General features: G+C 33.0%; 4 protein-coding genes across 4 annotated transcripts in view; 3 read left to right on the plus strand and 1 right to left on the minus strand.

The window, feature by feature from the left end:
* The first annotated feature begins 29296 nt into the window (after positions 1 to 29296).
* On the plus strand, positions 29297 to 109098 carry LOC147068470 (UPAR/Ly6 domain-containing protein crok-like). The gene is made up of 3 exons (XM_085953391.1): positions 29297 to 29437; positions 106359 to 106556; positions 107722 to 109098. Exons 1-3 carry the CDS (start codon positions 29374 to 29376, stop codon positions 107934 to 107936), a joined length of 477 nt encoding a protein of 158 aa, XP_085809517.1. The 5' UTR covers positions 29297 to 29373; the 3' UTR covers positions 107937 to 109098.
* Positions 109099 to 118702: 9604 nt separating this feature from the next.
* Positions 118703 to 124194, plus strand: crok (crooked). Its single transcript, XM_085952714.1, has 3 exons — positions 118703 to 118896; positions 119296 to 119457; positions 122542 to 124194. Exons 1-3 carry the CDS (start codon positions 118836 to 118838, stop codon positions 122778 to 122780), a joined length of 462 nt encoding a protein of 153 aa, XP_085808840.1. The 5' UTR covers positions 118703 to 118835; the 3' UTR covers positions 122781 to 124194.
* Positions 124195 to 129275: 5081 nt separating this feature from the next.
* On the plus strand, positions 129276 to 138979 carry LOC147068472 (non-structural maintenance of chromosomes element 3 homolog). Its single transcript, XM_085952670.1, has 5 exons — positions 129276 to 129634; positions 131859 to 132024; positions 134365 to 134477; positions 135759 to 135854; positions 137748 to 138979. Exons 1-5 carry the CDS (start codon positions 129416 to 129418, stop codon positions 137838 to 137840), a joined length of 687 nt encoding a protein of 228 aa, XP_085808796.1. The 5' UTR covers positions 129276 to 129415; the 3' UTR covers positions 137841 to 138979.
* Positions 138980 to 142250: 3271 nt separating this feature from the next.
* Positions 142251 to 144179, minus strand: part of LOC147068473 (chitinase domain-containing protein 1) — a 7220-nt gene continuing 5291 nt past the window's right edge. The window contains exons 4-6 of the mRNA XM_085952103.1: positions 143990 to 144151; positions 143668 to 143899; positions 142251 to 142935 (exon numbers count right to left, since the gene is read on the minus strand). Coding sequence (XP_085808229.1) covers positions 142794 to 142935; positions 143668 to 143899; positions 143990 to 144151 — 536 coding nt within the window. The 3' untranslated portion in view covers positions 142251 to 142793. The remainder of the gene's footprint in view (positions 142936 to 143667; positions 143900 to 143989; positions 144152 to 144179) is intronic.

The following is a 144179-nucleotide window of genomic DNA, read 5'->3' on the forward strand; positions in this document are numbered from 1 at the left end:
TGCCATGCAAAATTAAATATTTAAAAAAAAATGCGATTTTTTTAGTTTTTACAGTAACTAATGAATAAAATTGTCAGACATTGCAATGTAAGACAAAAAATGCAATCCTAAAACAGATGTGGCTGTGCATTTTATACCCTCGATCACAGGGCAATGTAAATGCTGAAAGAAAATCGACCGCGTTTTCAATGAAATTTTCAATCACAAGTGAGACCAAAAATAATGGAAATTATATTACACTCTGGGTGTGGTAGTAAGATGATAAAATTCTCGAGTATGGAAAAAATATGGGATATACTTAAACACGTTAAAGGATGTGTCATTTTCAAGAATTGTAAAATATATGTATACTTATCATAATATTATGAATTAAAGTTTCTCACGTAAACGAAACGCAGATATTAGAGGACATTCAGGAGACTTTGTGTTCAGTGTTACTATTCGCAAAATTATGCCAGACAAAATAATAAAATAAGCTAGGTGACAGTAAAAGTTACTAGTTTTTCGTAAAATAAAAAATGTTTTGAAACTAGCATTTTTTTTAAAGTCGTTATTATCAACATTGTTTTCACAAAATTAAAGATTGAAGTATAAATCACAATAAATAAGTAATACAGTTAAAATTAATGGATTTACAAAGATTGGTCTTCACTTAAAAATATTGTATGTAACATTTATTTTGTTTTATTGGTTATATGTTAATGACCGTCACTAAATCATAAACAAAAACTGGCTTCATTGACTTGGTACATGACAACTGGCCTCATATTTATATCTTAATAATCTGTTCTCTGGTGACGACGAACCCGGAGAGAAGAGGGAAAATTTGAATACCCAAGTTGAGATAATAGAGATGTCAACATTATGGGGTCTTCAAATGTGGAAAACCACACTTTTGAATTAGAAGGCAGTCTTGGAGAAATACTCCGGAAGCATATCAGATCGATATTAAATTCTTTATAATACTACAACAGGCTAAGAGGCTGAATGACAGTAGTGTATTTAGTAGCAATAGAAGACAAATATATAAATATATACAAAATAACATTTACCAAACGAAAGGAGAAAGTGCAATGTCTTCTTCTTCTCGTCTTCTCGGTAACATCTTAAGATATAAGATTTTTTTATTATCACATTGATTATATTATCTTCATGTATGTACAATAAACACAAATTTTAATTCCAGGAAAATAATACTACTTTACAAAAGTTTCACAATAAATTTATAATCAAGTTGATTAATCTTTTATCTTATTTTTAAGATAACATTGAAAATTGATATTCGCGAGTTGTACGTCGTCGTATAAACAATGTGTTATTTTACATAATTTATTATAGATTTAATGTTAGTATTATTATAAAGAGAATATTATTCTATAGTGTAATATGTTTTCGTGTAAAAACCGTGGATTGATTGTATTGTTGTGTGGATGGAAAAGTGCATTGGGTGGTGTTTGTTATGACCCATCGACCAAGCGTTATAACAAGTCTCATTAATTGAATAACGATGAAGAAAGTTGCATTATTATGACACCAATCGCTTAAATAAAAATATAAGCAACGATGTCTGAAACCAGGCAAACTATGGGTGACTCTAACTGCAATCTAGATGCAAAACTAGCCAAATACAAAATCAGTTATGCTTGTATAAAACATATACCTAAATCTGCATATGAAAATGTTGCAACGTGCCTATCAAAATGTATTGATAAATGTATGCAGGAAAATTCCATATCTTCTTGGGAAAGGCTCTTTTGCTTTTCCTATTGTGTGTTAAAGCCATCAACTGATGAGTGTGGCCAAAGTAAATCGATAGAGAAGAATATTAAAGTTTTCGATGAAAATCAATTTGATATTGATATGAGCGTCTTGAAGGAAGATCAAAACGAAAAAACTGTAGGCTCCGCTTCGGCTAAACATTGTATGGATAAACGCGACTTAAAAGGTGCTTACGACTTACTATTTCGTGAAAAGGTCAAGGATGACATTGGTGATGACACTTTAAGGCGTCTTGAAGATAAACATCCAAAAAAGAAAGCGAACATGTCCATCCCTCAAATTGAATCAACGTTCGAGCCCAATGTGACACCGAAAGAAATTAAAGATGCTATCAAGAGCTTCCCGTCTGATTCAGCGAGTGGAATTGACGGCATGAGTGCAAAACATTTGAATGATATGGTGACGTGTCCAAAAGATGCTTGTCAAGAATTGATAAAGTCGTTGTGTAATTTGGCGGATTTTATGATTTGCGGAAAGGTAAACTCTGAAGTCACAAAATACTTATACGGCGCCCATCTCATCGCATTAAAGAAACCAGACGGTAGCGCTCGGCCAATTGCAGTGGGTAACACTATCCGGCGCATAACGGCGAAAGTAGTCAATAAACGATTAGGTGGATACGTCGCTAAGAAGGTGATCCCACTTCAAGTTGGCTACGGATGTAAAGGAGGTACTGATGCTGCTATCCATGCTACACGCAGTTATATTTCACAGAATAAAGATTCATCGAAAGTAATCCTGAAACTAGATTTTACTAACGCATTTAATACCGTTCATCGTGATACTATTCTAAAAAGCATTCGAGAGGATGCAATACTAAAAGACTACTATCCGTATTTATTTCAAACACTTGCTGCTCCATCTAATCTATTTTTTGGAACTCATATAATAAGTTCAGAGAGTGGAGTGCAGCAAGGTGATCCAATGGGGCCTATGCTTTTCTGCTGGGTCACTTATCCTTATTATTTAAAATTGAAGTCAGAACTGTGTGTTTGGTATTCAGATGATGGTACTCTGGCAGGCGATCCTGATACTGTCTTAGAAGACTTACAAGAAATTTTGTCATGGAAAGACGAATTAGGGTTAGATCTCAATATATCAAAGTGTGAATTGTGTGTTTTTGGCAACTCAAATGAAGAACAGGAAAAAACAGTCAAAAAAATTCGGAAAATAGCACCTGACATTAAAGTAATTGAAAAAAAAGATTTGGGGATGTTAGGATCACCTCTTACGGATGAGGCAACAAAAATAGAATTAAATAATCGCATAAATGAAATTGAAAATGTATTAAGCCCACTTAAAAAACTAGAGACCATTGAGCATATGAAAACCTTTTTAAAAAGTTATACAGATATTCCAAAGATTATACATACATTGCGAACGTGCCTTGCCTGGAGGTATCCTGAAATTCTTCAGGAATATGACAATAGCATGAAACGATTCTACCAAGGAATTTTTATTGTAACCGATGATGCAAACTGGATGGAGAGCACTTTACCTGTCAAGGACGGTGGCTTAGGAATCAGGTTGATAGAAAAACTTGCCCTTTCAGCGTATTTGGCATCAATTCACTCAGGAGAGGTACTGATTTCAAAAATTTATCCAAAAAGAAAATGGGAGAGCATAGTTGAGGAGCCGGTTGAAAAGTGGCGGAAGACACTCAAAAATCCGCCGACTGTAGTAGACAAAACATCACAAAAAGAATGGGATAACCCAATCATACAACAACAATTAAATGAGCTAAAAGCATTAAAAGAGGGAGGATCTTTATAATACTGAAAGAATATTGATAAAGAAAGAAGAAGAAGAATATATGTTGTTTACTTATCCTACAAAATGTTTCAGTAATGCAATAATATTATCTTGTTTCTTCACCATTTCGTACGTACGGTGGCAAGATGTAAACGATAGATAAAAAAACAGACCAAAAGAAACATAAACACAAACAACATGAACAGAGGCATCGCCATCTTTAAATTAATACAGTCGGCAATGAGAGAGGTCAGTACTGCACACAGGGATGGGGAGGGTGGGTGTTGGTTTCGAATCCTCCGCTTCAGAAACGATTTATTTCTGTAAATTCTCATAAATTTATACAACTATCTGGAGCATAATATAATGTTTGCTTTAATATACCAAAGCGACTTGTCTCAAAGACATCGCAGCGCGAACGACAAAAAGGAACAATGACGATCCTAATAATTATGACTGTTAAACCACGCGTATTGATAACCACTTGTGGATGCGACAGCTCGCAATAACTCGTAGGCGAAACCCATAGTTTGCATGCCAGCTATTTATAAAGTGTGAAGTGTCTGGGTATGTATGTACCTGGAAAAGTGCGGTATTCCACGGTTGAAGCTATAAATAGTATAAGGGGTATGGATATGTGAAAGTCAATGGCACTTACTAGATTTTATTAACCCCGCCCCCTCTCGTCACCTTTAAAATCAATAAAAATTAATATTATGGACATTTTTTTTCAAAATGACCCCTTTCCCAACTATTTTTTTGTGTTTGCATCTGACAGAGGTACCTACCTACCAGCAACGCTTCGATATATCTTGGCAGATGAAAGACAGAAAGCACTACATGGTGTTGTAGTCAACAATATACCCAGTCACTCGGATTGGGCCGTACTTCTAATGCAGTGAGTGCAGTTGAAACACTATGTGTTTGTGGTATAGTTGAATACTAATTCAAAGTTCTACCAGTGCGTTTATGACTAGATTTATAAGTTCCTCACCCCATATGGTTGCTATGTTAGGCAAAAGACTTATACAGACATATGCCTCCATTTAAACCTCTGATCGGGATGTTCTCTAGGGCAGTACTTCTCAAACTAGGGGTGCGCGGCCCCCTAGGGGGCCTTTGAGCTCCTGCCAGGAAGCCGCAAAATGTTTCGGTATTTGAACAAATATTTCCCAAACTTAAATAAAGACCAAAAGTACAATTGGATAAGAACACCTTTTGCAATGTCCTTAAAATATGATGAAATTACATGGGCAGGTCAAGAAGAATATTGATTGATATTAGATCAGATAACTCCCTTGAAGTCTAACTAATCGACAAAGTCTTGCAGAATTTTGGATAAGGCGACAGCAAGAATATCCGTCAATCGCAAAAGCACCATTGTTAATCATAATTCCTTTGCGACAACATATATATGCGAAACAGCATTTTCATCATTACTGGTATTAAAAAATAAATACAGACCGTGTCTTTTAACGGAGACTTTCGAGCACACCCTGCAAATTAGCATTTCAAACATTGTACCGGATATTGTTTTATTATGTAAGTATATGAAATCACACCCCTCTCATTAAATTGTTTTTGTAGGCTGTAGCTGTAATAAATTTGAAGTTAATTTTTCTTTTGCTTTACAAGCAAGTAAGTAGGTATATGAAATATTCTATTTATTATTTGTAATAAAAATGTACCTATAATAATAATTAATGGTAAAGAAAGTACTGTTGGTCACTAAAGACTAAAATTTTTGGGAGCCTTGGATATTTTTTTGATTTCGGGGGCCATGGTATTAAAAAGTTTGAGAAGCACTGCTCTAGGGCATGAGGCCGAAAATACGCTTTCTGCATTAGACATCTATCTTGTCCACTTACTGTTCGTAAATTCCTTTGTACATATTATCATTCATCTGTGCGGCGCCCAGTTCTCACATAACTAATAATCATTACTACATTTCTTCAATAGTTGCAAATATGTTTTTACTTTATGTATAGAATATAGATTGACGATAGCAGGGCGGATAACGTGTCAACATGTAATGCCATGTCTAGCTACAAAACTGTGCGTATGAACCTAGTAGGTTGACCAAGTGGCTAACATCCATTTCTCGTAAAAAAAAAATCTATTAATACAACCTTATAGCTCTATGGAGGCCCACTACGATCATCTTAGGTTCGGACATGTTTTAAAATAGACTTATATAACATACTACATAAGAATAAGTATTATTTTGTCGTATTAAATTAATATTTATTGTATACATTACGTATCTACCTATTGAGTGCGGTCCATAGATGCTGTGGATGCCGCGAAAGCCTTAATTATTCCAATATAATATTCATATGACATATAAATATCTACAAAATTAATAAATAAATTCGATGACGTATTACTGATACAGCTCCCTATAAGAGCAAATGTACCTACCGTGGTGCCGGACTTACTATTTGATAGTATCTTTTCATGCCGTGCAGACAGTTCTCCATTATTTTATTATAGCGTTGTTAAAATATAATTTCATTACGATATATTGACAGCACCAGTATATTAATTTTTTTTGAAAATCAGTCATTGGTTATTCAATAAAAATAATGTAAATAAAATGCTATAGGTATCTTACAATATCACTTAATTTCAATGTTTCATGCCCAATCTAGAAATAAACCGCTCGCCACTCGTATCTACCTATATTATTTATAAAATACTCTTTTTTATAAAACAAAATAGAAATATCTTTTTAATTAACTATTTCTTTTATTCAACGGATAATTCACAAGATTTAAGAATGTACCATTCTAATTATTGAACATACATAATTCTGAAAACACTCATGAGAAAATAATATATAGACAATAGAAAAAATCTTTTCCAAAAAAAGTAAGACACCCGGCAGGAATCGAAACTGCGTCTCTTGGGTATCGCGCCCTGTGCATTACCAATATGATACGACTGCCATGCTTAATTGCGACAAATTTCAACTATTTTGGCCTTTTTAATACCTGCTCATAAGCGCTCTTAAAATTGAGTTTCGGTAGGCGATCGATTTAATCGATAAGAGCAAACACCTAAGGGGCGGATATGGCTGAAGAAGAAGATATTCTTAAATAAATTGTCATGTTCAGAGATATGCCATTTTTAAAAATGTGTTCTCTCTGACTACTTGTTACCCACCTCTCCGTCCATCTGTCACAAATTAATCATAATGTCGTTAAATATGTTATTTATACTCGATATATTACAATTATTATTTTAGAAAACTATTTAAATTAAAAATCGGCACAGTGGTAGGTATATAATAAGCTTTAGCCATGAAAAAGAGATATTTCCTCACTAATTACAGCGAAAATGCAATCTGAAAACACGACACTGGTAGTTATCTGTCAAACTAATATGATACTGATTTTTAACGCTACCTTATTATGGATTCCTTTGTAATTTTGTCGTATCAGTTCATTTTCAAAATTAGGATTTGCCATGTCGGAGAAAACAGTGACATTTAATTTAACATACCTACTTAATCAATTATTAAGACATTTATTGTAATATGAGTTTACTAAGTATATTTTATATTCATTAATAATAATACAGATAATTTTAAAACTAGTAATCAAGCACGTTATTATTAGATTTATTACAATATTATATTTAAACCCACTACTATACGGTTAGGACCCCGACGCGAATGTAATACGTGTCCGGAAACTTGTACGAATGCAGTTCGCCGTATCACACTTCACCGTGAAATGTTGTATCGGAAATATGTGGCCGTATATTAAAGACCGTCCAACCTCTTTGTTTCGTATAGTACTGAAATAAAATTCTTGTTCAAATAAAATACGGTTCTTGTCAGTTTACACTGTAAACTTTGCAGGAAGCCAGCGGCAATTAAATTTTGAAAATAGCCAAGATACTGGATTATTTGTAAGGTTAGGTTAGGTTTTCATTCTTGAATTCATGAATTTTGTCAAAATTGGTTATGAAAATTGAATTAATGTTCATATTGAATCTAATAAAATTGGAGACCGTATAGTATACGATCATCTCTTTCTGTTAGAAAGTTCACGGTGAACTGTGCCACGGTGAAATATTTTACATGCAATTTATATGTAACCAATGTAATTTTTAGCAAAGAAGCTGTCTTCACTAGTATGACATACATTTTCGGTATCATGATTTCGTACCAAGATATTTTTATTCTTTTGTGTTTTTCGTACCTATACACCATAACAACTACGTCAAAATACTACAGACCTTCTAAATTTAATACAGATAAAATAGTTATAAGCAACATAAAAATGTGACGGATTGACAAGAAAATTATTTACTTACAAAAAAAGTGTAATTATATTTGTACAGTAAATTTTAGTGAAAAGCGTAATGCTACAACAAGTCGACCTAGTAAGCACTTAATACAATAAATGTTTATATTTATAGTCTATATTTTAAAATATTGCTGCCAAAAGTTGGTAAGTCGATAATTTAGGTATTTAGAGTTAACAACGGATCATATTATTGAGTCTATATAAGGAGCTCGAGAGTTCGATCCACAGTGAAACAACTCGTTGAGCAGAGCTGAGTTAAGTTTTAATAATTTGAATGGTCCGAGTTGAATGATATAATAATCATTTACAATAATTAATAGTAAAAATATGAAATAGTAAGTAAGTAATATTACTGACGCTTAGTTCATGTACAAGGGTTTATATTATTTGTCTAGTAATACAGCTAGATAGGGTGGATAAATTGGGGTTGATCAATAATATAATATTGAATAGGTACATTGCAATAGTCGATATCACACCGATCGAATATTCTTAACAATAGTACATGATTAGTAACTTAGGGTATCGATGAATCAAACAAAAAGACTATTTTATTGTCATTGGGGAGATATCATAGAGAAGGGAGTTTACAGATCCTTAACAGATATACCAACATTTGGCAGTGGCTCCACGACATATTATTTTTAATTCAACGGTAAAATTAATATTTTTAAAACGTTATAAAATGGGCCTTTTGTTAAAAATACGATTTTTATTGGTGTGTCGTATTTTATGCATAATATTATATTAAAATAAAATGTATAATTATAGATTAAGCTATAGTTAAGGCCACTAAAATTGCACTTAATTACAAAAATAAAAATATCAATATTTTCACTGACTCCTTAAGTCTGATTTACTCGCTCGAAAATCCAAATTTCAGCATCAAAACTAATGACTACATTCTTAATATTAGAACCAACATTTCCAAATTAAGCCATAGTAACGAACACGGTACAAATATACAGATATACTGGATTCCAGCACATAAAGGAATTAATGGCAATGAAATTGCTGATCAATCAGCAAAAAAATCCGTAAAATACCCATCAGAAAATATAAGAATTCCATACACAGATTTTAAAGCCCAGTTTAAACAAACAATGAGCGAAAATAACGTTAAATATTTAGAAAATCTTGGGAAAGAAAAGGGAACACACTACTATCAAAATTATTACAGTAGATCTCCTAAAACTTGGTTTAGTAAATATTGTAAAATAAAGCGAGATGTAATAGTGATAATAGCTAGAAGCAGGACAGGGCATTACAGTCTCAACGAATCATTGTACAAAATTAACGTGGTAGATAGCCCTCAGTGTCAGTGTGGGCATCCCGCTCAAGATCTTAACCACATTGTCTGGCAATGTGGTGCCTATGACCAGGAGAGAGAGGTCGTAATTAATAAATTGGGAAAATGCAGGTTATACCCTCCTTTCACGATTAATTCGTTCCTGGCAAAACCAAATATTTCAGTTATGAAAATTGTACATGAACTTCTCCAAAAATATAATGTAAATGTCTAGTGTATAGTGTAACAAAAATGTAATTCTGTATTATTGATAATGTAACTATTTATGTCTGTAGTTAAAAAACGTGTATGTATATTTTTGTAAACCATTGTAAAGAAGAATAGCCTTCCATTCAGAGAAGAGCTCAATTTCTTCCAAATAAAGAAAAAAAATAGATTGGTTGACTAGAAAAATGAGCAGATACAAGCTTTCAAAAATACGTCATAACCCATAATATAATATAATACAATATAATATAGTGTACATTATTTGATTGAAGACCAATTTATTATTTCGCAACTATTAAATAAATCATAATATGTACAAATGTTAATAATATATAACAATCTACAATGTAAAATATATAATATGCCTATACATAAAAATGTTTTTTTTCGTGTTTCGTATTTTTTTGTTTGAATGAAATTTTATTTTTAAACTCGCAGTTACTCTCTGCAGGTATCACTATTAATTTATAATAATATTAAACATTAATGTGATTGATTAGAATAGTAATTTGTACCTACATAAAAGGGTTGCCATCATGCATTTAAGGGTTAAGTGCCTCCTCGTGTAAAATATTTCTTCAAGTACAAGTGTACCCATAACAACGGCCGTGTCCCAGGCGGGCACACAAGGGGTGGTGTTGTCCGAACCCCCCCCCCCCCAGAAACAAAAAATATGTTGGTATGTAAATGGAATATTACTTCTTCTTTGTCAGGGCCTCATGACTGAGGATCGTGACCCGGAAGATTTGGCTGTTCAAGTAGCACCCTTCTCAACGGATTTTCTCTACTTCTCTCAGCATCATATGACACGCAATACCTGTGGTCACTGGAAGATCTGTGGTACTCATAAATTAGTACAACTATCTGGGATATGGCATGACTAGCAATTAAGATAGCGCGGACGACACAAACGGATACTAACCGTACTCTGTATAATAGAGTATACGTTTTATAACTTTTTTTACACTTTTTACTACACTGCTACAAAAAAACTTAAAGGTATTCCTTTCGTGAAACATTTAAAAAATATATTTTTATTTTGGAATTAAGTAATTTAGATAAAATATAGGGGGACTTAAATTGTTTTGATATTTTTTCGATTAGGCATAAAGCAATCTACTATGGACTTAATGCAGTTTGGTGTGTATATGGGTGGCCATATTTTAATGTTATTCTCAAAGGGACTCGAGGTTATATAGAAATTATATTATTTTTCAAGGTTTTTTTATCAAAACAAAGTGGTTTATGTCACAAATAGTAAATTGTTGGAAAATTTAAAATAAAATGTGTTTTCAAATGCTGTCGTCGTAATGAGCACTGAAAAATGTGTCATAATATTCCTAAAAGTCAAAATTATTTTTAAAAAAATCAAATAATAATATTATTTTGGAAGTCGACTACTGAGACACAAATCAAGTCATGTGTATTTTTTATGAAATATGTTATGAAAGTTGTCATTTTTTTCAAACTATTTTTTGCATATCATAGCTGATGTTTACATTGATATATTATTACGGTAACTTCAAGTTGGCGTTGCGCTGTGACACGTTTTGGTAAAGTACGAAATACGAAACACAGTGCACACGCATATTGTTTTAAAATTTTGTTTTACATGATCCCACTGGAATCCCAATTTGAAACATTCAGAATTTATCGAAAAGGGTCAGAGAGCAAAATATATTATGGTATCAAAAAAAAAAAAACTAAGTGCTCGATGTAAAAGGGCGAACGTGCTCGGCGTGGGTCAAAATGGAGCTTTTTTTCTATTTTCAAAGCATGATCCTGGACATTCCTTAAACGTTGTAGATAATCTATTTATATAATTTTGAAGCCTTATTATCCTTTATATTTATTTTAAACATTTGATGACTGCATAAAGTTATTTTATTACATAAAATAGTATTCTTTTAAACCTCTCGCTCTAATGTTTTAGAATATAATCATATTTCAGTACATAAATGTGCAGTGGTGTTAAGATTTTTTACATATATTCATTTTTAAACGCATTTATAAAACCATCAGTATAATTTATATTGACATTATTATAGTGAAATATTTACGATAATAAATTATATTGATAATCTCTGTGATCCCAAATTTGACAAGAATTAGGCATTTTATTATTCAAAAAATGGGCAAGATTAACACATTTGAAGATAATTCTAAAGATACTAATTATAAGCAATGTTGTTGACCCTTCAAGTGTGATAAACATAATACGAATAATGATTGCTTTATAATAATTATTGACCTAAGAATAAGGTAGTATTTATTTTTAAATACGCCATTTCTTTTGGCATTCCCCAGTGGTTAAGCTACAACATACGGCCGTAGCCATAAATTGACAAACTATAATTGAAGTAGGGAAAATGATGTTAACGCGCGTGTTTGAACATGTACCGTTTAAAAAAAATCGGTTAGGTACAACTCGAAAACAACACGAACAAAATTTGAAAAAATATGTTGGTAAGTACCTAACAATTTCTCTCTAGCTAATATAATATTTTTAATGTTGAGTTTAGTATGTATTTGTGTTGGTGGGGTTTAAAATGAAATTTAGAGTGAATTGAGTGGAATCGCCTTATTAGTAATTATAAGATTGATAAAATTAAAGGCTCAAACAAAAATTATATTGATGTAATTGCCTACTCCATTGAAAAAAAACCAATGTTAGTTAAACTTGTTGGTAAATTCGTTTTACTCCAATTAATACGGCCCTGTCCGACAAGTTATAATTTAGTGTATGTAACATCAAAAAATGCAGTCAGTATCAAGTTAATAAATTCGAAATTTCTGTTTCTTGGCGGGTTTTTTTTAGCTTCGGTGCACGTCCTCTTTCTGACGATATCTGGATCTACGACTTCTATCTCTAGATCCATTTTATAAGATAATCGTTTGAAAATTAAGCAAAAAAATAGAAAATTTGTTGTTAATCTTTAGTTTTACATTAGAACAATGGTGACCATGACAACGTGCTAGCTTATCGATGATTGGCCGATATGGACTTCATGAAGTAAGATAAAAATACGCTTGTGGACTTTATCGATTAAAAAAAATATTGTGCTTTCTGTACATGATTTCATACGTAAACAGTGGACGTTTGTGGCTTTGAAGAACACCATCATATTATAATATGCAGATTTGCATACTCTATTAAACATAATATAAAAAGTCATTTTATTTCAATGTGTGGACTTAACCAGAGCGTTGGAGCGGTGCTCGAAGCAGGAGTACGGAGCACTGGAGCAATGTGATTTTACCCGGAGCAGGAGCGGAGCCGGAGCACCGAAAATTTGTAATGCTCCACTGCTCCGGATGTTTTCTTAATATTAAATTTTTGTCCTAAAATCCAATGAAAATAATATATTTTGACACTTTGCAACACTGGAATTATTTGAAATATGGCAACACTGCCGAGTGTTTTTCTTTAATAGAATTAATAATGAAAATGATGATTATTTTAAGACTACTTATTTTTTATTGTTTTAACATTTGTATACGTCATATAATACTTATTAAAACTTTTTACCCGGAGCGGAACCGGAGCAAGTATTAGGTCCCGGAGCGGAGCAACTCAAAAAAGGGTCCGCTCCAACGCTCTGGACTTAACGACGTTTGATTTTATTCATCACATTTCATCTCGATAGGAGTAGGCTTTCTTAAACATCTTTTACCCAAAGACGTTCAACCGCAACACAAATATGTAGGTGCATATGCATAACATGCCTACGTATATGTAATATAAACCTAACTTCATGACAGTATTTAGAGAAATCTAGCAATACTTAATCTTATAATCACTTTCTTGGAATATAACAAAATGTAGTATTAATAATTTTTATCGTTATTGCAAAATATGACACGTATTATATATTGATTAAATAATGATAATGACATTAAAAAAATCATTGTTTCCATAATAATATGCTGACTATCAATATTTTTATATGAGACTTATCTGTACATTACTCATGAAGCGATCCGGCAGTTCAAAGGTAGGGCTTTAAAAATACACAATATTATAATATGATCTTGATTTTTTGTTTAGCTGAATAAAAACGTATTGCACAGTGTTCTATGATTATTTTCGTGCTGGGATAATATCCATTGGAATAATTTATTTTCCAATGGCAAGAATAAAAGTTCTGTTTTATTTTAGTAATGATATGTTTAAAATTACTATCCTGGGGCCTTATGTTGTAACTTGCGAGTGGAAGTCGCCCGGTCGACATGACGTCATATTATGACATCATTGTGACGTACTACCGGAGTGATAATAGCATTCGAGAAATTAACGCTACTCAAATACCGGCGTTATTCATTGTCCCTATACACAAATAGGTGTTTCAGCATAATAATATCTATGGTGAGCCATGTGCTTGGGCGGCTCGTCTCGATGCGTGTATTGAGGTTACGTCACAATTACGTCATGTCGTCGGGTGACTTCATGTCACAAGATAGAAGATAAGGCCCCGGCTCGTAAAAATGTCACAGCCAATGAATCTGACGTCCCGTGAGGGCAGGCAGGTCATGCGTTGCTAAATGGCGGCACATTATAAAGAACGAAATGAATACGAATATTACAACTGTTGACAATAGAACGAACTAGTCGATTTGTTAGAAAGTGCCGGAATCTTAGTTTTAGAAAAATTGAAGCATAAAAAATCTGGCAGTCTAACCTATCCGAGAGTAGGTTTCGAGAAAATGCTCTAATCCAGAGGGGGGCAAACAGCGGCCCGCCGGGTATTTTTTTGCGGCCCGCCATCATTAATTGTACTTCTGATTACGAATAACTATTTTATATTTTAAAAAAATAAATTTTGACATGAATTAAAATTTGTTTAGCAATAATACGCGATCCATTTTCAATAGATATTGATAGTTTACTGACAGAGCTACAACTTGAGATTATTGATCTGCAGTGTGACACTGATTTAAGAGAATTGCATCGTCGTGAAGAAATCTCAAAATTTTACAATGCTCTTAATTCAGACAAATTCGACCAACTTAAAGATTGTGCATGAAAAATGTTCGTTATTTTTGGATTAACCTATATATGTGAACAAACATTTTCGATCATGAACCTTAATAAAAATTCTTTACGATCCAATATCTCCGATGCCTATTTACCAGCAGTTTTGAGAATATCCACTACAAAATTAACACCTGAATTTAAAAAAATGTACATCAATTTCTTGTAATGTTTATTTTTCGTGATAATAAATGGTGTATATCTAAAAATGGTATTTTACTTGCGGCCCGCCGCTTATTTTGAATTCTTGAATTTGGCCCTCCATCCAAAAAGTTTGCCCCCCCCCCCCTTCTCTAATCTATCAGTAGATTATGTGTGCCTAATTATGTCGTTTTTTTGCATTCGTCTGTTTAAAATAGTCAAAAATAAATAACAAAATACATAGGTAGCTGGGTATCTATCTACTTTACAATTTTGCATATAATTTGAAACTAAAAATGAAACGGGAAGGTATTCTAAGTCTGCCTACGGGCTGCACTTTGCCTAGGTACGTCCCTGACCATAATCAGTGACGTCCTTAGGCCAAGTGCCGCTCTTGAGCTGACTTAGAATGCTATCTTTCCCTTTTAATTTTTTTGTCTCAAATTAAATGTAAATTTCCTGGATACCTTCCGACCTATTTTATTAGTGATCACTGATCATATTATTCTGAGGATTATAGCATATCAACGAAAAGCGGTGTTTTAAGGTTCGTGTAAGTCTGAGGCCCTGTCAAGTTTGAAGACCTCTCTTTGAACATTTTTCCTGTGCGATAATTCGCCATTGGGTATCACAATACAAAAATAGATATAATAGGATAGGTTACCAGGATTTTGAATGCTTCCATTATTTTTTAAGCTTAGATGTCGGCACTTCTTAACGAGTCAACCGCATCATCTGCTTAAGGGAAACTTGCACTGCTCCGAAAAGTGGAATGGGACAATTGGGCGCCAGGATAACTGGGCACCGCACTGTCGAATGAAATTAAAGTTTCCATCTACCACTTAGTAATTTTAATATTTTTGCTATTAACATAAGTAATGTATTTTATTGCGGATTGAGAATTATCATGGCTGAGGCTTTATATAAAAATAAAAGAACTCTCTTCTCGCTGTAACTTAAACATATGCACAATTAAATCATTATTCACGAGTACATATTTAAATAATAATTATATACTTAATTTAAATACAAACAATAATATTAAATATATATTTTTAGTGTATCTATAATTCACGCACGTCTATTTATTTTTGAATATCATTTGATTGCGTGGCGCCGAATTGTCCTAGACCCCCGAAAATGTATACCATTCGTATTCGTTCCTTCGTTTTCCGCCTTTTATAATGTGCCGCCCCTAAGCAATGCATGACCTGCCTATCCCCCCCCCACGGACCGTCACTGGCCATACTATGGATATTATTATCCCCATGTTTTCAAAGCTTATATGAAAATTAGTGGTTCTAGTTGTTTTTTTTTTTGTTGCCATGATTTTCATAAGTTTAGTGCTTAGGCTTTATCTAATTTTGGTAACACCGGAACACACCATTGTGACAAGGTAACTTTAAAACTCTACTTGTATTTTGTATTGAAGTAACAGGATGTATAATATAATCGGCACGCAATCACAATAATAAACTTTATCTGTTAAAAAATGTATCAAAATGTCTGTTGTACGTAAGTTATTAGTGCCGATTAGAATTATTATTTTATTACTCATTTTATTCAAATTATGTATTAACTATAGGGTGACATCTATGATCCAACTTTGAAATCAACTCTAGGGTAACTACTTTATTTATTATTATAGATTATTACTAGATGTCGGTAAATGCATACCAACAATGTAATACAAAATAAATATTACAACGTGAATTTTTGTATTGACATTTAAAATGTGTTTTCTATTAAATAATTAATGTGTATCAATACCTACACGAGCTACAGAATGGGTAAATATTATGTCAAATCCAGCGATATAGTGCTAATCAAAAAAAATCCCGAAGCATTTAAAAATATTTTAGGTCCCCCTCGCATCTGAAAATGTTGTTTTATTTTTTTTAGTACGAAGTCAGTCAGAAGTTAGTCATGTGGCCAGTGTATCAATATACGATTGGTCTGAATGCTCAAATTTGGTAAAGCGCGTTAAAGGGACAAAGTTTAAATTTCTTCGCATAAAGTATTAATAAAACAGCATTTCCCTACGAAAAACTCACGAAAGCTGTTGAGATGTATCGATATAATATTGCGTTTACGCCAACGACGTCCGCTGTCCTGTTTGTCTTGGTTCGCCGCGTGTGTGTCTGAGCCCTAAACCGGCCACCGATATCATTGATATTAATAAAACAGCATTTCCCTACTAAAATTAGTTTCAATGGTGGCAATTAAGTGTCATATTACATATTATTTTATATAATGAACACACTATAATATTACATTATAAAATTATTTTCCAGTTGCAACACCTATTATGTTTTGTGAAATATTTTTCAGTTACTTATATCTGTATGTACCATTGATATACTACTAGATGAGCAGTTCCCATACAAGTGTCATTTTTAAAATGTACCACAAAAGATATAACGAATATCGTCTTATAATATTTCCTTGTAGGTATAATGCGTTAAGACCGTTAACATGGATTCCCGAATTTCACCCGTATTGCCCTGGCTGTAAAACTAAATTTGCGTTCTTGGAATAGTGAACCTAAGGGTTCTGCAACGCAAAACAGACAGAGCAAGTCGTCATGCGCTGACTATTAGTTAGAGTAAGATGCAAGCTAGACCGGGCTTACTCAGTAAGTTTTAAGAAAGGCCGACTCGCTGAAAATCGGGCGTCATTTTAAGAAGCATAATATGATTCATCCACTAGTATATCAATGGTAGGTACCCACTGAAAGCTCCGAGCTTACGACTAAAGACCAAAAGGGTCTCGCCAAAATGCGAATTGATTCGAACCAAAATAAAACAAGGCACCAAACCTGTTTCACTAAACCTTAAAACATTTATTACCCGTCTACTCGTAGGTAGGTACCTATAATTTAATATCTCCTGCCCTGGGTAATATTTTATTTTTGTAACGTTTACATATTAATAATAAAATAAAAAAAATGAGAAAGTGCTACAACTAAGAATATCTTATAAAACAAAATATGGCGTCGTTCTCAATTGTGGAAGGAATAGATATATACACCAAAGATTCAAATTAAAAATATTTTATGTGAACTGTAAATTAATATTGAGCCGCATGACGAAAAAACAATGACATAAATAAGCCTACAAAGTGTATCGATTAATCAATATTAAATAGTTGTGTACATTTTTAGTACCTGATAATCGATTATTTTTCACTTTCATTAAAAATAACAGTAGGTAGGTAAGTGTTGACTTGTATGTCCCTGATAAGTATTTTAGAAATCGGAAGCATCAGTTGTTTGTTTGTTCTTCCAAGGTGTGTTATGGATTTGATTAAAACAAAAGATCAATTAAATATTATCACTTGATTTATTCCATATCGAAATCCACAATATATAAATACACGTAAAATGGTTATTATATCTTACAAAAGTCCGAAGAGAAGTCCGGATTTAGTATTACTTGACGAAGGTCTGAATTAGAACTGACTTATTGAAAATGTATTGATAGAAATCGGTAGTTTAGATATTGTTCTGTTACTGTCTCAAATGGACAATAAACCGTGTGATATAGATAATAGAATATAACAGAATGAGTTTAGCAAGATTTCTAATGTATATTGTGTATAAAATATAAAGCTAATTGGTATGTACAAATAATGTCGCCACGAATAAACATTAAAGTAAGTCATTACTTCTCAACAATATAGGTTATGGAGTGTGAATATATAGCAGGTGCAGAACTAACCTATCATTGATGATGCCAATTGGTAGGGCAATAACTCTGTTCACCCAAATCGCTTCGGATGTTGATATATTCCACCTACGTGAATATGAGAATTTAGGTGGGCGTTGTTTTATAAATTCTTAAAATGAAATCTACTTAGCTCATTCGGCGTACATCCATGTACTTTGTATTATTTACTCTTTTACTAATACTGTTGTTATTTCATTGTGTTTCATGTAGCGTTGCCAATTTAGGGTGTTTCTTGCCATTTTCGAATAGGCATCACTAGATTGCAACATTCGTATCAGGCGTATGGCGTTAAATCTAGTGCTTAAAATAGCTTAAAACTTCTCATAATAAAGCTAGTATATCCTTATATCTTATAAATAAAATAAATGCAACATACAAAAAGATGACTAATTTCTTACATTTCTTACTTGACTTATTTTATTAGTTGTAAAACACGAATTTCTTCTTCGATCTTTGTTAAAGCAATATTAATAATTTTATTATGGGATATTTAAAAAAAATGCTAGTTTCTATAGATCCACCAGTATGAGTTGTCCACTGAGTGAGAGCGCCACAATATGCCACCATTCGACATACCATTCAATACTTTTTATACTGTGATGTGGTTATTTCTAAATTCGATTTATGATGGTAGATCTGTAGACACGTTTTGAATTTTGAGAAAATATAGCATTTTTTCTGCCATCTTGTTTACTTTCATACCGTATCTGGCATATTTTTGTGGATGACAATTTGCAACACTGGTTTCAGGTCATGCTGTGAACGCATATAATTTGTAATTTGTAAATTTCACTACATATAAATTAATTAATTTATAAATTTCAACCCCTAACAACACTTAAAATGTAAATACTTATCAGTACATCATATTATATTATATTATATTAAATTTTATCTTTCCTGTTCTGTCACTACGTGCTCTTACTAGATCTGCAGTAGCAGTACTCACTCCACGTTAACCTATCGTTCATACTATTATAGTATTATAAGGAAAGGAAAATATGAGTCGTATAGTATCAAAAGTACAATTGTCGCAAATATATCGAAATTTAACTAAGTATGTCAAATTATTCTTATGACTATAATGTACGACTAGCAATATAATATTCGAATCAAAATCATATAAATGTGTGGTATAAAATAGTGATGGAAAATAGGGCTTGGTATCAGAATTAGAACAGTTCAATACTTTGGAAACAAAAGTAGAATTGTTGAATTTGAATTGAATTTCTAATTTCTAAATGTAGAAACATATTTCATGCTATTATAACACTAAAAAACCCAACAAAACGTTTTTCGTCATTTTCTCGAAATGATGAATAACGCACAGATCTACTTTTGATACTATACGACTCATATAATGTTTACGATGTTTTAAAATAAACAAAGAAAATCAACGATATTTATCAAAATTATCGACGTTTAGGTGAACTTCAATATAAATAGAGTTGGTATGTACTGGTATATGTAAGGAATTCATTCATGATTTTTAAAAAAATCTATTATCAACGGTAGTTTTCCTTTCTGTCACAATAATAATAAATGTTATTTCAATATCAATTACGAAAACTAATCCAGAAATCGGAGCATGATTATTTTGAGGAGTTAAGTGTCAGATAATTTAACAAAAAAAAAAACAACAAAATTATAATATGATATTCAACAATAAAATTTTAAATATGTATATTAGTCCATACAGTGTTTCATCAAACCTGACATAGGAAAGAAAAAGAGACAAAAATTTGTCCATTTGAAGTGTTTATAGTTCAGCTTAACATCAAATCGTTTGCATGTATCCAAATGTTTCTGGAAGAAAGTAACCTGCTAGTATTAATAATTAATAATTATAATACCACATGGTTGAAGCTAATGTGTATTATTATGTACCTACTGATGAGCCTCCAATTCCGCGGCTAGCTCCGAGGGTTGGAAGTGGAAGTCAATCATAGAAGGAGTCACAGGCCAAGGTCTTGCAGTAGGTGGTGACCACTCAAGTCACCGAAATAAAAACTCGAAGCAAGTTTATAGGTCCTTATATTATTCTCAACACATGAATTTCACAAGTTTATATTTAGTTATAGTTCGAAAAGTTAATATGGTTCACAGATTATAGTTCAGTAAAACTTATATATATATATATATATATAGTTCGCAGAATTATTTAGTATACGGTTACACAGTTGCACATCAAATGTCAAAGTACATTAAGGTTCACAAAACGAGAATAATTAAATTCGAAATTCACAATTATTTAAACGAATACACGGGGTCGCCACGAATAGACTTAAGAACTGATGCTCGAATGAAATAAAAGTTTGAAAAATTTCGGGGCCTCCGTTGAAGAGCCGCTGTACAAAAACTAAACTTCGCGTTAAAATGTTTAAGTACCAGGTAGGTATTTATCTCAAAAAATTTTCACGATCGCGCTAAGTCCCGTTTAGGTATTTATAAATTATTTTCTCGCCTCGAAACGAGGTATTAACCCGAAGTAGGTACAGGGGGAGGTGGGTGGACCACACTCATGTGTAAACTTGCACAAATATATGATTTTGTATACAGCGGATCAAAGCGCGCTCCGACGTGGAGACGACGCTGAGATGATAATAAAACTGGATAATGAATCTAAAAATCCTGGGTTTTTATCTAAAATTACAGATTTCATCCCCCAAGATCAGCGTTTCGACCGTCACAATTTTGTATAACGGTTTCATTATAAAATTTGTACTTTATAGCCATTTACGCGAGGTCGCGAAGTCGGAACCATTTGTGGCCGCGGACGGTAGGTACCCATAGGTCGGTATAGCATCTCATTGCGAGCCTGCTTTGGGGTACGTCCCCGAACTGTAAATTGCAATTCGACGATACACCAAATGTTCGTCTTTAAAAATGATAGCATATGAGTTCACCCCACGTAACGTAAGTCTCGTCATGGCTGAGCGACGCGAGTCGCAAGCTCGTACCTATAAGTGGGCCGCCCGCGCGCACCGTATACAGTAGCAATAAAAATTAAAATTATTAGACCTCCTAAGCTAAGTACATGTATGTGTCTTATATCTAATTATCTTATAATTACTGAGTGAAAATTAATCCTAGTCCTGAGCCATATATGATTGGATATTTTGCAAACCCTTCTAGTTACGCGGGCTACGGAATAACTGAGGTCATCGCGATCCAGAGACGATCATGTCATTACAAATTTCAATCTGATCGGACGCGTGTAACTCGAGTTATCGTTTAAGATTTGTTTGTATGAGAATATCGCGACTTTCCGCGGTTCGTGCGTGAGGGATGGGGCCATAAGGGTGAGCGAGAAAGCTGCCGCATTACCGGTTTGGAGACGCCGCTCTCAGAACGGCCTCTGCTCCAAATCGGACCCCGCGAATTTTTTTTCCGCGGTTTTTAATACCGCGGATGTCGCCTTCCCCCCGTATGAAATTTAGTATGAGAGTGATGAAAATTAAAATCGGGAATACTGGGTTCCCCGTAAAGAGTTTAGATACTACGTTAAGGCTTTGTATGGGGCTTGGGCTCGGATTGATTTTCGGCTAATTAAATTGGTACAATAACGATTAATTAATATCTAGCTTAAGAGTGAGCTGAACAGCACAAGGTCATTCATAGTTCATTCAGAGAGTAATCTCAGTGGTGAAAGGACGTCATTTTAATTCAGTCTAACCTCAAAAACCTCTAACCATCGGGGATTTATTTTAAGAAACGCAATAATTATTAATTACAATTCTCGGTCGAATGAATAATCATTATTATTACCTTCAAACATAACATGTATGCGACGTAACCTGATGCCGGCCGAAGGAATACAGGGCTGTCAAAATAATATCAATCTAATGGTACGTTTTAAAAAATTACAAATTTAAAGTTAAAAATAGCTTACTGTACAGATGGAATAATTACAAACTTCCAAGCGTCAAACGGCATACAACATTCATCTAAAATAATTATGAAAAGACTAGCTGATTATGTTATGTTATTTTTGTATTGTTCTTATTTTTTTGCTTAACAAAATATTTCACATATTATCTGATGATGTGTATTTTGGATATATCGTAATATGTATCTTGTCTCATTAAAATTGTATTAAGTTGATATAACATAGGAAAATCTGTAAATCATTAAAATGTTAATTTCGTTATAGTTTTTAATTAAACCGGTGCAATTACATATTATATTTAAACACTGTTGTACTGTGTGACTTTTATAATATCAGATAGCCTTACGCGAGATGGGCAAGATAAAAAATAAAACTGTAGGATGTTGGCAGAAGAGTAAACAAAACCCAGCTCATTGGATAACCGAATGGTAAGCAACTGTATATATTATATTTTTCCGCCAAATTGCACACAATTAAAAACAATTTATCATAAAAACAAGTAAGACGTCTTCGACAGCCCTGGGTGATTCGATACTGTCGGTGCCTTTGTCTTGTTCTCAGCGATCCGCTAGCTTTGAATAAAAAAATAATCTGTGACCACGTTAATAATCATTTTTTATAAGTATAAATTGTTTCTTGCATTGGCTTTACTTATCAACAAAAGACAATACTTATTGTACTCGTACCTACCAACTAAAAGTAAAGTTGCGTTACTTGTTTGTAAAAGTGTGAGACTAAATTTAAACCAATCGGGTAAGTAATACAAAGTCACTTTCTTTTTATAATAAACTATATTCCACGTTTTTTTTAAATATGCATTAGAATTAAACAATATGTACCTATTTTTTCAATAATTATGTAATAGGTCTTACACATTCAAAATAAATACTATTCATTAATAATGTTTTTTGGATAGCACATGAAATAAAAATGTAGGTAGATATGTATTTCAACATCCTTCGTATGTTTAGTTCTCGGACAATTTCAGGTTAAAACGTTATTAATATATTATTAAGTTTATATCGTGGCTATCCATCATATTGGTTGCAATTACTTGCCACCAAACAGCTGATTAACAAATTGAATTTAGTAACATTTACGTATATTAGAAGATATCATTTTTTGGTCACCCTATTCTTTATTCACTTCGAGAGTGTTTATGATTTAAATTTAATTAAGATAAAATTATTTACTTTAGACCAAAGCATTGTCGGCGACCTTTGAATATTACCAGTAGAGCAACAATTCCGGACCACATGTAAACAAATCATATTTTCAATTCTCAATGGCAATTCTGTAGAGCGTCCCCTTAACTCGCGGTTTGAATTATGCTAATTTTATGTTCTAATTATTATAATGATTTTATATATTAATGCCTGTCTACAATTCTACACACTGATAATACCTAATCATCGCATTTACATAGTACATGTTTCATATCACATTAATTACATTGTTTATCATTAATCGAAGTCCAATACATGATTATTCTATTCTCAATATTAATATACCTATTAATTATTTATTTAACATTAAAATACCTATCAATATTATTGAAATACCTATTAGGTACTAGCATCTTAATTATTCGAATTTAATCATCGTGTGGTGTGTCTATTTGTTATGTTAAATTTTACGTTAATTCTCGATTATTATTATGTCGTTGCTATTTACATCCTTACCATTACTCTTCTTGGTCCTCATGACCGACTTACATCATCCACAGTTCACCCTGAGAAGTGGTGGGACCTGCCAGAGCAAACTGCGGGACTTCTACATTCATTACATATTGCTCTGCTTTGTCGAGGGTCGTAGTCACATAACCGGTGGTACATTGACTACTAGGATCAGAGCGAGCGGCTGGGTGGTACTACTCCTTATGGGAGCGCTCCCATGGGGGTCTATAAATTAGGTGCACGTCACTACCCATTATGAATAATGTATATTTTGCAAAGATATAGATTAATGGGAACTGAAATAGGTACCTAACGGATGTGGAGTAACAGGCAACCGATCTCGAGTGTGGAAGAATATGGGATAAACTTAAACACGTGTCGAAGGACTCACACATTCAAAACCCTGCGTCAAAATGTAGTGTATTGTGGAATAGCCTATCGGAATTATATTTATTAATCTGTTCTGTGGTATTTTCATGTAGTTTTAAAACCATTCATATTAAATAAATGTAATAAATGTACAGTCAAATAATCCTCAGCAAACAACCTAACAAAAAAGACAATGACAACATAGGTAAAATCGTAACCCCACCCTCTAAACCTAAATGCACTTACACAAGTGTACGACCCCTAACTGTAAAAATACTTGCAGCACATGCATAGTACTGTATTTTAATACTTACGTGGCGTATATCGCATAGGCTGAATGTTGCAACAGGACATTAAACCAGTCATCAAATTCGAATAAAATAATACCTACATAAAATAGGGTGTCGAAATTAGTCAACCCTCAGGGTCTCCACGCTACCAGTGCCGTAGTACCAGTGTGCGGAATCATTGAACGCACCATCGCAAATCGAACGCGACAACAATAAAAGATCTTAATATCTTCATCTGCTGCCATGGAATCGAAGGCATCCCATAGCTTTTTCGCCTCTCTCAATAATCAAGAAAAATCAATAATAAATAATAAATATTTTATTTCCATATTCCTTTTGTTATTGTTTATCATTTTTATTGCCTCCACAAAAGAGCCACGCCCGCAAAATGCCCTACAATATTAAGTGATTTTCCCAAAACATGAGCGCTTTTTTTTAAATTACAACTATTAAATTCTCTTATAAAATAATTACCCATAACGTCACCAGTGGTTTTCAAAGTGTGCTCTGCGGCCTCTTAGAACGCCACGACACCTCATTCCAAGGGGCTCCGCATTTCATTAATTTTATTCCAGACAATATTAATAACTAATACACAGTCACAATAAATAATAGATTCGTATGCCTCAGCCATTTTTTCATGCATATGTATTGTCTATGATTTTTTTTATCAGAATGCATGCTTCCACGCAAGCTGAAACATCAAAGCTTATTTACGAATAGGAATCAATGCTTTATTAGCATCGTAGACGGAAATAATGGAAACTGAAATACTTAACAGGTAAGGTGAAGCAGGCAACCGATCTCGAGTAAAGAAGAATACGGGATAAATTTAAACACGTGTCAAGAATACATCATACGTCGAATACTGACAACTGCTCTCAGTTAATGCATTGACGCGCATTTAATATTGGTGTATTACACACACTATTGCACGTCTATAATGGGTGGTTCATTTTCGTAGGACACTCATACATTCAAAACCCTACGTCAACATTTATTTACTGTAGTGGTATATAGCCTATCGGAATTCTATTTCTGTTCTGTGATCGTAGGCATCGTAAGAGAACTGACTTTACCAGCTGTTAATGATATCCCTATTTTAAACATTACAATAGGCAAATCGAGTCAATCTAAACAGGGATTCTTGGAGGCGTCATTTGGTGTCCATATGCAAAAACTAAGGGGCGGACATGGTCAAAGAAGAAGAAGAATAATCTGGTTGAGTTTTGGATATCAGTAATGGATGATTATACTTTGATAAAGCCTAAGAAGAATGCACTAGCTGAAGCTCGCCGAACAATAGTTCTGATTTTGGGTTTTGGCTCAGTGTAATAAATAAGGCAGATACTAATCAAAGCTCTACTCCACTAAACCACGCTCAGTCTTAATAAGGCGTATCACAGGACCCTACACTTGGGTATAAAGCATCTGTTTTTTTTATGACTGGGGATATCTCAGGAGGTCCCAAGATCGCCATGCACTCAAGTGTGCTTTGACAATTAATTATAAATGAGAGTAACTGTATCCAGTTTGATTCCAAGGTTTGAGAAACTATGTGATGAACAACAGGCTCGCTCATTCCAGTAATTGGTAGTTTTGGGGCAACGCGAAAAAAAATTACGCACTAAAGTAGAGCTAAGAGGATTCCTCGTTTCAAATCATTGTAGGTACGAGTACATACATATTATTATATAATAACTAGCTGACCCGGCAAACGTTGTTCTGCCATATAAATTATTTCTAGTGAATATTTTGGTTGTTAAATAAAAAATAACGAATGTATCGTAAGTGTGTGGGGATGGGATCTATGACAGAAAAAGGAATGGAGCGCTGTAGACGATGACCGCCGATAAAAACAAAAAAACACCAACCATTCATTTTCTCAATTCAAAATGAGTAATGATGTTCATAATGAATGAATTACCTGTGACTGGATCTCGTTGTTTAATGTTTATGCAATATCCGTTTTGTCCCTACCAGAAAATTAGCGGATATTGGAGAGCGTCGTATGAACGGTGTGTGTCAGCGATGAACTCCAGATTATTGTTTCTTCTTAGAATCACGAATTCTCGCGTCGATGTGCGGTCGCCAATCATGATTCCAGCAATGTCGTAAAAAACAGGTGCATTGAATCGACGCACGTGCTCTCCAGCTGATGTTTTATCAGGATTGATGACAATATCGTGATTGTCACTTTGCAATTCGTGCATGTGTGCTTTGAAGAATTTCAACAATTCATTGTGCTCATTCAATAGGGCGTCCAGTTCGCCGACGATACGCCTGGCATTAGGCGAATTGAGGTTATTGTAGCCGCAACGTGCATCCACACGATTGATGTCCTCACCGCCCATGAAGTAGATTTGTAAAAAAATATGTGGTTCGTTTGGCACTGGCAGCAATGAGCCTACTTTGTGGTATACCTGGCCTGTGATTTTGAACGTAGAATGGAATTGTTGACTATTTGCCGGAGTATTATGAACTATTTCTGTTGCTCCGAACGAAGTCATTTGGAAACATGAATTGAATGTGCGAATGGACTTCAGGAACAGGTTTGAATCTGGAACCGTGCCGATGAGCAAGCCGTTCAATGGTTCTGGTGGTATCTCAATTTCTGGTAGTTGCACTTTTCCTGATGTGCAACACATCCCGGCTGACTCATGTTTGAATTTGAGCGCATAACAATGGAGACATTCTTTGTCCATAGCACCAATCAGCACTGTCGGATGAGCGGAATATTCAATATCTGGCTCGTACTCGAATGCGAGACGAAGAAATGGAGCGGATGTAAATGCTCGATGTACTTGTTGGCGTTGTCAATCATTTGCTCTGCGTGTGTTGACTACGAACCGGTGCGCTTGGCTCCGTTCCAATTGTCATTGTTGATTTCGTTCAGCTCGTGCCTCTTGTGATTGAGATGCACGCAATTGCGACATGCTCACACGCTCGTTTTTGTTATCTTGTTGGATTTGTTCGTCTGTTCTTTCTGCTCTACTATTTCGCATGTTTGTGGCTTTATTCGTTCGACGGCCCAAATGGCCCCCTTGCGTCTTGCTGGCATTGTGCACTGTAATACACGCACACAAAAATAGATAAATTAAAATAAATCGTACAAAATTTTGCACGCACTGCGTTGTGATATGCCGAATGAAATGTCAAAATGACGCAACGCTTTTCTTGAATTCTTCTCGGATGTAGCGCTATCTGTCATTCAACAATATAAATAATTTCGTTCTGTTTGAAATACGAACGACGGTTAAATTTGTTCATACAAAAATAATAAAATCGCAATTTAAAAAATGGGAGGGTGGGGGTAGGAGAGTGAAAATTTGGGGTTATAGGTATTTTCTGATGCCAAATAATAAAAAAAATACAAAAAAAAAATGTCAAAAAAATAAAAGAAAAATTTTTCTGGATAGAGATACCCTAATCACCTAGCGGTATGAAATATACTTGTTGATCTATTCTCATATCTACCAAATATACATAAAAAAAATCATAAAAATCGGTCGAGCCATTTCGGAGGAGTGCGACCACAAACATCGTGACACGAGATTTTTATATATAGAGAGATATAGTATTATAAGCCATTGTTGAACGAGTCATCGCTCACCTCTTATTGAATATATCTGCACGCGTTCGAATTTCATTAGGTTAGAGTGGAGGTGTTTTGATCATAAAAGCAGCGGTTGTCAAACAGTTCGACGAAAATCTAATCACAACATCCAAGTGTTTTATAGCGACTATCTAAACTCGACACAAAGAAGCAAGATTTTACCACGTTTTTATCAGCCCGTATTCTTGTTTGTCCGGTTCAGATTTTTTCTTGTGTGTCCAGTACAATTATTTTCTTGTTTGTCCAAGATTTGTATTGGACGATTGAAAATTTTTAACTAACTTCTCGACTAGCAAGACAATTAAAACTTTTAGAATATATCAAAACACGACGACAATGCATTATTTTAATACGTTTAGCCTTTTTTTAAGTATAATTGAATTAATTTTCAGTTAATTCTGTTTTGTATGGAAAGTTATTATTGTTGGTTGTTAAGGGGGTTCTAGCAACTAAATTATTAATATATAGGTACGTGCGTTACTATGGAAATCAATATGAAATGTCAAAATGACATTTCAGTATTCTATATTTATTCAGTATTTCTTACATAGAATTGTCAAGTGTATATGATTTAACAGAAAATTTAAAAACGTGGTATATAAAAAGTTCTTTTTATCTCGTAATTATTTATATTCAAGTCGTGTTTGTTTTTTACTTTTAAATTAAACATTTGGACAATCTAAGTAAAGACAATCATTATCAACTAAAAACAATGATAAGATTGTGTTTGAAATCTATTTTTTTTATTTTATCTGAATATTTTAATCTGATTGTATAATCTAGGCTGAAGAATCTACCTTCTCATGTCCTTTGTCCTTTTCTATTCCCTCCAGCCACTAGAGTTGGAGTCTACTGCGTGTCACTGTACCTTCCTCCAGCTTTGTCGACGTTATTCGCTTCGATTCTGACGTTTTTATTATTTATTTTAATTCATCCTAGTGTCATAATCAATACGCTATCTGCATAGGTATGAAAAATATTTTTTCAAATTTTAAATTCGATGTTTTATTGATGGTGCACCCAGCTATTCCATTGAAGTGATGTCATCCTTTTCAAATGATCACTGTAGAGATAAATCTAAAATACTCACCTGGAATACTGATACAAAATGTTGAGAAGCGCTGGTGCCGATGGTGCGTGGAGAGGGGGCGCCACTGCGTTTCACAAAATCCGTTTTGCCGCCAACTCTTTTAGTATACTAGTGTCTCTCATCGCGTATCAACATTGTATCAAGTGCAATAATCAACAATAACAAAAACAATAGAAACCATGCAGTCCTCGTTTGTTTTGCTCGCCGGTTCGGCTTTCATCCTACTCGCGTTGGCGCCCACAGGTAAGCCAACATTACAATATGACCAAAAAATTAGCCAACATAACAAAAATAATAAGTACATTTTTTAAAACTGTTTTTTGGTTTCGCCCTCGTTCTATATTCAGGCATTTTCCAAAACGAGTTTGGAAATCAGAAACTACATTAATTTTAATTCACGTTAAACTCATGGAAGCCTAAAAGTTTTTGTTGCCACGAAATTCATCTGTGTATATAGTGAGAAAAACTTGTTTATCGGAATAGTGGGCATGCTTTAAAAGGGAAAGTATGCAGCACAGAATACGTAGGCTTTATGTGTGTATAGCACTGATATTTTCTCTGACACCTTGTTCCAAACCATTTGAAATATTATTTTGACAACGTTATTCATTTGTTTATCACCCAACGTACCTAAAAAAATGTGAATTATAAAATACAACAGCTTAAAATATATTAAATTACCAAAGTCCTTTCCAATTTTGAAGGGAGCGCAATGTGCAATATACACACGCATATTTATTTTACCTAATAATATAAGTCTTTATAAAACGTCGCAATAAAACATGATCTACATTTAACATATTCATAAAACAATTAATTGAAACAAACTCCTTATTTTTGGTTATGGCGATACACAACCATTTTATTAGCTAAAATTTATGAATTTTCAAATTGTTTACGGGCCTATCCATTCTCTGCTGAGTATAAATACGTATTTTTTTAATTAAGTACCTAGGTACTTATATTCTACTACCTACTATTCTCTGATATTTTTCCAATCTGTATTATCTACATATTGCAAGGTAAAATTCAGTGTTAGCACTGATGACATCCGGTAGCAGGTTCTGGTCCCGAAATCCTCCACGTTAAAAAATTAAACAATAACCACTAATTCCAACTACCAACGTACATAGTAAAAATATCAATTTAAGTATCTCTTTCCTAAAATATCATCCTGTACCTGTAACTAAAAATAATAATTATTAAAGATGGCAGTGCTAACAGATAATAATATTATTGGTTTATTTTTTTGTGTATAGGCCCTTTTGATATCAGTTGCAAAGATTTCGTTACGCTTTGGTTAACTCAATTGGTGAGAAAGACTGAAAGAATTTGGTATACATACATAAATTTAAAATGGTATGAATGATTTGAACTGTTTCTTCCTTTTAAAACTTCTGAAGAATTGACCGTGCCATCTGCGTATAAAAAATCTCCTCAGATGACAATATCATTGTCACTGCATGCTACCATTGATGGGCTTCCCTTGCTGATGAATTATTTAATTATCACCTACATTCGAAAAAAACACAACAAAGGAAACAGGATTAATCGATATGATACTGTGTATAACCCCAAAGTCCTGCCTTAGCACCATCCCTACAAAAACGTTCGCGCGTAATACATGACGTATACTTTTATGTCAAGCCATCTGTGATTTTGTTTTTCTATTCATTATCTTCACTAATGGATATTAGTCTGCCTAAACTAAATAGTAATAGTATGTGTATAGGTATATATTATTTATGATACTCTATAAAAATAACACACTTACGTTTTTTTAGCGCAGACATGTCATGTCTGTCAGAACCTTTTCCGAAGCTTGACATCATAATTGCTATTTTGGCTACAGCTTTCTAAACTAAGCAACACAATACTATTATAACGAGCATTGACGATGTTAGATTTAAACTATAATAATTCATGAGAATTTTGCACCATTCAATTAAAAGAATCACTCTCGACTTATAGAACAGTGGTTTTAAAACTTATTCTTTTCCCGACGCCCTAAAAATGGATGTTCTGAGCACCCAATTGAAAAGTTTTCTTTCAGAATCAGATTCAAGAGATCGTCGAAACAGTTAAATTCTGCGAAAGTATGTGGTAACGTAACCATAATATGATTGAAAGGAATTGAATCAGCTTGAAGAGAGATTCATTCAGTAGTTGATTGATTCAGGTCGGATGTTGAATTTTTATACACACAACGCTAATTAAATTAATAATATCGTTTATCGAACTTTGGTGCACTTAAAATATTTTTTTCTGTCAAAGAAAATATATCTGTTTTTTTTGTGTGATATCATGATTTAGAAAAAAATATATATCAAATTAATGATGGATCGATAAAATCTACAGAGCGATCAGAAAAATATTATTCAAAAATAAACAGATTTGGATCGTGTTATTATTATTAATTTAATTGCAGCGGCTTTATCAAACATATTTGCGATTTAAAACACTTAATACCTACTTATCTACATATCCATAGTATTTGTTGGCAAGCGGAATATGTACCTATTATCGGCTAATATCCTAATTAATATAATATATTGTCATTTCAATGCTACAAATAGATGAATAAAGATATTATTATATAGATACTTTGAAACAAACACAAACTGATAATCCGTGTGAACAAATTTTCACTAAAAAAGAGTTTTGAAAAAATTATTGGACCTACCTTATCGGATCTTGGCCAATGTGTTATACTCAACTATACCAATGAAGCCACTTTCATCATACATAATCACATCCAAATAATTAACTGGCAACACCTATTAATACGTCCAACGTGTATTATCAAGTGGAGCTTCCAAGAAACCCTACGGGTGTTACGTAGGTGTTTACATACAAATAATTCCATAATCTGTCAGAAGCTAATTGATTCGAGTTTAATGTTTATTTCTATGGTTCTACGTAAGCTTTAAGCTTCACATAATCTCTCATCTAGTTTTCCCGGAGCTCTACAAGTCTTTTCACATTTTGAATTACAAACGTAGCGTCTCTCATACATACACATCCAGCCCGACACCATTTCATTTCATACTATTATAATATAATTCAATGATAATGAAGCATTCTTTTATTTTATTATTTTCGCGCTTAATTTCAAATGAAATCGAAATCGCACAATGCATGTTTACCAGTTTTATAACGTAATAACGTCATCGAACATTCTACGCAGTAATATGCTCAATTTTGGAATATATGTGGGTAATTTTTTTATAATTTTATTATTACTGAAAATGAACGCTGGTCGTATTGTCTATTGTATTTGTTTATGTATCTATAGCTCTATCAATAAATAAAGAAGGAACGTGCACAGACCACTCAGCTTAGACGCGCATCGGTGGTTAGAGCTAGCCGACATTTAAAGAACGAGGCAATGTAAATATTATCATCATGATAGTGTAAGATAAAATATCGATAAAAAATAGATAACAACGTTATATTATATTAACAAAAGTACATTAAAGCGTCAATCTGAGGCGAAAGATCTTGGGATAGTTTTTGATTCTTCATTATCTTTTCATCGCATATAACTTCTAACATCTCTACGTGCGAGTAAACTTCTCGGATTCATCATGCGACAATCCAACCCCTCAGAATCCAAATGTCTTACGTACACTCTACGTCTTATTAGTGCGTAGCATTTTTGAATATGGGTCGATTATCTGGTGTCCTTATGAGGTTTCCTATAAGCTTATTTTAGAACGCGTCCAGAAGAAATTTCTTCGATGTCTTTATTTTAAGACATTTAACTATTTTCCTTTCGATAATTCGTCAAATGACTATTTTCCGACTGCTTTTCTATAAGGCATGCTTACTTTTCACTCTCTTGAATCTCGTAGGTCTCTTCTGGCCTTGAAATACTTTTGCCTGTTATCGCGAGGGATGGTTTCCAATCCTGGTGTCTTGATGAATTTGAATTTACATGTGCCTGTCAATTACCTACGTGGTCGCAGCCATGATTTATACTGGATCGGAACCGTTTCCTCGTGTCAAGCCTATCAGGCACCATTAGCGAGGGATGCGAGACTAGTCAATGCGCACACCAAAGACGTAGACATTTTCGGTGACGTGCTATGTAGTTTGTATTCGATTTTTTTTCTGTATAAAATTGTACTCAAGTATGTTTTTATTTTTATTATTATTTTATATTATATTCTCTTCCTCTCTCTTGTGAGGGTAATATTTGTTATAATATAAATATCATGTTGTGTACGTCTTGAATTTAGATTTGTTATATCCACAATGTTTTGTTTTCTTAAATAAATAAATATTAATGTTGATACAAAGCAAAACGTCAAATTTCTTTCTTATTTATAATGCTACTACTTCAATGGTCGCTTTTTTATATTAAAAGACACTTAACATAATAATATTACAAGAAATAAAATTGGCCGATTTCAAAAATACAGAAAAGCTATAAGACCTCATGGAATTATCGATATCGACTCTTTACTTACTTACTTAAGGTTATTTTCTTCATGATAATTGGGCAATTTGAATGACGTGTAAAAAACCATTATGTACACCGTACCATAAATATTACATATTTTCTAAATTTGTACAAATTTAATATATTAATACTTGTCTGCTTTTTGTGAATCGACGTAATGGCTTCGGCTAGTTTTCTTTCGTACAAGAGTGTCTGTACACATTTTCAAACATGGAACAAATCACTTAATTGCCTTCTTCAACCACGTTTTCTAGGTGCCTTGATAATACGTTCACAGCTATAAATATTATAGAATAGAAATAATAAATACAGCTAACAGTGTAAACACTGAGGACAATGAGGAGTTTACCTAATGAGAATTAAATAATTACAAGATAAAAAGAACTTTTTATATACAACGTTTATAAATTTTCTGTTGAATCATATAAACTTGACTTACGATCAAAAAAAAATGTATTTGATAGAAATAATACTGAAATGTCATTTTGACACTCATATTGATTTCCATAGTAACGCACGTATATATTAATAATTTCCTAGCAACTAATAATAGTGGATTGGATTACGGATTTCTTCCGAAATAACTTTTCATACAAAACAAAATTAACTGAAAATGAATTTAATTCTACTTAAAGATGGCTAAAAGTTCACGATGCATTGGCATCGTGTTCTGATATATTCTAAAAGTTTCAAATGTCTAGTTAGTCGGGAAGTTAATTAAAAATCGATTGCAAGATTTGTACCGGACAAATAAGAATACGACCTAATAAAAACGTTGTAATAAAAATAGATTATACCGATAGATATTCGCATTTAGTTCAAAATTACCAATCATAGGTTTGTCATAAAATTCAAATTCAAATTTATTTGAATAACTTCTCAAATTAAAAATTCAAGACGGTCACAATATGACATTCAAAAATAAATAAATAGTATTAAAACTGTTTAAAAAAAAATAAGGAAATGGACGCAATATTAAGTATAAAAACAGTATAAAGAGTAAATACAAAAATTATAAAGTAGATACATGGAAGTACACCGAATGAGCTAAATAGACTATATTTAAAGAATGTTAAAAACAACGTCCACCTATAAATACTCATCATCACGTAGGTAAAATATATCAACATCCGAAGCAAATTGGTTGAACAGAGTTATTGCCCTCCCTATTGGCATCACCAATGGTAGGTTAGTTCTGCACATTGGGAGAACAAACAAGTGATACTCCCGATTTCTAAAATAGTTATCAGGGACACACAGATCAATAACAATAACATAATCCGTTATTAACTCTAAATACCTAAATTATCGACTTACCAACTTTTGGCAGCAACCTCACGAAATAATGCATGTATTGATCGCATGCCACCGATACAAATTATAGAATGTTCCATCTTTGTAAATAGTCTTGTTGGTAAATCTTTATAAAAAAAAAAGTTTTATAAACAAACAAAATTATTTCAGCTTCACCATCTAGTGAACATTCTTTACCTAATGTTCGATCTATAATCGTTATTTTTTTACATTAAATTTAAACTGACTAAATACATCGCCCACAAAAGCGAGTTCTCCCACGACAATACTTTATATTAAAATTATTATTTTATATTTATGTAATTTTATACAACGCTTAAAATGTGCTGACATAATATCAAACTCGAGTATGTACATCTGTCTTTTTTGGGCGGCAGTATAAGCGATCTGGTGGGACCGGTTATCGTAATAAAATTAATAAATTACCAATTGATCAAACGCATTGCGATACGTGCAATTTATTATTGTAAAAAGTAAAATGCTTGGTGAGGTCTTTCCGATGTTGAAGATGTAGTAATGTTAGTTGCTTGATTATTATATTTTAAATAAAATGTAAAATAAAATATTATACGTCATACATTAACGTCGGTTTTTTAATATTATTCAATTTCCGTTTACCCGGTGCTACATCTCAGTACGGAACTCCTGTCTGTCGCCAATCTTCTCAAGTTTCCCGGCTTTCTCATTCTGCGCATCTATTCTATACGCAAGGCCGCTATCGGAAGTTTTCGGTGGCTATCGAGGGTAGTTTAACATATGTATGTATTGTGGTATTATAATTTTAACAATAAATGAGCCGTCAAAACTGTCTATTTCGCTCTAAAAGTTAACATATCCAAGAGAGATGCTGTCAAAACAGCACTTTTTGGCAGTCCGCATCTATCGTATCGAAATATTATAACAATTACAATAAGTTAGTTGTAATTGTTACAATAAGTGCTATGATTTAACAGCACCTCTATTTGGTGTGCTTAATTTTAGAGCGAGATAGACAGTTTTGACTGTTTAGACGGCTGACTTATTGTAACAATTGTATTACTTCAATACAATATGAAAAACAACCCTCGATAGCTGCCGATAGTAGTCTTGTGTATAGAATAGATGCGCAGACGGTTAACTTATTGTAATAATTAGCCGGGTCAATACATAAATATGATCAACTACTCTCGATAACCGCCGATAGCAGTCTTGTCTATCGAATAGATGCGCTAGTCCAACTGATTTCCACACAGCCAATCCACCTAGTTTTTTTTTTTTGGTCTGCTTCTAGGTAATTTCTAGTGAGGACAGAATTTTTGGTCCTCTATCGTAAAGTATTATTTTAATATTGCCTGCAGATTGCAGTCTTTGCGATTCGCAGAAACTGTTAATGGTATACTACTTGGCTAGGTAGTTATTTTTTTCTGTATGACCCATTTTCGAGTGCGGATCCAAAGATCTCTCAAATATTGATAATCTTGAATTTGAAAGATTTGTATATTAAAAGTTGTTTCATCAAACCAATATTTTGACCTCATGTGTCGTTTCATGCGTGCAATGTTTTGGATGTTCAAATTAAGTAAAATGTAAGTAACATTACACCTCTTGCGAGTCTCATCTTAGGGGCGAAGGGTGGAGGTAGGCTATGGAGATCCGACATACATAGAGCAAACAAAAACTTTGTCAGTCATACTAATATTTTTTTTCAGTGAACCAAGAATACAGATGGTATTGGCTAGTTTTAAAAAAAATAATTAAACCCCTTCTAAGCCAATCCATAATAGTAAAGGTAGGCTGAGTGATTCGACAAAAATAGTGGACTGTTTGTCAGTCATAGTTATTTGTTCTCATTGGTCTAGTACTTCATACAAATTGTAGACCTTGTTGTTTTTTTGTTAATTCGATTAAACACTGTCTAAACCAAACCATAATAGATACAAAATATTATTCTATATATAAAACAATATTTTAGGCGGGGTTTAATTAAATTTAGAAAGCTTACCGCAAGATCTACAATCTGTATTCTTAGTTCAATAAAACAAAATAAGTTATCTGACAAAGTTTAGTGTGCACTATTTATGTCGGATCTCCACAGCCTACCTCCAGCCTTCGCCACTACCCACCTCATATCCGTACATCGGGGACAAAACAAATTAAATAATATGTATTATGTACACACAATATACAATGAACATTATTACATACTAGCTGAGGTATCCGCCTTCGCACGAGAACGCTTCGTTGATCAATACACGTGTAGTTACGAGTATCTTATATTACAATATTATAATTACATTTTTCAATATAAAAACAACTTTATCTTGGCATACAATATTATGTCAAAATGAAAGTAATTCTGACAGCAGTAAACGTCAAACAAAAGAACACCAAAATAAAATCGAATCGAACATAATATTCAAACTGTATCTTAGTGCTGCGGTAAAGATTCAAAATTAGTTCATAAAACAAAATAGATTGTCATTCATTGCATGTAGAAAATAATATTATGCCCAATTCATATCAAGGTGTTATTTTAATTATGTCTTTATTATTTACTGAAATTTAAAGATAATGATCATTGACCACCATATATTATTATTATCAATATTATCAAATTATCATACATACAACTCACCTGATAATATTGCAATAACAATAAATTATCTTGCTTATTTATTTATACCACAAGTGAATACAATATGAAAATAGTACAACATGTATGTTTGTTTTGTCTAAAATATAATTAGTCATCAATGTCATCATATTGCTCATGAAATTGAGAAAAAAATTCGTATGACGCAGAAAATATATGTGAAATAATCATTATACAATGCATATAATATTAATTTGTCTATAGTTTCCAATTCATTCATTGTTACAAATGCTATCAGTGTTGTAATACAAAATAATTCAAGAAACTTCTTCTAGTAGGTATAGCCATCTCAAAATAATTAATACCCTCAACTCCGTTTAACCAGGAGATAAACTTCACTATAAATTTAATTAACATGGTTATGAAATATGATATAAATAAATTATTTATTTAATCAAATAAAACTAAATACATAGTATAAAATTATATAGTACTTATTAATTTACATGATTAATAAAGATAATGGTATATTTAATCCGATTAGAAAGGTATTATCAAGAGCTATTAAGTAAATAGATTATTAATAAACCATTTCTTTTATTCAACGAATAATTCACAAGATTTGAGAATGTAACTTTACATATATTGAACATACCTAACTTGAAAACACCTCAGATATATACTCACTAGAAAACATCACATTTGAAAAAAATACGATGTTCGACGGGATTTGAACCCGTATATCCATGGTTTCGCGCCAATATTCTTTAACCAATTAAGCTACAAGCCTCCTACTTAACTGCGATAATTTAAACTAGTAGGTCTTACATAAAATGCTTATCAAATTGCAAAGCATATTGGCGCGATACCAGTGGATATACGGGTTCAAATCTTGTCGAGCATCGTATTTTTTTTCAAATATTATTTGTTCTAGTGGGTACATATCTGAGGTGTTTTCAAATTATGTATGTTCAAATAGATTATTATTTAATCGTGAATATTTTTGGTAGCCAGTATTAATTATTACTATAGAAAACAAACAACTTCTCAACCTTAACTCCATTTTGACGTAAATATGACTTACTATTTTATGATGGAAGTATGTATAGGTAGTGGTTGTATCTCTTTGGCATATAATAACTTTTATAACGCAATACGGAAGTGTCAACCTAAATAAATAATGAAAAAATGTGTAAATAATGTCGTTTCAACGTAGTTTGTGTTGATTTTATTTGTCAACGACGAAACTGGCAGTAATTATTAACAAATTAGGACCAAAAACTACCCCATACTAACTCCTCCTCCACCCACTTAGGGAGGCTTATATTTGAATGTTGTGTTATCTGCAGCAGATAATCACGTGTGCCGATCTCCAATTTAATGTAATCAAATACTTTGTTTTTGTTTCGGTATGCGTGTGACATCGATTTTCATCGATGGGTAAATAAGTAATATTAACTTCATAAATCATACTATTTAGTATGTGATAATGTGAGTGTTAATAGTTGACACGACAATAAAAAAATAGTGAAGCCTGAAATTAGTTATTGTCAAATAAGAGCCAACTGCGTGCTAATAGCGGAATATGTAGAGCAGGGGTTCACAAACTTTTTCGTCAAAGGGACAATTTTGAAATCAAAAATATTTGTAAATATATTCTGTTTTTAAAAAACATAAAAATAAAAAAATTATTTCATTAAGTATGTAAACTTATATTTTTAACTCAATATACATTATTATTACTTTTATTAATATACCTACTAACAAATATTTTTAAAAATTTTTCACCAAGTGATTTATGCAATTATGTGTTTGCTTGAAACTAAATCCTGCAGTCAAAAGGTCAAACTTTGTGGTGTGAATTCCCAAAACAGATGCGATATGGTTATCTGTTAATTTTGATCTTAAGTTTGTTTTATTAATGCTCATTATAGAAAATGTTTTTTCATAAATATAGGTAGTTCCAAATAAAGAAGCCATTTGATGAGCATGTTTAACTAATTTTGGATATACCTCAAGTAAAGTCCTTTGTAGAATTCAATTAAATTCTTATCATGATAATATGCTTTTGTTTCCACTTTCACTTGCAAATCTATTAATTCAAACTGCATATTTACGAGAATAAAAATAATACAGATTTAACATAAATCTTGCGGGACACACTTTGTGAACCCCTGATGTAAAGGCTAGAACGTTCGCCTTCTATTCAATATGTCTTCTCTTCCACTCTCTTCTTGATGCATGTCCCTTCATTAAGTAGACCTATGACTAATTATTCATTATGCAATCCATAGTATTAGTATGTTCCATAATATATGAGCTGGAATTAAGACAGGCCCGTCTCGCCCATACTTGGGAAATGTGCATTGCACTAGGGCGCCAAAATTTAGAGGACAGCCAAAAATTATATTTTATTACATTTTTAAACTTTAGTAACCACCACATTTTACAAATATTTTATTCAAAAATAAGCATAAACTACCATACAACTAGTATAGAAAGTAAATTAGATACTATTAAATAGAAAATTTTTCACTTTGGGCATCCAATGAATAGAGGTTATTTATATTGTTAACACGCTTTGTACGAATAATGGTAGTTGACTAAAGGCTATCTCCATCTATAGGTCCGAAGTGTGCATTAAATAAAATAATATAAACAATAACTGTCATAATACTATCATAGAAAGGAATGTGCCAATTATTGTAAAATATCTGTTTTATCAAAGAAATTTTGTTAATATTATATTCTTCACAATATATTAAAAAATTAAAATTTCAGGTAGAAACTTATATCGACTAACTAATTTTCGTCACTCTTCGTGCCAATCCGTGAGCTTATTTCAGTCTGAAACAATACTTCACTGTACCTACCATTAATAATAATTGAATCATATGAAAAATATCATCAGATTGTAATACATATTTGCCTGCCGCAAAAAAATTGTAAAATGCTAAGTTCGATTTTTATTTTTGATTTTGGATTTTGCGCAGGGGCGGCCGAGTACCTTGAGGAGGCCCTGTATGGTGATTAATACTTAAAACCATAATATGACGTAATTTTTGTAAGTTACAACTACGATTATTTAAATGTGCATGTGTGCACGTGTGCCGCGTACCTTAATGTTTAAATAGTAACTTTCAGTAGGCAATAAAACTTTTAAAAATTTTGTAGTAGGTATCTTATTCTTCTTCTTCGGCCATGTCCGCCTTTTAACTGGAGCATATGGACACCACAAAACGCCTCCGATAATCCATGTCGCTCGCCAGTCTTCTTGGCTATAATGTTTGGTGTTATGGATAATAAAACACAATAATATTAATAATGTTGCATTTCAGAAACTATTAATTAACACTTAAATAGCTAACAATGTATAATGTTCGTTGCAATAAGGGGGCAGGTCCGGATCTGCTCCCTTGTTTCACCAAACAGACGTAGGAGGCAGATCCAAATTTCGCAATAATACGCTTGTTTTTTGATGGAATTGTCTCTGATATACATCAAACGAAGGCATTTTTTTTATATATTGTAGGTGAAAATAGGAGTTACTGCCAAAAATTGGATCTGCCCCCCTTTTAATGCAAGGTCCTCGATTATTGTTAACGGTGTTTTTATACAGGTTAAGTCAGGGGGGGGGCAAACTTTTTGGATGGAGGGCAAAATTCAAGAATTCAAAATGAGTGGCGGGCCGCAAGTAAAATACCATTTTTAGATATACACTATTTATTATCACGAAAAATAAACATTACAAAAAAATTAATTAGAAGAACGAAACTGTTTTTTTTAACATTTTTTAAATTCAGGTGTTAATTTTGTAGTTGATATTCTCAAAACTGCTTGTAAATGGGCATCGGAGATATTTGATCATAAAGAATTTTTATTGAGGTTCATAATCGAAAATGTTTGTTCACATATATAGGTTGATCCAAAAATAACGAACATTTTTCTTGCATAATCTTTAAGTTGGTCGAATTTGTCTGAATTAAGGGCTTTGTAAAATTTGGAGATTTCTTCACGACGATGCAATTCTCTTAAATCAGTGTCACACTGCAGATCAATAATCTTAAGTTGTAGCTCTGTCGGTACACCATGCCCCCCACATCTTGACGCGGGCCCCGAAGCCAGGGTCTTGGGCGGGCCCCCTACCTATCGCTATGGTTAAAGGCAGTCTGACGCTCTCCAGTATTGTTTTTCAAATGGTGTTCGAGGTCAAATAAAATTCAGTGTAATTTAGCGATTTTTTAACACAGTATTTCTCAACACGTCCCAACAACTATATGTTTTAAAATGGTAATAAGTTAGAAGTAAGCTAGTGCCGTAGGCGACTTTTTTTTGCTATTAGAGCAAAATTAAGATGTGTGTTTATCTCATTTATCTGGTCGACCCGTCACGCTGGGCCCCCCCTGAGCCCGGGCCCCTAGGCTAGAGCCCTGTCAGCTCCCCCCTTGTGGGGGCCATGCGGTACACTATCAATATCTATTGAAAATGGATTGCGTACTATTGCTAAACTTGTCTCAATTTTTTGGAAGTCACCAAATCTTTGTGAAAAATCGTCATTCAGAGCTTTAATAATTTTACCATATTATTCAAATTTATATTCTGGTATATTCAGCAACTTCAAAGTTGGAAAGTGGTCCACGTTGTTATTCGATATTTGTCGAAGGATTAACTTGAGTTTTAATTGAAATCCAATCAAACTTTTTACCATATCATGGGCATATATTTTTTTTTCCTTGCAACGCGGAGTTAAAAGTATTTAAATATGTCACGATGTTCAACGTCGAAAATATTGGTTACATAGTGTGAGACGAGACGCAAGGAAGACGTACCTACTGAGATAACACATTTACGAAACAACAAATTCTTCAAATTTTAATCTATTGTCAATATTTCTTAAAAAATTATAAAAAAGTTATTCGTAATCAGAAGTACAATTAATGATGGCGGGCCGCAAAAAAATACCCGGCGGGCCACATGCGGCCCGCGGGCCGCAGTTTGCCCCCCCCTGGGTCAAGTAATACTTTAATTATCCTACCTATCAAGATAATCTGCTTGACAATTCATGTTTTCCTTTAAAATTTTGAATTTTGACTTAGTATAATATAATGTACCTAACTACGTGTAAGTAAAAACGTATGATATATTTTTTCTATATTTTTTCTATATTCATCCAAAGGTGCTAAGTATTATAGTCAAACAATCATTACCATCATCAGGAGCATGACTATCATGTCCTAGCTTCCTAAAACAATTATCTCCACATTTCTCTATCCAAGATAATAACTTTTGAATTCAGTACTTCAAGAATACACTAATCATCGATAACGCCCCATCTAGATACATAAATACTACAATCTATATCGACTAAATATTGATATGTATATTTTAACTACTCACTAGGTACGCAATTTAGTCAAATAATAATATCTTTAATATTTTTTTTACGTTACAAAACTTGAAATTAAATGGAACATCAACCTGTAAACTTCCGTAGGCACATATTATATTATAATATACTCATCTGATATTATAAAAAAAATATGTTTACGCACTATTCTTTTGTAGTGCGTGACACATCGGTGTTATAACTTGGAAATGCAGATAAATACGAGTAGCTATTCCGATATTGATCAAATGTAAGTCTACTTCCTAGCAACTCGTTTCTGTTATTAAAAAGGGGGAAATTCTTCATCAAAACTGTTTTAAATATAGGACCTACTTATAGCTTTTTGGAAATTTAACAATGGAGCAAACGCCCAATCAAAACTAAAACTGTACGCAAATACCAGTCATGGGGAACCCGTGGCTGGCGGGCCTATTGGCCACAAATATATTCGTTGTTCTTTTTAAATTGATACTAGATGTCTGGTACTGCTTCTTATGGGAGGAGCAATTGCAGTGACGTCCCGTGGGGGTAGGCAGATTGAGCGTCGCTTGGGGGCGGCAGTTACTCGAAGGGCGGTAAATCGAGGATAATCATTTGGTATATATAGAAATAGCTACCAACCTACTTAAACTTAGCAATAACGAAATTATCTTTCCATTAAAAATTCAGCTCACTGGTTGGAAACAAAATGTGTTAATTAACATTAAAGGTTTAACAGGACTGTAGTGTTTTTGTCGGTTTCGCGATGTCTAGTTTTCTTCCGTTGCCCTTCGACGTCCTTGGTGACCAGAAACGACACGTTCGCGGATGATGGAAAATACTGTAAAAAAAATGTGCCGGCATATTGGCGCTGTCCAGGGGCGGCATTTTGTCTAGGGACGTCACTGAGCAAATGTGGTGTGTTTTTTTTTCTAGATGCCTTTATGGATACCTCGCATTTACTATCGAGGTTTCTGTAAGGACTTTAGCACGCAAACTACTAGATTCTAGTCAAATGATAATTATGCCGGCTGAGAAAGATGCTTTATTGAAAACCATTCGTCTACCCGCATCGGGTATTGCTAATTTGAATTCTGTCAAGGCCTATGAAACCTCCTTGCAAAAGCCCTGGAAAATCTTTGTTGCGCAAGGTGATGTTGATTCTGATGAATATTTCGTCGTATTCATTGGTAACTGAAAACTACGATTTATAGCCGAGTTTTTCCCGTGGTAAATGAGATTTCGCGTAGGACTGATATTCTGAGCATATACTTATCCTAACTTATATGACTGCAATCATCTAACTGTATGCACGTATGACTCAATTAATTATTGTAAGTTTATTTTTCATTGCATCATGCAAATGACAGCAACACTACATGAATTGTTTTGTATATATGGCATCAAGTATTCAGTAGATACAACGTATTTTGAAATTGGAATCATATCTGCGCGTTTTGTTGGTGTATACAAATACATATTTATATCTCAATATATCTCTTATGATTTTATTATGGTAGATAAGCCCGGTTGCACATTCAAAATCGTCTTGACTCGGGTAAATCAAAACGGTCGGTAACGTTGCAACTCTTCCGCACGCACAGGCGAGACCATGCCGGGAAAGTGACATGACGCAGCTTGCTAAAACGAGTGAAAAAGCATCATCTGCACATAATACGCCGATGCAACAGATTGCTATTCTATTTGCGGCCCATGTCGAATGAAATTTGTTAGATGCGACAATCATTTTTTTTCCTCTGAATGTTGCACTGACGCTATGTGCGATTACATTAAGTTATATATGTTTTGTGAATGACAAGAAAATCACATCTAAAAATTTTACATGAGGTCGCATGTTACTTGGCTAACACAAAAGGGGGTCGCGATCAGTGCTTCATAATATGATGCCGAGAACCGACAATTCAAGTGGATGTGTTTAAAAATACACAGAATACTCTTTATTTCAGACGGAACCCTAGAATTCCGCGGAATAGATCCCATTTGGAGAAAACTACTATAGAAGAAAACACTGCCCTTAACATTAGCGATAGGTTGGGTAGCCCTCCAAATATCGTGGATTGGGGCTTCAGGATGTTGGGGCCATGAGTTATATATATAAATATAGTTAGTTATCTATTCATATACATACCTATATATCATATATGTCAAATCTCTCGGTAGCTAGAATATAGTTATTAGTGTTAATTTATTCAAGGCCAAAACTGTGTATTCACATAATATTATAATAATGTTGTTTACATATTATAATACAATTGAATAGGTTTCTTAAGATGCGTCGAAGTCACGGAATGAATACCATCATTGAAACCATCAGTCATCTTCTGTACACATAAAGATTTTCCCATAATCACACCTATTATTTTTCGTTCAACTTTGAGTAAAACATGAGAGTGAAATAATTATAAATAAAGCATGAGTAAATAAATAATTTACTACAATCAAATCTATATTTAAAAAAATAATTACAATGCTGAAAAACAGCTAGGTATTTGGTTCCGATTGTTATAGTTTTTATACTATAGACTATATATTTTATACATAAATACTACATAATGAATTAGGTGATATTAATGTAAACTAATTAACTTTCAATTAATAGTATGTAATGTATTTAAATACCTTTTAAATATGTAATAAACTAATATTAATTTTATTGTATAGCACCTTATAAATGAATATACAAGGCCAGCGCATACGTTCTATACACAAGACTGCTAAAGACAGCTATCAACGGCAGTTTTTCATATGTTTGTATAGAAGTATTGTAGTTGTTACAATAAGTTAGCCGTCTAAATAGTCAAAACTGTCTATCTCACTCTAAAATTTAGAACACCCAAGAGAGGTGCTGTTGAAACATAGCACTTATTGTAACAGATACAACTAACTTATTGTGATTTTTACAATAAGTGCTAATACTTCGATCCAAAATTACCCTCGATAGCTGCCAATAGCGGCCGATAGCAGTATTGTGTGTAGAATAGATGCGCAGGTATCATTTTTCTATTTAATTGTATATTACAGACGAAATTTAAATTTGTAATGTATTTAATGCAAATAAAATTAACCTTTTCTGAGAGTAGAGTAAAGTTTACTGTTTACTCTTTGTCACAATATTCACTAGAAATGAGGCAATAATATGACGTTGTAAACATCGAGAGAATGTGACCTCACACGGTGACGATAGTATTGTTAGAAAAACATTACAATCACGACACGTGAGCTCACATGCTAGAACTACTAGAACATTTAATATTGAAAACTGACAAGGCACAAAAACATTGTGCCGATTACCGGTCATTTGTAGCTCCCTTTCAAACCACTAAAGACAATTTAACATACAAGAGATAACGTTACTCGAAAATTTGTACATTTTCAGAAGAAAAACGTTCTATCACGCGTGGGGTTGGTGGTGTGGCGTGGTACACGTGAGGTGACCTTAATCCTGATACATTTTGGCGGATTTTGATATGATAATATTCGTTTTCAGCTTAAAAAATATACTATGGGATAGGAGCATCTGTCTGGCATTTTAAATATCAACTAAAAAAATACACTTTTTCCCGTGGCGCGAGCTTATCATGAGCACGTGCGCATTTCTAGCATAATATAATATACCGTATATTTTAATTTAATAGCCCGTTTACACATGCATAGATTTACCGCTGGCTATAGGAATTATCGCGGCCTAAACAATAAAATGCAAGTGTCAACACGTATTATCGTGCAAGACTGCATGCATAGATCTAAAAAAATCAATGGTTTCAGAACTTTCAGGCGATAATAATTGGCACATGCGCGTATAATGATAGTGGCGACTCTACTGGAGAATATACGCACTAGAGTTCACATCAAATCGTTTGCGGACGGAAATCATTATTGTGCCATTGCGTTCGACTGTTGCAAGTTTTCAATGGGAGGGAACGAGAGGGAATACAGTGTTAAGATTCTGAAGCGGGGAGAAACCGCACGCCAGCTTATAGAAGACAGACTATATATACATCGCGCAGCACAGAAAACCTTCACGCAACAACAACCAACGCATCTCCCAACCAACGGTTGAAAAATGAGATTGGCGCGAAAATTTGTGATTATCGTGATAGTTTAATTTATAGAATATTGCTAATAGTAAATCCATGCACGTGTACAGGCGCCATTACGAATACAATAAATCAATCACTTTAGAGTTTAGACTTTTCAGTGATATTTGTTTAAGTACATAATAAGTCACACACATAAAATTGCATCCATGTGCAATTTTGTAGTATTGGTTTAGTTAAAAATTATTCACTCAGACAATAACAATGGCATCTTAAAAAGGCGAATTAAAAATGGCCGCGAAACTCAAAAAGAAAGTCTATCACTGGCAACTTATCCATAATCAAAATAGAGTAGATTCTTACGCACAATACGTTTTACATTTTTGAATTCTATGTCGCTTTAACGCAGTTTTACCATCGAACTTTCTATAAAATTTATTATTGTCTGTGTGAGAGCTATTTTCGATTATTTTATTATTTTCACTTCGCCTACATTTTTATAGGTGTAGTGGTGAGGTAAGTGAACTTTCGCCGTCATTTTTTGACAGCAACGTCACACTTTTATTGTCTAACTGGATGGGCTAGCTACGGTGGGACTAATAATGAATAGGTAAATCGTGTCATAAATTATTCTTATATAATTCCTACCTTATAGTATCATATCACGTAGGGGTGGCTTATCCTTATTATCAATTTGTGTACGGTGTATATTTGCGACAGAATCAAGGGACGGACGCAACCAACCAGTGGCGCACCCAGGATTTAATATTGGGGGGGGGCAAGGAGGAGAATGTAAATTAGTCGCATAGGCTCTTTTTCTTCTTCACAGCCTAATTTCTCGTTTATTGGTCGTTTGTCTATTGCACTCTGTGTACCTACACCATGGTCCCCACATCCTGAAACGGGCCCTCAGGCTAGGATATTTGGCTGGCTGGACCGCTAAGATTAAAGGCAGTGTGAAACACTACATTAACGTTTTTCAAATTGTGTTTTAGTTTAAATTAAGGGTAGGTGCTTATACAGTGAATTATTGGCGATTTTTAATACATCTACATTAATAATGGAGCTGTCGAGTATCGACACATAATAATCAAAAAATATATTGCACAATTATATAATTGAAAATATTCATGGCCATGAAGTATAATAGCGCCGCAGGCGACTTTTTTTACTATTAAAGTTAATTTACTATGTGTGTTTATCTCACTTATCTGGTCAACCCGACACGCAGGGCCCCCCGGCTAGAGCCCTGTCAGCCCTCCCCAGCCATGACCTACACCACTCCGGAATTCGGGTGGACACCGAGAATTTTTTGACAGTTCCATTAGGGATTGGGTTTCTAAAAAACCTGTGTTTCAAAATTTTTGTGTTAGAAATTAAAATCTAAGAAATTTTTCTATAGAGGGTGCTGGAGAATTACAAATCATTTTTTGCCGTGTTATTTGTCTAAGCCCAAGGTATAGTTTATTGGCTTTCAATTTCAATGTTTAAAATCATTTTGATAATTTTCATGTTTGGGGGGTGCCAGGGCCCCTTGGCCTCACCCCCTGGGTGCGCCACTGCAACCAACTTCTTGAATATCTCGTAGGTACTTCACTGGTCGCCCTTTGATCCGTCAGTTTACAAAATTGATTTTTTTAATAATATTTATTATTTTTTATTCAATTGACCCATTAACTAATTGTAATCTTAATACGATTCATCTTACGCTAGTCTCAATATAGACAAAATTCGAATTATTGAAGCGCTTGACATTAATGATTGGTAATTTACGATGTATTTATGGCCTCGCTAATTAATAAATGACTACAAAAGATGTTTTTTCTTGTACATATATTAATGATACAGGTATCTTATTCCATGCCTCGTATGAGAAAAAAATAATTGAAATTATATTCTGTTGGTTGGTGTTATGTTTCTAAAACACGGTCAAAGAATGATAACTTCTTAAGAGCATACATAAGTGAAACGGCAAAAAATTTTCAACAATAGGTGGGACGAAATTTCGCACTAGTCGCCAATCGGAGATCGGTAGTCGAGGTGTGAGCACGTCAATTTGTCTTGTGATGGCGTCGGAGGAATATATTCTTATATCGTGTAAAGATGACTAAAAAGAAAAGGACCGCTTATTGGAACGCCGTTGGTTTATTTCTATACACTTTAACTTATATTACTAAATTATAGAACGGTTTCTCGTTGTTTTTATTTAAAGTACCAACTGTCACTCACGCTTAATCGTTATCAGGAATTAATCAGGAATTGCAAATGGCTGACAATAATAAATTCACTGCCTAGGCAACGGAACAATTCTAAACTATAATATTATACTGTATAATCGTCACGATTGCAGTACCATACCGTGGCGTAAAGGTAGTGTGTTCGAATCCAATCGAATGCGTTTTTTTTTCGTGTTAGAAAGTAAATGATGTGTTACGTCATGTCACACGCCAAAAATACACTCTGATCTGACTTCCCAAACGCGCCAAGAGTAGTATAACTTCAAAAAATAGTTAATTAATTATCATTTTGCGGTTAATCTAAGTGAAATATTGTCGGTAATACAATATTATACTGACATTCTTTTCATACGCCTCCAAATTTACCACACATTTGACTTCATGAATAATACTTACTATATTATAATTATTTTAATATAAATAGCCCCCTATAAAAACTCTTATATACAACCAAGTTGCAGTTCACGCGTTATAATATTTAAATGTACCTACAGATCTACTACTATTGCTCAGCAGTTAGTTGTAAGTGGGTAAAGATATTCCGTTCTCAGTACACTTTCAATAGAATATTGCATCACTGTTGTAAGAAAGTTACTATTCAAGGCTGTGTTACGTTACGACAGCGTACCTTTTATTAGAGAATGACTACTGATGGACTGCGGAATATCTTTTTTGTTAAAATATTCGTGATAATAAATACGTAATACAATAATCAAATTGATTTGGTGTCTGTGAGAACTTAGGCGTTTACCTGGTGATAATTTTATCTTTTGTAATAGTGTGTAATAAATAACTATCCTGACCATATACATTTCAATAATCGGTAGGGTAAACTGAGCTTATTTCGTGATACTTAGGCATAAAGCCCACCAACGCGGCGCTCGGTGCGCTCTCTACGAAGTAGGCCCCCTCCCACCCGCGCACTACCCTTCACCTATATAATAAAAAGGAGCACAAAATAATTATTATTATCAGCGTCTCTCATAACAAAGCAATAAAAATATTATTAAATATCTCGGGGCTTGTAATTAATATTCACGATTACATCATTATACCAGCGAAATATCGGACACGCAATAACTAAACAAAGAGTTCACCGTTATTAAATAATGGCTTCTCGCCCGTCTATCGACGACGCTGCCAGAAGCGTGATTTTGTTTGCCGTGTTCAATGAATGGACTACGTTATATTTTCGTTAATTCGGCCGCTGAGAAGCTACACGACGGTGACTCATGGGGCGGGCGGGCACAATGCGTCGTCAAATTCAGTGTGCGCTGGCGTATTTGATTACGTTGTATTTTCGATGATTCACATAGAATATGCGCGAGCGCCCCGCAAGCCCGCTTTAGTGGACTTTATGCCTAAGGTTTTTAGGGCTTTCAGTAGAAATAATATACTTTTTTGTACATCTCTGATAACAATCTTGATGTTAAGGAAATTCATTATTGACACATATAAGTCAGATAAGAGTGAAATTTAAAATGTCTTTAGCAAAAGAATTACGGAGATATTAAAATGGTTGTAAATATTGAGCTTACTCCGTGATATGAGCCAACTCTGTGATAGTATGGCCCTAATTGCGTTACATTCGATTGTTACAATATCGTATGACGTAAGACTTAGTATAATATTGTACCATTAATAAGATTATTTATTTCTGTAACCGATTCTTTAAATAGAAATATCGTTATATTCGTTATGCTTTTATAGTAAAAATTTCAACTATCATAGAGTAAGGAACTATCATGCAGAAGGCTCAGTTTGCCCTACAAGTCGATTTACAGAAAGCCAGGCGGGAGCCGCGCTATTTTTCATAGCCGATTTTCTTAAAATTGATGAATTCAAGAATGCTAACCTAAAAAAACTAACAAATAATCCAGTATGTCGGCTATTTTCAAACATTGTTTACCGCTGGCTTCATGTAAACCGACAAGAACCGAATAATCTCGTGCATCTTTAATATTAGAGTCAATACATAAATATATTTTAAATGTTAAATGGTTTGTAATCTCACATAATCAACTTGACCGCGATGATCGATTGGGTCTAATCGGTTCAATCGCCCTAAGGCTGGGCCCATCTGGAAGTAAATCAGGGAGGACTGAAGGCTTCGGCAGAATTGTAAAGTTCTCCATCAGAGTTATATGAAGACCTGAACAAAGAACTAGTACACGTAGAAGATGAGGCAATATGACAGCGAGTCGCAGTTATGATTTTTAAATCATAATTATTGGTTCCAACCCCTCGCGTTTTGTTATTAAAAATGTAATCCATCCCCTCCACTTATTTGTAATTTAGAAATTTACCAGCTGTCCTCTTCTCACGTCATTATAGGAAAAGTATTTGTCCGATAAATATTTTATTGAATTAATTGGTACGATTATCTTATCAAAATGATTAAGATGCATTTAACTATGTATACGACTTATTCGAGAATTTTTGACGAGCTTGATTTTTTTCAACTTATTCAACTTCGTATTTCAGTGGTATCCAAACTATAAGTTACCAAATATAACCAAATATAACTCTAAGACTCTCTAGATTCTAGAACCTAAGGCAGGGTTGGCGAACCTTTTTACGTACGCATGCCAAAATTTCCCAAATATTATTTTTCTACTGTCTGACGTGCCGAGCAATTTTTCACGAGTAAAAAATAGTTTTTGAAAAACATATTTAAAAAAAAAAATGATGATGTTCTAAATACCACTCACAGATAGCTTTATCACTTTTTTAAATTATTCTATTCATTTCGGTCCACCAATTTTGAAACTGTCTGTCAGAATTACTGCTACTAGCTTCACCAAGTTTTTATTTATTATTTGGTGTAGTAAATTGTTGTGCGTATAAATGAGATTTTCTGTTAATATATTAATAAGTTTGTTTTTTTACGCATAAATTGACACCATAATTGCTCCGATCAGATGAGACATTCTCTCGCTACAGTGGCCTCAAGCATTGTAAATCGATCAAAATCAGAGATTCGCGGCGCGGCATCCCCCGTCGCCTGATGAGGTTAGTGCGATAATCATATATGTGACGCATAAAGCCTAAGGACCGACCTTAATAATAATTATATATTTTCATTAAACAATTCTTGAAGACTGTTTGCCTGCTATTTTTTATACAATGCGATCTGTCATTTATTATTATTATTATTATAGGTATTTTTTTCTCTTCAAACGCGTGCCATAGGCTCGCCACCACTGGTCTAGGCTATTCGTCAAATTTAATAATTTCTGACAATCTTAATTCAATGCATTGGATACATGATATAAAAATTGTTTAAAAAAATTATATCTGCTTAACTGTTTTTAAAAATACGTTCAAGAAGTTAATATCAACTGGATTTATAATCTATATGCAGATATGTCTGGTTTGATACCTTTTAAAATTAAAAAAAAAACATATTTGTAGTGAATAACTGCTGGTTTACCCAGTGATGTTTTATGGGGATTGGCAAGCCATGCACTGGTTGGGGAAGTGCATTATAAGAGGCTGAAAGTATAGGATTGAGAGAAAATAATACAAATTTGATAACAGCTTTCATTTAGCCGTGGAACGAAAATATTTGAAAACCACTGTCGTATTTTAGCAATGTATCGCTGACGTAAGTGGATATTTATTGATATAATATTATACACAGGTATATTTTAAACCTATGTAAATGTAAAACCCGTACATAATTTATTAATCCTTTTAAAACCAATAAGGCATATTTACAATAAAGTTAAGTTATGTCTTCCTTAAATCTAACATCACTATGTGACATTAACCATTGACCACACTTTACGTGATCTGAATTATTCTGATCACTTGGCGGGAATCATTAAACATTACTATTTTATCTATGGTACGGTGATCAAAGATACAATACTTTATTAAGATTTATATTACAATAGATATGTAGTTATGTAAGTTTCTACAAACTAAACTTTGCGTGCGTCTCCTTGACACTGCCAGTTTGATAATCTTGACAATTCATGCTATAAATCATGTTTATGGTAATGCCAGTTTAGAAAAATTTAAGCATACGCGGTACACGGGGAAACATTGAAAAGATAATGATAGATAACTAATTTGTACGACTGTTGCGTGTGTTTCCTTGACCCTACGAATCATAATGATCTTGACAATATATAATGTTATGTTACCTATTCAATGTTGCCAACTGTGCTTGGCAAAAACATGACAGATGGGGTACGAACACAAGCTATTTAGCAGGAAAAAATTCGGTACAGTTCGGTTATGAGGAATACAGCAGAAAACACATTTTGAAAATAGCCGATATACTGAATTATTTGTTAGGTTAACCTAACCAAACCTAACCTAACCTTACCTAACCCAAACTAACAAATAATCCAGTATATCCGGCATTTTCAAAATGTGTTTTCCACTATATTCCTCATAACCAAACTGTACCAAAAATTCTAGATTTTGAGGAAATAAAATCTCAATAAGTAAATATTGTTGCTGATCGAAAAAAAATTGAAAAAATGGGTATACGTGTAAAAATCACCACATTTTCCCAGAAACTCATTAAAAAAATTGACAAAAAATGATTAATTATTAATCTAAAAACCTAGGATAATTAATAATTAGGTAATACCAAAGAGTGATCCCCGATAATTATAAATCCGATGCCACATGTCTAAGCACACATTAAATAATTAAAATATCTGATGCCCATAGATCACTATAATGCTAAGAATTCTCCTATTGTTTTATTTCTCAAGTACAGACCTACCTTCATTAAATATCTGAATAAATAAACGAAACATTTAGCCTATTTTCAGCACATTTAAGGCTGTTGAAGGCATCAAAAAATGCTAATAAAAACGCCATAAGCTAGATGCATTTTTTTTCAAGCTAGATGCCTATTGATCTGGCAAGAACAATAGGCATCTAGCTGCACCTATTTATATTAACGTTGAATGGACAACTGCCGGTATTGCTATGAAGAAGAATTATTGTAATCCACATTTTAAAAAAGTGATAAGAACCTCCTGGTAATCGTAATAATAATAGTAATTATAGATTCGACGAAAAATAAATACGTAAACTTATAAGATGATATATTATCAAAGAGATTAAATAGTTATGTATGTATTAATCATATTATAAGCTGCACAAATGTATAGACTTAAATTTATATGTCGTTATTGAACTGTTAAAACCTCAGAATAATAATATTACAGAGAGTGGGTTTTGTCCGGCTATATAAAGCCGTTTTTTTGTACGTATGGCGCTCTGTAGAACTTTAATTTTATTATTAGCTTACCTCATCTGACAATATCTGCTCAAATAAGCCCGGCACTCTTTCAATGTTTTATTTGAGCGTAGTTATAAACAAAGCAGCCAAGCCACAATTTTGAAAAAAATGAGTTATTGTGATTTCCATAATCTCACACGTTTGTTTTACGTTCTGCACAAAAATCAGCCAAGCTGCTGTCATACAAAAATCTCATATAAATGCGTTTTAAAGATTTTACAAATCGCAGAATATGACTTTTTCGATCTGCATAAAGCAACCATATGATAATATTATGTACCTAATTATTAAAATCCTAATTGTGTAAGGTGTGTTTTTCTACATTCAAATAATAAACATTATTTTCTCAATTACATTTTATGTTTTTCATTTTATTATATATAAAATATATTATATAATTTATTATTTAGATTTTTCATGTGAAAATTAGTGACAAGTTTTTCGAATTATTTTCAGAACTTTGAAAATCCCATAATACTTGAGTAACTTAGAAGGTTTTTTTAAAGAAAATAGTCGCAAAAATAAAGATTTTTCTTACAAAAATAAGAGTTGGCTGCATTCCAGAATAAACATTCTAAAAAACGGTTTTGCACAAATCAGCCTGTACTGCTAGAACACCATAATTTCATACATTTTATGCTATTATCTTTTGAAAAGTTACACAAAATCATATGTATATATAATAGATATCATTCAAAATATATAAATACACCGGCTTTGTGGATTTAAAGAAACACACTTTATATAAAAGTGCTTCTATCTCTGATTGAGGTTGGTGTGGAATGGCTGCTTTGCGTATAACTACGCTCATTTATGCACCAAGTTTCCGTGCCCAGTGATGATACTATTGATACATAGTCATTTTATATCTTATTTGTTTCCTTTCATTTTCAAAAAAACGCACCAGTTGCTTTTTACCGTTGTACATTATTTTTAATATTAATACTATCTACCAAAGGTACTTGGTGGATGGAATTTGAATTTAAATCCATTAGAATTTATATTATTTTTATTTGTACATAATGTATTTCCATGTTTCTCAATATTTAATTATAAAATTGAACACCTTTATACCAGCTGTAATAACTCAAACATGTTTCAGTATTTAATGTGCGATATCAGTTTTCTATTTCCATCTATCATAATTCAGTGAAAATATTAACATTCCCATGTATGTACGACACTATGGTATTTTTATTTTAGATTGAAGCAAAAATTGTCTTTAACAGTTATTCATTTGCATATGCGTATAGCGCGACCTTTTTGTCTAGTTATTTGTGACGGACCCATATATACTTTCAAAATGGTTCCATAAGTATATCGTAGTTAATCTATTAAAACCTCCGATGAAAAATACTTTAGAATTAAAATCTTACAGGTAAGATAAAAAAAAAATATTTCATATCCTGAACTATGCGGCCTACAGTTAATGATACAAACACAATAAAACATTTTGACGTCATTATAATAGGTACAACCTTACTAATTCACCTTAAGGGTGAAAATAACATTTTATAACATAAACTAGGTATATTAATAACTTTAATTACACCAATAGTGTGTATTTTAAACTATCGCGATAATAACTGTTTACACGTAAAAATGCTGATTGTCTCGCGAATCTCATTCTTCAAGAGTAAGCGAGACGCGATGTTGTCATTTTATGGTACTATTTGATAAGTATGAAAATCTATTAGGCACTGTGATACTGCACGGTCCAATTATTGTCGCGTGAATATTCAGAAGCTTCTGAACTTTTTTGATTCATGCATGAAAAATTGCAATTTGCATAATAATACGTGTTTACACGTGCGCGATAATACGCATTGTCAGCAGTAAATCCATGCACGTGTAAACGGGGTATAACAGTCATTTTAAATAATCAATACTAATACAAATATTATTTATACAAATATTTTTTAATATTTTTTTCGCCACATTTTGCTTTACGTCGAAGAAACGAATCACGGCCGCAAAACGAGATATTAGTGTGGTCAAAGAGGGGACGATTAGAAATTTAAACCACATCTTTAATCGACTATCTATCTGTAATGACAGCTACAACTACAGTATTGTGATATTATGTTATATTATAATATCACGTGTATGTCAAAATAGGTTGTTTACAGTTTCTAGCTAGACTGTACGAACAGATACGCAATTAATGAAATGCGTTTTACTTTACAAGTTGGTCACGCAACACCGAATTAGGTTTACAAAAACCAGCCACTCGTTTGCATATTAAAATTTTAGATACAAGGTGTCGGCATTGTATCGAATGGAATAACGGTACCAGTATTGGACGAAAAGTATTGATACTTATAAGCGTTTATTGCATGGAACTCAAAATCAGTTATGAGGTTTATTGTATTGTTTTTATTAAAATGCTTACGACTACTGAGTCATTAAGAGTGAGACTGAAAGGTTTAAGACGGTACTTCAGTGAAACGGCAAATAATTTTTAACTATAGGTGCGACGAAATTTCGGACCGGCTGGCAATCGGAGAGCGAAAGTTGAGCTGTGAACACGTCAATTTGTTTTGTGATGGCGACGGGGGAATTAATTCTTAAATCGTGTAAAGATGACTAAAAAACGTTACCCATTTACTTGAAAAAGAAAACATGTCAATGAATATATTATTATTAGTAGTAATAGAACAATAAAAATAACATTAAATGGACGCCTTGTTCTGCACGCGTCATTTGCACAATCTTCGCGTCCCCGGGATCCCGAGCTATTTTCGATACCTTTGAATCACGGGATTGGTAATCATAATCCCGGGATTTCGGGATTGATTTTTTATAAAGAACAAAAAAATACTTTTAATAACAAATAACTAAATTAGAAATAAACTGAGTTTGAATGAAGTTTGATTTATACCCATATGTAAGTTGCTGATTCATTTTATTTTTTCACATAAATCAATAAAAATGAAAAAGATTTGAAAAAAATAATTCTTCGCACTTTTAACAAAGTAATTCCACCATTATCCCATAAGTTTTACGGCAGTATTTGGCTGATTAATTAGATTTATGAAGCGGAAAGGCCATACACCACGATTTGCTTTACTATTTTAAATCTAGCTAATCCATTAATTAAGTCTTTACTACCAGAAACAGCAATCTCATATGAAATTCACATTATTATTAATATTACAATATTATTTATTCCATTAAACTTATGTATTTTCAAGATTGAACAATTAACATAATTAACAATAATAATTACAAGATAAAAAGAACTTTTTATATACAACGATTTTAAATTTTCTGTTGAATTATTATACTAAATATGCTCAAACTTGTACTTGATATGAATTAAATAAAAAAACAAACAAATATAAAATACTGAAATGTCATTTTGACATTTCATTTTGATTTCCATAGTGACACACGTATATTAATAACTTAGTTGCTAGGACCACCGCCTTAGTAACCAATAATAGTCTTTAACTTTTTACGGATTTTTCTGAAATAACTTTCTATACAAAACAGAATTAATTGAAAATGAATTCGATTCTGCTTAAAGATGGCTAAAAGTATTAAAAGAATGCATTGGCATCGTGTTCTGATATATTCTAAAAGTTTCAAATGTCTAGCTAGCCGGGAAGTTAGTTAAAAATCGATTGCAAGATTTGTACCGGACAAACAACCACCGGACAAATAAGAATACGAGCTAATGAAAACGTTGTATAAAAATGTCTTTAATAGTATAAATTATACTAGATTTATTTTTGACCGATTTTATTGATGTTATTTGTAAATATAAAAAAAATGTATTAACTATGGAAAAAATGCCAATCCCGGGACCAGTCCCGGGATCCCGGGATTATCAAATTGTAATCCCGAAATCCCGGGATCAGAATTTTGGCTCGGGATTGGATTCCCTAGTCACGATCATTTTAGACCGTGCCCCAGCTGAAGTATATAATTATAGCCTTAAGAATAATGATTAAAATATAACATAGTTCGGTAGGTACAAGTCTGTTTACTGGAAGCCAGGCGGAAACAGCGGCTATTTACACGGTCGATTTTGGCAAAATTCATGAATTCAAGAGTAACCTAACCTAACCCAACCTGACATAACACAACCTAACAAATAATCCAGTGTATCGGCTATTTTAAAAAAATGTTAGCCGCTGGCTTCTACTAATAACTAAACAGACATGAACCCATAGTTATGTTATAACATAATATTATAACTAATAATCTCACATTATGCAATGCCGCTGTGGTTTGCAAACTTTTTCGTTTCATGGCGCCCTTGTACATAACGATACTGTCAGTCAATTGAATAGTTTTCCTTATTTTTACAACGTTTTTATTAGGTCGTATTCTTATTTGTCCGGTGGTTGTTTATCCAGTAAAAATCTTGCAATCGATTTTTAACTAACTTCCCAACTAGCTAGATATTTGAAACTTTTAGAATATATCAGAACACGATGCCAATGCATTTTTTTAATACTTTTAGCCATCTTTAAGTAGAATTGAATTCATTTTCTATTCTAACTAAATTATTAAGGCTTCAAATTATTTGGTAAGTATATATATGCATTAACAGCAAGTATTTTAATAAAAAATCGAGCAAGTATTTTATTAAAAAGGTGGGAACTATTTAATATGAACAGCAAGTAAAAAATGATTATTGGTAAGTATTATAATATAACAATGGAAGTATTTAAATTATGATAGGGAATTATTTAAATAATTAATGGTAAGTATAAATATCAATTTGTCAGTATAAAATCTATTTTGGACAGATTTTTTCTTTTACAGAAATAACTTTTTTAGTAGCTTCCTTATTATGTTAAATTTAGTAGGATAGTATTGTTCTTTCTATCTGGATCTCCAGAACAGATTGTACTATTAGAATGGAATTTCTCTATTATTTCATCCCTTACGCCCATTTAGTGTATCTATAAAATGGCTCAATGATGCAATGTGAGTCTCCTAAGCAAGCTTCTAGTGCCTTTAAGATACTATTTCATTTTAACTATCAGCTGTAACTTAACTTAACTGCACCTTCCAAACCATCAGTTGTAGGTAGCTGTTAGGCATATACTCTTGATATAAGCGCACTTCAAAGATATATGTAACCTTACCTTATGAGATTCAAACCCTTAATCTCTACTTTATTGCGGAGTTAAATAAATTGTAGTGTATATTATATACATTTTCAACTTTGCAATAATAACAAGACATACTTCAGACTTGTATAGTGCTTATTACATATTATTTTCAGTATCAGAATTAAATAATAAGACAGACTTCAGTTGTTTACAATAAATGTATTTCTTGTGTTCAAAAATTCACAATAATAATCAATGGTAACAAACATATGACAGAATAAGACGTTTCCTTCAATGATATATCAATTACATACAACCTTTTACTAAAGACGACCGATGTCGATCAATGTGAATGATTGAAAATGATAATCTAGAATACACACCCAGTCAAACGATAACATAAAAATCTTTTCCTTCAATTACCTACAACCTATTACTAAAAACGTTTATGAAATTCATAAAAGAAAACATAAAATTTGTGTTGTTTTTACTGTTATATTATTTTATGCAAGTCTTCATATAAATAACACAACATTTTAGGATTATCGGAAAACATTCCGATAATCGCAACTTTTGACAGCTCGATTTTTTTATTCGTTCGTTGATCAATATCAGAGCATAGACAAGTTTAGTCGGGCGGCTTATTAATTGTCCTCGGACTTTTGGCTCGCCAATGGCAATACGTTTCACGGTCTTGTTTACATTACATACTGTAATAAATTAACAATATTAAATTATTATCTGATTCGGCATTTACACTAATAGTAAAAATAATAATATACATATTATATAAATAATTAAGATACTTACTTAAATTAGTAATTTTAAAAGACGTTGAAAAAAACATTTTTTGTAGTGATGAGTAAAAAACATGTAAAATATAAAAAATCCACGAACCCTAACTAATTAATTTAGCATACAATTTTAATTGAGATAAATTTAATATCACACTATTAATTATTGTTGTACCCAAACTGAGATTCTTTTTTTTATAAAATTAGACAATAATAGGTAGTTAGTTTAAAAAAATGATTTCTGTAATATTTGTAGTACCTACCTAGAGAACTTATATTTTTGATCAATTATTAATTTAATCTTTGAGGTTATTCGCATTTATTTTGTGAAATGTCCATCTAGCTCTTTTTTCTGCACCTCTGCGACTTCTTATTTGATCTTCTTTTAATAATAATATAAACATTAATAGTTTTGTTCTTACCGATATTCATGAATGCATAGACTAATATACTTTATATGCGATAATGGTAACCCTAAAATGCCGTGCGCCCCATTGAATGTTTTTTACTTTTCATACTATCAAAATAATAATGGATATTGATTTTATCTATTGGCCCATGTCATTTAAATAATGATTATTTATTTTTACTACTGATTTTTGAATATAATTTCTTGCTGTACCAATATTTTACATTCAACATTAAAACTGGCGGGCTTATACCGATACTTTGAAATAAATACTTACCATTCATTTAAAATTCTGACAGTTGTTATTTAAAAACTTTTCAAAATTGTCTATTAATACTTGCTTCAAAAATGCACGCCAATTATTAATATATACGTGCGTTACTATGGAAATCAATATGAAATGTCAAAATGATATTTCAGTATTATTTCTATCAAATACAATTTTTTTTGATCGTTTAAGCTTAAGCTAGTCAAGTCAAGTTTATATGATTCAACAGAACATTTAAAAACGTTGTATATAAAAAGTTCTTTTTATCTTGTAATTATTTTTACCTTTTCTGAGCTACCAATATTTTCCATTCAAACAATTTTTTTGCTATTCTAAGCTGACTATTAAATAATTTCTCTTCAGAATCACATAAGAGCCCTTTTCACTTTTCTGAATGGTGTACATCGCTAATTAAGCGTTTGGAATATAAATCATGTCATGCGATAAGGGAAAATCAGTTAAAATTTTAACATCGACTTAAATAAACAGCCACCGACTATATGCGACTGTATCGCTGTGATCGTACATCAGCGCATTAATATTTTCTGAAAATCTATTTATTTTAATTGCGCGACACAAACTTTGAATATCATTTTCTATTGTGGTATTTTGCTCAAGCTTATCTATATGTTAATATTATTATCTATTTTTAAATGTAGGTGAGTTTTTATCAGACGTGTCAGAGAAATGTAGTTATGAAACGTTATCAATAATTCATTACAACTGTCATATTATCAGGTACATAGTCGAAACATTTTTTTATTGCAAACCATGCCCTTGCTTTTTTATACAAAATGGTTCAGAAAAATTGAAACATAATTAAGTAAATGATACATAATGATCCTGCCTTGAATTAATTAATGAACCTGGAATCGGAATAGTTCGAACAACATTAAATATCTGAGACTCAGACTGTCCTTAGTTAAAACCAGGGTACACAAAAATAAAGAAAAAGGGTGTCAGTAGCGAACGTTTGAGGGAGATCCGCCATAAATAGTGCACATTACCTACACTTCGTTAGTCATACGTATTTGTTGTTATTAAACTAAGACTACAATTGACAGATGGTATTGGTTAGTTTTTAAATCAATTAAACCCTGCCTAACCAAACCATAATAGAGTTGGTATATTTTGGGCGATACGATAAAATTGTGCACACTTTCTCGTTCATACTAATTTGTTTTCGTTGGATTAAGAATACATATTACACGTATTATTAGTTATTCTTTTTAAATCTAAAATCTTAAAATCTCAAAATCTCTGACTAAACCAAACTATAATAATATATAATAAATATTATTCCATCTATAAAATATTCAAAGTTATGTATGATTTAATTGCATAATTTTAGATCTTTTATAGATAGACGAGTATTTTTGACGATTATCTATTATGGCATAGTTTGCGCAGGGTTTAATTGAATTTTAAAAACTAACTAACACCATCTATAAATAATTGTAGTCTTATTTCAATGAAAACAAATACGTATGACTGACAAAGTTTAATGTGCACTATTAATAGCACATCTTAACAGCGTACCTCCATCCTTCGCCATCGGTGGCTGTAGCTGTAAGAGGCGACAATTCTAAAGGTTTGGAGAAATTTGGGATAAACATAAACACGTGTTAAATAATATTGTTTATTCATATTACCTATCATAATGTGGATTAAAGTTTTGTCACGTAAACAAAACGCGACTTCGATACTGGTGTCTGAGGACACTTAGCAGGCTTTGTGCATATGTATTAGGTACGTCTTTTGGCCAGACCGTCATTAAGGCATAAACCAAAACTGCATTCAAAGTCCTGATCTATGGCGATTGGTGTTCTTAGTAATCTGCTCTGTGGTTGAAACTAATTACCACCTGTTGCTTGCATTCTGGCAGTGCCGATTAAAATTATTATACTACATAATACACTATAATGCTTATGAGTGCAATTGTCTGTGAAGCCGTGATTTGCGGGTTCGATCTCGCGCCTGGACAAAAAGGTTTGTGTGTGATCCAGTATATGAGTATAAGAACACAATGGATTTTCGAGTCGTTAACAATCATTTCTCATAAAAAAAAAAAATAACCTCCACTCAGTGGAGGTCCGTAGATTCAGCTGTGTCATTGAAAATAGAGGGTTGGTACCGACCCTTTTTTGAGTTGCTCCGCTCCGGGTAAAAAAAATTATTAAGTAAGAAAGCAGTAGTTATTCAGCAATTCACAAAAAAATCAAAAATACCTACAGATGGACTTGGCTGATTTTTAAATCTAGCGACACAATTTAACAATCAAATTTCCTATGCCTTATTTGTTAGATACGAAACAATAAACACGTCTTCAATGTTTACAGTAAATTATAACATTTTTTTTAATATCGAACGTTTTCTATTTATTTTATTAATTTTGAGAAAATACAGCATTGTTTGTTGATTACAAATTTGATAATTTTCTTAGCATATCTGGCATATTTTTTATCAACGAGAGATATGCAATATTATTTTATAAAGTGCAATGTTTACAATTAATAAAAATAGTCGTTATAATAATGGTATTTATATCAAGGTCCATGATCGTCTGTTAAATCAAAGATCTTGAATAATAAATAAAATATGTAGAAAAAAATTACAAAAAACTTGTACTAATTTCAATTGAAGTGGTGTGTGCATACTTTTGTTGTCTTATAATTAAATTACTAAGGCCATCCGCTCACATCATAAAAATGAGACTGAAACTCCAGTATCTAGCTAATGTATTTCAATGGCGATTCGCTGACGGTAAGACTACTGTTTCAAAATGTCCGCGACCGAAACCGAAGAGACGCGACATGATGTTAGTATCCCGGTCTCTCAGTTTCCAGTCACCCATAAAACAGTGGTACCAATATTAGTAGATTCGATGAAAAATCACATTTTATTCCCAAAATTGGTAGCACTGAACTGAATTAAACGAGAAATAACAAGACAAGACATTAAAAGTTAAATATGAGCGAACCGATTTTTAATTTAAAATATGTGGCAGATGTTAAGAAATACTCCTGTCTATATAATTACAGGCTGCCAGGATATTCCCGTAAAGATATTACGGAAAAAGCTTAGAATGAAGTAGATAATGGGTTTCACAGTTTGACGTTAAGAGATTATTAGGTTTTAGAAGCCCTTTGTGCGAAGCATCAGTCACTGGCCGGTTTATGAGTTTTATCGGCAAAGTACATTAGCTAGATACTGGCTGGAATTTTAGTTTCAGTTTCGACGGACATAAGTTGCGCCGTGGGAGGATGGCCTAAGTGTTACTATATACATATACTTAAATATTTCAAAGGCAATCAATAATATTTTATAATAGTATGTTAAAATTTTCGGAAATGAAAAAAAAATCACAATAAATTTTATGTTCTTATTCGTTGGAGCGTAAATTGCGGCGGAAATAAACATCCGATGTTTTCTTTTACTTACTTATAAAATGATATTTATTTAGGTCGCAATAGAACTTAAAAATACAGAATGTGTAATGACTCATTTTTAATAGGCTGCCTAAATAGTTACATTTATCAAACTGTACTATCTATTGTCATAATAGTTCGTATTTATGTTTTTTTTTTTTGTTTTACTATCATCGGCTTGTCAAAGTCACAATAATTATGGTGTATTTACTTAGGTATTAGGTATTATACTCATATCAGGGAACTAAGAGTGATTCATAATAAATAAATTATAGGTGCATACTAAGGGCGGATAGATGGTATGAGACCGGCCCGGGAAATTTTCTAGTCAATTGGCCCAAAATTAAATTCTACTTTGTACGGTGCGAATATAATGAAAAATGAGTTTCAATGTTACCCAGAAAAAAAATCAAAACATAGTTTTTACTTACTCACATAAAAAATAATGAATCATAATTGTTTAAATATTGAGCAGTGACAAAAATGTAATTTAATCAACACGACAAAATGTCAGTAGATAATTATGCTGTATAATTTTATTATAAAGATACAAATGTCCATAAAAAAAAGTTCCATGAAGAAACAAAACGGTGACAAAACAGAACAGCGATAAATAGAATAATGACCCTTCAGGAAAAATATGACATTTAATATTGAAATTGTCGTATCCCTATATTATGTTGTACACATTTTTAATAACACAGGTTTTCAATATGCTGTAAAAAAAATCAATTTCTTCTCGTCTGTTTTCATGACTATTTTTAAATCTTTAAACCTCTGACATGTATATTATCAACTGACGCTAAGCATATACTTTAGGAAAGTCTTAATATAAAATCTTCTTTCCACAAAATCTACTCTCCTTCCTCTCTTTCTTTTATTTGTCGCTCCTTATAACGTGCCACCTCTGAACAGTACATGGCCTGACTACTCCCGTCAATGCCTTTTGTAGTCAGACCGTAGTACTACATTTTGAGTTCCGATAGTTATTGCTTAACTTCAAATGCAGTGCGATAACCTGTTAATGAAAATTTTCGAGATTGCACATTCTGTTCATATTAATTTTTCAATATGAAACAATCGTTATCTTCTACATAAAATAAATAATTAGCACCACGTTTGAAATCCATAGTTTCGTGTCGCAACCTAAATATAGTGGTCCTTGTACCCCCCAAGACGCCAATGATTTTTCGCTGGTATTTTTATAAACTCATTATCTTAACGTAAGTTATAATATATTAAATTCTAATGGATTTAAGTTTTGTACTACTCCATTTGGGTAATGACTCAACTATGAATAATGAATAACTCCAATGGAATAGTACAAAATTTAAATCCATTAGAATTTAAATTTAAATTCAAATTCAAGTACCATCGGTCGATAGTATTAATATTATAATATATTAGCTAATATGAATTGATAAAAACGTAAACTATAAAATATGAATAATATCGACGTAGATAGAAAAGTTTAAAAGTTCCAAATAAGGAAGACAAATAACTAACGTGAAAATGCATTCTGGATATTTTCCGCAGTTTATTGTTATACCTACACAATAAATAATGTCCTATAACATGACATTGATATCCCAGTGCCCGAATTTTAGTGTTTATTTTCAACCTTTAGTAAATTTCATAAGAATTTAAATTGGCGCGCAGCCAATGAACTACCTTGGGTAATAAACTGATCGAGAAATATTTTTCTAGTTAATTTGTGCGTGGGGGTGGTCTAACACTATTTGCCGTTGTAGTTAATTGCTGTGACAGTGTTGCAAACGTCAATTATTTTCCTAAGAATCTTAAATGTAAAAAGGTACATAATCCAGTGGCGCATTTAGTGACGTAGGAGCCCAACGCACTGACTGATTATGAAGCGCCCTACGGTAAACAAAATAATAATCCAATTGTCATTTAATTCAAACATTTTATCATTAACTATTTCTTTTATTCAACGAATAATTCACAAGATTTAAGAATGTACTATTCTAATTATTGAACATAAATAATTCTGAAAACAATTAATCTTAATTGCAACAAACTTTAACTATTGGCCTTATAAGCGATCTCTAAATTGAGTTACGATAAGCATGGCAGTCGTAACATAGTGGTAATGCACAGGCCGCGAAACCCAAGAGATGTAGGTTCGATTCCTGCCGGGTGTCTTACTTTTTTCGAAAAAGATTTTTTCTATTGGCTATATTTTCCCATGAGTGTTTTCAGATATTGTATAAAATATCCAAACATGGTTTAATTGAAATACTTTCCGTTCATGCAAATAATATACGCTAAGAGTGAGGGTGGCTTGTGGAGATCCGAAATAAATAGTGCACACAAAACTTTGTCAGTCATACGCATTTGTTTCTTTTCATTGAACTAAGACTACAAATTGCAGATTGTATTGGTAAGTTTTTAAAATTCAATTAAACCTTTCCTAAACCAAACCATAATAATATCTACTATGGTTTCAAGGTTTCGATATTAATAAATCGAGCATTATAGTAAACCCTCTTTAAAATGAATCACATAATATAAAAATAGGTACGTAACAACGTAACTATAGTGTAATTTTATTTTAGACACATTATATTACGTTTGATAAAAAATACACGTTTTTGTCAACTAAATAAGCGTAATTTAAAGAACGTGTGTAATTAGTTTTAAATATAATTTCAGAAAAATACTATTTATTGTATAATGTTTACGGAAATGCCAGTTTGGAATATATAATAATAATATATTCCTTTATAAAACATCACGATCACTATATTATCAATACAATAATCGTTGTGTGATTTTTGTTAGTATAAATTCATGTTATATCGGTACCATTCACAAAAGTGGGTATAATTTCAGTGTTCAATATTTATGTATAACTCCCACAGCCTACCTCCAATTTTCGCCACTGAATTATAATATATATAGTAAACCCTGGTTTAAAACGAATCATATATTAAAATACGTACACGTAGGAAAGTGTCATTGGACTTTTTGGACACGTTTTATTTAGCTTATTATTATTCACAGTTACATAGTAAACAATAATGATAAATAGGCACGATTATTAATTCTGAACACATCGTACAGATTTACGTTATTTAGGCGTTGATAAACTTTCAATAATAAACCGTCTTGCTGACTTAATATGTCGGTCGAAAAATATGCCAGACAGGGTAGAAAAGTTACCTAGTTGACAGAACCAATACTAGATTTTTTTCAAAATTAAACCAATTCCTATAATATTAAAAACTAGTCTAGTTAGTTTCTCAACTATTATTTATTGTTTATAAAGAATAATGACCTATTATTAGGTTTGACGATTTATTATAATAATATGCTATCCAGTGTATTGTTATTAATAAGATAGGGTTTTTACTAATTAGGTTTTTACTGACAATTCAACTATTCATAATTTGTTTGTTGTATTTTTCTCTTTTTCTTTGTAACCTCTGACTAGATAGGTAGGTAATGGAGTTTTTTACCTACTTGTATTGATTTACTATATAAGGTAGAGTTAAGAGTTTTCGTTGTCAGTGTGTGTTTGCCTTTGGTGAGTGTACACGACGCCTGAAGATGCCGAAAGGCGAAACCCGGGTCGCGAGAAACGACTTAAATGGAATTGTACAGAGCTTGAATCCATTAAAATTTAAATTCAAATTCCATCAAGTACCTTCGGTCGAAAGTATTAATATAATACACAACTACAACTAAAATTTGATGTATAAAAAAGTAAAGTAAATATAAAAGCCCACCATGTTTTTTCTATAAATCTTGTGTAATATAACATGAAACATTTAAAAATACATTTGTGGTGTCAAAAAATGCTAGATTTAACGCTACCTATATTCCAGATGCATATTTTAATGCTAGATCGGACAATAAACACGCTATGTTGAATTAGTAACTTTCCATACCATATTTAAAAAAAATAGTATTATAAGCTGTCTGTTCGTTTATTTATCTGTTATATCATTCAAAGAGGGTTCTTAATTAATATTCATAACATATCGTGAAAAAATACAATACTTTAATATTTCTCAAATGAAGATCTAAGTGACAGCTTTAAACCAACGCCAGATTAAGATACTACTGTAAACACAACGTGATCTTCTTTCAATTCGATTGTACTTCAGCTTAGTTCATATCTTGAATTCTTACAGCCAACGTGTATTATTGCCATTCCTTTACATAGATTTTTCTGTAGTATTTTTATACAGTCGTGTTACTATAATGGTTGAGACGCTGCATTTTGTGATTTAAGAACCTTCACTGAACTACTCAGGGTAGCAGACCTCGCCCTTATGGTGGCTAACCTCCGATGGGGTATGGCACAAGAAGAAAAACTGTCGATATAATATATTTGGAAATTTAATTAGTATAACGTTGATGAAATACATAATGATTATTTTTTTTTCAGGACCTATTGCAGTATTCTGTTTTGAAATGCGCTTATCCGAATGTGTATGTTTAAGTTAAGGCTATCGCTTTCATATATACCTACATAATATCGTCTCTGTTCTGGCAGAACACACTAACTGGAGAATACTAGTTTTGAGTAATTTGACTTTGAAGTTGTTAAAATGTTTGAAATGGTCTATCATGTGAGTTTATTAAGTAATCGTAAAAAGGATGACTTTTAAATAAAGACTGTTTATTTATTAAGAAGGTTTCCAGACAATAAAGTTTGAAATAAGGAACATTTTGGTATAACTAACACAATATATCATTTTTTCGAATTAGTGTCTTCTGCCAGAATAGTGACGATATCATACAATATAAAGTATGTTTTCCATGTAACCAGGATCACAGTTTTTAGTATTGTTCCTACCGTATATGTCTCTATTCTATCTGTTGTGTGTCATGGATTGATCTTAATTAAATTATTATTACTAGTATTAATTAATGGATGTGCAGGAAAAAAGATTTTAATAGCAATTATCTAAATCTTGTAAACAGTTTGCATCTACTACGAAAGCATTTCATTGTATTGTAAAGACGACATTCGACTAACAACATTCTATCTTTTTCTGTAGCCATTAATGGGAAATTCATAGTGGACTCGCGCGTATTTTTGACCCAAATAAACAAGGTGATTAACTTGACAATGTCCTTAGCACGTGTACGGTGCGTAGTCCCTACCCCAACCCCCATCCCTTGCGCGGTCATTAGCGTTAGGGTGCATATAAATTATTCAAGACCGTACGGCCTTACCTGTCAAAGCCTGCTTACAATCGACGAATCAACACCTCGTTTTATGGGCATATGTATTATTATATTTTCCAAACGTTTTCCATATTAACCGGAAGTGTCATAGACTCATTGGTGTCATATAAAAATGTAACTTGTTCTCAGAATTTCGTCATTATTTTTAATCCATCGAACTTTTAACCATTTTAAACGTTATTATTAATTTATCATTAGTAAATAATAAAATATATTTGACACTTTTCCACTCCAAGACAAGGAGTATTATTTTATAGGTAAGTACCCATTTTTCAGAATGCGCTTGAAACACGTCTCGGACAATATCTGTTGCACAGAATTTTGAATCTCAAGAACAGAGAAAATGTTATTTTAAATCAATCAACAACGCCAAATAAATATATATATATACCTACCTGTATATGCGCGACCAGGGAACTCAGAAATAATGGGAACTGAAATACATAACGGGTAAGGCGATAGCAGGTAACCGACTCGAGTAAGGAAGAATCCGGGTTAAACTTACACACGTGTCAAGAATACGTTTTACGTCGAATACTGAAAACAGCTCTCGGTTTATGTATTTACGCTCATTTAATGTTGGTGTATTACACACACTATTGCACGTGCATAATGCGTGCTTCATTTTCGTAGGACACTCACACATTCAAAACCCTGCATCAATATAGAATATAGCCTATCGGTATTATATTTATTATCTGTTCTGTGTGCGCGACACACCCTTCTAAAGGGGTGCACATGTGAAATTCACTGCTGCATTTCTTCTCAGGCATGTCTGTTCATATGACATAATATAAAAATCCCTGTCTCTCATCTGTATTTTACGTCTTCTCAGCACTCCATAGAAAGCAGTACCTTCAGCATTTAATGAGCTGCATTTAGTTCTGACCGAGTATAACTGAAGGTACGAGACATTTGGCAATGCACTAAATGCTGCTTTAACTATTCGCATCGCGAGCTCTCTTTTTAAAGCGTTATAACACGTTTCACTTTCATAGATCAAAGAGTAACACGGATCGAGACAACTGCCATTACACAATATAACGTTAGTGTTTTTTTCTTCACGTTAATTTTTCACCCACCGCGAGGAGAATGCTTATGCAGTCAATTTATAGCTTCTTGTATATACAGATAGAGTTGTCGAATATGCTAATGTCATCGACACATAACTTAATCGAGTCAAATTCTAAGTTAAACGTGTGAATTGAAAAAAAAATACATTTTTTTTCAGTATTAAGCCCTATTTGTATGTAAAATTAGTATAGGTACGAATTACCGACTCTAGAGAAAGTTTTGGGTATTAACAACTCTATGCCATCTCATTTTTTCACGTCTGCCTGTTACATTACTGCACAAGAACACTACAGTGCATATAGGATGTATATAGATTTTTTTTTGTGCACGCATACATGCAACATCAAATTATTGAGAACATTCAGTGACGTCTCGTCGTGGTAGGCAGATTGAGCGTCGCTTGGGGGCGGCAGTTACTCGAAGGGCGGCAAATTGAGGAGAATCATTTGGTATACATAGAAATAGCAACCAAAACGGAGTACTTAGATTTGATTACCACCTTTAAAATGCACGTTATTTACATCGATCGGTCGTCTGGTCATAACGCACCAGGTGCGTCTTCAGTGTCCAAAGTATTAATTAACATAAAAGGTTTAACAGGACTATAGTTTTTTTGTCGGGTTCGCGATGTCTAGTTTACTTCCGTTGCCCTTTGACGTCTTTGGTGACCAGAAACGACACGAGCACGGATAGTAAAAAATATTGTATAAAAATGGGGCGGCATTTTGTCTAGAGATGTCACTGAAAACATTAACAAGTGCCTACCCTTAATCCTGCTATCTTTTACTACTGTAATAATGAGTGTAAAGTGTATGCAATTCCTTAGTAGAAAAGTCAAGTCCGTAACCTTAATCATTGGCATTATATTAAAAAAAGTTTCCTTAATTACCGAAATATTGGAATTTGGAAAATATAACTGAAGTGGTGAAGATAAACTGAATTGTAATCCGTGACGTATCCATCGTAATATTCCATATCTATAACGCGCTAATTTTTGATCCGCAATGGTTATTTGTTTTATATATTATATAAGTTTAGTATAATGCCCTAAGCGTTTGCTATTTCGAAACAGCTTGGGTTTGGAGGTTACATGTAGTAAATTGTACGTAAAACATTTCACAGTGTCACAGTTCGCAGTGAGCTTTCTTATCGTAAAGAAATTTAAAAAAATACGCTTTGTTTCTGGACCATTACAGACAATAATGTTCTTTCAAGAATGAATTCCTAATCTAACCTAACAAATAATCCAGAATATCGGGTATTTTCAAAATTTGTTTGCTGCTGGCTTCCTGTATAGTGTAAACCGACAATAACCGTGTTTTATTTAGACAAGAATTTTATGTCAGTACTATACGACCCAAAGAAGTTGGACGGTCTTTAATATACGGCCATTTATTTCCGATACAACATTTCACGGTGAAGTGTGATACGGCGAACTGCATACGTACAAGTTTCCGAACACGGGACTTAGGAGGTGGATCCATAACAGGTCATACTAACAGACTTTTTACGAGAAATGATTGCTTTGTACCAACACACAGATTAAATATTAAAAAAATAACACTATATATGATTCAAAACTTCAACCACGGTTTTAATATTGAATATGACTATATTTGACACACGTTAATCGAGTGAATCTAATCGAAATCTTCTTTAAAATATATTTAGATTCACATAAAATTTATAAGTGTAAAAGTTATATTTAAATCGTAAAGTTGGAGAACCATTATGCAATCCACCCTTTGAGTACCTACGTAGGTACGTTAACGCTGTCAAACTCAATCGTCCTAATTGGAACAAAGTACACTGACCTCTGAACGAAAATACACTACAAACACTTTTCATTAAAAGCTGTCTTTTTATTGTATTTACTAACTAGACATATTGATACAATCGACTAAAAGTATTTAGTGGTAACTAACTAATAATTGATGATTTTTTTTCATGAAATTATATTTGAAACAAATAATGCCTAAGTAATAGCCAAGTCACAAAAAGGGCAAATGTTCATATTAAAGTATTATAAAGTATTTTGAATATTAAAAAAAGACTCCACATACACTGGTGGTTTTGCGATGATCAGTCACTAGATATAATTTCCTAAATTATTTAATCTATGTTGTAGGAAATTATTACACCCAAGGGTTGTAAGGTTGAATTACCTAAAGCATTGGTCGCAATACGATATGTTTTAGTTATTTGTATTAAAATAAGCATTATATAATTAGGTACAAGATAAAAAGAGCTTGTTATATACAACGTTTTTAAATTTTCTGTTGAATCATATAAACTTGACGTGACTAGCTTAAACGATCAAAAAAAATTGTATTTGATAGAAATAATACTGAAATGTCATTTTGACACTCATATTGATTTCCATAGTAACGCACGTATATATTAATAATTTAGTTGTTATGACCCTAGCAACCAATAATAGTGGATTGGATTATAGTTTTTTTTTCCGAAATAACTTTTCATACAAAACAGAATCAACTAAAAATGAATTTAATTCTACTTAAAAATGGCTAAAAGTTTTAAAAATGCATTGGCATCGTGTTCTGGTGTATTCTAAAAGATTCAAATGTCTAGCTAGTCGGGAAGTTAGCTAAAAATCGATTGCAAGATTTGTACCGGAGAAACAACCACCGGACAAAAAATAAGAATATGACCTAATAAAAACGATGTAAAATATGACAACACTTGCTTCCAGTGAAAAATTGAAAACTATTTGTGTAGACAGTTGGTGCGATGCGTAATACACTTTCCACCAAAAGCATCCGCAAAACTACTGTGTTCAAACCAGGATAAAAAGTTGATCAAAGTACCTATACATATATAGAGGATTAACACACAGACCGACCGTTTGTGGCCTATTGCATCGCATCTCTGCGGCCAGCCGTCACTGGGGCTGTCCATAGTATTTAAGCACGAACCTCCAACCAGTGACGTCCCGTGGGGGTAGGCAGATTGAGCGTCGCTTGGGGGCGGCAGTTACCCGAAGGGCAGCAAATCGAGAAGAATCATTATTTATAGATAGAAATAGCTACCTAAACTTAGTAATAGCGGAAATATCTTTCCACTAAAAATTACAGCTCACTGGTTGGAAAAAAAGTTTTACAGGACTTTATTTTTTGTCGGGTTTGCGATGTCTAGCTTACTTCCGTTGTCCTTGGATGTCACGTCCTTGGTGAACAGCAGTGACACGTGCAGATTTGCAAATAAATTTGAACTATAGGTACCTAGGTACCTACATACTTAAGTACCTAATTTAAAATTTAACCAAATATGTTTGATAGTCACTCGCGAGTTTTGGAAGTTGTCAGGTGTATTTTAAAATGTACCCATCTGAAATCGTAGACTCGCAATATTGTCTATTGAAGCAGATATGGCGTTTAAATTAGATTTAGTGGAATATATCTTGTTAGTAATGTATCCATTCCATCATCCACCATGATGTTCAACCTGGTTCTCGAGGCCATAGCCCGTAAGGTTGACATAAGGGGTTGTGTTAACTCTAACACATCTCGGATGTGTGCCTATGCTGACGACATAGTCATAACCAGCCGATCCAAACAAAGACTGATCGACCATGCCACAACATTGAAAAAGGAAGCGGAAAAGCTTGGATTAGAAATAAACGCCTGCAAAACAAATACATGGTATCCACGCGAGAGCAGGGTCCACCTCGAAATATCTGTGTGGAGCAGCAGGTATGGGAAGAGGTTCAGAGCTTCACGTACCTGGGCTCAAACCTAAACACACTCAATAAAACAACAGAAGAGGTGAACATACGACTCATTGCTGCTAATAAGTGCTTCTACGCCTGTAAGGGTCTACTGAGTTCGAAAATCCTAAGCAAGAATAGCAAACTGCTTATCTACAAAACAGTTATTCGACCAGTAGCTACCTATGGCTGTGAGACATGGGAAGAACATAAACTGGCCATATTCGAAAGAAAGATCCCCAGGAGAATTTTCGGGCCCACATTCGAAAATGGAAGTTACAGGATAAAAATGAACTATGAGTTAGAAGAGTTAATAAAACATGAAACGGTGGTGAAATTCTGTCGATCCCAAAGACTAAGGTGGGCTGGACACGTTGAGAAAATGCCTGAGCACAGGACGCCAAAAATCATGACCAAGTGGATCCCACAGTGGAAACGGTCTAGGGGCAGACCAAAGAAGAGGTGGGCTGGCTGTATCGAAGAGGACTGGAGAAAGATGGGGAGGGCTGGAGACTGGAGAGGAGCAGCCAAGAAAAGGAGCGTGTGGAGGACAATTGTAGAGTAGGCCAAATCCCGCCCCGGGATGTAGTGCCGAGAAAGAAGAAGAAGAATGTATCCATACAACACATTTCTTAGATATTGGAGTCATGAAAGGATGATAAAAATTACTGTAAGTATAAAAAAATGTGGCGACATTTTGGCACTGCCTAGAGGCGGCATTTTGTCTAGGGACGTCACTGCCTCCAACCTCCAACTTAAATGTTATCATTACCAGACAATTTTAACTATAGCATACAAATATTACGTACGCTGATTATATGAAGAGAATACTGACATTAAAAATGTTCAGGACAAATGCTTGATATAATACCTACCAGTGGCGAAGGGTGGAGGTAGGCAGTTAAGATCCGCCATAAATAGTGCATGTTAAACTTCGTCTGTCATATGTATTTATTGTCATTAACATAAGACTACTATTTACAGATTGTGGTGGTTAGTTTTTAAAATTCAATTAAACCCTGTGGAAACCATGTCAATAGAAAATAGTCAAAAAATAGTCGTTTATCTATAAAATATCTAAAATTATGCCATTAAATCATACATAACATTGAATATTTTATAGATAGAAAAATATTTTTATCTATTTTGGGTTAGGCAGGGCTTAATGAATTTAAAAAAAGAACCAACAAGATGTGTAATATGCAATCTTAATCCAACGAAAACCAATAAGTATGAATGAAAAAGTGTGCAAAATTTTGTCGTATCACCCAAAATATACCAAAACTATTATGGTTTGGCTTAGGCAGGGTTCAATTGATTTTTAAAAACTAACCAATATCATCCGTAAATTGTATTCTTAGTTTAATGTGCACTATTTGTGGCGTATCTTAACAGCCTACCTCCACCCTTCGCTACTGATACCTACATATTATTAGAGTTTATAATGAAAATGATAATATAATTATAAACCTACTGACAGAAATGCTAATATGTTTTAATAACATCTAATGAGTGACAAACAGTATTTTCTATCAACAAGTTTGTTTTCCAACGCCCAAATACCATACATGTACACTGTACGCATTTTCATATACCAACAACACTTTCGGTTTTAGTATTTTATCAGGTGGAGGCAATGAACGCTGGTACACAAACCTGTTTTAAAACAACTTCATTGGCAGTATCAATAAAATACTTGCCTACCAATCTTCGCAGCTCTATATTATTATCTACTCGAAGGCATAAGAATAATCAAACTGACCTAAAATATGAGAACGCATTTAAAACATGTACCTTAATATTATGCTCTTATAATCTCTATTCTTATCGATTGTATTGTGTATGCCAGTGATACTAAATAAACGGTACGTGAACATTTCAAAAATCAACGTAAAACGACTCCAATTTAATGAGCGTAAACTCTTTGTATCTCAATGTAACAAATTTTAGAGTTTTTAGACCAGCAATTATTAAATTGGCATTCTGAAACAATGTTCCTAGAAGTAAAATTAAAGGTTTTACGGAAATATCAGCAAATTATCTTCGAAATTAATCGTCAATAATTCTCCATCTTTGATTGATAAAATATCAACTCGGTTCAGAATCCATTCGTACAAGATAAAATAAAGAAGTATCATTTGTTTTTTTTTTATGATTTAACTGCTTCGTGGTCTGAAACTCGCGATGATCGTGTGTACTACTGTCACTAATGGTAACCGGACGAAACAGAAGATGAAGAAACAGGACATGAAGAAACAGAACAGTGGCAAAACAGAATAGCCAATGGAAAAATAAAACATTCCTTTTTGACGTATCTATTTTATTAATTATATACTTATAAAATTTTAATTTATATAAGAAGTATATAATAATTATAATCACTGCATGGTGGCCATTCGGCGTAAAAACCTCAATTTATCTGCTTGATTTTGATAATCATGCACAACTCTACAGAATTATTCCTACAAATAAGACGTTAGCGATAGATGCGTGATGCACAAGTGTTTAAACACAAATCTCATTTATTTTAAGCATACTAAGATCTAATTGCTATTATAATGAACGGATATTTTCTCAGATGAATTTAAAATGGTCAAATGCAAGAAACAGGTGTTCTATTGAGTTGATAAAATCGGAATTACTTGTTCATTTTAACATAATTATACTCAGGTGATGAATTTTACCAATACATTAAGCAGCAAAAAGAAACTCCTCAAGAAGTAAAATCTTTAGCGATGTTTCCGACACTCTGACGAGTGTCGGGAAAAAATATTGTTTTATATTATTTTATATTTGATAGTTAAAGAGTTTTATAGTTTGTGTTATGTCATTTATGATTGATATTATAGAAATAAACATTAGAAATATTGAACTATGCATTTTTAGATTGTTTCGCCTTTTGCTCTTAAATCCGGATGTTTTTTTTTTATTTCACATGGTAAAAATCCCGATTTGGTAAAATAATTATATGGCAACGCTGGTGTTTGAGGTTCTAGCGATTGATAATTGAACTTATTTTTCGTTGGACACATACTTAAGGTAAAACATAACAGATACAATGTATAGAATAGATCATTCGTTGGTCAAATTGATGTAACAACAAACATTGAAAAGTATGTTTTCCAATGCGCAAATATTGATATGTATAGATTTAGGTACCGACTCGTACATTCGAGGTCGATAATTTTCAATTACCTACCATACACTACCATACAACTACAACAAGTTGGAGCTCGACAAAATTCAAAGGCTTAAGCTAAGCGATGACGGATTTAGCAAAAAATGTTATTTTTTCTCACTGGATAAGGCACCTATAATAGTAGGGATGGTCAAAAAGTAGCGATTCTTTTGTTTCGATTCGATAAAAATTACCAAGTAACTATAATTTTGTATTGGAAGCAGTGACATCCCGCATGATTAGAAAGGTAATGCATTACTTAGGGGGAGCAAATAGATTCAACTATTCCACTGCCCGCAAACCGGCTAATTCCATTTGGCCAAATTGTTCAGGAAATAAAAAAAACTTAATAATTTAACCATCGAGTGGAATTTCACAATTCCAAAGATACACTTGGATTTTTTTACAAATAAGCTCACTATGTATTAATACATTATTTTAGCTTCCCTTTATATATAAAGAAAGTTTATATAAAGTGCGAAGTCTAACTAATGAAAACAAATAAGTATGACTGACAAAGTTTAGTTAACAATATGTATGTCGAATCTCCACAGCGTACCTCCACGCTTCTCTAGTGGTATCAACTATCAATACTTGGGATGGGATGGTAATCATCCCCACACCTGGCTAACCAAGGGATTAATTTCAATAGTTTATGTAACCAGAGCTGAATGACGCCCCTAAATGCAGGTCTACCGTGGACGTAAGTGGGTAAGTTATTACCATGACATATCATCATGAGACTTGGACTCCTAAAAGAGGTTCTCCTAAAAGGAGTTCCACGAAACCGTACCTTGAGAGAACTCTCATATCTCCGATTGAGCTAGATCATAATATTATGTTGTTCTCTTTAATATCTACCAGTTTTCATGTAGCAGAAGCTATATTTTTATTAATTATTTTATTAATACATGGGCTCATTATAATTATGGGTCAAGTCCAATTTTCATAAAATTCGATTTTTGTTTTTTGTTTCAATGTCTAGATAAAACAGATTTCTATATTGTGTGTTAATATCATAATCGTAGCTCTTCAATTTTCCGTATAAATGTCAATACTAGTATTGATAAGACATCAAATTGAAATTGAATTATGTCCATTTTGACAGTTCCTTCAGCAATAAAAAGAGGTTTTTGCTAATATTAATTAAGCCTGAATATACTTTATGTTTCGACTATTTCTTTAAACTAATCCATGTACTATAAATATGTGGTAAGTATATACAGTGAAAACATTCTTAAATTTTACAAAAGGAGTTTTAACTTTACGTCTAAGTATCTCAGGATCCATTTTGATGGACTCGATCAATAATTATTGTGAACCATCCACATTATGATTGAATAAACTATTTCTTTTATTCAACGAATAGGACACAAGGTTTGAGAATGTAACATTCTAAATACTGAATATACATCATTAATTATTGAAAACATGGCATCCAGATACACACTAGAAAAAATCATTTTGTAGAAAAGCATACTGGCGCGAATCCAGCAGATACAGATTCAAGTCTTGTCGGGTGTCGTATTTTTTTCTACAAAATGTATGCATGAGATGTTTTCAAATTATCTATATTCAAATATAATTAAATCAAGTCGAACATATTATTGATTAAATTTTGTTATAACATTGGCTGGGGATGGGATTGGATGGGGAACTTGGATAATATAGAATCTAATTACAAGTATTGCGGAACAATTATTCTTTCTATACTTTAATACTGATACCGAGTCGAGTATCGATATTGTTTTCATTCGATGCGTCATCTCTGCATGAGGATGATCAGCATAGTGCCTCCGATGACGTAACTTTGTGTGAAAACTGGTTTGGTACGGGTGGATAGCCCATTTGAATTTTAAATAATAACGAATTTTGCGTACACCCAGATTAACGTTAACCAAATCAACGTAATTCTTATAATATCTAATTCCATCTTCGGAGTTGGGACGAAATATATAATAATATTTTTGCGGCATCCAGCGATTTTTGCCGCATAATTTATTCTCGCATCGTAAACTATATTATCTATTTGGCAACGTTATGTATATTAAATAAAACTTCCCACACTGACACTAAGTTACGGCCATAGACTATAGACGTTACGGCATTATCATGTGAACAATTCTAAAACATAAATATTCTCGTTCTGAAAATAGTTTTGTCTGCGGTTTTATTTTATGATACAATATACAATACATGCCCTTCGTACTGAACTTTTGCATATTATGCAAGGTCTGAAAATAACGAACCATAAGTGCGAGTGAGAAAGCATTTGGCACGCTTATATCTCCGCTATATGCGTTAGAGTATGATATAATTTCTACGACTGAATTAAATATTTTTTGTACACGTCGCCGGTAAATATTGGTTTGGATGACTACAGTTAGGTTATATTTAGTTATAGTTAGTTAGATATAACATTAATTCATAGTTAAGTTAATAATAATAAAATTGAGGTTCTACTGTGCGTTATAAGTACGTAAGAAACACGGCTTCATATGGTTGAACAATATATACTATCTTTATATTATTACTCTGAGGTTAAACTATTTTCCATAAAAGAGTCCGATCACTCGTCTACACTTGCACCAGTAGGTACTGTCGCTATTTTGAGTATGAGTAACCTATTCTACCTTGGAGCTAGTTTCACTTTGTGATTTTTTGTTGTTGTTTACTGTTTACCGTTGTTTCAACGATACTTGACCTTTCCATATAGGTACGTTAAAAAACATTCCGTGAGATTTTTTTAAATAAAATAAAAATAAAACTGTAGCCTATGATAAAGTAGAGGTGATGTTCCTCGGATAAAATGTATTATTTTATGCTAGAATACCTAGAAATTATTGTAAACATTTTTCTCTTTACAAATACCTTATTCGTAAAGAGAAAAATATTCTTTAATATACCGGTTATTTTATTGTTAGGATATAATTATTAATATATTATATGTATCATTATATATATTATCAATATCTACCATAGATAAACATTTTTCTGCGTTTAAAATAAAAAAAATAGACGAATTCTTCGACTATGTAAGCACTTGTTTTTTAATTAAGTACCATAATGTTGAATTTGGTGATTTCTTTATGATAAAAATCATTGTTTCATGGAGAGGTTGAAATATTTTATACTTATCGTTATTAGGACCATCATTTTATGATGTGCTTCGTATATTATGCTGCTTTCAATCATGTAGATATTTCGAACGTAAAACTTACAATTATTATTTCGTTAAATACATGGTTCAACACAGTAAAAAAACAAATCGTAACCATCGTGTGTTCAAATCGGCTATAGTGTGTGTTCATTGAAGCTAAATTAGCAATAATTCAACTGTGTATACAAATTTTGTTACGTGAGTAATTAATAAACAATCAAAAAGATACTTATACATGTAAATAAATAAAAAAAATCGTTACACTCGCCGATAATGTCAGTTAGATAACTAAATTTTTAACTTGTTTTACTGTCCGTCAGAAGTTGATATTTGTCAACCATAAGCAAGCTTTATCTTTTAGTTACATTCTTTGATCTTTGGAAAATAATCAGCGAATATTAAAAAATGTGCTTGTCCAATCGTCAGCTGAATGCAGAACTAATCTAACTCACGTTCGAAATATTTTGCAGAAGAGTTTTTTGAAACAGCCTACTTCAGTTATTTATTATTTATATAAACAAGTTTATGAACCATTTTTTTTCATCAATAATCCTACTAAAATATGATGCATACATTTATCCATAAAGATAATAAATGATTTCAGTAATCTCATACAAAACTACAGCGATGTCAATCACCATATTATTATTAATTATTATGCAGTACCCAGTGCTGATGGAAGATGACGCCTAGGAAGCCTGAGAAGGGAATTTAAATACAATACTGATAACAATTATTTACATTGTATACCTTTAGTAATAGTATAAGTACAGATAAAGTGACATTTTTGTTGATGTTTTTCAAAACAATAAGCCATGTATTTTAAAACATGTTCGTTTAAACTTCCAAGGAAAACACTATTGGATAATTTTGTGTCATAATGTAAAATTATGTGACGAAGAACACGCGCGACGATGAATGAGAGACGAAAATAAACGTTTTACTTCTGGCAAACGGCCAGCCATGTTAGGTTGTCTTTGACACATTTGATTTCTAGACCACTACGCCCTACTACGAAAAACTATGTTGCTGCGATGTGAATGTTATTTTATGTAATGTGTTTTTTTTTAATTAATACAAAATGTTATAATATAATATCGTAAATGAACCCATCAATGCCATAATATTATATATCTTATCGTAGGCACAACTTTGCAAATCTTTTTTTCCAATTTCATCTAATTTTTAGGAGATAAGATAAAATTTGATAATTGTTTCAAATTGTATGTCATAGTATAAAACAATGTAAAAAAATAATATATGGAATAGTCAATCAATAAACACTGAGGTTGTTTATAATGTATTAGATACTTACTGAAATTACGGATATGGCTCCTCGTGATCAATGCTCCCCATTTTTATTTTTCACATAATACCGCTAAAATTTTAAAATAAACAAACCTAGATATTAATTTCTGATTAGATGTATTTCAGTTTTCAAATTGAATATGATCAAGAGAAGAAAATACTCATTTTAGCAGTTTAGCTCATTACACAGTTAAATGAATAACTTGGTTTGTCACAACTCTGTAGACGTTCCATACTTTAGAATCTTTAGATACTCGTACCTACTGTGGATGCCAATGTGCAATCCTAAATAATTCCATGCATCTATATTGACAGGGGCAGGTCTACCTTAAGGGTTCGTAGGGTCCATCCCCACATCGTTATCATGTCAAAGATATACGTCAGATATTTTGTATCATTGTCATAATATACCTACTTAATAACATGATTAAATGAATTATTCAATTCATTTTATTCATCTAAACCCTTCGCAATTTTATAAAGATATTTATTATTATAGAAATAAATAAAGCAATGATAGTAATTGTAATGTAGTAATAACTAGGTACATGTTTAATGAGGTATGTAAAACTGAAAAAGGTACATCATTAGTTTTGATTATGTACATAACTTACCTCGATAAGTAGGTTATCTACCTCAGTATAATAAAAAATAATGACAGCGTATTATGTACTGAGAGGATAACATTTTTTTTATTTCATTGTAGAAGTAATGAAGTAATTTTATCGACATTAATAATTTATGTATTTATGCATATTTGTGAATTATATAATATAATTATTATCGATGGTACTACACTTTACACCAGCGGTTATCAAAGTGTAATTAATAAGTAATGTAAATAATTAATAATAATTAAGTTAATAATCCCACTATTAATTATTAACGTTCATAATGCTAGATTCGTGTCCTTTGATATTGTCTTTCAAGAACTTTATTTCTTGTCCACGTGTTAAAACTATGAACTAATAATCCCATCCAGTGCAGCTCGAACTTCCGTTTTCGTGCTCCTGTTACGTCATGTAAAATATGTCTTAAACGATCAGGAGTGATGTTAGAATTATTATTAGTAAACTTTTGTTTATCGCGAAGGAGAAAAGGAGTCGCATCTAAAAAGAGAGTCAAAACATTATTTAAACACGCATGCCGTGCGCGTGTTGCCGCCATGGCAGGTACATACGCCAAAGTCTTCTATATGCGACTACAGCTTCTTCCTGTTATCGCCGATTTCTTCTTATCGGACTACACATATGTCAGCTTAGCAACTGGTTTTTAAAATAATACTCTATAATTCGGAGCTGTCTACGCACTATAAACAAGATTTGTTTATATGGAACTCGTTGAGTTTTGAATATCAGTAAAGAAATATCACTTTTCGGTAAGTGATAAAGTTCAGCAATTCTTGCAAATAACAAAAATCAAATATTGCCCAAAATTCAATAATACGAAACGTGGAAGCTTTTCAGTTGTAGCGGACCACCCTTCACAATAATTTATATTATTATTTTTAGAGCACGGTAAAAATCCCGTTATAATATTTGCTGTGCTCAAAATCAAATCAGAATATAAAAAGAATGGCTATTAGATAACATTTAATGCAAATCAAACTATCATTGAAAACAAACAAACATAGTTATTATGTTTATATTTTTGCGCATGTAGATGACCAGATTGACTCCAGTCCTTTGGTTTTCTCAGTAACCGAACACAATGATTTTTCCCCCAAGCTCTTAGCTTGGCCTAATTGTATCTCTGACTTGCCAATGTGGCGAATTGCATGACGCCGATCACATCATCTGGGAGTTTTCCTCTATATGTCGGTTAAAAAGGGAAGAGTATCTCAAGTCGATCCGACCCTGATCGGCCATTGCAACTTGGTATCTACGAGGGAAATTTTCTCACCTTTCAGAGAGTTTACGACATTTTACGGCGGAAGAGAAGGTTTTTTCTCAACGAGGATTGGCCGTAATAATATTTATCTACATAGGAATCCCGCTCTTTAGTACAAGTCAATCAAGGTATCGGGAAGTCGCTCCTGGGACACTCAGTACAACATTGAGAGGCACACAAAATACGTTAGGTACGACATCAATGGTATACGCCCGCGTAATGAGTGTGCAGACGTGGTAGTCGGTGGAAGTAGTGACGTCCCTAGATAAAATGCCGCACCTAGGCAGCGCCAAAATGCCACCTCATTTGTTCATACATTATTTTTATCATCCTTTCATGAGTCCAATTTCTAAGAAATGTGTTGTATGGATACATTACTAACCAAATAACAGACTAATTTTATTATTCGCAAATCTGCACGTGTCGTTTCTGGTCACTAAGGACGTCGAAAGGTAACGGAAGTAAACTAGATATCGCGAACCCGACAAAACCAGTGAGCTGATTTTTTTAATGGAAAGATATTTTGTTGTTACTAAGTTAAGGTACTTAGCTATTTCTATATATTCCAAATGATTTTCCTCGATTTTCCGCCCTTCGAGTAACTGCCGCCCCCAAGCGACGCTCAATCTGCCTACCCCCACGGGACGTCACCGGGTGGAGGGAAAAACGGTTACATGTAAATTGTACGTATTACATTTCAGTACAGTTCGCCGTGAGCTTTGTTATCGGAAAGAGATGAAAAAAATACGCTTTGTCTGTGGAGCATTGCAGACAATAATGTTCCTTCAAGAATGAAAACCTAACCCAACAAATAATCCAGTATATCGGCTATTTTCACAATTTGTTTGCCGCTGGCTTCCTGTTTGTATACCGACAAGAACCGTGTTTTATTTTGACATGAATTTTATCTCTCTTTAATATACCACCATTTATATTTCCGATAAACATTTCACGGTGATTTCCGGACACTGGGAAAAGCAAGTGATTTTTTAGAATAATATTTTATTTTCAACTAACGAAGAATGCTCGACATGCTGAAAATATAATTAAGATTTAGTGATATGCATTTCAGAATTCAAAGCAGTATCGTTTCGTTCGTAGATCCGTCGCTCAATTCTCGCTTTCAGTCTACCTCTAGATTACATAAGTCACGAGGTGCTAATTTATTTGAAATTGGTGGACACTACTAGCATTAATTCGATTAGATTTTGATTGTAGAAGTAGCCATTTTTGTTGTTGTTGAATAATCGATAATATAATAAAATAACTATGAATACGTCATTCATTATTGTTCTTAATTAGTATTGCGCAGAAAGACTGCATATATTTACCATTACAATTGGAGTAAATAATACCGCCTGTACACGTGCATGGATATACTCGAAACAATAGCGTGTAAATTAAACTATCGCGACAATTACTGCTTACAATGTTTACACAAAACAGTGCTGACTGTCTCGCAATCTCATTCTTCAAGGATTCGTAATACGACGTAATGCCAGCAGTAAATCCATGCACGCGTAAACTGGCTATAATAAAAAATGATAATTGATAACCTTCCGTACAATGCCCAAAAGGAATCATAATATTTATCATTAGTTCGTGTACACATATAATGACTAATAATGAGTGTCATGTCATAAACTTTACTCATAAATCAGCAACACATTATTAATGAGTGGCAATTAAAAATACTTCCATTTACCTAATTATTATCGTAATGCAGATAAGCTTGAAATTTCAAAATGATATATAAACATATTTTAAACATTAGTTTTACCACCTGCATAGTATTCAGCAACATGTCTTATTGATTTGTAATAAATTCCAATGTATTGTATGCCAGCACAAATTGTTATAATCTTATAATATTATGAATTATGACGTTGCCCCTTGCAAATGTTCGAGCTATAAATTTGTATGTGTATACAAGCGTGTACTTACTCATATCATATCAATATAATGCATAAAATGCATAGATATTGAATGAAGTACCTAGGTACCTCATTTAACACCTACTTACATAGGTACGTATGGTCTTGACTCAAAGCCTTATACTACGAGTATGTACCTATAACGATTTAAATAATATATATATATATTTTTAAATATGACATCAACATTCAAATTGTTCATGGAACCAAAACTGCCCTCACATAACAAGTAAGGTGGATTGTAAAAGTTCATAGGTATTTCTGCAATGACACCTAGAGATGAATCCATATAGTTTAGTAAAACTTTGGCTTATTGACGCTAGAGCTCTATATAAATTAACAAATAAATATATTTTATTGATATCACCAAAAATTGATTGAATATTATTTAAAATATTGGGTTTTTACTCGTCTGCTTATAAAATAGATGACATTATGGCTCTTATTTCAGATAATATTGTAACATAGAAGATCAATGCCGATATGTTTTCTGAGGTTTTGACTGTGTATTTGGTACTTGTACAAAGTGGCGGGTTTATAAACGTGGAGGCCTAAGGCACCGACTGATTTGTGGCCCCCAACGATAAAAAATAAATCAAAACCAAATAATGTCAATGTATCAACGTACCCATTAAACTATGAATGTACATTTATCAATATATTTCTAAGAATCGCAACATTTAACTAAATATATTATATGTTATTGAAGATGAAACCGATGATACAAAATAATATAAGCGCTTAATTTGTATATATATACAAATATATAAGTACATATCTATTTGAGTGATCATATTATTGTTATAAGCCGCTTTTGATGTTAGTTGCAGAGATGTTGTTATGCTTTGTGCAGTGACGTCACGTGGGGGTAGGCAGATGGAGCGTCGCTTGGGGCGGCAGCTACTCCAAGGGCGGCAAATCGATGAGAATCGTTTGGTATATAATATAGAAATAGCAACCTAAACTTATTAATAACGAAAATATCTTTCCATTCCAGCTCACTGGTAGGAAACAAAGTGTATTAATTGACATAAAAGGTTTAACAGGACTGTAATTTTTTGTCGAGTTCACGATGTCTAGTTTACTTCCGTTGTCCTTCGACGTCCTTGGTGACCGACATATATTCATATGAAACGACACATGTACGGATGATAAAAAATACTGTATACAAAAATGGGGCGACATTTTGGCGCTGTCCAGGGGCGGCATTTTGTCTAGGGACGTCACTGCCTTTGTGTGATATTATATACTATATATCTGTAATAAATATTCATATTTTATGATTTTTGGTATTTTTTAATAATTATATGGCTAGTTTGAACTATTTCTAGGATCCGTTTAAAATTTTCTGATGAATCGATTGCACCATTTGCGTCGCTGCTGCTTGCATATTTTTTAAAAACATTGAAACGTGCATAATATTTTTTATTTGGTACGCCGACAATACAGTATTGCAAAACTGTATAAATAACTTCCTAACCTTCACTCCGTTTTGACGGCTATTCATTTTATGTGGGCAATATGTACATTTTGTACCTGTGTACGATTATAGAATAAATTAATATCAATTTTACCATACAATTAAAATATTAATCATTAATTAAACGTAATATATGTGTAGGTATGCCATCTTCATAAATGAGGGTTTTCTTTACGATATTTTTATAAGATTAAAAAAATATCAAAATGGTATGACCATAACTATGTTATCGACGCTAACGTGTCATAATGATAGCAAAATAAAGAAATAACAATATTAGATTTTTTGAGGATGTGTAGGTACATGAATGGCTGCTGTTCGTAATCGCAGAATCGGAAGAGCGAAGAAACTGGGACACACAATATATCATGGAGTAAATGGAAATTATACAAATAATAATGTTAACTTAAGGCTATACTTCAGTTGAGGCATGGTCTAAAGATATCGTGGCTAGGCGATGTAATTTGTCATAAAAATCCAACATGCGTCCATTTAATGTTATGTTTATTGTTATATTACTAATAATAATAGTATATTCATCGACTTGTTTTCTTTTTTAAGTACATACGTAAAGTTTTTTAGTCATCTTTACACGATTTAAGAATATTTTCATCCGACGCCATGACAAAACAAATCGACGTGCGGACACCTCGACTGTCTGTCTCCGATTGGCGACTAGTGAGAAATTTCGTCGCACCTACTGTTGAAAATTATTTGCATTTCACTGAAGTACGCTCTTAACGTATTGTAATTAATATCTGTATATAAAATTATAACCTATATTATATTACCAAATAACTACTCCCAGACCAAAATACATCTTCCTTTTCATGTATATTTCCGAACAACATATTATTCTGATACATTTATCCGTGTATTTTACGACAGAACGATGGGGTTATAATATACAGATATTCTTGGTTGGTTTGGACTTGGCTTAACATTAGTGTATACATAACATAATATCTAATTGACTTTCCTTCACCGGCGCTACAGTTCAAAGACTACGCCTACCCAATACTCTGCCTCCACGATTAGGGGCTGTGATTGATAATCAGAGTTCTCGAAAAATAATCAGGAATGGCCAATCTCGAATCTTGAGAAATTAATTAAGATTTTTTTTAGAAATTTAGAGAATTCTCATTTCTCGAGAAATCATAAAGGAGATTCTCAAGAAGACGATAAATTATCACTAGACTAAACTGCCAAAGAAAATTTGATATAGGTAGCCGAAAGAGCTAGATAAAAGTCTTGATTTTGATTCAGAACGATTATTTTCATTTTTATCAGATTTTTTTTAATTCTTAAGAATCTCGAGAATTCTTGAGAAATAAAAAAAACCATTACGATTTGTCGAGAAAACAAATTTTTGAATTCGAACATTCTCGAATCTCGATAAATAAACACGATACACGGCCCACCTTAGTAAGTTGTTCACCAGCAGTAGCTTCATCGGTTTTCCACATGATATCCTTAGCGAATTATCTATCAATCTACCAACTCCATCAGATATTTTACTTCTTTGGGAGTTGCAAGCCATACATCCATGGCAGGTGTCACGGTTACAGCAGTCGGAGCATTTTATGATGTAATCTTCGCATCTCCCCCCAATCTGTCCAAACCTTCATAAAATGGACACCTAGAACGCTACTTCCTACAACGTGTACCAACGTCTATTAGTTTTATAATATAGTCTAATATCGAACTGGTCTAACTGCTGCGATACTATACTATTAAAATACTATTATGGCTTTCATAACGTAGGAAAACTTAAAACGTGTATTGGTTTCTTATCTTTGACAGAATAATGACTACGTGCATTTGCAATGACTACCACGTGAATGCAAGACGTAAATCAACAGCACATCCATGATACTATCTATAGCACATCGGTGATTCATGTTACCTTCATAAATACACGATAACCAACTTACTTCGTAATATTATGGCATTTAAATAATGTTATTAATGTGACTATTCACTCGTCTGCTAATAAATAGGTACCTCTATAAGTATACCTCGATTCATTTACTATTCATAAACCATAATGGACGATGTGAATCATACAAAAAAAAAACAATTTTAACACCTTTTTAATTTTACACGATAGTGATTTGTCACGTGTTTCATTAGGTATTACCCCCCGCCTATTACGATGGCAAGCCGCTGCAACTCAACGCAACGATTGGTCGGTGAGCTAACCATCATACGTTTACAACGCAGAGTGATCTTGCCCCGTTTGTTTTACCTTTTCTTTTAAACTGAAACCTTGTGAGGTCTGAGTGGCAGACTTCGGTTTCCTGACTAATTACGTTTCTAAGGTTGGGTTGTGTGAGTACATTAATGCCCTTTCCCACATGTAATCTAGCTAAGTATTGAGCTGTTGAATTTACATTTACCTTCGCTTTTCAAACAAGTCTTTCGAGGGAAAACAGTTAAGAAAAACCGTCTTTCGAATATTGTCCATATGTGTCCAACAAACAAAAAGTTCATCCTTTAGCGGGATGTTCGGCTTGAAATTATGATATTGTATGGATCATTTTATAGCATCAAAGATGTTCGCCCAGTCCCTAGACCCCATTTCCTATATTCCTTGCCTTGTGTTATATACTTAGTATATATAAATTTGTTAATTTTTTATGCAAAATTATCTCTAACACCTCGGTTTGTAAACTTTTCTGTTTCGAAAACTGTCTAAGTTAGAAGGTAGATAGCACCGTTCTGTGGAAGTATGTATCAACGCAATGCACTGAACTGAGATCAACAGTGTCAGCTAGGAGAAACCTTAATCTAGGGCTAAGCATGACTACGGTGTATAGGAGTTTCCCACCTGGGCAATGCTGATATACCTATCATAGATTCTGCTACATAATGTACCAGTAGTGTGCGTTGGCTATTACGTATAGTGATTCTTCTGTTTGAAAAATACATATTATAATATACCCATACTATTTGCTAAATATTATCATGTTTTATGGTCAGCAATCGATGAATTCGTATGATGTGATTTATTGCGGAATGATCTTCTTCTTCTTCTTCTTCTTCCACCCTGTCACGTCCCAACATTGAGGCATAGGGCAAGCACAAGTTGGCGCCACTTCCCTCGGTCCATCGCCAACTCCTGCGCCTCCCGCACAGGTCAGACCTGCAGCACGTAGGTCGCTTTTGTAGCATCGCTGCAGGGTGAGGGAGGGCCGGCCACGGCGACGGAACCCTTGAGGCTGTGCCACAAGGGTACGAAGTGCCGAATGATAGCTCTGCAATATTCTACACATATCATTTGCATATGTACATAATATAAATAATAATAAGCAATAAGTAAAATTTAATTTACCATACAATGCATAGTATTAATGCATTGAACATTTCTGTGGATGCTCCTCATCTACAGCATCTATAGACGACACGCCATTGCAATATAATTATGTAATAACTAATAAGCCCCGTGAATATTGGTACCTATTCCATTCAAAAATTCAAATTCCACGTCGACAGTAAGTACTATTTCTCACCCCAAAAACAAATCCGTTTAGGTTCAAGCCGTAACCTTTTGTTTTTTTAGCTTAAATTCCCCATTTTATTTTCAAATCAAATTAATCTCTGTACAAAATCAGTATCATTATTCGCCTCTTCTGTCAAAAAAGTGAGGTTATTTATCACTCGGCAGTATTCAAATCCTCTGCCGCTTCAATTTGCCGGTTCATAAAATTGCGCTTGTCCAACCGCACGGATCGTTTGACTACCCTGTCTTGGGTCTGGTAGTCAGTCCGGCGGTCCTCGGTTCGGTCGGGGTCTCTCTCCTCGTCTCTCAGGGCTTTCAGCCTGGCTCGTTCACCAATTTCAACCCACGTTTCGTCAGACATCCACTTTGGCTGCTCACTCCTTCTGGTACCAAGGACGGTACGAGCCGACGACACAATCGCACTCTTTATGAGGCTCCAGTCCGCCTCAATGAGGTCGGATTCAGATTTGTGCCGCTCGTAGATACGATCTACACTATCTCGTACAGCAGTTTCGAAGTCGGTCCGAATTCTTCGGCGTCGGAGCTTCTCAACGTCAATTCGTTCGCACTTTGGAGGCCTCGCCTGGCGACTGAGTTTTACTCGGATGTTTCCAATAAGTAACTCATGATCGCTATGGATATCGGCGCCTCTGTAAGTACGCACGTCGAGAAGTTCCTTTCGGTGCTTCAAGCTGTATAAGAAGTGGTCAATCTGCGTCCTCGTGCGTCCATCAGGAGACGTCCACGTATATTTGTGAATGTCTTTGTGGGGAAAAACAGTGCCTCCGATTGCAAGCTCGTTCAGAGTGGCGAATTCTACGAGCCGCTCACCATTATCGTTGGGGTCACCGAGGCCGTGTCGTCCCATCACCGTGGGGCCAAGCACCGGGTCTGCTCCTACTACAGAGGAGGCAGCAAGCAGAAATGACACCAGGAAACTCTTCCGAATCACCCGTGAAGTCTGCGGCAGGCGACCACCGACTCCCGGAGCCATTCGTGGTCCCAGTGGAGCAATAGAGTCTGACGCAGAATGCGTCAAGAAGATTTGGAAGAATCATTTCTGCGGAGTGCTGAACCGCCCACCCCCCTTGGATCCCTTTGACATATCTGCGGAAGCTTTACTTTTGGACATTCCCCGAGCGACCGACATTTCCGATTGCCCGCCCACGCACACCGAGATAAAATCGGCTGTGAAAAGGCTCAAGAACGGAAAGGCACCGGGGGGAGACGGGATTCATCCTGAATTCCTCAAGTACAGCTTGAGCGCAATCCTGCACCCTATGTTTCATCTGATGACAAAGGTGTGGGAAGAAGAGCGCTGCCCAAGGGACTGGGTGAACGGTGAAATCATCACACTTCTTAAAAAAGGTGACCCTCTAAGCTGCGACAATTACCGAGGCATTACGCTACTCAGTGTTCCGGGAAAGATTTTGGCAAACATCATTTTGATGAGAATAAGGGACCCAATAATGCACGTCCTCAGGAAAAACCAAGCCGGGTTTCTACCTGGTCGAGCGTGTGCAGACCAAATCCACAACCTTCGATGTCTTCTCCAGCAGAGCCATGAGTTGAACAGTCCGATGGCCTGCTGTTTTGTGGATTATGAGAAGGCTTTCGACAGTCCGCACCGCCCCTCCCTCTGGATGATACTGGGAGCATACGGGATCCCTCCCAAGATCATTGCCATAATCAAAAGCCTGCACGAGAATAGCGAATGCTGTGTCAGAATTGGAGACACTGTCACGGAATGGTTCGGGGTCACGACCGGAGTCAGACAGGGTTGTGTCCTTGCACCGTTTCTCTTTATCATTCTCTTTGACTTCATACTACGGAAGTCAATACCACCCGACCGAGGCATACCTGTTACCCCCACGGTGAAGCTATGCGACCTGGAATACGCCGATGATGCTGTCCTATTCGACAACTCAATCGAGGGCATTCAAGAGACAATCGACAGGTTGCATAACAACTCCTCTCGCGTTGGTTTGAAAATCAACGCGAAGAAAACCAACGTCTTGTGCAATAGCACCTGTCCTGATCCAGATTTCCCTCTGATTAGCGATGGACAGAGCATCGAGAGCGTCGACAGCTTCAAGTACCTGGGGGTACACATCACGGGAGATGGCATTTTGCAGAAAGAGCTCGCTATCCGAATGGGAATGGCTGGAGCAACATTCAACTCGATGCGAAATGTCTGGGACTCACGATTGTACTCGGTCAAAACCAAATGCCGCCTATTCGACGCTTGCATTCTGACGGTGCTGCTTTACGGTAGCGAATCATGGCACCTTACGAAGGCTCAGAGCAACCGTATACTGAGCTTCGAAAACAGATGTTTGCGACGAATACTGGGTGTGCGGTGGTATGACTTTAGGAGCAACGAGGAGATAAGAGAACGTACCAAGCAGCCTCTCATCACGCTGAAAGTGAAGAGGCGACGTTGGACCTGGCTCGGCCACGTGCTGCGGATGCCAGAAGAGAACTTTAACCTGGCTTGCCTGTTCTTCAAGCCGACCGGATTCCGGCGTCCTGGAAGGCCGCTAAATACAATCTACAGAGTGTATACGGCGGAGCTACGGGATGCTGGTTTGACCTGGAACGAAGCAAGAAGACTGGCGAGCGACAGGGATTCTTGGAGGCGCCGCGTGGTGTCCATATGCTCCAGTTAAGGGGCGGATATGGGCAAAGAAGAAGAAGAAGTATTCAAATAATTCCAGTGTTGCAAAGTGTCAGATATAATAATATTTTCATTGGATTTTAGGACGAAAATTTAATAATAAACATCCAGTGCAGTGGGGCACTACAAATTTTCGGTGTTCCCGCTCCTGCTTCGAGTAAACCCCATTGCCCCACTGCTCAATGCTCTGCTCCGAGCTTCGCTCCAACTCGCTGGTACATAGGTATTCAGCTGATTCAACATTTTTTGCTGAAGCAGGTTTAGTACTCTGCCGATTCTGCGGCTGTAAAATAATACATAAGTTAGTACCTATCATTAGTAGACACTGCTTTAATTGTGCGATTTCGTCAGATTAAGTCTTCTAAAATGTATTGTGATAAGCTCTTGGTTACTATTTACATAGAAAATGAAGGTTAAATTTAATTATAATAATTGTATTGTTCTTGTCAGGCAACGAATAACGACATCTTGAAATAAATGATGCCTTTGTTATATTAATAGTAGTTGTCTTTAATGATTCGCCTTTTTATTGTCAAGGTTTTTAGGTTAGGAGTAGGTACATGGGATAAATAATTGACTTACAGTGAAAACAAACCAGGATTCCGCGGAATTCTGGAGTTCCCCGACCGCGTTCACGTTAAAATTACAGGTGATCTATTTCGTAAATAAATAAAAAATAAACGCAAATTAGAAAGGTTTTCAGCCTAAGAGGTTCGCGTAAGAATATATTCATATGATGGTTAACATTATTATTAAAATTACAATTATATAAAAAACATATTGTTATAAAACTATCTAACTACACAATGTTCGTTGTAACAATTAAACTGCGTATAAATTGAAAATAATGTTTTTTTTTACAAACTAAATTAGAACCTAATATCAGTAATATTTATCATGCAGGTGGGGTTTGTCTGAGGATTTACAAAATATGTTAAGGATTTCTCTAACCAAAAGACGTTCCTCTATAAAATCTGACTTTTACGAAATGTCTAAAAAATGACGAATGTGTAGACAGTTTATGTTGTAATTTAGATTGTTATTATCAGAATTTAAAGCTTGAGTGTAATCATTTTTTTGCAACTCGCCAATTCAAATATTTTTTTAGAAAATCTGAAGATTTAGTACATTAAAATAGTGCAATGCAAATAATGTACCTACAATTAACAGGTTTTAAACAGCGAACATAGTTTTGTTTCTGTCCAATATTAGATTATGACATTGTATGTTCATTTAATGGTATGCTTTATACAAATATTGTATTGGGTTTAAATTTGTGTGTTGGTTACTTTGTGGTGTTCTGTCCATTTCGAGTAATATAATTCCAAGAGCTGAGAATCAACACCAATTTTATTATGAATGCATACATCGTACAAATAGGTTAATTAGATTGGTCATAAATAATTGAACATTCAATCACACTTTTACGTAAGGGTAGGGCACCGAGCAATAGATTCTAAACTGATACCAATTATGTATGTGCACAGGAATGTATTTGGTCATCACTGACTTATTACATTATTGTTCAATGATAAATATAAACCAAAACACAACATTACAATATAAAAGCATGGAGATAATTCTGAAAACATTTTTTTTTTCATTTTATTTTATGACGTGAACTGTCATTTTCATGGTGGAAAAGCATTTAAATAAAAGGCAAATATAAAGTACAAATTCCACTTTTATTAAGGCTATACTTCAGCTGAGGCACGGTCTAAAACGATCGTAACTACGCGACGCGCAGACTGTGCAAACGACGCGTGACGAACAAAACATAATTTGTCATAAAAATTCAACATGCGTCCATTTAATGTTATGTTTATTGTTATTTAAGTAATAATTATAATATATTCATTGATATGTTTTGCTTTTCGAGTAAATACGTAACATTTTTTAGTCATATTTATACGATTTAAGAATTAATTCATCCGACGCCATCACAAAACAAAACAAATTGACGTGCGAACATGTCGACTATCGATCTCCGACTGGCAACGCATGCAAAATTACGTCACATCTATTGCTGCAAATTATTTGCCGTTTCACTGAAGTATGCTCTTAAATATTAACTGGACCGATTTCGTCCGCCTCACTAGTTGACAATTTCCCTTCAGAAGCTCTTCCCGTTCAACCGAAATACGGGGACACTCCCAGAGGATGTAGTCGGCATCCTACAGAAAATCCATTAGGCCAAGGCCCTGCCATGCACGCAACATCTACCTTAGATGTTATATAAATATATACTTATCAAAAATATCTATGATTCAAATATTGTTATGGAAATATTATTTATTTTACAACAGACCTTCGCAAATACCGACACGTTGTGTAAATATTCGTCTGTCGATACAATATGACGGTAACTAAGTATCGACACTTTATTTCGATAGGGAACCGATACCTGGTAATATTTAAATTATTTTCTGCACTACACAATTATTACGTACATACAATAAATCGTTGATACTCCATCCAACAGTATTGAATTTATTAACCAAAATATTATTTCCATCACACTTTGACCAGTTTGGCCCTGGTTTCCTGCCTGCATCAATGTATGTTATGTGAATGAATTCTGAACAAGTTTCCCCCCCATATTCAAAGTTTCGCTCATTTAACCCCGGGTCATTTTAGTCAGAGTAATGTATTTTAATTAAATAATAAAAACAGATGCTTTCTTCGTGACTTGGTAGCACCTTAGATGGATTTAATGATTTAATACTCCATACACTGTGTATCGTAGATACTTGTTACTGTTTACAACAATATTTAAATATACATCCATCATATATCGCTACCTGAAATCAACAGTGGGATAAGTCAAAAATATTAATTTCGAGATAATTGAACTTTAATGTTTGTCTCATACAACTCAAATCTTTAACTACTTACTTGTACATATGTTTATTTTTTTTCTGCGGTTTATAATAGTTGATAATGGTAAGATTTTGTATACTTATAACATTATTAAAAATAGGTTATTATAGTTATCCCACTGTTGCTTTGAAGTTACACAACATTTTTTTAATAAATGCGACATTGGTGTTTTTCATTTAAATGGGGTATTATACTCCGTTTATACGTGCGTGGATTTACTGCTGACAGTACGTATTATCGTGGTCATAACAAGAACATGCACATGTAAACATGTATAATCTTGCAAGTTGCAAGATTGCATGCATGAAACAAAAAAGTTCGGAAGCTCCTAAATGTTCACGCGACAGTTGGGATTTGTTCTATATCTGCACCTGCGCAGCAGAACGATAATGGCGAACCTTTCGGTAAAAAATTAACTACACCGCGCAGACTCATTATGAAGTTAACCGATTTTCACAACCTGTCAAATAGTAATATAAAATTACAATATCACGTCTCGCTTACTCTTGAAAAATGATATTGGTGAGACAGGCAGCACTTTTATGTGTATACAGTTATTATCGCGATAGTTTAAAATACACACTAGTACATCCATGCACGTGTACAGGTGATATTATTTTTTTAATCTCCGTGATTCATTATGTGGGTATAGTTTTCAGCAATCGATTGGCATACATATTGCAAGTCGACTTTTTTCCGCTTTATTTCACTGTTGCTTTCATGTTATTTGATAATGATATTTCAAATGGTGATTAATTAATTACATACTTAATTATTCCCATTTTAATTTTACATTGTCTGTCAAAAAATTATCAACACTTCCTTTCGATGGCGATACTTATTCTGCGATTTTTTTTCCATATAAATCCCTAGCGGCCATGCATCATTTTCTACCGACACTTTCGCGTAGGTATTGATCATTTTAACCATACATTGATCATCAAACTGGACAATCTATAATATTATATGCAATACAAAATAATATGTATTAGTTTGTTACTTCCAATTTAGAATTTTCACCACAGAATAAATTATTAAATCAGTGTTCTTTTGTTTGACTTTTACTGTTCTCAGAATTAGTTTTATTTTGACATATCATAATATGCCTAGATGAATCAGTTATGTTGATATTGAAGAATGTGATTATTGTTGTTTTGTCGTAAGTAAAATAAAATGTATATTGATCAATGAAGCGACCTCTCGTTCGAAGCCTGGTACTTCAGCTAGTTGATAATAATAATTACTATCAATTTGTTTAAAATCTTCCAGGTCTAGTAGTCATAATTATGCAAATAAAATGACATAAGTATATGACTATCGATGATACACACTTTTTTAATTTTATGATTGAAACTTTTATGACACCATCATCGAATTAATTCTTCAAGTGATTCATACGTACGTACATTTAAAAATTACATGTTAAATTTAGTCTCGGCCCCTTTTTAGCAACAATTTATCAAAGGTTACGTCGTCGTCAGTCATCAGTCATCACTCATCACTCACCACAGTCTCAGTGACAGAAGTTTGACTGCTGAATGAAGGCCTCCCCATGCTGTATTCGCTCCTATCGTTCATAAGTTTTGCCGTTCCACATACTTTCGTTAAATTTATACTCACCTATTCAATGGTCTCTTCGAACTTTAAATTTTTAAATATCTCTTGGTTAGGCACAACCGAACGATGTGATTTTTTCCAACGACAATTGTTTATTTATTTATTTTTCGATCCCTACGCCCTATGCCCAACATACAGGCAGCATAATTTTAAGCATAGCTTTTGGACCCCATTTGATTAATATCTATATTTTGCATCCGCGCCCACTGACGGTTCTACCTAAGGGGATTAAATGGGTGAACCCCGGTAAAAATCGGTTTCTCTCGTTTCAGACATATTTTTGTATTGCAAATAATTAATCCACATTCTTTGTTTTAAAGCAAAATCAAAACACAGTTATATTAAATTATGTGTAAGAATATTGAAAAATTGTAGTACATCTATCGAATTTATTCAACTATCTGAATAATTATCATTTTATGATCATATAAAATATTAAATAAACATATTAAATAGTTACGTAATGAACATGATTTAAAAATAAAAAACGTTTATGATGTAAGTTATATAATGGGTATATATATATACTGTGTACCTACTTATTGTATAATATCAGGGAACACAAAATAATCTGTTATGTGTATGTATAATTTGAATATGACCATACAAAGCACACAAAACGCACCCCCGTAACTAAACTATCGCCAGTCATAAAATACTTGTTTTGAGCTAAGTACCAACTTACATTTTGATAGTCTATCATGGTATACATAATACATGCAATGTGATTTATTTCAACATAAAATTGTTTGCCAAATAATCATTTAGGTATAACTGCGACATTGTAATTTTGTTTAATTGTTTAAATTTATATTGAAAAGACCGTAAAAATAATTTTCGCGTGTTAAATCTGCAATGTTAATTTTCTCAATTTTTTAAATTGTAGCGGTTTTGTTGTGGGACAATTAAATAATTAATAATGAAGCAGAGGACTAAGAAGGTTTCATTTTTAATTCCATTCCTTTTATATATTTTTTCAGCATCTAAATGATTACAATACTTATATTAAATTACGTTTGTTAAAAAATACTTAACATATTGTTCTTTCACATTATCAACTCTCTTACGATTTCACCTGCAGTAGATAATAATATATATGTTTTATAATGTGTACTTGTTTATATAGAATTCTATAATTATTATTTGTGTTGGTGATAAGCACCCGTCTAGATTCTGTCATTCATATTTAAAAAACTGAATGAAATGTGTGATAGTTACTTCATTTTTAATCCCCGACGTACTACTTATATGTATTTATAATGACAAACGGATGTATGCTTGCATGATTTAAAAATGACAAAATTATACAAACTACTTAATATGACCATTTGAAAATGTTTTTGAAATATTCACTGACTGTAACTTTGTCATAATGTACAATAATAATTATCGTACCGTTCTAGTTTTTAATGTGTAATTATTCTTTTTAAATTCACTTTTCAAACTTTTGCTCTTCGAATTTACAACATATTATTGTACATAACATATTGTGACGATTTAATTTAAATTATGGGATAATAATATAATAATAACTTTTTTATAGTACTTTAAAAAAAACTAGAACAACAGCGGAATTATGTTGGTAAAATCATTTTTCTTATTTTTATGCAATATCCGTTATCGAATGTCAGCGGTAGGGATTGCAATACCGGTATTCCAGCATTTTTCAATACCAAAATACCGGTTTTAAAAATCAGATAATACCGATATATTCGGTATCTAAAGTGAAAACATAATGTATTAATTAAAATTAAAGGTTTAAGAGGACTGTATTTTTTGTCGGGTTACGTCGTTTGTTTGTATAATCATTAGTAACCTCAGCCCTAGTGGCGAATATTTCATGATGGAATACTAAGTATTATATAATATAATGAACTTGTCCGTGTCTAAATTGTTTGATGTTTATTTACTGAAGAGTATTTAGTCTCTGTTCTGGCAGAAAACACTAACTGGAGAATACTAGTTTTGAGTAATTTGACTTTGAAGTTGTTAAAATGTTTGAAATGGTCTAACATGTGAGTTTATTAAGTATCGTAAAAAGGATGACTTTAAAATAAAGACTGTTTATTTATTAAGAAGGTTTCCAGACGGTAAAGTTTGAAATGAGGAACATTTTGGTATAACTAACTCAATATGTCATTTTTCGAATTAGTGTCTTCTGCCAGAACAGTGACGATTTTATACCTACAATAATGAATAAATATAATTTTGTTTAAACGGTAAGGAACATTGTGTTTGGTAAGTGTAATAAATTAATAAAACATTATGTGGAATTACCAGTGAGGCATATTCACACATACGCATCTAAGAACACTTCATAATATAAATTTATTGAAAGATTCGAAGAAGAAAGTACCAACTACCAGACATATTTTGTAAACCTCTACTCACTACTATATCTTACCTTACATATTTTTTCAAGGTTTACATAATATTAATATTTTAAAGATATTTTATTTCTAAATATATATATATAGATACTTTTGTTCTTTTTTTCTATATTTTACGAATACCGGTATTCAATAGGAAATACCGAAACACCGGTATTGGTATTTTCATTCGGTATTGAAATCCCTAGTCAGCGATGAGTTCGGCCACTTTCTCCCTTTCCATCGCCGTTCTAAATAGGTGTGCTGAACTCAAACCAGTCTGTGAAGTTTTTGAGCCAGGACGTTCTTCTTCTACATGGACTTCGCTTACCGGGGATATTCCCTTCAATTGTATAATGCAGACGTTGATATAATATCTCAGGATGCTGCATAATGTGGCCAAAGTATGGCGACCTTTTTTTATTTGGTTTTTTCACCTTCGACATTTGTAACTTTGTCTTTCCGACTGATACAAAGCATTCGTCTGTACACCCACATTTCAAAAGCTTCAATTTTTCTGAGCGTCGTTTCTGTGAGTATCCACTCCTCCACTCCATATAATAAAACTGAAGAGACATATCATCCAACCATTCTCATGAGTCCCAGGTTTAGGTCGTGGTTACATAGTAATTTCCTCAGTCGTGTAAAAATATTACCTTGATTAATTACGAGGCTGGTCGGTTTTGTATTTGCAACATCACGTATTAATTAACTCATAGACGGATCGGTACCAGTATAAGAGTACCGCTCAGAGGCCTTATGTTGTAACTTGTGAGTTTTTTTTTTTTTAGAATTATTAATAACCATATCCTTGTTTTTTCGTACAAGGTGGTTGTTAGTAATTTTTGAACAATCACAAACACCCAGGCTTTGAGAAAAACACATAAATGTTTTTGTCATGACCGGGAATCGAACCCAGGAACTCTCGGGTGGAAGGCGAGCGCCTTACCCACTGCACCACGAGAGCCGCCGTAACTTGTGAGTTGAAGTCGCCCGGTGACATGACGTCATATGACATCATTGTGACGTACTACCGGAGTGAGTCAATAGCATTCGAGAAATTAACGCTACTCTAATACTGGCGTTATTCATTGTCCCCATACACAAATAGGTGTTTCAGCATAATACTATATAATATGATGAGCCGTGTACATTGGGCGGCTCGCCTCGATGCGTGTATTGAGCATACGTCACAATTACGTTATGTCGTCGGGTGACTTCATGTCACAAGTTACAACATAGGGCTGCAGACAGCGAACGGAGTGAACTTGAACCTTACTCACTCCAATTTTTGTTCTTGGATATTTTCTTTTATGGCGTATGTTTCAAAATGATAATATAATATTATATACCTACCTACATATTTCCATTATTCTATATTTCCATTATTCTACGCGACTATTATTTGCATGCAAAGACTTATTTGGTAGTGTGCAATTATAACTTTTTATAATAGAATTAAATAATTGATTAGTTGTTCATTATCCATAAGTGGGCAGATAGGTAGGTAGCTATTGTAACTACTATGCTATGACGCCATCTCTGTGCCATCGAAGATAATTAATGATAGGTAGGTATAACAATTAAAATTAAAATTGTATCGTCGTCTTGCAGATTAGCTATTTTTTTTTAACTCTAAACTAACTAGAACAGGGATTCCCAACATTCTCTATACTTCGCACTACATAAAAAAGTTTGTAAACAAATCAATAAGATATTCTACCAGCAAAAGAAATCGAAGGGGTGGCATTTTAATTCTACTTAATGGCTGCACGCTTAGGAACATCACTGCTTTTAATTCGGTCGCGTGACCTGAGCGGAGGGTGGGTTTATTATGACTACCAATACAACGTTGGATTTCTTAAACCCCATCAAAATAGTTTCTGTAAACAGAAAAGAAATCATTTTCAAACTCAGACAAGCATCCACTAGTTTGTTTCGAGCATTATCTTAATTGAAGAGGAATAACTTTCTATTATACCTTTTGATAAACTATACGTATTTAGAAATCAATGCAAATTTTGTTTTCAATATATTTCGCCAAAATCTGCCGCTTTTTCCATGCTGCGAGTAGATAACTTATGTAGCATCGATACGGGTGAGGTAGAGTCGACACAAGGTCAACTGTAGTCAGGCCGGGACACTGAGTAGCGAGTTACGATGGTAGTGTTAGTAATTGATTATAACTTCCATTGAGTATGTCGTTCAAATCAATTATTATATTATCCTCGTATTACCATTTTACAAGAATCATTATTTTCTACAAACAGTTTAATATCTTGCATTCGAAGAATAAGCAACAACTAGCACTACGATTGAAATTTGCAACTTCGTGCCCTGGCCTGAATATTGTCGGCTTTTGGAAACAATATAACATAATTATTATATTATTTTGTTTTATAATCAGGTAATAGGTACATACCATCTTTCCTTCTTTCTTCTCCTCTTTCCTCGACGTTTCAGGCCGACTGCAGAGGCAATACTCAAGAGATAATATTGTATTATAATTATAGTGTACTGTTAAATTTATCAATGAGAACACGACCCAAAGTGTGTCAAAATGGTTCTGTTTAACTGACAGGAAAGGTTACTCAGAGTAAAATGAAGGTGATATTCACTGTGTTTGTTACCTGAACGGATATTGGATTTTCTGAAAGAACCAGAAGCCATAGTCATCCCTATTAAGTGCTAAGTGTCAAGAACATAAAATTTGACATGTTTTGTATGACCAAAAGTCCCGTACTTACATAATAATAATTAAGACAGAATTATTAAACTCATTAGTTAGGTACTTTTATAGTTTTTTTTACAATTTACTATCTATTGTTCCTTTGTTAGCCAGATACTATTTTTGTTCCAGCACGTGTACCTATTCAGTTGTGCTAAACACACGTTGTGGCCTATTTATAGCAAATTATTGTATTACAGCATGACATGCACAGATGGGTACCTAGGTGTGCTGTGTGCATGATGTACCTCTCTTTGTTGTGTATTACGTCACGGTTACGAGCACACCTCAGCGCGCAATGTCACAGCACAGCAGGTGTGTAGGAGTTCGTAGCAGAAGGAGGGCAACCAAGAATGTCACGGTTAATATTATTGTGATTAGGGATTGCAATACCGGTATTTCAAAACCGGTATTCCAGTATTTATCATTACCGAAATACCTGATTTTAAAATCCAAAATACCGGAATTTTCGGTATTAAGAAAACACACTCGTTTACATTTTAAAAAATGAATTTAATGTTATTTCTCCATTACTTTGTACTGTTTTGCCTATAAAATTGAGTAAGTTTATAAGCTATGTACTGCTAAAATGCAAATATATTGACTGAATCGAGGTGAAATAATAGTAAAATAAAATACATCAAATATATTTATAAAATTGTTGCGATAAATTAATTAACATAATATTATTTCGAAATAGAAAATATCCGTGACAAAATGTTCAATCATATTGTACCTACAAGTGTTAAATTTAAGAAACTTTTCCTGCAACCAGATTTATTTGCACTTGATGAACTAGCCTTTTGGAGGACTTTAGTTAAAATTATTTATATATTCAAATTATTTGTAAAAATTACCATTTCTACAATATTATGATCAATACATATTTTTGGATGACAACGTAATAAAATGTAGGTAGGTAGGTTTTTGCTATACACTAATGTTTTAAAGAGATTATATATAGGTAATGATGAATAATTCTGCTTTTCTATACATTTCAACGAATACTGGTATTCGACAAAAAATACCGAAAAACCGGTATCGATATTTTCATTCGGTATTGCAATCCCTAATTGTGACCAAGTCTCCCGGTTTTGGTGAGACAGCGCGCGAATCGAGGTGATACGCCACCTTTCCTGGCCAGGCCTGGCCGAGAGCCAAGGCGTCCTGTTGTCAAATGCTTTCATCTTCAAATATTATATATTAGAAATAAACGTTCGTCTCTAAGCAAATAAGATACTAGACTAAAATATTTGTTAGAATTATATCTACTCGTAGTTATATTATGGTCGACGATATTTTATTATTTTGAAACCGTATTTTTAAAAAAAATAGATATTCGACGATTCGTCGCCTTTTCACCTTACATATTTTAAAACATGAAAGAATATTTTTTTATCTAATACATATTATTATAATAAATAATTTCTTTTATTCAATGAATAATTCACAAGATTTTGAGAATGCAACATTCCATTTATATTGAACATAAATAACTTGAAAATTGACTTGGGTATACGTATCTGAGGTGTTTTCAAGTTATGTATGTTTAATATAATATGGAATGTTGCATTCTCAAAATCTTGTGAATTATTCATTGAATAAAATAAATTGTTTACCTGGCGCATAAATCATTTAAAAGTGGAAACATGGCGAACCATTTTTTTATGAATGCCTTCACTTTGTCTTTTTAAATCAGTGAATGCATTAGTGGTCCTTGCATTGATTTAGTCACTATTTTTTATTTAATTTCAACCAAATAAACAAGTTAAACAACAAAATTATCGTTCCTAAACAAATTTGCCTCAAAGTATGATTGAATTTGACCCTTTTATTTATTTTTTTCACGAGATGGCCAGCGTGTTTCACAATAGTATAGCAGTGAGGTATTATAAAATTAGACTCCATATTTTCAGAAAGGTTTGTAAACAACCTTTTATATAATTATATAGTTTATAACTAGCGGCTGTTTTATAAACTATGCATTTTGCAAACTGCAAACCGGTGGGTATATTAATTGTGTTAAACTTATCGCGCCTCCCCTTGCAATACTCCGCGCCTCCAGTTTGGAAATCGCTGACTTATAGTATATTTTATAGTTATATTATATTATATTTGTATTTGATTCAAATCTCAGTTTATTCTATATTGGGAGGGAGGGAGAATATTATGCACATCGTCGTGTATCTGAGTTTATTTGATTACTTTCACGTGCAGTTATAGATAGATACGAATGCATAGAGTAGTAATCATAATTTTATGCATCACAGATTTGAAGCAAAATAATAATTGCTTGCACATTGCTTATCATGTTGTCAACAATACAATGATTATCAAGAAGTATTGTTAGAAATATTGTTTTATACATTGCTATTTATAGTTAAAGTCAAAGAGACCCTTTCCGTATAAATAATAATATGTGAGACGTAGTTTCTTTTGTGACTCGTCTCATGCAGACGAATCCGAGGCACGCACGTTGTTTCCATCAAGTACTGAATTACGGAGAGAGAACCACGAATACATCTTGGTTTGGCACCATGACCTTTCGTGTGTACCTACTATCATCTCGGGTAGAAAAATCATATAAGAAGCTGCGTCACTCATGTTATGTATACGAAGATAATCATCCAGGGAGCACATAATTAATGGGAACTGAAATATCTACGGGGTGTGGGATAAACTTAAACACGTGTCATATCCTACGTTCGGACAACTGCTCTCGGTTTATGCACTGACGATCATTCAATATTGGTGTATTTGAAGGTTGCAACACACACTATTGCACGTCTATAATGTGTGGTTCATTTTCGTAGGACACTCACACATTTAAAACCCTGTTTCAAAATGTGCTGTATTGGGGTATAGCCTATCTGAATTATATTTATTGATCTGTTCTGTGAGAATCATACCATTATGAATTTACAAAATAATATAATTTTCATTTTAGGCAAATACATACAGACAATGTATACAGTAACTTTTTATATCATTCATGGACAACCAGTGGTACGCGGTTCAGATCTGGTTTTGAAGTTTTTTAAATTGATAGATTGATACACGAATTTCATATAAACTTACTATATAAAATATTGGCCTCATGTCTAAATGTGTTTTTTTTTTATATTCTCCAATTGAACAATTTTAATAAGCGGTTACGATTTTTTTGTTATAGGATTGGCTCTGCAGTGCTGGACCTGCTCCTCAGACTTGGACTCTAAATGCAGTGACCCCTTCAACGCAACCGTCCAGCGCGGAAACTTTGGCTACGTATTGACCAACTGCGATGCCCAAAATCAGGACCAGGGCCATGGACAGAACTATCCTTACATGAGATCCGCCCGATCTGTGTGCAAGAAAACTAAACAAATTTGTAAGTTGTCTACATATATACTGATTTGATTCATAACTGAGTAACCTCCACTTTTTGAATTTAATGACATTTTTATATCATGCATATAAAATCCATCATAGTTAAACTTGTGTTAAATGCAGAAGTTAGTTGCCAAGTTGGCTACATTCATTAGTGGAGACTCGAGACTGCATGGCCCCCACAAGGGGGGGGGGGGCTAACAGGGCCCTAGCCTGGGGGACCGAGCTCAGAAGGAGCCCGGCGGGGCAGGTCAATCAAATAAGTGAGATAAACATACATCACAAATTTACTTCACTAGGAAAAAAAAAGTCGCGCGCTCTTTTCCTTCAATAATGTTATTATTTAATATTATGTGGTTGTACAATAATTTTTAATTGTGTTTGAATACTCGACAACTCCATAATTCAAATGTATGTATGTAAAAATACACAAAAACACTAAATATACATACACATAAATTTTACCGCGTACATCATTTTGGAAAACGCTACTGTAGAGCGTCACACTGCCTTTATCCTTAGCGATAAGTAGGGGGGGGCGACAAAGATCCTGGTCTTGGGGCCCACTTCAGGATGTAGGGGCCATGCTCGAGAGTCATAATACTGTATGATTTTACCAATGTCCAATTTTTTGGAAAATATTTTATTTAAAATCCTTACTTTGAAGCCAGCTTGAAATACAAGTTTATAGAAATAAGCGACTTTGTAACTAGTTTATTAAATTAATGGATGATAATTTACATATTATGATAATGTGTTTCTATCTTTCCTTTCACAAACATCAAGCAACCGACATATAACAGAAATACAGGATTATTCCCATAAAGTTATAAAATAAATATTTGAGAGATAGTTATCTCTGTTTCTTTTTTATCGTCTGACTTCGCTCCTAACTAATTTATGCAACAATTATATTGTTATTCTTTGTGATGAAAACATTGTGGTGAGACTGAAACATTTTCGTAAATTTTTGCACCCATGAAGATCGCCTTCTATGGTTTAACCCATACTTTGCATTGAATCTCACGACGTCGCAAAGTTACCATAGAGTACCATCGTATTAATAATTATTTACATTTTAATTTATAGTAATGTGCATTCCTTGTCTAATTGTGATTTAAATTTTAATGTGTACAGTTTTTAATGAAATAATATTTTCTCTTCAGCACCAAACGGCGATTTGACGGTAGTCCGCGCTTGCACCTGGCAAATGCCCGATCAGCCCATCGGAGACTGCCACAACACTGGATCCGGTTCCAACCAATACCGCGTTGTGTATTGCCAAACCTGCGACCACGATGGGTGCAACTCGGCCACTGGTTTAGCTTTCCTGCCCGCCCTTATCTCTCTACCAATACTTGCAGCACTACGTATGCGTTAAAAACAGTATTATTTTCTATCTAATCATGCGGGTGTATTAGATGCTGCAGTCATTTGAATATAGGTGCCTGTGTTGCCATTACTCCAAATTATATTGTAAAATAAAATTCATTTATACAGCCTAATTTAAAAAAAAGGAACAAGTTTTTAATTTATCATTTATAGCTATTGCCATTGTAACAACATCGACATATTATATTATTGTGATCGTGCTCTAACAAAAGGACCTTAATATGATCCAAAATAACTACAGATCAATTAATTATTTAAACTATTAAACCAGTAAAAAGCACATCATCATTCGCATGAGTTGATTAAAATAAGTTAGATTACCTACCTAATTTAATTGCAAATATTATTATTATTGTAGGGTCGATATGAGAACAATATATTAGATTTATTTTATTTAAATCAATGTTTTTAGTGATACAATTTTACATTATTTAATGCAGTTTTCATGAGTAATTTATTTTATAAAAATTACGAAAATTTTATTGAAATTCTATATATTTAAGTGAATTGAAAAAAGGTCTTATAATTTTAAGTTAGTACTCAAATCGACCCGAATGTAGTTGTAATATTGCGAGTACAATATCATTTCATAAGTGTACTTTTAATAATATTATAAATATAAAATTTTGTGTTTAGCGTAGGAATTGAATTTGAAAAATAACCGGTTGAATGTTGTGATTTCTTATAAGACACGATTTTTTCATAAAATAAATATATTATTATTTTATTCTCAATGTTGTTGATGTCACGTGTAAGTAAAAACACTTTTGCAATCTGTTTAGATATCGATTTGTTTCGTAGGTTGGTACGGTTGTAAAAACTACATCATAGCCTGTTAAGTTTCAAATCACATTAATGTAATTTTACAAAAAATATGTACTTTTCAAAAGATATCTCTTTATTGGTGATTAATGTTAAGGTAATGGTCGATTTTATTTTTGTAGACTTGTATATTATTAACATTTATTAGTATTCACAACAAACAGCATTTTAAATAAGATTTGAAAAGAATATTGAAAATTGTGTTTACAGATAAACAAATTACAAAGGTACTATAAATAAAATAAACAATGGAAGATCATTTTTTATTCTAAGAATATTTAATGTTTCAATAAAATGTTGTTGTTTTTTAAATTAATGTTTAAAATTCGAAAAAAAATGTCTTTATTTAAATTTAATGTCACATTTTAGTGTGCATAGTAACTAAAAGTATTTAACCGATAAATTTAATAATATGTAACTAAATTGTATTCAGTAAATTCACATGTTTTACAGTGATTGAATTAAAAATATATATTTAACGAATGTTTCACCTATATTTTTATAATATGACGATTCAGCATTTGGAATTATGCTTTAAAGTGTGTAAAAATCAGTATACTGGGTATGTAGGTTTATAGAAAGAAGAAAAAAACATTCCAGACTCCTACCTGCTTAGCTCATCGTCTGCCGTTTATCTACAACCAACAACAAAAATTTATATATTAATGGTTTGATATTATAAAATAATACTTGGTATCGTCAATATGGATGCAAAATCTCGTAGTGATAGAAAGATTCGTTTAATTTTTGCATAAGCACTTTAATCTTTTGAAAACACAGTCTAAAATAAATATTACTTAATAATTTCACAGTTAAAAATTTGTCGCCTCAATACTGCAAGTAATTTTTTAACATTGTCAGTTAAATTTAAGCTTAAAACAGTGTTATCCTGCAACTACTAATTTCTTGATGGTATTCGCTTAAGTATATTGTTAAAAAATAATAATCAACCACTAGATAACTTATCAAAAGTGTTGTTTGTCAGTAATTACTAACTAATAGATATCTTGTAGATTTTAGGAAGTGAGATTTATGAAGCTATCATGTTGAGTTCCCATACGTAACGGAGGGCATAATTAATATATCAGAATCAGTAATATTCTCAAAAAAATAACGTAAATCAAGTTACCTAGTGTTGGTATTGAAGTGAAGAATCAATAATGATTCTCTCAGTTTAAAAATATTGAAAAATTATTAGTTTTCTGTATAAAAATGCACCGAAAACAAATATTCTATATTTCATAATTTTTCATCGATGGTGTTGATTCACATATTATTAAGATTTGTCACCACACATTTGAAATAAGTGCCTTTTATTGATTATGTATTTTAAGCAATGTCCATATTTGTAATAATAATTTTAATGCAGTATGTATAGGTGATTACCTCACATTTGTACAGTTTCATACCAATCTGAAAAAAATAACAACACTCTGTTATCCAAATATTTTGTAAGATATTTTTTTATTTAGTTACTTAATAATGGCTTCTAATTATTCGGTAAGTATAAATATTCAAAAATAGGAAGTATCTTAATAAAAGTTTTTTATTAATCTTTGGGAATAATTTAAAATCAGCAGGAAGTAAAAAATGCTCAATGGTAAGTATTCAAATAATATGTAAGAAAGTATTTAAATAATAACAGGGAATTATTAAAATGTTTAATGTCAAGTATAAATATTTGTGTGTCAGAATAGATTAAAATTTGGGCAGAAATAATTTAATTGGCCGCTTTTTTAAATTTTCTAGGATAGTATTCTTTTCTGTCATTCCAACCAGGGTTATAACATAGACTAATTTTCGAGTTAGTTGTATCATAGACTAATACCATAATCGTCTATGGTTATGCTGTACCTTGACAGATGACAGTTGACTTCCTCAGCACTAGAAATCTAGAATAGTATTTTTTCTTTCTATTATAATGAATGTCTCTAAAAAAAATGGCTCCACAGTTCAATGTGGATCTTCTGAGCAGGTTTCTTAAGAAATTCGTTCTAGCCATCAGCTGTAACTGTTGGTTCTATGCTCTGGATACAACAGAATTAGTTTGTAATCAATTATTAATGTTTATTAGAAACTGTTTTCAGTACCTAGGTATCTACACTGGACTAATGACCATTGAAAAGACATGCTCCATTATAGAATTATGTTGTATACCTAGTGTGTATTATAATGTTTTTAACATTTAAAAAAAATAAGAAGACAGGTAGCTAGGTACACCAGATGTGACTATTATAGGTTTATTTTTGACATAAAAATAAAGCATAAGGCAGACTTCAGTTGTTCAAAAAAAAAAAATACATGGCAACTTGAAGGGTCGCTCGGCTTGTCATGTCAACGGTGAACGGTGTGACCAGGTTATTGTAAATTTTATAAAAATTTATCAATATTTTCCCCACAGCAAAAACTGCCTAGCCATTGTCGATCAATGCACATTCCTTTTATTTTGTAAATAAAATTATTTAGTATAATTTATCGATATCCGTAATTTTGATCTATGGAATAAGTAATAGGTATGTTTTAATTGTCTCGACATTAAAAGGTTCGTTATCTAAAAGATTTAAACTAATATAAATTGTTTTATAATCGACATGCAAACCAGAAAGTAGGTAGCTATTTTATTTGAATTAATACTAATATCACATAAACTCATTCGATTATCGATTTATTAGTTCGATCAATCATATTAGGTATTTTAATCTCATTCAAAATGTATGAAAAATTTGGTTGAATGAATAATATTTCACAATATAACATTTTCAATCAAATTTAACCTTAAAATGAGGTATTTTTTTCATTATTACTTTCTTTAAAAATATTTAAGTATATTAGATATAGGTTGAAATAGTCCATTAACTATCAATTAACTTTAAGCTGATTAGTTATTTTGCACGTAATTTCAATTGAAGACAAATTATTCATAATCGTTTCAATAGAATTAATTTATGAAACAGGTTATTTCAATTAGATAACAATAGTTTAATAGGTATATTTTTAATTTCCATAATATTTATAAACCGTCAAATACCACTAAATTATTATAATTTGGGTTTAAAGTTATCGGAATTGAGGTTATCTTCTGTCATCTGTGTGATGTGCTCATATAATTATCGCTCTTTTGGTGCACCTTCGATTAGTTCTTAGTTGGTGCTCTTTTAATAATCACAATAATGGTTATTTGTACCGAATATTCATGAATTTGGCGTGCGAGCATAGACAAATATCCCTTACTTGCGAGATGGTAACCCTAAATGGCTATGCGTCCCATATAAAATTGTTTACTTGTCAAATTATCATAATAATAATGGATATATGTTTTATCTACTGACACGCGTAATTTAAATAATGATTATTTAGTTTTACAACCGATTTTTTAATATTATTACTTCCTCAAACATTATTTAACTCTCCACACTAAAACTGGCGACCTTATTCTGACACTTCGAAATAAATACTTACCAATGATTAAAAATTCTGACACTAGGGATTTAAAAACTTTTCAAAATTGTCTATTAATACTTCCTTCAAAAATACACGCCCTTAATAATTAATTACTTCTACATGTTAAACTGACTGTCATTCTTATTTTATTACAAATGAATTCTTCAAAAGTACGTGTATATTTTTAATTTTATAATCACATTTTTTCTTTCTTATAAAACTCAACTAATAAAATATTTCCGTTTCACTAACTTTAAATAATCCAAGATTTACATATGTGCGCACAAAGTGTTCCAATAGAAAAACATGAAATTTTAAGAAAACAATAACTTAATTTTTATCAATTGTTAAACGGATTGAAAGTATAGCAAATAAAATCTTTCAGAGACAATGTTATATTCTCATCTCATCGATATAATCTGCCTATTATCTTTGTTTTTGACTTCATCTGGTGTAAGATTCTGTCGTCAGACTGATCACTAGGTTGTCTTTTTATATATGGCAATATTTGCGCACTCATGTTTCTTGGAGCAGCATTAGTCGTCAGTGACACTTGTCAGAATTCCGTCCAATAAGTTAATTAAGATAATTTCCTCTAATATTTTAGACCTTAATTTTTACTATGGATAATTCGGAAACATACACATCTCGTGATATAATGTAACAATTACAACAGCTGCGAAGAAAGCCAAGAAAGAAACATTTTATCAATAATTTAATAACATCTAAATAAAAATTGTAAATTGAGTTTTGATAACTATTTTGAAATACTTAAACCCACATAATTAATGAACAATTTCATGATAAATTATGGCTTACTGATTTGCATTTCTGTATTGATTTACCAACATTTTTTTTATATTAATGACGACTAGGTACTATGAATTTCCGTCACGTTAATTTAATTGATTTTTGTTTAATTAATTCGCCACCTACAATAATAATATCAATATTAACAGAATCATTTTGAGATGTCTTATTGGCATATATTTTTAAACAGCTTGCCACATGATATTATTTTGTAGCTATATACATTGAAATATGCTTTTAATTCCAAAGGAGAGTTCATCATTATTATTTTAGATATACCTACCTCAAAAAATGTGTATTTCATGACGATTAATAGACGTGTTCAGTATCATGACATTGTGTAAAAATATGTAAACAATAAATAAAAATAGTAACATAATATACCCATTATTCATTTACTCCCCATCACTAACAAACCTAAATTTGTTTCTCTATTAATCATAAAATGTCCCATTCCTATGATTTTATAATGGCTAAGTAAATCTCTTTTTTTTTTAATCTTGCCTGTCAATGCTAATTACATATAATACGGAATGTTACCCAAGAGACTAAAACTTTAAATTGTATTTATTCATTTTAACACATTACGGACAACACATATAAATTATCAGATTAAACATTCACAATATGATATTTTAACAAGGTATAAAGTACTACATAATACACTGAGAACAGTGAGTAAAATACACTATATTTAAAAAATATATTAAATAACGTCCAACTACACTCTCTCTCACGTAAGTGTAATACGTCGATAACGATTTGGATGAATTGGGTGACCACCGTTGCAGCTATAATCATCTCAAATATTTCACAAGAGCAGTTCCGATCTATACATTGTAAGAGCAAACAACCGGTGCACCCAATTTCTTAGAATGTCTTTATAGTATAGTTAGATAATTATTACTATAATATAACTATGTGTTATAGCATAGCTTATAGGCATATATATGTAAAACGAACTCACAGATATTGTTGAGAACGTTTGTTTATAATAACATTGTAAACCTGAGCAGTGCTTCTCAAAGCTCGTCACGTGCAGTAGGTACCTAGGTATTACTTATTTATTTATTGATTAATGGCGTATGCATCTTGAATTACATTATTATGATGAATATAATGTTTAAGATACAAATATGACTGAGAAAGATTAAAAAAAAAAATAAAGATTACACTTGTAGAATTATATAATACTTATACAAAATGAAATAAGTAAGTAATCATTCGATTATAGTTTTTTTTTTACCATATCCGATCCTAAGAAGATCATATGGGCAATGACGTCCCTAGACAAAATGCCGCCCCTAGGCAGCGCCAAATGCTGCCCCATTTTTCATACAGAATTTTTTATCACCCTTTCATGACTCCAATATCTAAGAAATGTGTTGAATGGATACAATACTAACATAATATATAAGTACCTACTTACCACTAAAACATGCAAAATTAAATTTAGATAGAAAAAGCAAATAAGCATAATATAAGTTAGACATATACCCAAAACAACAGAGCTGAGGTTTTATTTACTTGATATTTCTGACACATTTGGTTTGTACCATTTAGCAATACACAGATTAATTATTTTCACACCATTTGTACTATGCTATTATTGTACAACACGTAAACAAAATAATTTTAGTCGTTTCTATATAAGTACACTAAATGATTCTCCTCGATTTGCCGCCCTTCGAGTATCTGCTGCCCCCAAACGACGCTCAATCTGCCTACCCCCATGGGACGTCACTGCATATGGGCCTCCACTTACTTCAATTAATTATTATCTATATACATTATATTTTAGTAGGAATATTGATGAAAATAATGATGCATAAATGTGTAGTATATATAAACAATAAATAACTTAAATATTATGATGATTCAAAGAACTTCTTCTTCTTCTTCTTTCACCCTGTCACGTCCCAACGTTGGGGCATAGGGCAAGCACAAGTTGACGCCACTTCCCTCGGTCCATCGCCAACTCCTGCGCCTCCCGCCATGTCAGACCTGCAGCACGTAGGTCGCTTTTGTAGCATCGCTGCAGGGTGAGGGAGGGCCGGCCACGGCGACGGAACCCTTGAGGCTGTGCCACAAGGGTACGAAGTGCCGCACTCTTTGGCGGCATCCGGAATATATGTCCCAGCCACGTAAATCTTCTCTTCGTGATAACTTCAATCACCGAAGGCTGTTGTGTCTGCTCACGAACTCGTGTGTTTGTAACGCGGTCGTACCAATGTACTCCCAAGATTCGGCGGAGACATCGATTCTCAAAGCTCAAAAGCCGAGACTCTTGAAGCTTAGTAAGATGCCATGTCTCACAGCCATACAGGAGCACAGGTAGCACGCACGCGTTAAACAAACGACATTTGGTCCTCACAGAATACAGTTTTGACCTCCATGCGACTCCAAGTTGGTTGAACGCAGAGTCCGCCACACCCATGCGGATTCCAAGCTCACTAGAAATACCACCATCATCGGCAACCGTGGCACCCAAGTATTTAAATCTGGACACCAGCTCGACGGGCAGACCAGAAACCCGAAGAGGAGTTTCGGCGTCGATGCATGCAGCACTGCACATGGATTTGGTCACTTACTTACACTTTCGGTCACTTACTTTGGTTACAAAGAACACTTCTGTAAAATATTTCAAAATGTGAGTTAGAATAGTGGAACTCATTCAAAAATGCAAAGTGTCATTATCGAAAGAAAGCATTGATACCAGTATCATAATATCAAACTAAAAGTAGGTATCAAAGTATTGACACTGTTTTGAAGACCCTACTCAAGACTCTACAATAAAAACAAATGGGTGCACGTCAACATGTTTTTTTTTTAGAAAACTTTGAGAAACAGCGTTAAAGATATCCATAATGGGCAATTAAATGAATGAAGAAGCTTTAATGTAACCTTTTATAACAATGAACATCCTTTAATAAAGACGCTGAACTGTAATAAAATAATGTATGGTTCAATTAATTCGGATAATTGAATAGGATTGTTTAAACGGCGTTTTGCAGCGAAATAAAAATGACTAACGCATAATATTAATTTTTATCATTGTGTGAATCAGTAGTATCTACATTGCAAGTCGAATCATCCAATTGTCTATTATCGAAGACAGATAAAATACAACACAAATTTTAGATTGCGAATTTTCGCAAATGAATCTAATTATTACCCCAAGATAAGAGCTTCGTTTAAGACCAAAACAGTTTCGGCACTTTTGGTCATCAAACTCGTCGGACCACATTTGACACTTTTCGATCATTCAAAATACATTGATCGGTGGTGACTCAGTGGAAGAAGACATTCGGCCATAGACTCATAAGAAAAGGAATCGAGACGATTTGTCAGACGAAAATTGGACTGAACTTTGGAAATCACAGTGGCCCCCACAAAGGGGGGGCTGACAGGACTTTAACCTGGGGGATCGACCAGTTAATTGAAATAACGCATATCACAAATTTCCTCTAATCGTAAAAAAAAATCGCCTGCGGCGCTACTTTCCTTCGAGCATATTAACATTTTGATATATGTGGTTGTGTAATTGCATTTTTTTGTTAATGTTTGTTGATACACTGCATAGGTACCTTTAATTTTACCTCGAACACCATTTGAAAAACGCTACTATAGAGCATCACCAGGTCAAATTTGACACCAGGTCAGGCATTATCCAGGTCAAATGTGAACATCCTCGATAATAAAGCTGATACAGTTTCAGGCGTACGGCGTCGGAAAGCGGCGTGACCAGAAATATTGGGCAATATTTTTTTAGCTTTCCTTCCATTTTTTTTTCGGATTTCCGTGCTGACATTTTTTTTTGTGAACCATATAAGATATAAAATTGATTGAGATCTATCGGCCTGAGATTTGGCGCCCCTGTTTTGGCTGTGCCCAAATACTTGCGACGAGATAGCTACGACATTGATGTAGAATGAGTGTATTTCGATAAAATCGTCCACTTGTGATGTAGGACGTAGGTATACACCTATTTATTCCTCGCAGATTAAAAAAAAGATTTTATAAATTTATAGTGGTAACTGGTAAAGAGAACTAAATGATATTACTATTTTGATAGGACCACTGTTGTATTAAACTTACTAATTATTGCTCTAATCATGACCCTCACATTCTGAAGCGGGCCCGCCTACGTAGTATTTCTACGAGAAGGCAGTGTGACGCTTACAAGTAGCGTTTTTCAAATGGTGTTCGAGGTAAAATTAAGGGTAATGAGTGTATTTTTAGCGATTTTTTTTAACTAAAATAAATAACATACTTTTACTGGGATTGTGAAGTTGTTGAGAATCGACACCCAATAACCAAAGATTGCATCGCACAACCATATTATACATAATATGTTTAAATGTTAATATTCGTAAAGTGAAATAGCTCGCAGGCGACATTTTTAGTATTAGAGCAAATTTGTGTTATGTGTTTATCTCACTTACCTGGTCGACCCACCACGCCCCATGTGGGGGCAATGGGTCCGATACAGAACAATATATGTGTTTGTAAAGACATCAAACTTATACAAGACTGAATGCAACATCTCATCTTATTGTGATGAAAATAATAATTATTTTATGTTTGTTTAACTTTTAATAATATGTATCGAACAATCCAATATCATGATTTTTGTGTGTTAGGTACCTACCTATGTTGAAAAAGATACTTTTGGTCAAAAATTTTGAATAAAAGATAGGTACCAAAATATTGTTTTCCATAACGAAAACATTGAAGTTAGTGAAGGCTATTTATTGCTGTTTGCTAGGTTGGCCTATCAATACTGCTTGCTGCGAGGTAGCTGTTAGCATCCAAATTGTTTATTACGAATAATTTATTAGTGACAGCGCCGAACGTACATTTTGAGATGCCAATATTTCGTCACTGTTTGAATAGGTCATCGCCATAATGTATTTTATATTAAAAACATCAATTTTCAAAAAAAATGTTTTCTTGAAATCAGTTTAATTTATTATCATGTACTATCTATTTAAACTGGGTGCTTATTAACTTGTGCGTTTTAAAGATATTGATTTATGAATTTATTCTCTTCATTGCTAATTGTAATTACTATTACTTATAAATAATAGTCAAGTGCATCTCTTTGGTATTATTATTAAGGTAAGTACATTTTCAAATTAGTGCTAAAAACTGGTGAGAAGTGAAAATTATTTTAGTCTATGGGTAGGACCATAGATAATGTACATAAAGGTTCAAATAGACTATATGACGATCGGGCACATATATGCTAAGAGCGTTTTAGTGTCTATGGTCAAATCTATGCCATTCCAACATTTATACATACTTATTGTATGACAGCTATGACATCGTATTTACACTCTGTGACACCCTGTGACACACTAGGACGCCAACAAAAGAAACGGGTTTTTCGACATATATATGACCGATCGTCATAGAGTGTATTTGAAGCATAGGGTAGGACGTTGTCCCCAAAAGATTTTGAATACATTTAATTAACATAGTAGGTACCTATGCAAATAATATTCACTAATATTATTAAGTGTATTGTGCATAATCCTCATTTCCAATTATTTTATCTTATCCATACGTCACAATACTGCCTCTAAAATTCTTTCAACCTCTCTGTATTTTTGTTTCGCGTAGCTAGTGTAATTTTTCGAAAATGGCAACACTAGTTTAAATAACCAAAAATATTATTAAATAGCAACATTGTTGAAGAACTTGTTTACAGTTTTACAAATTTACACCACTGTCGAAATTGGAGTATGATCAAAGTTGCTAATTTCCACTTTTTTAACTAATACTCGACATTATTTAACGAAAATTCTCCAACATGTTGAATAGGTTTTCAATTGTATTGTTAGGCTTACTAGTAGCTATTACTGTACACCAAAGTGAGTATTTAATTTAAGGTTAATACAAACCGTTCACGCCCATTTATTGTGTATTAAATTTTATCAAGAACTGTTTACTACATAAGAAATTAGGCGATTCATTGCATTATCATTTTTAGTTTAATTTTACTTGCTTTTAATATGTAATTAGTTAACATTTTAGTTGTAATCATGAATCATACGATTATTCACGGCGTTAACGTGTGTGACAAACTTTTGACAGTTTCAAAAACTTTCGATGATCATTTTGGTTTTTCTATTATAATAAAAACAATTAATACTACCATAGCCTTGTTAGATAGTCCGTGTAATATTGATTATTACGAATTGTGGTAATTTGTATTGTCTTCACACTTAGTTGTTATTTTACCTATATAAATAAATTCATTCAATTCTTAGGTGACAGTATAAAATGTTGGGTGTGCCGATCGGATTCAGACCCTAAATGCTCAGATCCCTTTGACAACAGATCTGTGCCCATAACAGACTGCTCCAAAGAAGACGAACTATTTCATCTGCCTGGCGTGAAGTCGTCAATGTGCAGAAAAATTCGACAGAAAGGTAAGAAAATGTGTGAAAAGTAATTCTGTCCTTTTTGCCTACAAAACCTAATGGTAATTGTGCCGCAGATGCCGTCATGAGCTTTTATAATATTTTTGGTAATTGTGCTGCAAAGGTGGACACGAGCTTTTATATATATTTACGAAAACAGTTTATTCCATGGAGACAATTATAATACATACCTTTTTCTGTCGGTGCATCGGCTTTTCGATCCAATACCTAATCCTTAATTGAAAATTTGAAATTTTCATACATTTTGATACACCATCGCAAACTAAGATTATATGAGGTAATATTAGGTTGGGGTAGGTCAGATTAGGTTAGGTTTGGTTTGGTCTAAAAAGAAAGTTGTAAAATCTCATGTCCACGCTGCGGCACATTTACCATATTTTTTTTACGAAAACAGTTTATTCCATGTAGACAATTATAATAAATACCTTTTTCTGTCGGCTAATAACCTTTTTGATCCAATAATTGTTAATTTAAAATTTGACATTTTCATACATTTTGATGCATCATTATCACAAACTAAGATTAAATTAGGTAATATTAGTTTGTGGTAGGTTTGGCTTGGTTGACGGCAACTGCGGCACATTTACCAACCTAATAACCATATGGGCTCTCATGTACTAGTGCTTACCCGTCAATTCTGTCACTCTGCCCAACAAAAATATCAATCTCCACTTTTTGACAGGACCATTGACAACTACGTAGCAATAAGTATGTTGGCCATTTTTACTCATCCTTATTTATTTATTAAATAAGTAATATTTATTTTCAATTCTCTTCATAATATCTGAAATAATAACACAATATTATGAAATAGTTGTTTGGGGGTGCTTAAGGCAAATTTATATTTGAATGACATGGCTAGAATTTGTATAAATATTATTATAACATTATTTAGTACAAGTCGGTTATGGGGAATCCAGGCAGGAACCGCGCTAATTGTCATAGCCGATTTTAGCAAAATTCATGAATTCAAGAATGAAAATCTAACCTAACCGAAACTAACCCAACCTAACAAATAATCCAGTATATCAGCTATTTTCAAAATGTGTCTGCCGCTGGCTTCCCCATAACCGACTTGTACCCGTTATATTTTTATGTATAATGTTCATAATTTTCATCCCTTTAGAGCGTTTTTACGTGGAGGACGAGTACAGGTATCTTCGTGTCAAAGGTTACATTTTATTTCAATGTTAACTCAATTAAATTACAGTTCTATACTGATATATCAAAATGGCCAATTGTATACATTGTACCTAATTTTTTTTTTATATATTTTGCCGTAGGGTAACGGATAAGCTCATGTACATTAGAGCCACCGTATGCTTTCTCGATGAAGTAAACAGTATAATAGTCTTGGATGACTACTTTATCCAATATGCTGAGTAGTCATAGTCCCTAGGGTAGCTGTGGCGTGTGGTTCATACATGCTATAGATACAGAGCATACCCAGAAACAATCTATAGAGTACCTATAATAGATATGACACAGAAAGAAGAAGTTTATCAGTCAGTGGTGTGCGGTGACTTACCTGAGGGGATGCTGTTATTATTTGCTTCATCATAATATTAGGTAATTTTATAGTACTCCGTGTCATTTTTATGATTATAGTCTTTTGAGACCAAAAACCTAACACAACCTACTGTAACTCAAACATAAGTAAGTTGGGTTTTGAGTTGTTTTTCAGTATGTTTTGGTTTGGTTTTTGGTCTCAAAACACCTTGACCACAATGACGATAATATAGAGTACTATAAAATTACCTAATATTATAATATCTGTTGAGTATTTCGTAACTAAATGAATCTTGGTGGACGGCTGATGTAATATGGACTAATGGTTTTGAAACAAAGTTATGCCTGTTAATTCTACTTTAATTGAGTCATTTACGTTGACAGCTGTTTCTGGCTATAAACTCATCTTCGCAACAGTCGACTATAACTGTAATATGTGACTATAACCATTCCAAAGATAAGTTAATAATCTGAAACAGTTGTCAACGTAAATGACACAATTAACGCAGAATTAACAAAAATAACTTTGTATCAAAACCATTGTAATGGAGTTCTACCACGTAAATAAACACCAGTTCAATTAATAAATATAATATAATAAGAACTAGTTATTGCAGAGTGGCACTATTCCTATATTCTAAAAATATTAAGAGCACGGCCGAGAAACGGCAAATAATTTTTAACTATAGGTGCGATGAAATTTCGGACTGGCTGCCAATCGGGGAGCGAAAATCGAGCTGTGAACACGTCAATTTGTTTTATCATGGCGTCGGGGAAATTAATTCTTAAATCCTGTAAAGATGACTAAAAAACGTTACCCATTTACTCGAAAAAGAAAACATGTCAATGAATATATTATTATTACAAATAGAACAATAAACATAACACTAAATGGACGCATGTTGAATTTTTATGACAAATTATGTTTTGTTCTGCACGCGTCGTTTGCACAATCTTCGCGTCGCGCAGTCACGATCGTTTTAGACCGTGCCCCAGCTGAAGTATAGCCTTAATGGTATAGAACATTTAAAAGAAATAAAATTTACCATATATTTGCACGACAGATACCTACATAATTCAGGTCGCACATCTAAACCCATCTTGACTTCAACATGTCGAATATGTCAATGTGATGTTGTTGGTATTCACAAAACACATAACTTAATGATGTACCTTTACAGACAGGTCGAATGCGACATTTTTGTTTGAAAAACATACCGGGGTCGCGAGCAACAAATTTCACTCGACAAATTATCACATCAGCACAATTTGCAGAAACTGCTTTTTCATTCAGTTCGACAAGCCACATGATGTCACTGTTCCAGCATGTCCATGTTTATGCGCACGGAAGACAGTTGCAACATTGTACCCGGTTTTGATTATGACTATATCCCAGTAGAGAAAATTTTCAATGTGCGACTGGGCTTAGTATGTCATAAATTATCGATTAATTCTAAGGAAGCATCCACACTATGGACTGCACGTCACTGAGGCACCTATATGTATTTACGGTTTTGTTTGAATCAATTTAAAAGTTAATGTTTCCTTTCATCTTGATTACAGTGAGAGGAGAGTGGAGATATTTCCGTAGTTGTGCATACATGGGAGAGCCTGGCCTGGCCGGTGATGAGCGGTTCTGTCTCATGAGGACGGGCACTTACAACATCTTCATGGAATACTGCACGTGTAACAGCAAAGACGGATGCAATGCCGCCCCCTCTGCGAATTCATCCACCTTCTCCCTCGTCATATTCGGTTCTCTTTTAACAGCTGTATTTTCTGCCATACGGCGTATTCTTTGAAATCGTACCGCACATTATCTTTACAATCAAAAAGTCTGAGTTTTTTTGTACATCGTATGGGGTTGATAGACATCCAAAGCTGTCTTCTTTGTGAGTCATTATTTGAAATTGTTTTTTGTAAATACTATTGTCTGTCTAAAATATGTCGCACATCTCATAGATAAGTGAAATGGGAGAGAAAAAAGGAAAACTGTCAGTTTTAAAAAAAATATATGTATCAGGGCAGTCATCTGTCGCAAAAGCTTAAATATATTTACTCATTAAAGACATGGCTATTGTGAAATACACGTATTATTCTAAATATGGTTATTTAATGAGATTATGCTTACAAATAAATATAATTATATTTTTTGTTATGATACACTTTTTAACGGAATGGACACTTTTCGTCGGAGATTTGAAGGTCAGTGTTCCCATTAAATAGAGACTCGTGTCGAGGTGAACTAACTTTAACACGGTTTTCACCCGTGAAAGATTATTATTTTTACTTGATTATTCTGAAATCATCTGTAAAATTGATTTGTTTTATTATAACAGTTTTCTATGGGATTTGCGATGTGCGCGAAAAAAGCGCTTACATGAGCTACGTTTCTGTTCAATATTGTTTTGTATGTTGATATATAGGAGAAGACAGCCTAATATGAATTACCTCATCTGAAATAGTTAAACCTTTCATACATACATAGTCAATTCTTAAAAATAATAGAATGTTACATTTAAACAAACAATTGAGGTACTGAGGATTAAATGAGTACAAGTGACATAATTTAAAAATTTAGTTATAGATCCACCAGTATAAGTTGTCCCCTGAGTGAGGGCGCCACATGCTAACATTAGACAAATAGTTCGATACTTTTTATACTGTGATGAGCTTAGTTCTAAATTCAATAACTGTACGATTTATGATGTACATGTGCTTTTTATAATAACCATTAATAGTTTCAATATTTTTTCATGAATTAATAATAAATGATCATTTGGGTACAATCATATATTTAATTTTGAAGTAAATTTACTCAACTCGGTTACCGGTGCACTTGTATTAGTTTAACCATCGGCACCTCAATTATAAACACTTATAAATTTTGAATACTTAACCCGCATTAAGTGGATACTTAAAACAATTGCGTCCTTGCACAAATATTTTTGATTATTTTATACACTAATATAGTATGTAACATGAATTGTTTAAAGTATATTACCTTCACCATTTTGCATCATTTATATCTGTGGTCTTTAGTCAAATTGTGATAAGTGATGAGTTAATAATTTTGAGATAGGTATACAGTTTTATAAGCTCTTTCGTTTGGACAATTCAACTATTAAAATAATGATGGTTAGTTTTATGATACATATCATTGCATTTTTTTTATAACTTTATAGGGAGATGTCACAAGTTCAATACCTTCTAATGAAAAATAGGAATCGATTCTGCAGTTTTGATATATTGACTGAAGACCTCAGATATTTTTATTGAAATATTTATTAGTTGATATTAACAAATATCCAAATGTAACTTGAAATTAGATGTATGTACGGGTAAAGAAATTCTTCCATGAACTTTGTCGTAATTTTTTTTTTAGTATTATGTTTAGGGTCTTTTCCGATGACATTATTCCATCCGTTATGTGATAATATTACTGCTTTGGCGAAGGGTGAATGTAGGCTGTGGAGATCCAATATAAACAGTGCGAGTGCGTACTACTAAACTTTATCAGTCATACTTATTTGTTTTCATTTAACTAGAATACAAATTGATTTTATAGATAGAAAAATATTTTCTATCTAATATGGTTTGGTTTAGGCAGAGTTTAATCGAATTTTAAAAACCATCTGCAATATGTATTCTTAGTTTAATAAAATTAAATAAGCATGACTGCACATTATTTTTGTCGGATCTCCACAGTGTACCTCAACTATTATGGTTTAGTTTAGGCAAGGTTTAATTGAATCTTAAAAACTAACCAATAGGTTCTATCTGCAATTTGTATTCTTAATTGAATAACTAATAAGTATGACTGACAAAGTTTAGTGTACACTATGTCAGATCTCCACGGCCTACCTCCACCCTTCGCCACTGTATTACTAAATCTAAAAATCATGATGCCTTATAAAAAGAACTTATATGTACAGGAAATATACAGTATTCTATGTATTTTATAAATAATGTAGTAATATGTTGTTTAGATAATATTATTATAGTGGTCCATAATGTATGATCCTAAAAATATCCGTCCAAAGGAGTATTTTATAATATTATAAGTTTCTTTTTTTTTTGAGTGCCATTCCTATGATACCGTCCATATTGATTTGAATTAGTTTGTCTTTTTTATCCATGTATGTCTTGAATATATTGACAAGTGGAAAATCATTTACTTTTTAACTGCACTTTTAATGCAGCCGTTCAAACTTCATGGCCACAATGGAAGGCGATGATATGTGACAGTAACCTCTTCTGCGTCATCACATAGTAGCCACTGTACTAAGTAAATATTTATTTGAAACAATGTGTGAACAAATTATACGTCCTACAAAATTATAAGTAAAGAAAGACAGTGACTTAATTTTAACTTATACAAAAAGTATCGCAAAGTAAAAGTAAGAGGGGACAAATACTTGTTCTAAACATGAAGTTTTATCAGTTTCCCTGTCGAGGGGTTACTGTCAAAAGTTAGTAATTTTCGAAATTATGTTATGGAGTAATTGCATTTTGAAGTTTGATATGTCCTCTAAAATCAGGCATAGTGCTGATTTCTTTGCGCTTTCTTTATGTGCATTTTCTATATTATTATATCGGATGACCTTCAATTTTTTTTCTAGCATGAAATGAAGGTTTTGACTTGTCAACATGTAAAAGTTAATATGGATATTAATATTTCATTAAATTTAAAAAAGATATATATTTTATAAATCCCTTTTTAATTAGGCAATCTCATTTAGATTATTAAAATAAATTTGCACTGAGAAACTAACTGAATTCTGTAGAAACTAACAATGTGGTCAGTTTTTCTTTAATGATTCTTTTAAAATAATCTCTATTACTGAGATTCTTATTATGATTATTCTATTCAAATAAATACCGTCTTTTATATTTTTATCAAGTGAAACTAACTACATTCCATAACTATACAATATAACTGTAGTAGTACCTTGATTATCCGGACTAATTATTGAGGATGAAGAAAATCTGGATAATGATAAATCCAGATAATCAAGGTTCTGCTGTACAAACGAAATCATTATCACTCTTATAGGTGACATTAGACTGAAGTATTTTATTTAAATCACAATTATTTTTATGGGTGGTATCTACCTACATATTATTTGTTTGTGTTTTTTTCATTTGCTTCTGGAACATAAATATTTATGTAGTACAAATATTTTTTTTATTACTTATTCAAAACGAATACATATCAAGTGAAAGCTAGCGCTCAATCATTGATAGGTAGTAGATTAATGTTAATATTTTGATAATGAATTAAAGATAATTCAAATCAATTTGATGTATGTAAGCTTAAAATTTTGATTCGAATTGTGTTTTTTCAAGATATTTTCTATCTAGCAATTAGTAAATTTATTCTGTCAGTTTTAAAAAAAATCTTGAAATGTTCTGCGTTCAATATTCATTCAAATTTTAATAAGATAATTTTACTGATCTCTTTTCCTACTACATAATATACATAGGTGCCTTGAAAATACATAATTTATATTCTAATTATGTATATCATTGTAAACAATCTATTAAAGCTTGCTGTATTTTCAAAAATTTTCTAAGTAACATAGAATAGTTGTCATTTTATCTTATTACGATTGTGTTGTTTTGATATTTAAAAATGATTTTTCTGTATATTTGTGTTTGAATATAATATTTTACATTTCCAATCTTCTGATACTCTGCGTTCTACACAGATTATTTAATTCATTATCCGTCCACAACTTATAATCCTCAGATATTTTTTTAATTTCCATGCATTATTTGTTTGACATTTTTATTTATGGAGTTTTTATTTTCTTCAATCTCCATTGTCTTGTTTATTTGTAAACAATTAGTGTGCCTTAGAAATAAATAGTAATACGCACTGTCATTAAAATATAACATTCATCATAATATGACCAGATTCTGCGGTATGAAGAAATATTGAATTGTTTGTAAAAAGTAACAAAATGCTACAACAATTTTATAGCGATACATTACTATTCTCAAGTCATGAATTGAGAATATTTTTAAATAATGTGAATGTGTGCACCTTTATTTTTACAAAGTAAATAAAGATTTTTTTATATATTTGAAATGTGTTTTTTAATTCTAGTGAATCCTAGTATCCTAGTAGCCATCTGGTGCATATATAGCAGTGGTACACAAACGCGGCCCAAAATAACAATTATTTCATCACCAAATTTTTCATTGAATATGATAAAAATCTGTGTTCGATATACGAACAAATTATGCAGTAGCAACGGTATATAATCTGAATCTTCACTGATAGAAAACTTAATGCTATTTTGTATTATTTAATATGATTATATTTTCATGGGTATAGATTTGCGACGGAAATTCTTCTTTTTACAATGAGTCACACCATCTGTGGTGCAGGTGCAGTCTATTTTTAGATTATTATTTTCAAAACGCGTTTAGCGTTAGTTCTCCAGGAATTTCGTCAGTGCAAGACGTTATTAAAAAATCGCTTGTATTAACAGAAAAATACAGGTCGATTATGAATAATTGTTTGTGTACATATCGCACCGTGAGTGTAAAACCAAGGCATCTGCAAATTTTTCAATTTTGAGATTAAATGCAAAAGTCGTGAACTTGATAATGTAAAAGTGAAGTAACTGAAAGGACATGCAATATAATGTAGATATAAACCAAATATTATGGTTTTTTTTAGAAACTATTTCTCCTAACAAAACGGAGACTTCAAACCGTAATATATCCAAAATATGTCTTTTGCAGATGCCTTGGCTTTACACTCACGGTGCGATATGTATGTATAGTGCACGTATGAAGTTCTTTTTTTACTTTTATTGTTTTGTAACAAATTAATCGTGTCTGAACTAATTTTCTTCGTGCAAATATGCACGTAATGCGGAGTGGAGAGTGATTGAAGTTGCTGATAAAATTATGTAAATATTAAATTAAAAATAAAACAAAATGTATATCTCATCTAGTATAATATTCTATCATTATTTTTCAACACTTTTACCCTTTGCGGCCCATGAAAAATCAGAAAATGAATAAATTGGCCCTTCTTCCTAAAAGCTTGTGCACCACTGATCTATAGTCTATACTGAAATGCCAATGGAGTACAAATTGTGACATCCTAATAATATTATGCATCACTTAAAATTTAATGAACTGTGATTAGTGATATCATGCGATCGGGCTGAAGTCTGCAAATTATAATTATTGCAAACATCTCAAAACAAGTAAATTATTAATCTATAAAAATCGTCATCACCACTAGTTCAATTTGAGAACATTTTAAAAATACAATTGATGGTCGCTGTCCTAAAGAGGTGAATGAATTTTTGTAAAATTCCTTTACCGCACGTCAACCCCGCCGACTGCGTGCACAGAGCGATTCGAAATTATTTCTCCTTTGAATTTTGCCACTGCATCCTGCTTAGTAGAGAAGGGGTTGCGCCTTAGAAAAAGAAAAGATCCAAACCTAGGTTTATAAAGAAATGTCAATAATTAAATCAAACGCAGAGTAATCGTCATTAATAGATGCTTCTGCCATCTAATAAATTAAAATGATTATCCAGAAAGACAAAGATATCTTCTTCGGCCGTGTCCGCCCCTTAACTGGAGCATATGGCACCTCCAAGAATCACTGTCGTCTGCCAGTGCATCCCACTGTTTACACAAAGATACGGTGATGAGACATGGACCATGTGTTCCTTAAATTTTCAGAAACTGATGGTGTTTGAGCGCTTATTCAGAATGATTCTTTTGAGTAATTTATGGCGGCACTAGTTTAATCAGAAAATGATCAGTATCTGCAATAAGCTAGATATTGTGAATTTTATAATGATCCAATGACTCCGCTGAGTGAGACACAGATAAACCAAGCCAGGGGACTACGACTTTGGTGGCTGGACAGAGTTCAAATGGATCTTCAAACTCTTGGTACCTACATCTTAATGGTATTTCATAGGAAATGGTTGAAAGCAATATTGGAAGAATCGTAAATGCACACCGAACTGTAGCGCCATTATCAATCGTGATTATACAGATCTATTACGACACAAACAAGAAAATTTCTTGTTCAAGAATATTATTTAATATTGTTTGACGAAATAGTTTTCTACGTTAAATGACATTATCCTTTCAACATTTTTATTATTTGTCATTATTTTATTATTAGATGTCGTCTTCGTTTCTTACAGTCAATTTATTTTGTTGATTTTTGGACTCTAATAAAAAAAATAGTCAAATGTATTATATATGGTCAAATTTGATGGCAACACTATTTCTAAATTTTATTTTTATCTATGCTCTGAATTGTCAAAACAATAGAAATATACAACAATTTCCCGCTTCGAAATCATTCGAAATCGAGTAGTGTAGTATGTTAATTGAAGTTTAGTTTATTATTTTTGTACAACTTTAGTATATAAATAAACTCTTCAAAATGAGTCAAATAGACAGAAATTTATCCGGTATCAGAGGTATATCTGAAGAGGAAATAGAGTCTGCTGCAAAAGAATGCGCCAGATATTTCCTCAATAAATCTGGCAGCAGCTTACCTCTAAGACGATCTGACATATTGAAATTTGTTTCGTCCCTCCGGGAAGATTATTCTCGCCATGTAAATGTTATTCTTCGAAATACATCAGAATTACTCGAGGAGGTTTGTAAAATTCTTTAATGTGACAAAAAGCGATCACAAGCGTTGATCGTAATTAGATTTATGAGTGAAATTCATTCAATGATTTATAGAAGAAAGTATGCCAAAATGTCACTGCTTTCAAAAATTTACTGCATTGAATGAGAACTGACATCGTCGAATTTCAAGTAGGCTTTTATAAAGTATCAAAACTTGCAGTGATCTATCTACCACACTCTCATTGTCATTTTTCAACTAAACAAAAAATGTATTGGGTACACGTCGGTTATTGGGAAGCCAGGCGGGAACCGCGCTAATTGTCGTAGCCGATTTTGGCAAAATTAATGAATTCAAGAATGAAAACCTAACCTAAACTAACCCCAACCTAACAAATAATGCAGTATATCGGCTATTTTCAAAATGTGTTTGCCACTGGCTTCCGCATAACCGACTTGTACCATGTACCTACTTATTATATTTGGCTAAGGAGAATATACAACAACGCTTGTCTTTTACTATCACAAAGAAATAATCAATTTCCCATTCGCCCTGAAAACTATAACTTTAGGAACTCATTCTACCTACTCATCGTCAAACTTTCTCCTAGTCAGCGACGCTATAGGAAAACTACACCTCAGTTTAAAGCATGGGGATTCACATCTTCTCTTTTTCTTACTCCTTCGGCAGGCCATGAGTGATACAATATGAATCAAGTGATACGACGAAGTCACGCGGACTTCTTCATGATTAATTTGACATGACTTACATGTAGACTGATTCAGGAAATAAAAATAGGAACGAGTAATTCATACCTTTCTAAATCTCAATGAAATCTTATGATATTACAACTGAATTTACATGTTTAATACATTTTCACTTCTCAATTCCTATGGGACCATAGTACGATCAACCAAAATCCTTTCCATAGTCGATGAGTTAGACATGCCTGGTATATTGTTATAGCCTGCAGCTTTAAGCCTATCTTTTCTTATGAAGTATTAATAAGCATCCATAATAAATGAACGATTTGCTTTATCGCACCATTGTTCTTATTATTGAATTATTACTGAAATGCAATGCATCTTTATCGCTCATTGCTTCAAACTTCTTTCTAAAGCCGCGTTGACACGGTCCAAGTACGATCCAAGTAGACTTGGATAGGAATAATTAGTATGAAGATGTCTCATCCAAGTGACAGCTTCATACTATTTATTCCTATCCAAGTGCACTCGTATGTGACATCTTCATACTAATTATTCCTATCCAAGCTACTTGGACCGCGTCCTACTCATACAAGTTAACTTGGATAGGAATAAATAGTATGGAGCTGTCACTTGGATAGGAATAAATAGTATGAAGCTGTCACTTGGATGAGACATCTTCATACTAATTATTCCTATCCAAGTCTACTTGGATCGTACTTGGACCGTGTCAACGCGGCTTAACAGATATTGTCATCTGAGAATGCCATACGTAATATTAATGTTTGTTTTATATAGAATCAAAATAGCTTTTCAATTCAGTTTTAATTCAACCTTAGACTGGGACGCATCGACTGCATTCACACACTGTATCAAATCAGACTGCTAACAAGTTATTGTCTAAAACATAATCTATTAAATTTTATATATTAAGTACATTCTAATAAAGCCAATTTAAATATAAACGGTGTTTATATGAAGTTGATCCCGCCGTTCCATATATACAATATAAGTACTAATGGCATGTTTCAATTCTACCATAATGCACGTGAATGTTGAAAAAAGCATGTTCAGATCTTAAACAAGGCAAATATTCCGTATATTAATTCATCGGAGATTATTAATTTTATTTACTGTTATTTCTTGATGGACAGACGTTATAGTTGAAAGAAATAATGAAGGAATTATGTTTATTAGTTTTTAGTTCTTTTTCCACATATTAAAATAACGCTAAGACTGATTTTGTCTTACAACCAATTGTATACTGTCATAAGATGAACGCAGTCTTGGGATTGTATCCGTGTATGGCGTGAATATGTTAATGTCTACCACAGAAAGCCAAACGTACAAATAACTGCCTGAGAATTGATGCTTTCAGACTTATCAACATGTTCATGCTATACACAGATAAGTATAACATGTAGAAGTAATAACTGAAAATCAATAAAAATTTACCCAAAATATTATTTCTATCTACATGGCTACATTTATAGAATAGATATAAGTAAGTACTATAATAGTTTTCATTTATTATTTTAATGTTGAAGGTTTACGGATACAAAATAAAAGAATTGGATTCAAAAAATCACTATCTATTGATTCTTTGTGATGACTCAGATGACCAACATGAAGTTGAAAATGACCCATTCAATCACGTTTTGTTGATGGCCATTTTATCCCACATTTTTATGAGCGGTGGATCCGTCAAAGAAGGTGAGTTATTAAGGGGCTAAAGGGGAATCTCACAGGTAGGTACTATAGACATCTAGATAACTAGTGATGAAACTGTAAAACATTAAATTTCATATAATTTTCTGAAAAAATACGTTTAAAGTTTTAAATAGGTAATCGATATGTATGTAACAGTAAACACAAAAATAAAGGAAAACAGTTGCCTTCTGGGTGTGACTGTAAGATGTTACGATTCTCAAGTGTAGAGAAATATGGAATAAACTTAAACATGTGTTAAAGAATGTGTTATTTTCAATATTTACGTCTGTATCATGATATGCATTAAGTTTATCACGTAAATGAAACGTTTATAAAATATTGTTAATATTTGAGGACATTCATAGGGTTTTGTATTTCTCATGTTTAATGACCTGACCGTCATTAAGTCATCAACCAAAACTGCCTTCAAATTCTTGGTCTATTAATCTGTTTTGTGGGTAACCATTAACTACGAGAAGCTTTGTAGAAAGAAATATCTGGCTCTCCCTGTCTTCTACAGTTTTAAGGGATGTAATGCCACATATGCATTTTTTGCACGAAACAAGAAGTTGCCTGTGCCGCATGGAATTGGTGGTGTGCCAAATTATGTCTTAACCTACATGGCACTCCACCCTTATACAAAATTTGAGTTTGATGATGAAAATTTTAAATGGTTAGAGCGTTTCACAGTTATCTTGTATGATAAGGTCGGTGACGTAACCAGTGCATGAACTCAGGAATGTAAAACAATGGAGAAACTTCCTCCACCTAGGGAAATACTACTGTAAGCCCTGTCGCACATTAAAAATTGTCTCGACTGCAACACGTCGAATTTGTCTATGTGATTTTGATATCATGGAACCTAATGTACTGCTGCACATAGTGTCCGTGGAAATTTTTGGTAGAAAAAAATATCTACTTGTCAAGTTTAAAAAATTTCATTACGTGGGATGCAGGTAGAGTAACAAAATATAGCATTGGCGCATGTACAGAAGCTGTGTTTTCATTAGTTTTGGGTAGCTGCGTGACGTCACTCTCTCGGCATGGCCTCGCCTGTGCGCACAGAAGCAAGTTGCAAGAGTGTGCCTAGTTTTGATTTATGATCATATCCCAGTCAAGATTGCTTTTAATGTGCAAAAGAGCTAACACTCAAAACCGGTTGCATACCAGACTGGAGTATGGTGCACTAGTCACTACTGTGGTATCTAACAACAATAAGAAAAATCAATATACATAATGTACTATCGCTAATGCAATTTTGGGACACTGAAGATAATATTATATATATAGGCCATATTTTTTTAAGGTAGCCAAACGTCATTGTCAGTCAATAATCAACAAAGATCAGTGGAATAGTGCATGCGCAGCACTACTTAGTTCTACTGTAATGAATGAACATTTTCTTTTGACGGGTGTTACCTTGCAATTCTGATAAGGCTCATACACAGTAAAAACATATTTAACACAAAGTAATTATCTCGGATCCAAAAAATGAAAGAATAATTGTTACATAATATATGGTGTTATGTATGTACAGTCAAACTTGGTTATTATGATCACAGATGTAATGAGAAAACATTCATTGACATTTTAGTTTATAAGTTTCTCCATATGTTTATTCACTTTTATAACGAGCTACTTCTCGGGTATACCGAGCAAAACTGTTAATGTTTTGATTGTTTAAAAACAATATTTTCAACCCGAAGCAATAAAATCCAACCTGGCAGTTAACTAGACCGATGCCGCCGGGATCGGATTACGTTTATGATACTAGTTAAGTATCTAAGTACCTAATTGGTGGTTTCGCCGACAACATTGCAAACGTATCCACGCATATGGTTGAAATTGCATGTAAAATATCCAAGCTTTGTGAAGTCAGTAGATACCTACTAGCGCCGGCGGCTCAGCACTTCATTACAATAAAAAACTTTTGCAGTTTATGAATGCCATGCTTGTTTCGGGGATTTTTACGATGCTATTCAGATTTTTTTATGTTCTATGCTTAAATAGAACGTGGCGTGAAAAATGTTATATAACGAGTAATGCTTATAACGAGCAAATTCAGTCGGTCCCATCTTCCTCGTCATAACCAAGTTCGACTGTAGTTGGAATAGATTTGCAAGAATTAGAACATTAGAAATGAAGGTTTTTTAGGATAGAATATCAGAAAATGTCAATGATTATAACAGATACTACACTCTTCGAAAGAGTGCATAAGTCAAACTCTTGATGAACATTTCCTTACAGTCAAAAGTTTAAGTCTGAGACATTTTGGAATAGATTTGTTTCAACTTCCTATTGAGTTGTCTCAGTGTTGCCTTTATGAATCTTTTTGTTACTCAGATGCTCTATGGAAATTTTTGGAGAAAGCAGGCCTCTTACCAGAAAATGATCAAGTAATAAAGAAAATTGTAACGAACCAATTTACAAAGGAACTGTATTTAAAATACATTAAAGTAAGTACACATTAGTGTTTGTTTTGTATTTGTAATGTTGAAATATTCTTGTTTACTCAGGCCGAGATACATAGAATGTCGATGTTACATTACATTGAAATAATGTCGAAAGCCATACATACTATATTAAAATAGAATAACAACTGCAACATTCTTAACTAGTGATACAATATAGGGTAGTCTCTTCATTTGTATATTTTTTGTAATGACATGGTAATGAAGTTCTGTGTATTAATAAGATGGTGTCTGTTTACATAGGCTTAATAATTAATTGTGTTCATATAAAACGTAAAAGGTCAGAACTGCATTTTAGGCTATTTTGACTTGTTTGCCTTTTATTAAATAATTTTAAAGATAATAAAACAATGATATCAAAAAAAAAACAAAAATTCAATTAATATTTTATAGGCACAACTAAAAAAGACGATTCCGGCATTTAAATTAATGTTGTGGTTAACGTTAAAGTTAATTAAAATCGTACTACTAAAAATTACCATTTTGCAGTTTCGACCATATGTATAGGTATCGAAATAATCGAATACCTTGCAGTGTCTAATGTTCACACAGTTCTAAAAATATGAACATCTTCAGTTATCAATATTCAATTGGACATAGTACAGTAAAAACATAAAAACAAAACAATGATTCAGTTTGTGGATTGTACGCGTACGAATACGTATACTGTCATCAGCGCTACGATTACGTCGACTGCCAGGTAAATAGTAGCAATAGTAGGGTTAAACATCCGCATGCACACCATCGACCAACCGAATCATTTTGTTTGTACTGAACATGGTAATTGGTTTTCAAAATAAATTTGTGCAATTTCATTTATATTATAGAAACTAAATTTCAAACTTCAGAGACCGCTAAATAACATTATTGGAGTATTTTGATACTTTAAAATGAGTGCACTCACTACCCGATCCATTCGATTCAATGAAAATTTAACAACCATATTCAATGATATTTTGAAAAAATTGTCTAAAATGCTGTCATAACCTGAAAATATCTTCATTTTCTTGAGAGATGAGAGATCATGTTTTTCCATTAAAATGAGTGTTTATATATTTTTCCTGTATTTACAGAGAGTATTTTAAAAAAAGTTAACTTCAAATGGCTCTCCTGCAAAATGGCATTTTTTAACTTACTGCGATTTAATATTATGTTTGCTAACAACTATTTTCGCCAATTAGTTATATCATATTACAATTTAATCAATCATTTTTAAACATGTATAAATGATGTGGGAAGTTAATAAAATAAATTCTTTTATTTTAGGTTGGGGATTTAGATAACACCAGATATGTTTTTGAATGGGGACACCGTGCCACTGCAGAAATTCCGAAAATGTACCTGCTAAAAAAAGTTGCTGAGGTAAGATTTTATATTGTCCGAGTCTACGGTTTCAGGTAGATACAGTTAAAAATACACCTGACAACTTCCAAAACTCGCGAGTGACTGGCAAACATATTTGGATACATTTTAAATTAGGTATGCACGTGTCATTGCTGTTCACCAAGAATGTGACATCTAAGGACAACTGAAGTAAACTAGACAGCGCAAACCAGATAAAAAAGTCTTGTTAAAACTTTTATAGTACCTAATAAATACATTTTGTTTCCAACCAGTGAGCTGAATTTTTTAATGGAAATATATTTCCGTTACTACTAAGTTTAGGTAGCAATTTCTATATATTATACAGAATGATTCTCTTCGATTTGCCGCCCTTTGGGTAACTGCCGCCCCCAAGCGACGCTCAATCTGCCTACCCCCACGGGACGTCACTGTGGAAAAGCGGTGATGATAATGTATTATATTAAAATTTGGGAGCTCCAAACATTCTTCCAAAAACCGGGTCTTATGCTAATGTTGCTGTCGATCTGCAACCTTCACCAATATATTCCTCGTGATCAGTTCCCAAATGGAAATGAAAAAAACATAAATATCATCAATCTACTTTCTGAGATAATTCGTGAGACATTTTAATTTTCTGTTTTCGTTAACAATAATAATTCTTCAATCACTGCATATTGACGATTTTTTTTATGAACAATATATTTTGACATATTGACATACATACATAATACCTATGTAATATTATTAATATAACACATTAACCCAAATTTAAATAAAAACAAAATTTCAAAAAATTTATTTTTAATAAATTCAGAATATTATAAATACCACAACTTTATGAGCTCTGGAAACAAAAACGGCAGTTTTATTTTCGCAATATGTTGGCATGTCATTAAAAATGTCTTACATCTTTCTTATAGGTAGGTATAATTTCTAAATAAAAGTATTATAACATATTATATATTATTAATATACATCACGGGAGATAGTATTTTGCAGAGAGAGCTCGCTATCCGAATTGGAATGGGTGGAGCAACATTTAACTCGATGCGGAGTGTCTGGGACTCACGATTGTACTTGGTCAAAACCAAATTCTGTCTATTCGACGCTTGTATTCTGACGGTGCTGCTTTACGGTAGCAAATCATGGCACCTTACGAAGGCTCAGAGAAACTGTATACTGAGCTTCGAAAACAGATGTTTGCGACGGATACTGGGTGTGCAGACTTGAGGAGAAACGAGGAGATAAAAGAACGCACAAAACAGCCTCTCATCACGCTGAGAGTGAATAGGCGAAGTTGGACCTGGCTCGGCCACTAGATGCCAGAAGAGAATTTCAACCTGGCTTGCCTGTTCTTCAAGCCAACCGGATTCCGGCGTCCTGGAAGGCCGCTAAATACTATCTATAGAGTGTATACGGAGGAGCTACAGGATGCTGGTTTGACCTGGAACGATGGAAGAAGACTGGCGAGCGACAAGGATTCTAGGAGGCGCCTCATTGGTGTCCATATGCTCCAACTAAGGGGCGGATATGGCCGAAGAAGAAGAATACAAACAACATTTCAAAATACTATTTTCAGAAATTTTACATATAAGAAAGATGTAAGACATTTTTAATGACTCGCCAATATATTGCGAAAATGTAGACTGCCGTTTTTGTTTCCAGAGCCCTCACATATTTAGTCAGCACTGATCCAATGGCCTAGAAAAGTCCCAATTTAGAAATATGTAACATATTTATCACGCAATATGCATGCCCTGATTTTACTTATCCTGAGATTATAATCGCACCTGTTGATTCAATGATTAAAGATGTCTCTCAGCATAGACACTTTTATTTAATTATTTTTTTGTTGAAACTAGCCATTCGAATATTTTTTTTATTGATTCATACCATTTTTGGTGATTTTAGGCATTCGGCAAATCAGAGGAATATTGGACTGAGCAGTACAAGGAGGCGTCAAAAAGTTCTAGGACTCTCCAGGATACAGTTGTAATTAATTAGTATTAATAAATATGTATGAATGTCTTAACGGCCCACATGCTCGTCGTAGGTCAAAATTGAGTTTTTATTGTATTTTCAAACCATGATCCTGGACACTCCTTAAACGTTGTAGATAATCTATTTATATAATTTTGAAGCCTTATTATCCTTTATATTTATTTTAAACATTTGATGACTGCATAAAGTATTTTTGTTACATAAAATAGTATTCTTTTAAACCTCTCGCTCTAATGTTTTAGAATATAGTCATATTTCGGTACATGAATGTGCAGTGGTGTTGAGATTTTTTACATTTATTAATTTTTAATCGCATTCATAAAACCATTAGTATAATTTATGACGAGATAATTTTAGTAAAATATTTACGATAAAAAATTATCAAGATATTCAAACACGCGCGTTAACATAATTTTACTCCCAACTTTAATTATAGTTTGTCAATTTATGGCTACGGCCGTATGTTGTAGCTTAACCACTGGGGAATGCCAAAAGAAATGGCGTATTTCAAAAAAACACTACCTTATTCTTAGGTCAATAATTATTATAAAGCAATCATTATTCATAAGATGTTTATCACAGTAGAATGGTCAAAGACATAGCTTATAATAAGTATCTTTAGAATCATCTTCAAATGTGTTAATCTTGCCGATTTTTTGAATAATAAAATGCCTAATTCTTGTCAAATTTGGGATCACAGAGATTATCAATATTTTACTAAAATTATCTCGTCATAAATTATACTAATGGTTTTATAAATGCGTTTAAAAATTAATAAATGTAAAAAATTTTAACACCACTGCACATTCATGTACCGAAATATGACCATATTCTAAAACTTTAGAGCGAGAGGTTTAAAAGAATACTATTTTATGTAACAAAAATACTTTATGCAGTCATCAAATGTTTAAAATAAATATAAAGGATAATAAGGCTTCAAAATTATATAAATAGATTATCTACAACGTTTAAGGAGTGTCCAGGATCATGGTTTGAAAATACAATAAAAACTCAATTTTGACCTACGACGAGCATGTCCCCCCTTAAGTTCAATCTTACTTTATAAAATCGATTGTGGCGATTCCATGTATATCATAAGGCATTCATTATGACCAACTTGAAAATATAATTTTTAATTACTGAATGTTATTGTCTTTTCTTCGGCAATCAAAACTTGTCTAATTGAAACATTTTGAAGAAAACCTTGTTCCATAAAAACGAGACAGTTACTAAACTAATAATTAAATTCACTGCAAGTCAATCCACATTGCAGATTGAAATGTGGCAAGCACTCATGTGCTGATATTTATTTACCAGGAAATAGAATGTCTCATATTAGTGTCACCACAAACTATACGCGTTATATAGATAAATCATTCTACAGTGGCACCATAGGCGATTCGCGCGTGTATTGAATTGCTTGCGACAATGCCTGTTTCAATGCTAGCAAACAATACAACTACAAGTCGCATTTGCCGTACCGATGGTGCCACTGTAACACGATTTACCTCTTCGATGATCCACACATCAAAGTGGAGCGAATCCAGACTTCAAATGTAAAGGAGGGTCAGGAGACTTGTGGTGGTTGGACTGTGTAGAAAGAGGAAGATACGGCGATGAGGGGAGCATGCAGCAGAGTGGAGTAGAAACGTTTCTTTGAGGCGACTAGATTGATGTTGACATTTGATTTAATTAGAGCATTTATATTACAGAACATTGAATTTAGTTTACTTTGTGTTGATTGTTTGAAGGATAGAATGTCATAATATTAATAATAAATATCAATTGTGTTGATTTTGTTGGAATGACTTTTATTGAAAAGATAGCAGTACATTTTATTGAAATAACATTAAATTTAGTACCATAGATAACACAAATTACTTCCAAGTAATATTTCCTCTTTTTTTGTGATTAAACAAATAGTCTAAAACATATTAAATGATTTGTGATTTAATTCTGTGCATAATTATTATTTATCAGGTTACATCAAATTAATACCACAAACAACAATGTGACTATATAATAATGTGCTATCTAAAAAAAGCTACACGACTTGAAACACAGATTATGTTATGACTAGAGCCATGATAGTTTAATCCTATGGTTAAATGGATCTTTCTCGTATGTGAAAGACAACTTTTATTTCATGAAAATCAAATTTATACTTACGTTAATTGAAAAAGTAAAATGCTTCAATCTACAAAAATAGTGATATGTTTTCAATACATGATAAATTAAACTTTTCATTAACTTTATCTTCCAGTAAAATTATTTCATCTTTACTTATTATCCAAACTCCAAATGAAGGTTGTATGAATGTAATGAGTCGTCTAGAGCAGTGGTTCTCACGTGAAATTTAACTGTAGCCGCACAATTTACATTGACACTTCTATGGAAACGCCTGGTGGCTGCACCAAATTTCACTTTTATTTCACATGTCTATTTATTTAAAAATAATGCAAATGGAAATTCCTCAATACTCCTTTTTTCCAATGCGGGCCGCATGTCCAACTGGCTTCGATATCTGTTTTTTATGAAGTGCATTACACTGAATGATCTTTCACAGTATACAGTAGTAGGAAAGATCGACAATATTAATAAAGCAATTGTTGCCAATTCTTTGAATTGACTTGATGTTTTGTCAACGTATAACTTCAACCAAAATTTTTTAAATTTGGTATTATTAAAATGGTTTTTAAGTACCTGGTCATGACTCATTTCCAATAACACATATTTAACGTTAGTCCAGTTAATTAAATTGAATACTGAATATGATGTTGGTTGCCGCACATGAGAACCACTGGTTTAGAGTCATAACTCGCATTTTGTAATTTTTGAGTTAAATATACTAAGTGATTCTAAAGGCATTAATATATACAAATAAAAATAGTTGGCTATAAAAAGTCACTGGTTGGGCCGATTGTGGTGGCCATCATCCTTATTCCCCATCTACTCAAATCCCCTTATTTATTATTGTCACAAGACTAAGTGACCGACAGTTACGGGTCATGTATCGACCGTAATTGCGAAGAACATTCAGTCAGCTCAAGAGAACGAATGGGTGCGTGTTGCCGCACCACGTTATACAGAGTGATTCAAACAAAACATATCTGTTCGACCTTCGTTGCACTAAGTTTAACGGTTTGAATCGGTTTGTTTAAATCATCTGAAAAATACTGTTGGTGTCGTAACTCACGTTTTTCAATGAATAATGTGAGTTTTGTCATCAAGGCTTTTCTAACCAATCAGGGAGCTGCGGCCTTAAGAGTATCATATATATTTTTAACAAATAATATAAATCGACTCCTCACTCATTAATATTCAAGGGAGCTCAATACTTTTCTTCTAATTATAAACAGTGCTCTGGTGGGTTTTTGCGATTATCTCAAAACTCGATTTTTGGAATATGTGAGTTATGACTCTAGGCAGCATAAAGTTATCCACTTGACTGTTGGAATTTGGATTTATGTTCAGCACAGTATACAAAATAATGAATGGTAATACATATCAAAAGTTAGCAAGTAGTGCCATCTTTGGACAACTTATGCAGGTAGGGTAGATAATATAATTTATAATTTACGAGAACAGATAGAAATAAGCATCCGAAACCGAAATCCTTCTTACATGATAATACAATAATATTGAATATATTCAAACAGTAAACACGTTAATACACATTACTATAATAAAACACTTAAAAAAATAGACATAATATAATAAAATAACAAGTAATAATGCATATAATCAAAACAGAAGTTTCATCCATGAAAATTAACAAAGTGCCTGCGACGGTATAATATTTCAAAGATGTATTGTATCAGACTTATTTGAAATATCTATTTTGTTTATTTTTCTTTAGGAATGTATATATTATTTATTATAAATATTCATAGACAATGGAGTATTTTTATTACAAAAATAGTCACATAGGCTGTCTCTTCCACCATTTATTTAATTTATATAAATATATAGGTACCACCTTTTGTCAGTCACATCAGGGGTCATCTATATATGACGTCAAGTCTTAATAGGGACGGGTGAGGATGAAGTCGTGATATAATGTCAGAATGGAATTAGTGGAGTATGTACTATAAAATTAGACATCACAAAACTCAACAAAATACACCGCCTACATATAAGGTCGGAACTGCAAAATAATAATTTTTCAGTACCTAGTACGATTTTAATAAATTTTAATGACACCACAATGTTTACACCCACAATGGCATCGCGGCTTATAGTGTCGTGGGTCCTAGGTTCCAATCCTGGGTCTGGCAAGTACAAATATTGTTTTTCAATTTGTGTATGAGTCAGAGTATGGACCTAATAGGTTGAGCAAGTGACTGACATCCATTTCTCGTAAAAACAAAATCTGTTCATACAAACCTCCACCATGTGCCCATATGATCTTATTAGGATCAGACATGGTCAGAAAAAAACCAATGTTAATTTATATGCAAATGGAATCTTAATTTTTTAGTTACATAATATGCCTATAAAATATTGATTGAATTTTTGGTTTTTTTTCGAGATGAAAAACAATGTTAATTTAAATGCAATCGGAATATTGCAAATGGAATCGTAATTTTTTAGTTACATATGCCTATAAAATATTGATTGAATTTTTGGTTTTTTTTCGATATCATTTAATTATCTTTAAAATGATTTACTTACAAGTTAAAATAGCCAAAAACGCAATTCTGCCCTTTGAGGTAGGTGTCAATATATTTTCTCATATCAAGAATAAAATATTCAGAGATGACATAGGTACTGAAACTGATCATTTTCAACAAATTAATTTTTCAATGTATGGGGAGGGAGTTGAAAATATGACAATAATAATTATAGATAGAAGTTTCATGTGACAGTGGGTTGGAGGGGTTAAAAAATACCCAAACACCTGACGTCATTTACGGATGACCTTTTGGTTAACAATTGAATTGGTACTCGCAAGTCTTAAAAGAGATCATAAAAATAGTCTAAACCCTGTCCCAATTCCCAAATGGCGATCCCAGTACCCAACTCATTGGCAAGTTCGATACGTCTTTGAATCGAGTAAAGTGTTGGGAAAAATATAATTTTTCGCCCTTTAGGAGTCCTGAAACAAAGTAGTAAAAAAATAAATAAGTATGTGATCATAATTAGTTCATTTAAAAAAAATATATTTGTCATTTGTGGTAGACTAAAATATAGAATCGATGAGTTATGAGAAATCTTAGAGCTTACACAAAGATCGCAAGCAACCATAATTAAATTTATATGTGCCCGTTAATTAAGTACGTGGTCGCAGCCATGACCTCTTCTGGATAAGAACTGTTTTCTCGTGTCAGGCTTATCAGGCACCTTTAGCGAGGGGTGTGAGACTAATCAATGCACTCCCCAGAGATATTTACATTTTCAGTGATGTGCTTTGTATGTATTTTGTCTTTGATTTATTGTTTAACATTATTTATGTTTTTATTTTGTTTCTTCTCTATTCTGAGGGTAATATTTGGTGATATGTATTTTTATTTGACTCTATGATTAGAATTAGTTCATTTTCAATTTAAATCTCATGTTTTATATCCATATTGTATATGTACAATGTTTTGTTTTTAAATAAATAAAAACATGGCCACCTGCAGTCAAATGTAACCAGCGTGCAACAAAGAGTAATAATAGGGATGTTTGTGTTCCAAATTATGTAATGATGAATAATATAATATAATTACAATAAGAGGGAATACAACAATTTACATAATAATAGAAAAAATGGGGACCGTGGGCCTAAAGAAAAAGGCATTTAAACTTACTACATATAATACAAATAGTTTTTTTAAATACAACTTACTTCACATCTAAAAAGTTTTCTACACTTTTGTCATCATATTTCATAGAGCCTTTAGCAGTTTTTAGCAGGTCTATGTATTCGTGGCCTACGATGGGTCCGCCACCTCCAGGAGAATATGCATTCCCATAAAAGTTTAATCCAAGCAAAATCTTCCCACGCTTCTCCGTTTCTTCATCATTAGGTACCAAGTTAGTCACGCATCTTCTTACCCACTCCAATGGAGCATTGGGACCTAAATATTATTATAAGTATATATATTATTTATAAATTTCATAAATGTATACTTAAAATGACCAAATAAGTAACTAAATTTTAAAAGCACCTGGCCTTTGAGGATTGGAGAAATCGTACGTCATGAGAGAAAATCCTGTAACATACGGATACAGAGCATCGAATTGTCTGATCAGATCATCGTCAATGGATTGACCTCGAGATGGTGGCAAAACTAAAATGAAGTCAAGCAAGACCTCAGCCATTGACAACCCTGTAAAAAAAATATTTCACATAAACAA

This window comes from Rhyacophila brunnea, unplaced genomic scaffold, assembly GCF_057557595.1.
Source record: "Rhyacophila brunnea isolate RB1 unplaced genomic scaffold, BYU_Rbru_1.0 scaffold_3, whole genome shotgun sequence".
NCBI lineage: Eukaryota > Metazoa > Arthropoda > Insecta > Trichoptera > Rhyacophilidae > Rhyacophila > Rhyacophila brunnea.

Bases quoted from the DNA above. Each gene is read 5' to 3' on its own strand.
- LOC147068470 (XM_085953391.1), top strand. From the start codon at position 29,374: ATGCAGTCCTCGTTTGTTTTGCTCGCCGGTTCGGCTTTCATCCTACTC. The intron at 29,438-106,358 runs GTAAGCCAACAT...TTTTTGTTATAG, and splicing joins ACTCGCGTTGGCGCCCACAG to GATTGGCTCTGCAGTGCTGG. The intron at 106,557-107,721 runs GTAAGTTGTCTA...TTTTCTCTTCAG, and splicing joins CAAGAAAACTAAACAAATTT to CACCAAACGGCGATTTGACG.
- crok (XM_085952714.1), top strand. From the start codon at position 118,836: ATGTTGAATAGGTTTTCAATTGTATTGTTAGGCTTACTAGTAGCTATT. The intron at 118,897-119,295 runs GTGAGTATTTAA...TTCAATTCTTAG, and splicing joins AGCTATTACTGTACACCAAA to GTGACAGTATAAAATGTTGG. The intron at 119,458-122,541 runs GTAAGAAAATGT...TCTTGATTACAG, and splicing joins CAGAAAAATTCGACAGAAAG to TGAGAGGAGAGTGGAGATAT.
- LOC147068472 (XM_085952670.1), top strand. From the start codon at position 129,416: ATGAGTCAAATAGACAGAAATTTATCCGGTATCAGAGGTATATCTGAA. The intron at 129,635-131,858 runs GTTTGTAAAATT...TTAATGTTGAAG, and splicing joins CATCAGAATTACTCGAGGAG to GTTTACGGATACAAAATAAA. The intron at 134,478-135,758 runs GTAAGTACACAT...CTTTTATTTTAG, and splicing joins TGTATTTAAAATACATTAAA to GTTGGGGATTTAGATAACAC.